Below are 144179 nucleotides of genomic sequence, written 5' to 3'. Positions count from 1 at the left end.
TGTTGCCTGATTAATAGTGTCATAAAGGAGGTGAGGAGAAAGTGCCCAATCTCATCTTGACTGTTTTATTCAGTGATTATGGTGAATGTTATTGAAACTGACCATGCAACTTTAAGAGAATTACGGCCAAAACCCTCAGCATCTCTATTTATAATGTGAATTTGGTGAGACCCACCATTTGGTTACACCAAGATTTATAGTATGACAATTCATTTTTCTTAAAATGAAATCTGAAATTTATAAAAATGATAAAATCAACTAAATCCTAAAAAAACAACCTGCAACTTGTCTCAATGAACTCGACTTTGTGAACGACTAGAAAGAAAACTGTTATTCTGAGACATAAACAATGAATATTGTGAGGAGTTTTACAATAAATTTCAGCACAGTCCAAATGTTTCTACCAAAATACAATAGTTAGAGAGAAATGTAGCTAGATGAGATGTTTTGACTCTGACAATATGGAATGACTGGTGTTAAAAAACTTTTAATAAATAAACTGCATACATTTCCTTCCCCGCCAAAGTAATTTAAAAAATGCACTATCTTTAAGTGATAGCGCATAATAGAAAATTCAAAATGTAATTGTAAAAGTAATTATTTGTGCCGTGCACACATTTATTTTTATTACAGCTCCAATTTAGTTTATATTTTTGTTACCACAATGTAAATTATAAACATGTTTGTAGCTGCCTTTATATCAGGTTATATATTTAAAGCATAAATTGTCACTGTCAGGATTACTACTCATTCTGATGCACAGAAAATGCATTTTGGAACAAATTACACAAAGTCGCACGCTCTGGCTTTTGAGATAGTTGCATGAGTTTAATTGTAAAAGGTTTGCCTATTTCAGAGAGTCTTTGATAGACGTAAATGGAAAGCCGAGGTGCTTCTGCTGAGCTAAGCTAGACTGTAATATTGGAACTATCTTCCAGGTGCTAAATGGTGACATGCTTCTTCCTAAAATTTGTCATCTACTCTTTCTGAAACACACAATCTCGTGCGAGTGCAGGCAGAGCTGCAGTGCCCACCCTACAGCCGCATGGGAGGTCCTCAGGCCCAGCATGGACTCCCCAGGTGGTCCCGTTCCCTGCTTTTATGTCCCTAGCTCATCTAGCTTTAATTACAGATGATGTCATTTCTTGCCCCCAGTGTGCAAAGACAAAACCACCCTGCTGGGCTGAGGAAAAGGGAGAGCAATTCTCATTAGGCTTAATTCAAAGCTTTGGTATGATGCCTCCCCGTGAGAGAGAGGCCCTTGACATGCAGCCCCTTGCAGTGGCTTCTGTGCAAACTCTTTGCAGATGCAGTCACCTCGTTCTTAAAAACAGGTGAGCAGTGTCAAGGAGTCCACACGGACATCACAAGAACAGCCTGACATCAGACACTGCACCAAATAAATGAATGTTGTGGATCTTACTTGTGTATGAGGGCTGAATATCTCTTTACCTGAGTCAGACTAGTACTGAACTCTTGTTAAAGTCTACACTGTTGTGACAGTAGCCTCCCCCTTTCCTAGCCCCTAGCACAAACTAACCTCCTCACAATATTCTCTTCAACAGTGCAAAAGTTTTGCAGGCATTTGAAAGTATTTCATGTGGAAGCAGCTGGCTTTCCAAAAATGTAACCTGTTTCAAGGCAAAAACCCCATCATACCATCATTTATGCATACCAAACCATTTATATAGGAGTGTCGCACGGTCCTTCTCTTGCTCAGATGTCCTGAATAGTGGCAGCTGGTAGGGTGAGATCTCAAGGACAGGGGTCCAAGAGAGTGAATGTCAGGGACCCGCAATATCCCTCCTTTTGGTCGGATAGCCTGGGTAACAACAGCTGCAAAGCTAGAAAAGTGAGCATAAGCCCACTCACTTAAACACCCAAAAGCTGCCTGAGAGGGTGTTTTCCCAAAACTGGTGGAGCAACTGAGGAAGATGACCATCAGCTGGATTAAACAGTAACTGGGAGTTATAAAGAGACTTTGGAAAAAGGAGGAGCCAGCTTGAAAAGAAGTGAAAAATCGCCATGAAGCGTGTTTGGGGCTGGGGAGGGCAGTCGGGGTGCAGGGGCTTGTGTGCCCCCAGGTGCCGTGTCTCTGGGTTGGCACGGGAAGGTGTGAGGCATCTGCAAGTGCATACTAACATTTTGCAAGTGTGTTATGTCGTGATGAATCTCCTCTATTGCTGGTACTGATCCTGAACAGATTGCCAGTTATTTATGTGCTGTTAATAAATCAATAAACTGATCTTGATTTGATTTAAACCACCTGAACTGAGGACATTTTCCCTGTAACAATCATATATTTCAGTGGGGTGTTCTGGGCTTTGGTAACTTCTGCTCCCATGTACAAGCGATTTCTTTTTCTTTCCTGTAGATTTGCCCCTTTCCTCTACCCCAAATTTCTCTATTTGTAAAGATGTCAGAAAACTAGCTTCTAGACTCTAGTGAAGTCGGGAGGAGGTTTTTTTCCATTTTTTCCATACCATCGTTTTCTGAGAGAAGGAATGGCCAGATAGCCTTCTTACTAAGATCAGTTCTATAAGTATATATATATTTTACATTCACGAAATCCTGTAAAAAGGAAGGAAAACTTGACAACATGCTGAGTACTGGCATGTTGAAAATAAACAGAAAAAAAAAAATCCACCTGGAAAGCCCAGGAATGAAGATTTCTACATGATCCTGTAGCCTTCTCTGAGTACATTTAAATTCAATTAGCACATTGACGACATATTCCTGAGCCTTTAGTTCAGCTGTGACTTCTGAGGTGAAAAAACAGAGCAAACCCCCTTTCTAGGGGAATTTATTTTTAAGTCTCAGGGTCTCTACTGCGTTTCAGAGATCAGTGAGAGGGTGCAGGAAGTCACTGCAGTTTTGCTTGCTTGTGATCTCCTGCTGCAGCAAGGACAATGAATGCCTTTTTCCAAGCAGGCTGGTTTGTCTGTTTTCTAAGCCATTTCTTTGAACTGCCTTCCATTAAAAAAAAAAGAGCATTTTGCTGTATCAGATTTACTGGAAGATTCATATTAAGCCACAAAATATTTCTCCACGTTCCCGTGATCAAACTGTGTACAATAAGTGAAACTGGTCCCTGCATACAGCAGCAGTGCAAGGCTTATTGCATCTCTCAAGTCCCAATTATGCTTTCAGAAAAGTGCATTGGCATTATGAAGGCCAATTTGGCCACAGATGCATTGCACTCGGTATGATCCACTTGTCCTACATGGTGAGCTTTATCTCAGGTTTTTAAGCTTGCCTTTTCCTGCAAGCCAAAACCTTCACAAACAAATTTCATCTTGAGATGTTTTTCCGGAATTTTATTATTTCTGAAGAAATAGCTGCGTAATGTGCTACAGGATGCTGAATAATACAGATTATTCCTGTTTTGTAATGAAATCTGTTCATTTCTGGTACCTAAAAAATCCATATCTCTGGACAACCACAGTGTCATATGTTCAAGGGACGGAGGATTTTCATGCCGTTTATGCATGCTCTGTTGTTAAGGGTTGTTGCTTTTGCAGTAAAAAAACCCTCTTACTCTATACTAAGCAGTGATAAAAATAACCGGTGTCTTTAGAGGTGACAGACGACAGTGCTTCAAAGCTCAAGAAAAAAAAATAAAATTAATTGTCTACCATGTTTAGAGAATTGTGCAAGTCATCCTGCTTTGAAGCACTGTGACCGAGAGATTCTGATCCACCCTATCTACTCCTGGCTGATGGGTACTGCTGAAAATTGACCAACTGAGCAGTCTTCAGAGGTAGAGCGGGGAAATGTATTTGCGCTCCTTTCAATTGCTAAAGACAAGGTTGTAGCGATAAAGAGAAAATAATGAAAGCAAACGAAAAGGTAAGAAGAGCTGATGCTACTCCCTTTTTTGACCTTTCTGCATGGCTAGATACAGTGAGATAAATCATTTGCGGTGAATGAGCGCAACCTCCTGCGGCTGCAGCCTGAGGGTACGGAGCACTGGGTGGCAGAGAAGTCCCGGGCACTCCTGACCAAACCAACCTACTGTCGGTCCCCAAACACAGCGTGTGATGCCCTCCACTGGGCCAGCACAGTACTTCTGGGGAACACTTTGCGAACCAGAATCAGAGGGTTTACAAGTCTTAAGAAAAATATGGGTTTGTGAATTTGGGTCTTTATCTGCATACACCTATATTGTATTAATCACGCTGTATCTCCAGTCCTGAACAACATTTTTGTATGTATTTCTTTGTTGGATTTACGTAGTTGCAGAACAGAGCAAGAGCTGATAGGGTCTTTATTTTCAATTAATTTTCTTAATGTAAAAATCATGTTTGTCTGTTCTTAAACGCATACACCAAACCAATGGAAAGAAACACAAAAATTTTATCTGAGTCAGAATTGTTGTTGGTTTGGACTTCCTCTCCGCTAAAACAGGGCCCCAGCTTTTTTTGCATGTACGTTTCTGGTCATATATGATTTAGTAAAAAGCAGGCATATAGGGCATGAGCTAGTTACTAGTACAAGACATGTTGCAAGTATGTTTACATTCCATGCTTCCTGTGCCAAACCTGTGCCATTTCCTCATTTCGTTGCAAAACACAGTAAACTTCCTTTTCTTCTACGGCTGATTTTTATTTCAGATGAGTTTGAGGAAATGTATATTATGTTTTCCGACGACAGTAAAATTGAGTCAAATACTTGATTCCAATATGGATTTTCTACTGTATATTAAGAATTAAGTAGAGAGCTGATTGTAGCAGATTTATTTGTCAGAGAAAGATCTTTAAAGACATACCTCACAGTGTGATTCATTTCTATTAAATTAGTTATTTGTCCTCCACAGTGTAATATTTTCAGGGAGATATCTAACATAGTTTGAATGCAAATTCAACCCTAGGGGAATAAAACACATAGGAGAACCAATGTAGTCATATTCCATTTCCATTAGTTCTTTCATGTGTTAACCTCGGATTTGTTTCAGCCCGTATCAGACAAAAATGCTGTCATTCTTACACTTTATTGTGTCATTCAATATGTTTTTTCCCTGGAACTGAATTATGTTTGTTGCTGGACAACACCATAACTTCAGACAGGGTTTGGAAAAAATCTTTTGTAGTAACTACCTGTATTTATATTTTGTGTCCACAGCATGCCAGAGCCAGTTTGTGTTCATGTATTCTTAAGAAGAAAACAGGTGTTGAGAACATCATCACTGATTTATAGAGTAAACCTAAATGATTTCTAGGCAATTTCCTAAAGTTATGAGAGCTGCTGTTAATGCTATGTGACAAAACAAAAGGGGTGTAAGGAAGGAGACTGAAGAAAGATACTGCTGTTTTAGGCATTATCATGTTTGTTTATTTAAGTCCCAAATCAGGAAAACACTGAAGACTATGCTTTTTATCGGTCCTGCTATGTAAGTACAAACCAAAGTGCTCGAGTGAATCCAAGCCACAAATTGTCCTTCCTGGAGCTATGCTTCCTTCCACTACTCTCATGGATGTGATTGCTCTTAGGAGTGAAAAAGTGACTAGAGCAATGATACACGATTTAGCCATCCTTGTGCAAAGCTATGCTGCCCCAACCAGACAGATTTGGGCCGTGCACATCAGACTCTTCTTCCTCACTGACTTCAGCCATGTTTGACTGGAAAGCTTTCTAAAAAGCCGTTCTTACAACAATATGTACCTACATATGTGTGCATCTTAGGGAAAAGGCACCCTGAGGGGCTAAATTAAAATTTATGACCTTGGGACCACATAGCGCAGGAGGAAACTTTGCTCTTTGAGGAAGTTTGTTCTTTTATTGCTGTAGGCATTGCAGACTACACTATCTGCATTGAACAATAGCAAGAGTGATGAAAAATTACTAGATATAAAAGAGAGTATTTTGTGGAAAATCTGGCTTCTAACCTGCAGAACTCAATGAGGATCTAGGAGTGCACAATGCTGCAAACATGAGTTGAAATCTAATCCTTCTCCTATTACCAGCAAAGGGTTTCTATCTCATGACTTAACAGTGATTTGAAGAAGACATGATTAAAACTTGGAGCTCTCCAGTTCAAATTGACCTTGGCATCCTGATAACTGCAAATCAGATATTCTTTTATCAGCCCCTGCTTTTAATTTTAATTTCTGAAAAGAGCTGTAGTTTAAGCAACCACAAAATACGTGTATCATTTTCAGAACAGTGCTGGCCTTTGAAAAGTTTGCACTTGCTTCAAGAAAAGGGGGAAAATGTGTATAATATGTGGTCTGCCTGTTGGAGCCCCACTTAACAGACCTGAGAAATGTCTTCTATGTAACAGAGAAATGAACAACTGAAAAACTGAAACATCGAAAATCCTTAAGAGATAGCAGTTGCATCCTCTTTGCTCTCTTCAAAGCATTTGTAGACACCATATTACAAAAGCAAGCAAGAGGGACCGGAGAAGGGAAACTGGTGCAAGAGAGACTCCCTTTGCAACTTTTGTTCTGGAAAGCTCTGAAGAAGCAGGTGCTGTTGCTGGGAAATGCTGGCCTGTGAAAGGGCCGTAGCTGAGTACCCATACCGTTGTGACCTACGGCCATTAATGCAAGATACAGCTGGAAGAATTGTTCTCATGTTACTGGTATTGTTCTCGGATTACTCTAACTAGACTCCAGCTGTGATTTTATAATGTGCAATTATATTGTGCTCAGTGAGGTTATTATTTCCAGGAAACAGTGGCATCGATGGAGTGTCTATGCTCTGGGACCATGAACTTCACTTTGGCTGTAAACATGGTAACCCAGGAATCAGACCTCTAACAACGAAAATTGCTGGGTGGACAAGGAAGTCGAATGTGAAAGAGCAATGCATTGCAGGTATGATAAGTGACAGTGTCAGGATGCAAAGGGCCGGCTTATTGCCAGGATGGAGGCATCTGCCTCAGCCTAAGCAAGAGATGTGGCCCTGCACCCAGACTCTGGCTCAACCTGGACTTCCAGGAAATGCAACAGCTCCTTCAAAAAAAGTCATTGCCAGGGATGACCCCTACTCTTGATCCTTTCCACCCTCCTGCTTAAGCACATGCAATAAGATGAGCTCTGCTGTGCTCCTCAATCCTCAAATGCAGTCATACAAAGCTTGAGCCATCCACTGAAAAATGGAAGTGCCTCATTTATGTTGAATGCAACAAATTGTCATGGCACGCAGCTGAGGAGCTTCACTGTCATTCTTTCAGGGCCCTTACGTTCATTACAGACTTATGCTTGCACAGTGTGGCCTCATCAACAGAATAGTTTGCGGTGCGCATGTTCCCAGAAACAAGAATTTTTTTTATCAGGTCAGAACTGAGGGCTGGACCAGTTTTTTGGGAAGATTTGCCAGGTTTTTTTGGTGATGATCAGTGCTTCCATGCAACTTCTGTGCTTCCTGCTATGAATTCTTCCTGAGTCTCGTGGACTAGCCTCCTTGCAGTCTTGGCCTGGAAAGCGTGGTGTAATCCACAGTCTTTCATCCATGTGTACAAATTTAGCAGGTAAATTGCAGCCCACAAATTAGGACTTAATTCAGTATTCCTCTACCTCCTTTAAATACATTCATGTAGAATGTGAGGAGAACACAAATGACCATCAGTTCAGCATGACAAACCATTAGAGGCACTAAGAAGACGGCATATTATTTGACTTCTTCTGCTATTAATTTCAAGTTTTTATTTTGGCTCTTATGCACTTACTAACAAATAATAGCCAGTTCTGTTATATTTCATTATATCATCATATTTTGCTGAATGAAACCCTGTCAGTGAAGGCCTGTATTATGCAGACTATTTCCATGTCAAAAGCTTGTTTTTCTTGACCAATATTTAATGTTGCACTGTAGTAGCAGTAATAACTGCTTGCTGTGGCAGTTTTCCATGAATTTATACAAAGTCATTGACATTAAAATTGAGCAATATTAATCCCCTTTTATTCTACATGTAATTGTTGCAGGCAGGCGTCCTTCCCTTCTGTCTCCTAAATTTTAATATGCGTTATACCATGTGTAATTAAATACACGCAGAAGGCAACTCGCTTTGAGACTTTTGAGCCTTGTTTACTTAATTTTAAAATGTTTTATGGTGGAATAAAAATTTACAGTACTCCAGCCTACAAAAATTTAATCTGTTGTAAAATATCTCTCTAATTGAATTTGCAGCTCCCAATGCCTTTCAGGGTATTACATGCCACTCTCAGAATGGCACTAGTGATAATATGCATCTAGGGTGAACATGACAGACATATCAACCTTTATGCTGCTCCTTGTAGTGGCCACTCACCTAACGTATATTTGGGACATATTTTACCACTGGCATATCTCACTCAACAATGTTTGTTCTGGATATGGCCAGCAAAGTACTGCAGATATTTTTTTCTCCCTCTTCTAACTTCTCCTGAGATACCCTTGGGAGCATGAATTTGTATTCAGGCCTGACATGATGCAAAAATAAGATTAAAATAAAACCTCTCTCCTACTCATCGTGTTAGTCATCTTTGATTTAAAGACAGCTCAAAGCAGGTGGGAGCTCACTTGATGCTTGGCAAATCCTTGAGACTCAGAGCATAAAGAAGGGAGAACCTACTTAACTAAAATAATAATTTGCCTCAAAGTGTTGGGACAAACAGACCCATGAGGAATTGTGACCACACTGAAAGAGATAAAGCTATGGGGTGGGGGTAACTGAGAGTGTTTAATGCTTGCTGATTGTTTTTCTGTTGACCTGAAGTGGACTGATTCCTTTCCTGGTCGTTGCTGTTTGGTGCTGAGCAAAGGAGAATAAGAAAATCAGAGTTTTTTGCATTTGAAACCTCAAATGCAACCATCATGGGACTGACCTGTGCTACTTTGACATTGCCCTGCTTTCAGGACTACGTACAACTGAACCATCCCACATGCACCACTGGGAAGAAATGCCTCTGCAATGGGGAACGCCGATTTTACAGAGAAATCACACAATGTCCTTTAATAGTGCAACAGCAAATTAAACCTCGCTCAGACAACCCAGTAGGGCCGTGCACCACTTCTCTTCAAAATCAGCTGCAGTCTTCTAATTAGTTTAGCAGCTTAGGTCAGCACCTTCTCAATCCAATCAAAGGCACAGCAGAGGAGGGACTCTGCCTCGTCTCGATCCCTCTTCTACCTTTAAGGACTTGAGTGCAGGTTGAGGACCTGGGAAATCAGAAAGGGCTGCAATACTTACTGCGTTAATTCCAGCCAGCAGATGATGGCAGGTCTTTACTTTTTTCCTCTGTACTTCAGAAAATTTGGCACTGAAAGGATCCAACTTGCCCAGCCTGATTCAGCAACTATGGACCTTGTTGCTGCTATTCCTCGTCAGAAGAAAACCCCTGAGCATGTTCTCAATGCTATACTGAAATACAGTGAAACAAATCACAAATCGTGCATCCTCAGGCAATTCTCCAGCAAGAGATTAAGTTCAATACATTCTTTTAATAATTTTATTCTTGATTTCATCTTCGTTATACTTATTGTGGCTTAAGACGCATCAGTCAACTTATCTACATCTTCATTCTACCCATTAAATACCTCTTCAGCCCGTGGGTGAACCCAAGTATTCTCCACACACAGCTATTGCTGCAAGCTGTTGCAGACTGGGAGAGCAAGTGACCAACAGAGGTATTGCTGCACGGCTGCCACAGCCTTAAACAGCTTTGCTGCACTGGCCGCTGGGCACTGTCACAACCAAGATGCTAATTTAGATGGACCCTTGGGCAGATCTGCAGTATGGCCATTCTCAGGACTTTATGCTACTAGCAAAGATGCCATAAGGGCTTTGGCACCTTTCTGTTGTCCTTAGTTTGCTTTCTCAGGGAATAAGAGGTCTGTGGGGATTTTTCTAAGTATTTCTGTAGGCTTTCTAGACTAATGTGTTTCAGGATGCTTTTAGGGACATGGCTTGTAAAGGATGGCTGCTGGTGTTAAAGAACGCTTTGAAACCTTCAGAGCTTTTGTTAGAAGGTTAATGCCACTAAAGAGGAGGGTTTTAGATGAACTTTTTTAATGCTAAAGTACAAAAATAGAGTTCTAATTAGATCATCCAAAAAAGTGGCTTGAGGTAAACAGCAAAAGCACATTCAGACTCCCCTGGCTCCAATGAGAAGCATGGATGTTTGAGACGTCTTGTACTTGTGCAAAATCAGACCATTGATTTTGGTTTTCTATCGGTAAAAGATGCTATTAAAAAAGAGATAAAAAAGTTTTCTCTATAATCATAGGAGGCATAACAAAAATAAATGGTGGCAAGGGAGGTTCAGGAATTCAGAAAGGAAAAAATGCTTTCCGATGGTAAGACTAGGGAAAAAGCAGAGTAGGTTGCCTAGGGATGTTGTAGACTCTCCATCCTTAGAGATATTTAAGAACAAAACAGCATTGGGTCTCTCAAGGATGACTTAAATTTTGTTCACCTTGCCATGCAGAAGGGAAGGTCTGGGGAGATGTCCGCAACCCTTTGGAATGTTATGCATCTGATTTAGGTGATAAACATAGCTCTGTGCTTATGTATGCTAAAACAAATCATAAGCTAAAAACTTTTACACAGATTACTAGATTTTGTGCAATTATCCCAAAATTGGTCTGACTAACTTAGACTACTGAGCTTGCAATGGTGGTAAGATGGTGATTTTCTTCATAAACTATTCTATGGATTTTCATATGGTTTGTTTTGTTTTTTCGTTTGCTTTGATTTGTTTTGTTTATTTAAGGGAAACAGTGAAACAAGCTTCTTTAAACTTACTCCAAAGTAGATCACCGGAATGCTATTTCTATATGTGTATAATACACCTTCAAGTATGATTCCTGCAATGAAAAAAACTCAAATAAAATGAGTACAATAAAGCTCTCCATTAAAAAGTTACAACTTTTTGCATCATTTGATTGTTTGCAAAAAAAAAAAAAAGAAATCCTGTAATGAAGGGATTTTTTTCACATGCTAAATGGCAAATTCCTGGGTCAAACGACTGGCAATTTAATAGGAGAATTAAACCAGTGGCCTGATAGCTCTGTAAATTTTTGCAATTCAGGGAAGCATGAAATTTGGTCATGCACTGTGCTCGGTCACCAACATATTGCTGTGCTGACATTTGAACATGACTGCATTTCTTTCCTCTCTTCATTGCATATTAGAAGTTTGGAAATGAAAACATAGAATTACTCTGAGGCAGGTCTATCAGTAGAGCAGTTTCACCACTTTTACTGACGCTGCCTCTGTCTGCAGTAGCCTGTTGCAGCGCCACCTGTAAATGCCCCTGGGACCAAAACCCCACCCTTCTGAATTATCCAGTCTTTCGAAAAACTTTGGATTGCTCAAAAGATGCCCCAATTGTTATGGTAGGATTGAGACTTTGGGAGCACCCTGTCTTCAGGGTGCTCATTAGACTGTCTCCAGAAACCATGTGGAAGATCCACATTATGGAGTGTTCCCATAGGTTATCAACTCACATCACTTTACATGGCCTATAAGCTTGTTGGGGCAATTGGTCCCATTCCTTAGTTCTGCCCCATGAAAATTTAAGAGGGCCCAGGTGAATGCTAATAGGGCTTTGCCAGGAGGCTTTGCCAAACTCCATGAGGTAAGACACTCCACCTTATGTGCAGAGTGGATACAATCTGGCATTTCTGGCATCCCAACACAGATGCAGCCAAGGATGTCCTTACTGGGGCGGCCTTCAGAGGCAGACTAACAGAGCAGCAGTAGTGTGACAACTGAAAAGCTGTCCTACAGGCAGCTATCTACCTCCCAAAACAAGAATAAATACTTTGAATTGCATATAGTAAAGAGCAAACTAGTTTTTATGTCCCTATGAATGTGATCCATGCTTCAAGCACCTTCCCCAGAACCACTTCCAACTGCATCAGTACAAACGTGGTTTGTACCAGCACAAGAACTAAAAAATACTGACAGAGGTATTGACTTCCCCATTATGGATCTATACAGTCATTGTGCCCTAGTGGTGGCTGCAAGAGTGCACGGCATGACCACAGCACTTGATGGAAGACAACGTGGCAAGTGTCCAAAACACCTTCACCCTGTTCTGGTAAGTCTACTGGTATCTCTATGACTTCACCTCTGAGTTTTACAGCACTTCTCACCCATTGCTGTGAACAGCATAGTCCCTGTAAAATGGCATTCCCATTGCTAGTGGTCCTTGCTTTTTCCTTTCCTACTCTCTCTTGCCTCTAGTGGGTGAAGTCGTTGTGCAATAAGTAGTCTGAAAGCAGAGTGCTTTTCCTATTAAACTGGAAAAACCTCACCAGTTTCCTTGAAAGCTTAGATGTTTTAACTGACTGCATAGAATGTGGTCATCTAAAAAAACTGAAATCCGTGGAATATTTCTGGCATGTGATAATTAGCATACCAGAGTACCAAGAAGTTGTAGAATAGCGTACAGAAGGATTAACTTTTTATAACTATATATTTGAAAGACATTTAAAATTTAAACCAATTTAAATTGCAGAAAGGCTATTAAAGTGGTTTATTTTACATATAATACTGATATCCTCTGTTGTAAAAACATGGAAATGCATAGTGAATGATATCTCTTCCTACTGGTGCTGTGCAATTTTACCGTTACTATAATCTTTATTAATCTACAGCATGTGGCAAAGGCTTTGTCAAGATAAAAATTAGACTTTTTTTTTCTGCTCCTTGTTTAATGTAAGGCAAATTTTATATTAAAATGAAATGGCAGTATTGAAACCTAAAGTAAAAGTTTCTACTTATAGAGCCGTCCCTTCTTTCTGTGAGCGCATTTTCATCTTTGATATACTGGAAAATAAGTGAGCCTCTTTATTAAAAAATCCCAAACCAATATAAAAAATAAAATAACCTTCTCCTGGCTCTCTTCCCATATCAGCTCTTCATGGCTCATAGGATACTATGATCTTGTTTGAGACGGATTTTGGAGAACTTAGATGTAGTGCTATTATTGCAATACAAAAAAAGCTGAATTATTTGCCAGAGTGGGTGGAAATCATCAGGTTTAAAAGCTGATCATAGAATTGTACGTGTCCTTGGGGAACATCCTGAAGTGTCACATTTTGAATTTTAGAAATAAAATTTTAATAAATCATGTTCCTAATGTATGAATAAGTTTTCTCTTAGTAGAGCTTGTTGAAGTATCCTTATGTGTTTTCTATGCCTTCACCACTTACTCTCTTTTGAATCACATTCTTATTGTTGATTTTTTTTTTTAGATTTATTTGGATTTCACGCTAAATGGAATGCTTTTAGAGATAAGTAGTCTAACTTATTCTGTAAGGTGCCAGAAGTGTTTCAAGAGACCTTCCGCTGCAAATAAAATATTCTCCAGCATGATTTGAAGGGTGACTTAAAAACAGAGATGGCATTAGGTGATGCAGTCAATTCAAAGCTTCATCACAGGCTTCAGTGATAACCACATGAGTGTATTTGGGAGTCGCGTAACAGAAAACTTATGTTCCTTGCAGTTCAAGCATTGCTTTGTGTGTAGGATCTGCTATAATGAGCACATCTTATCTGCTACAAAAGATCCTCAGCAGGACTGAAAGTGATATTTCGTATGTTTGATGTTGGCCCTTCCCCCGGATGCAAGTATCACCCTGAAAGAACAGAAATTCAAATCACAACTGAAATGTTTAAAACCTGTCACAGCTTGCCTGTAATTATGCAGTGCAAAGCTTGCTAATACTAGAAATGCACATATTTTAGGTGGGCTTTCAGTTTATGAGTGAGATGTTACTGATACAGGCACTGGAGAAAAGTGGAAGAGTCCCATATATCATTGTCAAGGTTTTAATAGGAAAATAAGGTTGTTCAAACTTTGAAAAACCTAAGTAGGCAGAGTTCTATTACAATTGCAGGAAAAATACTATGGAAAAAAATCCCCAAAGAATACCATCAAACATAACTGAAGTAGCCACAATAACTTCAGCAACCTGGTTTGACAAATAACTGTGAAGATCTGTGTGAGCTTGTACTTGTCAGCTGCTCGGATGTTCTGCATTTTTGTCTTGTTTGCTAATTATGTAGTTCAGAGTCTAAGAGACTGCATTTGAAAGGCATTTCAGAAATGACTAAGGTGGATCTCTTATGACAGTTTCCACCAAAGCATGAATAATTTAACTTTTATGCATATGCCAAGCTACTGCTGTTACTTTTTGTTCTTAATGTAGAAATGAGTCATTTCACATTCCTTAGGCAATGTAGAAAGGATATCTGAAAATGAGAAAGCAGAGACAGCATCCTCAAACCCTGAAGTATCAAAATAGTATGAAAAAAGTTAAATAACATGACCTAAATTAAATTAATATTTGGCATTCTGAATATGAATGTCTTTGTCAGCACTTAGAACGAACTTTGTCCTGTATTTCTATTAAGTGGTTCAATAGCAGCCATGAAGAGTGAGCTTCAAAAAGATGATGGTGGACCCCAAAGTCCTTTTCCAACTATGTCAATGGTCTGATTTTTGTTAAAAAGACCCTTCTTTCTACTAGCGCTCTTTCTCTTGCATCTCCCCAGCTAAGATGGCCCTGGAAAATTCGCAGTTTTTTAAGAGTTTTGTTCCCGTAAGGGTTTTTTTGGTGTAAAATACTTGGAACAAAAATTTATGGAAGAAATAAAATTTGGCCCAACTTGAATCAGCCTTCCGTATGTCAGAAACATACATATCATACATATACTAACTATCAAAGACTATCTTAACAGTAATATCACTATTATTTTAAATATAAATTATGAGAGAATTTCTAACCCCAGAAAAATCAGAAATACCAAAAATTCATATGTATTTACATCTGATTCATATATGAATTACATTCATGTGTATTTACATGTATTTATAAGTATGTGAATACATAATATTTATGCAGAGGTTGCATATGCTTTCAGTGCTAATCCTGCAAATATTTTATGCATATACCTAAATATGCATCTAAGCAAATGCTGAGATCATGTATGCATCATTAAGCACATCTAAGTGCCCAACCTTATCAAACAACCTTTTTGGGTTAAAATACTTACCATGAGACAATATGAACATGATGTGATGACAGTGGCATTGTAAGTTATTTGTGTTTACGTAAGTATTTATGGCATAGCTCAAGGACCCTGTAAAGGGACGTCCATAAATTGGATGCTGCCCATGTCATCCTTGTAAACTTGCCCATAATTTGCTACTAGTGAGGAAAACATAAGGGTCCAAATTGTGTTCATTACCAAAATGAGGTGGAAGTGTCAAAGTGACTTTAATAAAAATGAGAACTAGATCTTTGAAGTGTCACCTATGACACTTTCTGAAAGGGAGAAGACAGTAATTGGTGGGAGGGCACCCTAATAAAATCCCAAATATAAGAGAAAAGAGAAAAACTTCAGTCCAGAGGTAGCACGTAGCCTCGGGTTATATAAATTACTCTTTTTGGGGGGATTCACAAGCAAAATACCATAATTACAGGAAAATAGTAACCTTCAGTCAACCTAGCAGTGCCAGATCTAATTCCCTACTCATTTCCCCTCATAAGAAAGAAAAAATCCCCAAAAGCTAAAAATAACTCTTTGACACTCCATATTTCAGTGCTTCGGCTGCTGATGCCTACATCCTCTAATATCTTCCTTTCGCCCCTGTGGAGCCTATACTTACTATGTGCGTACCTACTGCAAAGCAGTGAAGCAGAGAAAGTCTTCTTATTCTTTGGCTATGAGAGGCCCTTGCACACTATCCCAAGAGCTCAGTATACCTTTTGTGTTGTCCTTTGCATATAACCCACGCAGAAAACTAAAGCCCGTTCTGTGGTTTCATTTTCAGAAAGCAACGCAAAGTAAAGAGGAATATAAGAACAACCAACTGTGCTCCAAGCTGCCAAGAAGCCTGTGTTCACAGCAGTCCAAATTGTCAGTTGTCTGAAATATATTACTACCAATCAGGCAATCTCTTTGTAGGAAAGCTTTAAAAAGAAAGAAAGTAAAAGATTCCAAGAGGCAGCAGGAGGAAGGCAAGAAAAATGCCTATGCAACAAGTATCAAAACAAAAATTGTCAGATTCTCTGTGTGTAGTGCAATGGAAAACAAGACTCAGTAGCATATCCATCTCTGCTTAATATTATATGGGAGAGAATTATGAAGCATTTTTTTATCTATGTTTGTAGAGAGAAAATGTTTTGCAAACTTGAAGCCCAAGGGAGTTTACTAATTAAGAATGAAAAACATGGCCAGCGAAATGCGCAGCAGCCTGTGCTGGCAGGAGTACTCACAGCGGTGACGCAGACCAGCATTTTTTAAAGTATTCCTAGTGAGCTCCAGGAGCAGTGACATTTCACGCACATCTTCTTGAAGACAATGCAGATCTCGGTCTAGCAAGGTGTCACGGCTTTGCTTGGACTCAAAAGCACCATGCAGGTCTGTAGCCCAAATCTCCACCTGGCATAGCTCCATCCGGATATGTCCAAGTCATAATTTTACCCTGTTTTCCTCTCACCCAGTGTTTGGGTTGCTGTTTATTAATTTATGACTGTATGCTTTTATTTGGCTGTTTTTCCCCCACTGTGGAGTCTCTACTGACTATGTGAGCTGGCTGGTACAAACCTGCCGTGCAGCTGGGAGGAGGACTGAGCATGTAATTCCCTAGTCTTTCTACTCTTTCCCATAGCAGAACATCTCAGACGAAACAGGAAAGAAACTGGAAACCTCAAATGCCACCGTGTGTTTCAGATTATGTTACCTATTCAATGTAAAAATCCTGCTTCTGCATGGCGTCAGAATCAGAAAGGAGCTAATGATCATATATGTATTATTAATACAACCATGGCTTTAAGCACTATTTTTAGTGTGAGAGGCCACAGTAATGGGAGTGACTTTCACGTTAAGAGTGTAAAAAGCACAGCTTCTTAGACATATAAACAAATCAGAAAATACCACTGGACATCTTTCATAATTACAAACATTAATATTAGTCTCTGTCATTATGCAACAGACTTTTAGTATTAGACTCAATAGCACAAATAAGGTGAAACTAAAACCAATTTCATACCAAATGCAGCTGCGAGTGCAGCTAGCCTAGGCTAGACTCCTACTCACGTTGCTTTCAAAGGAACAGTCTGGAATGAAAACTCTTGAAAAAAAAAAACCCACCCTGAAATCAATGCTTTTCAACTCACTGGGAGATGCTTTAAATGCATGTTTTAGTTCTGGTCTAAAAGATTTAGGGAGTTGCTTCTGATGGGGAAAAATAGCCTACAGAGAAAACCAGATGCCTTAATACTTCAATTTAGACAATTGCCAAGGTTCAGGCATGACAGTAAGTTTTATTATTTTGATCTTCACTTCAATTAGGACAGAAATGCCATTCAGCTTGCATCTGAATTGCTGAATTTTCGTTTGATTTCCGAGTCATCCCTAAATCTAGTCCAGATTGCCCTCTGGATTTTATAACTCTCACTGGGCAAATAAATTATAAGGCTACTATTGATGGGCTTCCAACACTCTCATATTCAAGACATCTGACTTGAACATGTCCCAAGACAGGAATGGCATAAGACCTGACCTTGAGAGGTTTCAAAGGCAGACACTTCTTTTTTGTGAATGAGAGATTATTGTGGCCAGCATTTCTGAGGTTGCATTCAGAAGCAATCTATGTTTATAGTCCAGATATGAAACCAAATATGCAGTTCCACTGTTTTCAAAACAGTCACTGTTGTCCTATAAACTCATTAGTTGTATTGCATATTTTTATGCATATCGGGTAGTACATATTTTTCATGTCACTAACTTCTCCCTTCTGTAAGGATAAAGCCTTTATGCATTCAAAGATACGGTTTTTAAAAGGATCAGTGACCTTGCTGATGTTTTAAACTTCCAGTAAGTAAGATGTGTGACAAAGATTCCTATCCTTTTTTTCTGTAGTTGTTGGTAGACTTGTATCAAAAACTTTGTAAGAGATCTGCCCCCACCAACAAACTGATTTCTCAAGTATTTAGTATTTTGCTAGGGAGTGCTTGGAACTGGCCTTCTCTTCCTTTCAGAATTTTTATTACATGAGCTTTTGTTGTTCTGTGTCTGGTGTATCATTTCTGACTGCTTTCATTTGTGGTACGTATCAATGAACATAGTAGGAAAATGATTCTTAGCCAACGAATTGTCTTCAATTTTATGAGTCCAGTTGTATAAAGTGTACGATTTCATGTGCAGAATTATAGCTGTACTCTGACTTACATGTTTGAGAACTTTCAAATTCTAGGTAAATTACTTCTGAAGACCATAGCAGTTTTGTATTTTTCTGCTATAGGGTGTTCAGAAGTGAGGGTGAACATGTGAATTCTTTCATTATCTAAGGAAAAAAAAAACACATTCCCACAAGACTGACAAGAGCTGAAATGAAGAGGGATGTATTAAAAAAACCCCATTGTATAAAGCTATTTGTATGTGTGTGAGTGTATATGCATGTGTGTGTATGTCTGTATAAATTCCTACATTTTTACTCATACCACTCCTTGTCCTATTGATAATTTTCATTCTGACACATTACTGCAGTAGTGTCTCAGCATTAAGGAATGCTGTCAAATACCCCTTTCTAGGTGCAAGAAAATCAGTTCCTCTCTTGGTTCCTTACAGCATCCATTAGTAGTATCTCTGCAGTAATATCTTATTAGGTGGCAATATTTCCTACTGCTGGCAATACTAAGAACTCCAGATCCTTCATTCCACCCTAACTCCTAATTATATTCTGCTTGCCAAACAAGTTAACATAGTTTCCTCAATTCCATTAGTTTTCTTTTTACCCGCTGTTCAGTCCTTTGCTGTTTTGAAGACTGTTGTCTCCCTCCTTTCTCAAACGATGGCTGCACCAGTGATTCATGAAGTGCTGTGCTGATTCGACTGCAGGGTTTAGCTTGAATACTATATACATATAAGCCAGTCAGCCCTCAGACTGAGTATATTTGAAGGACAGATTTCATTATACATTGCTTTCCTTGCATCCCATCAGCTTATCACTTTATCTGGTTTTTGAAGAACATAACATTTCTTAGAAAGAATTTAATGATAGGACGAACTATGTCAGACAGACGGCCTCAAATTACAGTTATTAGAAATCCAGCCTAAAAATCTGCACTTTAATAATTAATCATTGAAGAGCCCTTATTTTAAGCTTCTCTTAGAAATGCCATTTCTCTGATGTGCATGTTACTTGGGAGAGGACTGACAAATTTAGTGATTTTTAGCCAATGTTTTCCCCGCTTACCGAGGCACAGGGTTATCTGTCTATCCAATGTCTTGCAGCTGCAGAAATCTTCTTTATACAGCACTATCAAGATGCCCGAAATAGCTGAATTAGGATAATTCAGACAGTTCCCTAAGAACAGCAGATATTACCCACAATATGCACAGGCATGGACACACATATCTCTTCTCTACAAGGCATTTTGTAAAACTATGTAATTTGTATGGCAGAGAAGCAGAAGTTTTTGCCGTCAGCCGGTTAATTGATATACTTTACACCTGCCAAGGGCCTCACTTCACCTCAGGTGTCTTCTTGGCTGAGTTGGAAAACTGCCTGTTTTCTAGAAAGACCAAGGCCAATGGAAAGGCTTCAGCAGCGGAAAGCTACCGGAGACCGCGGACACCGGGCTTGTCTCTCTGCTTCCACGCAGCCGTGTCACACAGGTGGTAGAGCCCAGCCTGTGATTGCACCCTGTGAATGCTGCTGTGGGATTGCTGCCATGGAAGTTGCTGCTCTCCTGCGGTTTCAGTGTCACACATTTGTTCTATCTGCTGATGGTCCTCCAGTTGGTTATAAGTATGTGTATATATACCCACACTAATATATAACAAGCATATACATACTTATATACACATACGAGTAATCCAAACCTAACTCTAGTGTATCAAATTTTTTGAGATGTTCAAATTTCATGGTAAATAAGGATTTATTTGAATTCTGATCATGTTTTAAATCCTTCTGTATCCACTCTAACTTTGAAATGTGACCTGAAAAAACCCACATGGTTTCAGCAGCTATGATAACACCTTTGTGTGAAAGCTGTATACTTCTCCTTTGGCCCGCCACCTTGGACATGTACTTTCCATGGGCATTCTCCTGTGGGAACATTTAGATACCTGCCTTATAGCTTGGCCTCAGTGGGCAGAAGCAGTGGAAATCAATGGAGTTCAGGTTAATTAACACTGAGTCACTAGTAATCACACAGACTTTAGAGAGTGCTTGAAGATGAACTCCTGGTTCTTGAGTACCACATATTGAATTCTTTTTAGCCATTTGTCTTTCTCTTTCTTACTAAATCTGTGCTCTTCCTCTGTTGTTTTTTGTTTTTTTTTTTCCCAAAACATTCTCACAAAGTACTTCTGTTTTTGAAAAGAACAGATGCAATCCATCTTGGGGAAATGATCAAGATACCAAGAAAGCTGAAAATTACTGGCGGTGCCTGGGAGTGTGTGCTTGGCTGCTGCTCCTCTGCAGTTCTCTCGGACAGTGAAGGAATAGCACAGGAACTCTCCTCTGACTACAATAAGTTTAAAGTTAGGGTCTCATCCTATGCTTTGAAGTTCAGGAACCCCAAAGAGGGGCCTGCAACCCAGAATCTAACGCAGGGGAAGCCAGAAATGCAAAATGGCTTGGTCAGCCTTTATTTTTCATAGCTTTTACAAATCTGCAAAACAAATATTAGTATTCTTAGGTACACACTTTCCATGGAGCTCTCTGCTCTTTTATGGATGTTTACTTTTAAGATGCATTTTCCTAGTTTTCCAAAATTAGTTTCTAAAAAAAGAAACAGAAGCCTATTTGTTTATCGAAGGGGCTAGAACAAGCTCCCAGAGTCATTCTTGAATAAATAAATACAGAAGCTAAGTGCAATTAGGAAGAGAAAATGACTGAGTATTTATCTTCTTACCTGAGAGGCTGATCATTGTCAAACCTTTTATGCTTTCTTGCACAGCTCTGCAGGCACATGTTTGTACAGAGGAACAATAGTATGGCTCCCTTACAGCTACTTTAATCTGTAATACCAATAATATATGTCATGATGTTTCCTTGCCCTGGAAAGCCTGCAAGCTGGGTAAATTTAACTGTAAGACTCCACTATTTTTATTTTCTTGAATTAGTAAAATGTGTTCACATCTGATGAATGAGGTTAATCACACAGAAAGTTAAAGTGTGCTGGAGATCTCAAGGAGTCAGTGAGACAAGTGTTCCCAGCACCCCCAGTGTTTACATGCTGGAGTCCTCTAGAGTAACCTGTGGCATCTCCCCTTTCTCCTTAGGATGCTCTATGTACTAGGTGAATACTTGCTTATACATTCAATGCTATTTACACTCTTTCTTTACTGGGATTCACCTGATCAAATGTGTCAGGATATCTATCCATAGAGGAGTCCACTTGTGAACTCTTTATGCTAGCCTCCGTTTGCAAAGAAAGAGTCAGTGGTAGGAAGATGATAGTCAACTGGTCTTAGACATCTACCTCAAGACGAGAGAGATCATACTCCACAAATGCCTATTTCTTTCCACTGACTTTAAAAATCAAGAAAACTAGCTCAAATTAAGATATTTAAACTGCAGGCATTTTTACGTGCCTAGAGCTACATTTGAGAGTCATCAAAGTAAACTTAACAAGCTTGCATCTGTTCAGATGAATTTGACCCTTCCAGCCTACTGGCACCCTGTGGAACGGGAATGCAGGAACAACGAGTAGCACATGGCAGTATGCAGAGGATCTCATGTCTCTCAAACCTTGTTTGTCTGCACCTTACCTCTTCATCAATTTAATGACAATCTGAGAAAGGGAAAGACATGTATGACCATGGATTAAGATATAACGTGCTTTGTACCGAACCAGAGCACAGAAACTTTTGGCTAATCCAATCCATATTGTGTTCACATGTCATCTAGATGCTCCTTGAACTCTGAAAGGCTTGGTGCCATGACCACTTCCCTGAGGAGCACGTTACAGTGTCCGATCGCCCTCTCAGTGAAGAACCTTTTCCTGACGTCCAATCTGAACTTCCCCTGATGCAGCGTAATTCCATTTCCTTATGCTCTATCGTTGGTCACCAGAGAGAGGAGATCAGCATTTACCCCTCTGCTGCTCCCCTTGAGGACTGCAATGAGATCACCCCTCAGCCTTCTCTTCTCCAAGCTGAACAAACCAAGTGACCTCAGCTGCTGCTTGTAAGTCTTGCCTTTGAGACCTTTCACCATCTTCATCGCCCTCCTCTGGACATAGGTCAATAGTTTGATGTCCTTATGCTGAGGCAACCAAAACTGCACACAGCACTAGACATGGGGCTGCATCAGTGCAGTGTAGAGTGGGACAATCACCTCCCTCGACAGGCTGGCTATGCTGTACTTGATGCCCCCCAGGACATGGTTGGCCCTTTTTGGGAGTCAGCTTTTTCATGCTTCCTTTTTCCTTCTATTATATTCTGTCCTTGTTGATGGTAAGAGGTAGGCAGAAAAGAGGAGACAAAAATCAAATCTTTTGAGCTATTCTTAAAAAGATAACCTGCCGCTATTCTTTTTTTAAGGCTTCTAAATTACCATTTACTTCTTTATTTTTATTTTTTTTCAATTTATATCACAGTATCACAGAAAAGCTGAGGTAGGAAGGGATCGCTGAAAATTGTCCAGTCCAAGGTCCCTGCTCAAGCAGGGTCACCTAGAGTAGGTTGCCCAGGGCCATATCTAGACATATTTTTACATACAAAGATGGAAACTCTGCAAACTCTCTGGACAACCTGTTCTGCTGTTTGATCACACTGTAAAAAAAAAATTTCTTATTTTTAAATTAAATTTCTTGTATTTTAGTTTGTACCCATTGCCCTTCACTGCATACCACCAAGTCGACCCTGGCTCCATCTTTACTGGCCCCATCAAGCACAGGTAAGATCCCCCTGAGCCTTCTATTCTCCAGGCTGGACGGCCCCAACTTTCTCAGCCTCTCCTCATATGACGGATGCTCCAGTCCCTTGATTGTGGCCCACCTTTTGCTGTGAGGCAAAGGACTAGCTTTCACCATCAGCAGCTCTCCCCACACGCCTGAAATATAAACTCTTGTCATTCTCAGAAACTTGGGGCCAGACAGCTTTGTACATGTCAGCACCCCCTTGGAGTCATCTAGGTAACAGCCTACACCATACTGGCTGATTTTAAAGGACTAGCTGATTTCAGAAAGGTTACTTGCATAGTAACATCTTTAAATAAAGGGACATACTTTAATGCTGCACTTTAGTCACTTTTCTTTGTCTCAGAAGCCGCTGTGAAGCTGAAAGGAGGGCAAACACTCCTCCATTATACCCCACTTTTCCTCCTTGATTGGAAACTCTAAGGGACCATGATAAAAAATAACCTTTTTTCCTCACAAACTAGAACTAGTCTCTGCACTGGTTCACAGTAGTCTATCTCAGAGCAGGAGATGAAAGAAGCTGAGCAAGAGTTCAGCACTGTGGTTCCTTTCTTTGATACAATCCCAAGCTTCCCTATAAATTAGTGTCATAAGGTGACTGAGCTTCTGCCCCACACCAGGATCTCTCTCTAGGGTTGATGTCAGAGCTAAGTCTGTGATTCTGGTTAGCATGGTGAGCAAAGAAAGCATGATCAAATCAGTGCATTGGCTAGACCCTAGCTGAAGAGCTGGGGCCGCAATCACACTAGGCCACAAAGTTAAGGCTGTACCTGGGCTGGCAGGACTTTGGGGACAGCTCTCATGATCTTTTTGCATACACAAGGCTATCAAGACTGCATCAGTACTCGGTTCTCTGTCAGTTTAGGAAAGATTTCCTGTTTTCAGTTGCATAGATTACAGTTAATGAGGTACTGTGGTGAAAATATCATAACTGACGATAATATCAATTATTGCAGATCAAATGCTTTTTCCTAAAGTAGTTGTGTTAAAGTTAAGAGGTAGTGAGTGTTTGCAATATCAAGCTTGTAATTTGTTGACAAAGAGCAATGCAGTCACTCTTCCCAGTGCAGTGGTTTCTAGTGGCTTTCCTTTCCTCTGAATTCCAGCCCATAGTCCCCAAAAAGCTTAACTTGAAATACTTTCTAACCCTGCATTGATTTATTCAATGAATTGAATGTGTGGTCAATCAAGTAACCCTGAATTGATTAATTAGAATGTATTTAGTTTAATGATTTCTTATTATATGATATGCCAGCTTCTGAAGCTAATGAAGAAAACTGGCCCAATAACTCTTTTTGTCAGAAGAAAAAGTATGGAAAGGACAATTTGGCATCAAAGGGGTTTTTTTTCTATTCAAGCTGTGCAGAAAAAGTCCACATTTTTTTGCAGTACTGCCAAATCTAATAATTTACACATCAAGTTCTTAATCTTAAAACTTCTTAACGTTTTAAAATAGTAATTAAATTGTGGGGTTTGGTTTGGTTTTTTTTTTTTTAATATCTAAGCCTTTAGGATACCCTCGGGTTTAGATTTGGATTTTGGCAATGAAGATTAAAAGCAAAGTCAATTTTCAAATAAAAGCTGAGATCTTCATATTAGCATGTCATTCTAGGTATTAGGAAGATTCCCATATCATTGAGGAAGATGTCTTCCCTTGGGGAGGGGGCTATGGTTTTTGGTGACTCTATTCCTGTTTGATATTATGGTTTGACAAGAAGGCTCAAACATCTAATTCAGGTAGAATGGGATGACACCAAGTAAAAAATAATTGAACACTGAGACAAGGGCAGCCAGTGGGAAAAGTCAGGTCTCCACCCAGCCAGAAGAGAGAAGCCAGAGAAGTAAAAGCCTGGTGAAACCTGAAGAGACAGTAATGGCTGTATTCTGTGTCGCACCCAACTTGCCATTGGCGTAGGATTCTGTCTGGGAGAAAAAAATACCACTTTGCTTCTGGGCTTCAGGCTGTAAGTCAAACAAAAGTACTTTCGGAGTAGTACACTTATTATTCCACAACAACATAATCAGACAAATAGCTGTCTGACATTGCTGATGAACCACTTTCCCGCAGTATACTAGGATAGAAACAGGCAAAATATTCATGATTGACGGTACACACAGCTCTGAACAGAAGAAACCACCCAGATGGAAATGCAGCTCCCATGGTGGAGTCTGGCATCCTGTCAATCTACTGCAGGTATGCTTGGTCAATCGAAACATAAGAGTAAATAGAGTTCACAGGATTTAGTCAGCAGTATCAGACAGGCCAGAGGAAGGCACAAAGATTTTGGCTACAAGCAATTTAAGGAACAGCATCAACAGGAAGTCTATCATTAATAGGGGTAGGAATGGGTTTACATGCTAAACATTTTCCTTGCCATATTCTTTTCTTTGCACCATGCCAATGTAAATACGGGTGCCTTTTACCTGTATAAACAATTATTTCATTTGTAATTTCAGTTTGCTGCAGTGTTGATGGTAACTACAGCTAGGGAATGCATTGCCGTGTTAACTTTTAAAATCTTTTTGTCAGTTGTAATGATACTTTTTAAATAAGGCTGATTGATTGTTTTTTTGTCTTTTGGAATGTACCTCTGCTCTCCTACTCTGAAAGTGATTTGCAACAAAATAAGGGAAGTTGCCTAAAATGCACTCACAAATTCTTATATTCTGTTATTTTTCTTTAAGTGCAAACATTCTTTGTACAATCACATAAGTCATAGTCCTATAACATTTTTTATCCTACCACTGTGTCGTGGTTTAGCCTCAGATGGCAACAAAGAACCACGTGCCGCTCGCACGTGCCTTCCTAATACAGGAAGGATCGTAAGAAAAGGCAAGACTCTTGGGTTGGGACAAAGGCAGTTTAACAGAACAGCAAAGGGAACAGACAAACAACAACACCAACACCAACACCAACACCACCACCACCACCACCACCACCACCACACCACCACACCACCACCACCACCACACCACCACCACCACCACCACGGACAGGGGAATATACAAACGCCGCTCCCCGCCGCTCGCCGACCGTCCGGACCCGGGACGCCCCAGCCCGCTTTTAAGCAGCAAGTTCCTGCCCCCATCCCCGGCAGCTCAGGGTGGGCGTGGCTCACATGGCATGGAATACCAGGAAAAGTTAACCCTATCCCCACCGGAACCAGGACACACTGTTGGAGACTTGTGTGTGCAGAAACTTGTTCACTGTCCTAATTCTATTGGTGGATTTAAGTGGAGATATTACTGCTCTCCCAAAATGCAAATTTTAGATGCAAACGTAAAGTCAGGCCACATCCTGAGGTATGTGACATCTCTTCAACAAAAAATCCTCGGTGTGATAGCTGTGTATTGACACAGAGAATTAAAGACAGTTTGACAATACGTCACTGAAATGATTAGTGATCCTCGAATATTTTCAGCAATATTCTCTGGCGTTTCTATGACTAATAGTTTGCTTGCTTTTCTCGTCGCTGTGCACTTCAGCAGATGTTTTCATTGTGCTGTCCATAGCGACCCAGAGGTCTTTTTCCAGAGTGGCAGCAGCTAGAATACTGAAGTGTAGGGGAGAAGACAGTACAAACTGCTGCTGTAAGCTGATAACATCAACAGAAAGGAATGAGCAGTTTAAGTTTTATTCAGCAAAGAATCAGTTTCCATGCAAAGAATACAATAAATTTATACATCTCAAAGTATGCAATATACCATGTGTATTTTTAAATTGTAAACACTATTAATTATTCCCATTTCATTACTAACAATGGTAACTTTTTTGTAGGAAATTAGAAATCGATTTGAAAAGTAATTACTTCATTAGATTTAGTAATTATGTGCTATAGCCATCTGAATCTTCTTTAAAATGAATGACAAGATGCTTTTCTCATTCATTGTTCTATGTAAATTTAAGAAGCGTGACTCTTCTATTTAATCTTAAAGCAAGCAGGAAGAGCTATAGTAGACATTCCTGAGCCAAATGAGCAGAGGATTTTGGAAGTTGGAAAGGTATGTCAGTACTGTAGCCACAGAAACCAGGACTGAGCTTCATAATTGCTGACTTTAATGAAACATGGTCAGGAGGTCCTTTACCTTAAGGATATCCTCCAGGTAAAAAGGCATAATTCCTTCCTAGGGCTTCCACTTCCCACCAGTACACATGAGAAACGAAAAAGGGATAATTCCTTGCAGATATTCTTCTACTTTGAGTTTTGATGAGGCAAGAGTTTTTCAATTCAGTCTCTGGCTTGTTAACCTGATTGGAAAGGCATAATTTTTAGGACAAAAGAACAGGAAAATGGCAAGGAAAGAACCGATGTCTGCTGAAACCCATTGCAAAACTTCAGCCAACTTTTGTTTGTGCAAATACAAGTGCATTTGCAGATAATTGCACATGCATTTTTTTCAGTGCAGTTTTTAATAGGATTTAGATGTGCAGTCCCACATGATGAGTCAGACTTCTTAAGTGTCGTCTTCTGTGATCTTCATAACCGTCTTGCAATGGTTGTGTGACAAAGAGTACATCTGCCATCAGATAACATGACTGGTAGGCTTCGGCTGAGAAGGCTTGGAGGGACTTGTTTGAGCATGATAACTTTTCCGTCACCTGTGGACCCACATGCCAGGCAAGGCCAGCTGAAGCACTGCAGGTCAGGCCGACTCCTGTAGCATCAGCAGAAATTTCTGAGCTGTTGTTGTCTGCGTCACTGTAGTGATGGGAAAGCATCACAGTTCCAAAAGGGCCATGAGACTGGGAGGGGTTCTGGGTCCTGTGCAGAGGGAAAAAGGCCAGGGAAAGGTGTGAGAGACTGTATGTCATTTTTTAGGAGTGGAGGTGATATGGGAAGGCAGATTCCACATCACTTCTTTAAGTGGTAGAAAACTCCTGGGATGGGGTCGGAAAAGGCACCAGTGTCAGGCTCAAGGAGAGATGTTCTAACAGCACTTTCCTTAGAGTGTACAAAACCCAAACAATCAGAATGCTGGACTGAAAATATGCTCTAAAAAATACGCAGGTGTTTTCACAAAATAAGGTTAGCTAAAGGCCTCACTAAATGTCTCCCTTTCAGTTAACCAGCCACAGTCTTCCCATGTATTCTCTCATTCTGTTGATATTGCTTCTGGCTGTTTTCACTCTGGCTTGCATATTAGCAGCCAGGAGTCAAACATGCTTATTTGCATATTTTTCCTCCTCTTTCATTCTGCATTTCTGTGGGCTCTTAATCCATGCCATGCTGACTGACTTTTTTCCCCACACTTTCTCTTGTCTGTCTTACACCTTGAGTGATGAAAGGGTGAGAGATAAAGGAAAGTTGTCAGAACATCAGTAAATTGGGATCTGTAATAGCAAGGTGGTTAAATATTCAACATAAGCAGTTGCTGCGGCACCTGAAAAGCCTGAGAAACAGCAACAGAAGTCAGCTGTTTCATCATTCCTTGAGACTGCTATCAGAAGTATGCAAAAAATACCAAAACCCACTGATTTAATTAGAGTCCAGGGCAATTCTGGTTGCCACTTAACACATGGAGCCATATGTCCTTCTACTTCCCTGGCATGGTATTGCCTTGACTAGGCTCTCAGCAGAGTGCTGAGCACATTTTCTGTTTCTATTTGTGCACCAAACTTTTCCCTGTTGCTGCAGCAGAAGGGAACAAAGACATGGCTCGACAGCATGGAGAGAGAACAGGCTGAGAAGGGGGCTCAGAGAGGTACGAGAACAGGGTGAGGATGGCTACTCCCCCTCATCCACCAGCAGATACTGAACCAAGCAGAGGTTTGGCACAGTTGAGCTCTTTACCTCCAAAAGCAGGGAGGAGCCCTGGGGAAGACTGATCTTCTGGGGCTGCTTCCTATTGCTACCCTCTCTTGACAAAGCCATGGTCAAGTCTTCACCTTTCCTGCAGCAAGGTTCTCACGTCCCACTCCCAGTAAAGAGGGAGGGTAAGTGACTTCAGATTTGTAAATTCTCAACGGTGTGGACTAAGGTGAGATGAATCTCAAGGTCCATGTAGAAACATTTATTAGCTTATCAAAATGGTTAGTATAGGTCTTAACAAGTCCACGATAATTGGTTAGGTATATAACAAATTATGGCAAGTGGTGAGGTATGCATTGTGTTACTTAACAACAGGGATAGGACAACTTATGGCAAGTGGTACTTAAGGTCGTTACTTAACAACTCTAATTGTTACTTAACAATTCTAAGAGAAAAGAGAAACTGAGAGATAGAGAAAGGAAAAGATGGAGAAAAAAGAGATAAAGAGATCACCAGTCCTGGTTCCAGTGTCTTTTTCAGGGAATCTTCCCAGGCATAATCTTCTTCTTTCTTGGAAAAATCTTCCCAGGCACGGTCTTCTTTCTTGGGAATAACCTTCCCAGGCACAATCTTCTTTCTTGGGAAGAATCTTCCCAGGCACAATCTTCTTCTATTGTTTCTTCTTTGTTCCCTTTTTATGTTTGCTGAATTAGCATGGTCCACTCCCCTTGCTGAGGACAGCCTCGTCTCAGATTTCTCCCTTCTCCCAGGTGACGTGTAGCATGATTTAAGTGGAGAGACGAGTGCCATAGTCATACATGTTTAGCATGATCTCTATAATCTTCATGAGCATATGCAGGGGTGTGCGCTTTCATATGCATTTTGCGGATAATGAAGCAAAGGTCACTCATCGGACACAATGGCCTTGAGAACTGAGAACTAGCAAGCTCACCACACAAGTGGCAGAACTATCCTGTCTTCACAAGACAGTTCTCCCACACTTTCAGGTGCCAGAAGTGTGAGCCTTATCAGTTCTTTGAAGACCAGGCCTGCGTTATTTATTTCCTTGCGAGTGTTTGAGGCATTCCATTGAAGGTTTGGAGGGCCTTCTGCTCCTCATCAGGGAATTTACAGTCCGTCCCTTACAAAGGTACATCCATGTTTCTTGTTGTATCCACCAGGGACATAAAATACTGCCACTTTAACATTTTTTCGTACACTTGAGGAGTATTAATGTCTATTTTCTCCTGTTTCCCTGGCCTTTTTTCCTTTAATCTGTATTTAGCCTTCATTTAGCCTTTCTGTACAGTTCTTGGTTTTCGAGCCTTTCATCTTTCTCACTCATCTGTAGACTCTCTCCAATCAGTCCACACCTTTCTTGAAGTGTAAAGTCAAAAAACTGGATGCAGTCTTCCACTTGGTATCTTCCCAGTGAACAGCAGAGGAGTTATTTTGCATGTCTTATTTATATTCCAACCAAGTATCACTGGCTGAAATAATTTCATCTAACTTTATGCTGTAGCTGCCTACACCTGACCTGAGTGTCCTTGAATTCCTTTAAAATGAATGTCCTGATTTTAGGGTGCGACTCATCTGAGTATTTTACCCATATTCTTTAGGTGAGTTGAACTGGACCTCAGAAGTGCCTATTTGTATTGGTTCATCATAAAGAGATCATAGGCTGATCAGCTAAAATGTGTAGGCACTCACCTACAGTGCGCATGACTGCTTCTGGCTAGATAAATACCATCCTTCATCTACCAGCTATTTTGAACTTCTGGATGCAGGAGAACATAGGATTGAAAACAATTACTTGGATCATTGAGTCCTGTCCCCTGCAGTCATGGACAACCAGCTATATATACCTAATTCAGAAGCAACTTCACACACTGTGAAAGTGTTCTGCAAGTCACAGAACGCTTCCAAATACTCTTTCAATGTGCAGTGAAAGACCGAAGTCTCAACTGTCATGTGCCTCAGGAAAGGGGGAAGGATGATGCACCCTGTGTTCCTGGGACAGCACATTAATGAAACTACCCTGAATGTCCCTAAGAAGCAGACAAGGCCATCCACTACACAGGAGGGCCAATGTTTGCTGCCATACAGACAAGGACTTGAAATTCCCTGCTAACTTTAAAACTGATAATTGTTTTAATCTTGCATGGGTGAACAAGGCACAAATATTTTAGGGTAAGGTAATCCCTGCAACCTGTGACTGCAAACTGTATGTCAGTGGGTTAAAAAAATTCTTCCTGGTCTATTTGTCTCCTCCTCAAACCTTGCACCACACACACACACACTTATAGCACGTGCAACCCTACTGTGTGGTTGTACTTCTTGTTAACTTCTGTCATTATAGCAAAAAAGTGAGCATAAGGACTGAAAACTGCAGATTATTTGGAGTAGTTCAGTCCTGTGTGGAGGGTAAATCTTGTGTTTATTCAGATATAGACACAGGTCTCAATTTTCTGGACATGTTAAAGAGTGCAGTATACTTTTCTTTGCAGTAAAATAAATAAACACCTTTTTGCCTGCAATGAATTGCAAGTTAATACTAAATACAAAATTCTAACAGAGAAGACATGTATTAGCATTTTTGGATGACAATATGACATTTTATATACCCTTAAGGAAAAATATTGTTTGCTCCCTGGAGCTACCCCGACCAATTTAATTTCCCACATCAGTACACATCATGAAGTCAAACCTTCCCACTCTGTCTTTCAATCTACACGTAACAGAGATTTGTTTTTCTTCTTGCATGTGTTTTCAGCATATTGCTTGCTTTAGACCTCCTTTATAATGGATATTCACATAGTTGCGATTACCGGTCTCATTTAATTTGGTTTCTGCATTTTATCAAAACAGAACCAAGCAGCCAGTTCTCCAGTGGCAGGAGAAGGTGAAAGCCAGAATGTAGAGGCTGCACAAAAGTGGTGAGGACGTGCCACTTGGAAAAGTTGTATGGATTCCCATTCTTTATGACCCTAGAGACAACAAAGCCCTGTAGCAGGTAAAATTTCGGGTTGAGTTAAAAATTAAAAATTTCAAACCATCACTAATCCAATGATATCCAAGCCATGCTGTTTGCAGCCAAAGGAACCAAACATAGAGGTGTGAAAATCAAACACCCACTGCAGAAATGTGGCTTTCCCACCTCTAAGTGAAAATCAGACCACTTAGTTTAGGATGACAGGTCCCAAGGTTTGAAACTTGTCATGAAATATTCCCAAGTCAGCCACAGGAATGATGAAAGGCTCAGCTGAACCTTCAGATTTGGCTTTATACATCTGGGGATGTCAGCATGCCTGCCCAAGCCTGCCTCGACACTGTTTTTAAAACTGTATGGAGTGTGGTTTTCATCCACTTTCATGAACTCACTCTTCTTCCTCTAACATATCCATAATTGCAATGGACAAAAATTAGAAATTTACATCAGATTTACCTCTTCTTTCTGTTGATCATAATCATTAGAAATTGTAAACTGGCCCAAAAATTGTCTGTCAGAAATGCTGAATGGATCATCATTATCATCAAGCATTTCTCAAATTGCTACCCAAGTGAAGTTAATTTCATATTGTTGCTACAATGAATACCTGAGGAAAGTTGGAAATTATGTGCTTGGACTCCTTACATCATGAGCCGGGCTTTCAACCTGATTTGGCCCAAGCACATTTTTCACCAGCACTTAATTGTTTGCTCTTTTGAAGAGAAAAATTGGCTTGGCTTTCTATATTAACACATTCTTTTATCCCTAAGCCATGCCTTGTTAAGCAATTTCTGTCATTACAAAGCATTAAAATCTCCATTCTAGAAAACATATAGGAGACATTTAAAACAGTGACATGCTTCCACTTCAAATATAGAAAGAAAAGCAGAAAAAAAATTGATGTATGGTGGTGGGGGAGAGCATCAGAGCAAAAAAATCTTTGAGAGATGAAGCATACGAAACTGGCTAACTGCCTGGCTTCCTGATGTTCTTTGTTAGGTTCTTGCTGAGACTTACTTGAATTTCAAATTGTTTTCTAAGCTGGTGAATAGCAGGTGCTTGCTAACCAGCTCATAATGAGTACAGAGGTCCAACTCCATGGAGTCATTTCTCCCTGCTTTTGGCTGTCTTTTGTACTGGTGAAGACAAAGCAGTGGACCTGGAAACTGAAAATTTTAATTGAAAGCACACATACACAAGGCAATTTTTCAGCCCTCTAAACAGAGAGGGCTATAAAAGAAAGCAGGATGTCATTAATTTTGTATACTGTGGGACATATTGTGATATATTTTGGAATATGTATATTAGAACTGAAAAAATGTTAAAAATCAAACCTTCCCCACTATTTTTACTTACCTATACAAGTTCTTGTTACATGTACTTCATTAGCACAATAAATGGAAATTCTAAAAGCAGAAAGCTGAGACAGCACTCCAGACTCTTTCTTCTGTCCAACCTCTTTCTGAGATCTAATCACAGGACACAAGAAATTAAAGGGTCTTCACTAAATGATACTCTTTTTTCTTGCCCTTCCCACACCGTATCTTAGATTCATGGCTTTAGCACGTGTTTAAGGACTTTGTGAAATTATGACTTTGCCTGTACTTGCAGCTCTGAAAGGTGAGCAACACAGAAAATGTTCAGTCTACTGCAAAATTGCCACATATTTCCCAAAAGTGAGAACATTAACAGTGCAGCAAAATCAAGCGACACTGAGTACTATTGCTGGCAGAGGGGGAGAAAGGTCCAACACAGCACAAAGGCTATGCTTAAGCTGTAAAACCTGTGAGTGTTCTCAGCTCCAGAGCTGAAATCAGTGTCCTGACTCTGTAGAACACCTGCCTCTTCTCCTCCACCATGTTTTCCATGGAAATGAAATCCAGCGCATGTGCTGGAAGCAACCCACAGCTGAGTGGGTCCCCTGCCTGGGAGATCAGAGGAACACCTGATGGGCTTAGCAGAGCCATGATTGTCTTAACCATAGCTAGACAAATATGAGAGAGAAACTGAATAATGCCAACCACTTAAGTAAAACCTTTGTTATTTTATGTTCTGCAAACAGAAATCAGACATAATATTTTGCGATTTTAAATAAACATATCTTATATAAATAAACCTCTCCTTAGAACAAAACCCATTTAAGTAAATTTAGAATGGATGTAACAACAGCAACAAAGCTCATCGAAAGGTACCCTCAGCTACAAAAAGCTGCAGACTGACTCTCATCTGGAGCAAGTCAGTGTCATTCCATTGATTCAGGGAGGCTGTGTTGATTTACTGCAGTCGAGGATCTCATCCAACATTGACCAATTCCACTCTAAATGAATCGTCATAGAGATCACAGTATCTCAAATGTATTTTTGCAGAGGGTGAGCTGATTGCATAGCCTATCGAGCAGAGGATTTATGTGTTCTCATTACTGAGGAGTTATCTGGAATACTTTATCAATGCATTTGTGTTGGATGATCCATAATTATCAGTGGCTAAAAACAACTGAAAAACTACCATGAAAAAGTCAATGAAAATGTCAATGGAAAAGTAGTTCTGTATTTTTGCCAACTCTAAATATGATATCAAAGCCATTCCCTTTAGGCAGGTGAGGAGATAACCTATTTTGGTATCTCTTACAATGAGTTTAAAACCATGGAAAAACTTGATATTGTATTGGAGGCGCCAAGAGGACAGAGTAAGAAGAGGACTTTCCTTCTTCTGCCAGGAGCAGAAATGTCATTAGCACAGGAATGAATCACTTCCCATTGGTTATGTGGCAAAATATGTTTTGCTACCTGTGGAAGGGCTTTCTTTTGGAAATTCTGGCACTTTGCATCCTGTTTGTGCTCCCTTCTCACTGTTACTCAAGTAGGATAAATAGACACGCCCTGCTTGGGGAATAGCATGGTCAAAACATAACTGTTTTGACAGTGATTTTCAGTTTTATGGTCTAGTCTGTCTTCAAATGTCTTCTTTGGAGTGAAAAGCAAAACACCTTCCCAAAACTCAAAAAGTTTCTTCACCATCACTTAGCAAGATCTATTTATTTGGGCTTTTAAGCAAAGAGACCATGAAGAAACTCATGTATTGGATGGAAGAAAAGCGTGATTTTATTTTGCTTGTATCTTGCAGTCCCTCAAAAGATAGGTGTATTATATTATGAAGACTAGTAGAGATTGAAATACACTCATTTTCATTGCTACTTATGCATCACCTACACAGTCCACTCAGTCTACTTGTTGCTTGTTGGCCAGTGATTTTCACGTGCCGTGGGAGAACACGTTATGAAGGGAGAACTGGATGCACAGGGGAAGACTGACCTTACGAATAATTTCTAGAAGATCATTCCCTGCCTACATGCCATTGGGAAAAAAAATATGACAGTACAGTTGTCTGTCGGCCAGAATGACTGTATCTTTTCTTAAGCTTCTGGATACATCAATTTGGTAAGTATGTCAGCTGCCTGTAACTATATCATCTAGCTGTCCATCACCAGCAACTGACTTTTCTCCTTCTTCTAGTTTCGTTATCCCTTAAACCACTCTTCTTCAGTCAACTGTTCTTTCATATTAAAACTCAGTAAGGGAAACATCGCTTACATTCCCTTATCTGTTAAAACATAGTTAATTTAAACTATTTCTTGTAGGGGAAATTATTGAGAAGATGTGTTTTGTATCTTGGTGGTGGTTTGTTTTTTTTTTTCCTTCTGGGCATGAGACAATGCAGATTCAGTAAATAGATCTAACCGTGTGTAATGAGAATGATTCCAGTGCTTTAAGTTCATTAGTTTCACAGTGTGAACTTTAATAAAAATGAATTTGACTAGATTAGATGCAATTACAGCAACTGGAGTTAAAAATTCTGTACACATACATGTTTATAAAAAGGACGATTATTTTGAAAATACGTTTGAATAAATGACAAAGAATAATGTGCATGGCTGGAGTACATGTCAGTGACTGTAATTCTTAGTTTAGAGAAAAGGAACTTTTAATCACTGGGCCCAGTGGTCACTTCACTCTCTAATTAGACCAAATTATTGGTAGTCCACCTTTAAGAGCCATGATCCAAGCAAGGCTTATATACATGTAGGCACAAAGGTAGCACAATTATCTCAGAGGTGAGTATTCAAGCATTTTCAATGTATACACATGGTGCACAATTTGCTGAATCAGTGCTGAAATTGTTGTGTAACTGAGTAAATCTGTCTTTACGTATTTTGGCTAGCGGTGATGTAATGGTCTCAACGGCACGAGGCACCTTGGCTTGGGCTGTGCAGCTGTGCCATGCTGCATATTTAATGGAAAGGCAAAAAGGATCTGCACACCACACCACAGGGAAACCAGATCAAATTACCCTGTTAGGTTTGCGTAACAGAGAACCCATTTACCCACAGGTCTTTTCAGTCATACCTACTCCTTGCCTAAAATGTTCCTTTCACTTTTTTTCCCCTACTTTTCCCCACATGATTTCCCTACTGTAATGGAAGGAAGCCATCAGCTTTGACACACCCTGCAGAGTGTAAGGTCCCACAGCCGTGTGCAGAGTTCCACGTTCTTTGCTAGCTTTGATTTGCACTTAAGTGTGGCACTGTCTCCAAAACACCACGTGCGACACCGTGGGATCAAATCTGGTTACAAATCCTCATTAGCAATAAAACATTGGAGATCTGCTGGCTAGTGTTGCTTAGGGAACTTCTCTAAATCACCTTAGCCCGTTCTCAGCCTCATTGCCATCTCTTTTTTCTCCATTCTCCCTGTTCACACTTAGTTATATTAGTGGGAAATTATAAAAGGTGTTTTACTGTTAAGCTAAGATTTTAAAGTAGATTTTGTTTATCTACTTTCTGCATCTCCTTCTACTCACTGGTGTTTCAAGTACAACAGAAAAATTTCAGAACACTACGCAGACAAATTTCCCACATACTCTATGTGTGAAGGTCATTTTGGATGGCAAGATGGCATCTCTGTCTGTCTCTCTCTGCTGCTTAAAGCCACTACCTTAATAGGATATTAAACTGCTAGCAACTAACTTCAACACAGAAAAAATGCCTGATTGGTGCTTTCTGTGAGAATTTGATAGTGCTGTTGATTGAGGCACTGACGGGAAGCAAAAGTGGAACACTTCTTTTCTGGTTAGTTCTAAAAGGTAGGGAAAAGTAAACAACAACCGTAAACAGTAAAAAGATAATCAACTGGGAGGAATCGATCATTTCAAAATGTAAAACACTGGAGAAAGCTTTTGTTTGAAAAAATGCAACTTCTTTCACTTCAAAATGTCACCAAACATAGTTGATTGAGCAACCTTCACTGGAGCAGAAAGGTATGCGGGGTACCGTATCTCTATCTGGCAGAATACTTGTGCATATTTGATATGAGTATTACACAGAGACAAACTGTGTTCAGTTAACATTTAACTTGCAAATGAAGGTCATGTCTCAGAACGTGAAATTTTGAGAATTACAGAGCTTAGACAATTTAAAAATGTCTAACTGCAAACATATAGCATCATGACATTTCAGTTTGATGATGGTATAAATGTCTAAGAACCAAAATATTTGTTTGTTTTTTAAGAAGATCCCTTCCTGCGATAAAGCCACTTCTTTTACTAGGCAGAACAGACCGGACCAGACCAATAAATTTGAAGTACCACATGCTTTAAGTTGCACATGTTTGAGACAAAAAAGACAAAGCGGTATTAGATTTAGACTTTGTGAATGACCTGGAGTACAAGATAAAAGTAATTTAGATGATAAACAGTGCAGTTACTCAACACTCGATATCACCAGTAATCATTTTAAAAATCACTCTGCTTCCCTGCACTGTTTTCCAAGTAGCAGTATTTGCTTCTTCCCGTAATTCAAATTCCTCTGGGAGATGCCGTCTTTACAGAAGGCAGTGATTAGCAACACCGTTAAAGCAGGCCTGAAGTTCTGGAGGAGGGAGTAGCTAAGAAAAATGAGATTGTGTGAAATGGGGATCATGCACACAGCCAACTAAGGGCTGAAACAAGTGTTTGTTAAACGTGGACAAATATACCACATCTTTATTTTGTGTTCTGAGGCTTGTCAATATGTAAGCTGAAAAAACAGAGTATTAACATGTAAACATCCATCACTCTTTACAGAAAATATTTAGCATCCTCTGAATTTCGAGAGGTTAGCCTCTTAACCCTGTATTTATAGATGGAAATAGGTCAAGTCACCAAAGCGTGCCTGCTTTTAAAACAATGGAATGTTCCCCGATGAAGTTTGCAGACTGAAGGCAAACTGTGATGATTTGCTTCCACTTGCTGTTCCAAAGTGGGTCTCTCAGCTGTGGCAGACCATATAGTCTGGTGCTGCCCCGCACATGGTATAGGCTGCCCACTCCTGATATACTGCAGATAAATTTGCCTGCTGGAAGCTCCCAACTAGCAGGCTTGGGAGCCTTGCTTGTTAGCCTGCTGCTCCTCTGTGCTTACAGAAACTCATTTCAGAGCATTCAGCCAGCTGAGGAGTGGGGTCAGTGCCTTGCGCACAGCATGGGAGAGTGAAGGTAGGAACAGAATCCACCCTTATCTCGGGACAACAACTTTTCAGGTTTCTGCTCTTTAGTAAAATTGCTCCCTGGGCTTTTTCCTTCTTAATCCTTTTGCCTAAAGCCTCTCTCCTCTCAAAACTGTGTTTTTCATTAGCTTCCATAAGCTGCTTGCCTTCTGATTCACTAGTGTTAGAGAACAAGTGGGAAAGGCCCAGGTAGATATAACTCGGAGGGGGAAGAACTTGCTTAGTTGTAGGCAGAGCAGGCAGCTTGTAGAGCCGCCCGTGCAGGGCTAAAAATGGCAAAGCTATCGCATAACTGAGTGTTACTGCAGATCATACCCATAAATCATCTAATTCCTTTGTTTGTCTTCACCAGGTGAAGGAAAAACAATTTCAGAAGCTTTGTTTGCATCATGTTCATACAAGGCTTTACTATGAGGCTATAATCTGCACTAGTAGATAGGTGATGGAGCTCTGAACTGCCAATAGGTGACTGGAAGGGTTTGGCTTGGTGCACAAAAGATTGTACATAATTGTGCTGAGCACGTAGGCTGAGCAACACCACATCCATATGACCATCTAGAGGCTTTGATTCCTAATACACTATTTGAAAGTATACACTTTATTTCTTCTTTTTAACATACAGATCACTGCTATTTTTTGTTTGTTTCCCTCACACCTCCTTCCAGCTCCTGGCTGTTTTGCTAGCTCAGTTATTTTGCAATTTATGTTCTAGTGAGAAAGCATGGATTCATAAATATGGGCCAAAAATGAATTAGATAGAAATAATATGACAGCTATTGATATGCTTTTCACTGAGAGAAACCTTTGAGAGGAGAGATACAGACAGAAAGACAATAAGCAGAAGACACCCCTGCCTCCCCTGGAAGGCCACACAGGAAAGCTGTTTTGTAGATTAAGCCTGTGAGACTTTCCAGCAAGACTAAAGGCAAAAACAGCCCCAGTCAAACATGAGAGAAGCAATAACTTCCCAGTGTCCTCTGGCAACTACAAGCCCATTCAGAGATCACTTTAAAAAAAGCATTACCTGCTCAGTGCACAGAAAATGATGATGGGAATATGTTCTGCTGTGCTTGTTGCTGGTTACTGTAATGGTGACTCCACTTTGAGGTGGATTTTAAAAAGCTTACCAAGCTAACTATATAATTTCCTCTCAGTTTGCTCACCCTCAGATAATTCCTTTTTCCCAAATCTTCGCTCACCTTATTTCGATCTTTCTCAGTTCAGGCATTTGGCAAGCTGGAGCTCTTCCATACATCTAATGTGAACTCACTCAGGTCCTGAAATGGGTTTGGGTCAGCTGTTGGCACCTTGGAAACGTTACCCTGCTGTGGGAGAAAAGTTACAAATATGCTTAATTTTTTCTTTTGATAAGGCATTATTTAGTAGTAGATACTCTTTAATGACCTGTGTTTGCTCTGCTTGTGTACACATGCAACACAAGGTACTAATTTGTCAAGGGCTAAAACACACACAGATGAGTATTATTGGCTTACTTTCTTTTTTTTTTTTTTTAAATTTGCTCCAGTAAAACTGTTGGATTTGCTGGAGCAGGAAGCTATGGAGCATTTTAGTCGTGCATCTGCTTCAGTTGTGGCAGTCACCTACTGTGTAGGACTAGACACAGTAAAATCCCTATGCCTACTATAGTCAGTCTATAATGAACAGAAGATAAACAAAAGTGACTTCATGTTAGCTTTTGGTAAAACCACTCTTGCTGTCCATCCTCTGGGGCAACAACAGTTCCTTTTCTATTTGGTGATGAAATTTAATCTTTGCAATTTAATGTTTACCATCTACTCATGATTTCTTAGTTGCAGAAACAGTGTGCTCTCTTTATGGAACCCTTCTACTTTTTTTCAGGAATAGGGAGTCACACTAATTCCAAGTGTGTCGCCATTCATTGGTGGAATTGAACCAAAGACAAATTTCACGAACAGTGTTTTGGGAAAACTGGAAGTGTCTGTCTTATTGCATACAGAAGTCCCAAGTCTGTACAGAAAGAAGAACAACAATTGAAAGCTATAGATTTTCCATCCTTTTCAGGCTTAAGTGACAGAACCGAGTGCCATTTCCTATGTTTATTTTGTTAGGATTATGTGGAATAATTACTAAATTGGCCAAGAATACAAAAGTACAGCATTGTTCACACATCAAGGAAAGTCATAAAATCAAGAGGCTTCTGAGGCAGAATATGGCCGCAGCTGGCACGCAAAGAATGCAACATCTGTGATTCCCTGTACAAGGTTGTTTGCAAAAATACACAAGGGATGGAACGGAACGCGATTGTTCCGTGACCTTGCCTTGTGACGAATAGCAGATATGGGAACGAGGTGGTACTGCCAGGAAGTAGAGAAGAAAAACAGGAAAGGGACTGATAATTCTCAAATTCCGTTTTTGTATTAGGATTATTATTGAATGAACTTTTTTCCAAGGAGCTTGAAAGCTTTTATAGTTTTTGACCTGTCTTGTGTTCTGTCAAATAAAAACAAATAACACAAAGTAATTTATATAGCACAAAGTGTATATAACCAAGTAGCAGTAGGTGATTGTGTTTCTGAAGTTCAAGAATACTGTGGTTAAAGAAAAGATGGGAGCATGGTGTTGCAGGCTTGTACAAAAATGTCTTTAGAAATAAGTACTGCATCAGGCAGTGCTTATTTTCTAATATAAATCAGATTATTTTGGCAATCAGCAGACAGAACCACTAAGCCTGCTCAAAATAGAGACTATATTCATTTAAATACATGAATGAAAGCACTCAGCTCTTCTACTTCATGTATTCACTATGGAAGTAAATTGATCTGAACGTCTGAAACACCCCATTGTTTGGTCTCTTGTGAAGTCATTTATGACTTTTTAAAATGGGAACTAAGACTTAAGTATTGAGTTCCATTTTTGTAGCATTCAATTTTACACATGTTCTCAGACTTTCATAAAGCAAAAAATACGGAGGATTTAGTCTGTAGGTTCTCGGTCTGTGCACTTATTAAATAGAATGCACTCAACAGTAAGTAATTAGGTATCAGTTGGCAAACAAATTTCTGTCTACATTTTCAACTGTGCTATCAAGATCTATCCTACTGTACTACTCCTGCATGAAAATCTGAACTCAGTTATAACCCTGATTGATAGCAGTAAAGCTTCAATAGATGCATATGCACATACACACAGAGGCTGTCCTATATATCCTGTCTTAGAATATCATAAAGTTGTGCTGCACAATGAGTCTGTCTACTGACATAGGTTAGTTTTCTGAAATAGTAAGCAGCAAGACGTTGTGGTGCTGGGAATTTAGGCAGACATTAGTTTTACAGAATTGTGTTAATAATGGAAACCACTGAGCATACTCTATTTATTCATAGGCTTTTATGCAATCATTATCTTAATTGTATCAAAATAGCAAGTAGCTTTTCTATAAACTTGTGAGGAGGAGATCTTATTTAGCATTCAGGACCTGCCACATCAGTCAAGACAGCAGAACCCTACATGAGATATTTAAAAGCATTTAAGTGGATCAATTTTTAAGTTAATTCCACTCAGCAGTTGCCCTTCCTAAACTACTTTCAAATGACTGCATTGTTTAAGTTCAATATTAATAACTACTGCCTCGCTAAATAGCACTTTTTCAGTGACATGCATGAACTAAACTCCATGTCACTATCATCTGGAATGGCTTCCCACGGATTCACTCGTTGCATGGTCTTAAAATGTTTCCATGAAAAGACACTGCTTGACTTCTGTGTGGAAATCTGACATCTAGACTATAAGACAAATGAGCTGTAAAGAGAACGGGCCAAATAACAATGCTATTTATGTACCCTCCTGTTTATTAGAAGTATGATTATATACACAGTGATGCTAATGCATAATTTCTACTTATCCACTAGTCCATCAACTGGCACACAATATTGGTTTGGGAGTGGTAGTCTTCAAAGGCATAGAAATACAGAGAAGTTGCCTGGTTAGTACAGTACCTTTCTGTCACCCAATTATTAAAAGCATTGAAACCAATCCCTATCAACTTCACTTCATCACCTCTGTAAAACAAGGTATGTTAGAAGATTATGCAATGAAGAGACCAGATTTAGGCACCCTAACTCTAAAATGGCTTGCTCTTGTTCACACTTTTTATTCCAGTAGGTAACTTGTATCATTTGATTAGAATACAGGCTGCTTGAAAGGCTACGGATATGCCTGTGTTTATAGAACTCTAATGGGTATCAGTCATTATTGATGCCATCTGTTTACTTCAGTGCTAACATTTACAATCTGTTCTGCTTAAAGGTAAATGCTGAAGAGGCATTCAAGCAGCTCTGCTGGATGAAAGAAATTTTGCCCTGATACAAGGTTTTTTTTCTTTTTGCTTCCTTTCTCATGCTTTTGCAAACATGCAAGGTTCCCATGCACTTGAAGGTAAAATAACTTCTCGATGAAATGAAACAGAAGGGTCTATTAATTTTTGGCGCAGATACTGTATGTTTGACTTCCTATAATCAAAGGCGTCATGCTTGCTGGAATAAAAATATATATTGCAATATCCCACTATGTGGACAGTTATATTCTCTTCATGAGAAATAAGAAATGAAATTTCATGGGGAATGAAACCTGAATACAAAATGTCATCCATATGTCTACAGTGTGTTAATTATTGGCTGATAGAGTTTATGAGGAAGTACACATGTGAGCAGTTTATTTTAAGGAGGAAAGGGGAGAGTACAAGGAATTAGCTAATTATGATATGTGATAATACTCAAACTAATGTTGTGTGTTACTGACTATTCTATGATACATGAGCAATAATTACCTGAACAGCTTTGACTCATTTACCAGCTCTCTATAATTTATAGCTCAAGCTTTATGAAACTTCCGGTTTGAAAAAAACAGCCTGAAATTGTAAGCAGAGTACGCTTTCCCAATGGTTCCTTTGTTATACTATGTAATAATGAAAAAATGCATATGAGCATGTAGTAATGTCTTTGCCAAAATGAGATGGAGTTCTTCATTTCCTTTGCATTCCTGAATTTTATTTTGTTTTTCACATAACTCTAAATGGCAGAAATTTCATTTGTAAGCTGACAATTGGTTAATGAGTGCACATACTTTATTTCCTTTTTTCTTTATAGCAGTGCCACCGAAATGTCTCAGAAAAAGGACTGGAATGTGCAGAGATCTGGATGACAAATATACCCTGTTTGGATGAATCAGAAGGATGATCTATCTTTTAAATTGCAGCTTAGAATAAAGACGTGCAAGATTGGGTAAGCATTGAAAGCATTTTGGACATGGTAGCACACAGCTTTATACAAGATAATTTTGTTCGTAACGAAGTACGCATGATTTAGGGTGCCAGAGTTCAGCTCCCAGCTTGAGCAATTGCTTGATCAATCTGCTTTGCACATGAAAATGACTCGCTGACATTCTGACCAGTAGGTTTCAGAGAGTCACTAAACATTCATTGCTCACTAAGCGCTCTAAAAAACAGCTTCCATAGGTCATACTTCACACAAGTAATATTTTTATTGCTACTTCCAGTATAATTAGTATAGCATGCTATTTTTTTTTTCACATAGCTTTAGATGGTAGTTCTAAATTTTACTTTGACACACTTTCACTCATTTTTGTTAACATTATTTGCTATGCCGTTCCTATTTTCTGGCTTTGTAGTCCTCTTTCTACAAACAAAACTCTTACTCCATTTACTCAAAGCCAAAATGCAAAGATTCTGTTCTTCAGCACATTTACTAGCCCAATGTGTTACAAAATCAATGCGCCTTATTTATTTTTTTCACTGTTAAAGTTATTTAGGAGAATTCAACTGAAATGCATTTAATTACGCTCTGTCTAGAACATGCTGAATGCACCAGAATATAAGTAACTTTGCAAATATAATGTGAAGTGTCAAGACAATAGTGTTTGTAAAGGTAACGCCATTATTTTTGTTCTCTGTTTTTGATGAGTCAGGTATTTAATGGCATGCTGTTGTTCAAAATCACGTTCTGAAAGAAAATTAATTAATCTACTTAGCATGGACCAGAAAAAGACCACACAAAAATTGACACTGAAATTTGGGTCTCACATCCACAATCCATTTCAGTTTGCTTTCTCAAAAAGTTATAAGGGTAAATAGAAAAGGCAGTTTTTAGAAAATGTTTCCGATCATCAAAATCAGTCACCACTATTAAATATTAAAATGTATAATACTCACTGAAGTAACAATGGAAATAAGTATCTATAGTACTTTAAAAATATTTTCTTGTACTTTCAAAAATGAAGTAATGTTAAAGAACTAGCAGAGCCCAAAGTTGTGACATTAAAGCAAAACAAAAATGAATGGGTTTCCAGGTTCATTTCATAAATTGTACTGACAGTTCGTAATTATGGAAATATGTTCAGACATATATAAAGCAGAAGGTAATATAAATGGAGCAAAGCTGGAAATACTGCAAGTGGATGTGAGCCAACTGTTTCAGCTACAAGAATAAAATTAAGTTAGTAGTTCAAGATAATTACTGTTCTTTGTTTCTCCAAAGTGTTCAGGAGAAATCATAATTTACAGGAGTCCAAGGAAATCTAGAGTCACCAAAAAGAATGCTACAAAGAGGCGAAACTGTAACTCTGTCCCTGAGACAGCCTATGGTTTTAGTAAAGTCATTTATGTTTTCTTGGGCCAGTCACTAGTTTTATTTGATGCAAATGGAAATGACATTTATTTACCCCATGGAAGTTCACTAGTGAAGGGATACGTACTCTCAGGAAAATTCAAAAATGTTGTGATAAAGGATAGTGAAGATATTGAGCAGTGATTCTGAGCTTGGTTATTTCACCTCTTTTGGCTTTATTTTTTCCTACTATTTGGCTCCCAAATTGTTTGGGTTTTTTTGCCACCCTCAAAAGCTTTGCAGACATTACTGTGAGAAACAGTACAGAAGGGAACAGTACAGGAAAACCTAGTGATGACTGCTGCATGCAGGCAGTATTTTAATCTTGTAGTGTAGAACACACAGGAATATCACCATTTGCAATGGGGCTGTAGGAGTGCTCCTTGTTGGGGACCAATACAACCTACTGTGGAGGTACAGTGCTGGAAAAAGGGAAGATTTCCTTCCTCCCTTTCTTCCCCTTCCCCTTCCCCTTCCCCTCTAGGCTGATGAATGAAAATTAGCCAATATTAACACAAATTTCTCATTCGACCATTTAAACTAGTGCAGCTCAAATTCATTGAAATGTGCTAGAGAGCGCTCACATGACCTGTCAGATCTGCTATGGTGGTAACCACAAGCAGAGAAATGGGGTTAAGTGCCTCACTGAAAGAGGGCTGATGGCCGCTTTGTCAGCAAACACATCTGTGGCTGGGGGAGGACGCATCTCCGTGACCTCAGCTAACTGGAATTGGGCAAAAAGCCTGCACTGATTCTTAAAATTGTTCAGCTTCTCAATCTAGGGCACCTTCATTTTGTAGGACAGTCTGTCAGAAGCAGATTTAAGAGTCCAAAGCTGTGGTTCATTTTATATTTCTCTACTGTCTCCTATTAACAGCACCTGGCTGCTGCTTGACATACTGATGAAATTAAATACATGTATCCAGAACAGGATATGCCACTTACCTAATTAAGGTTAGGAAAAGATTGCCTTAAAAAGGGCATCTTCCAGAGGCTGAGAGTTGTCAAACACAGCACCTGCAGTAAATAAAAAGCAATGCCATTTTTTTCTGTTGATATAGGTCTCAGTTTATCTCTTTCTCTTACAGTTTTATTACTGTTCTTTCTTCATGCTAGGTTATTTTATGTCACTGAGACAAAATTTGGCATCTTTCTCCAAACAACTGCTCAAATTGGATGCCATTCTAACCTTCCAAGCATTGTAAAAAATATTAGATGGTTTGTAATATCCTAATCTCCTTGGCACGAAGCCCAAAGATATGCAAGCAGGTCATCTCTTTACATACTCATCCATCTTGGAAAGCTGTTTAAGTTATTTGTGGAACAGCACATTTTTGCAGAATAGATACACACCTTATTTAATTGAGCAGAGCTGTAAGTACATTCAGCCAGGCTGGCTTTCCCTGCAGATGTCTGTACTGTGTACAATATTGCACTCTGTGGGCATGCAAATTTTTTTCACAGCTGCTCAAACATTGCCTTGAAGCATCAAAATTATTCCAGCAATTAAGTTATAAGGAAAAGTCACTTACATTCATTAAAGATCTGTATCCTTTAATATTTTGAATTCTCAGGTTAAATGTGATAGGAATGCAGGGCTGAAAATCCAAATCTTTACATAAATCAACCATTATCCTGGTTTACAAATGGGCAAATGAAATAAAAGTCTTCTAAGAGAAAAAGCAGCAAAACTGGTAGTCTGAGGAAAACTTAGTTTCTTATTTTTCATGTTACTTTATGCATCATTTGTCTAAGCCACTTTTTTAAACATCAGCATCAATAAACAAATTCTTTAGTGCAATAAGAATCTATGACCTGCAACTCAGATGAGTTACATTCACAGGTCCGAATGTAGGTCTAAGTGATGTGACTAAGCCTGATAGTGATCACCAGAGTACAACACTCAGAAGTTTCCTAATGTGAGCACTCTAGGTGTTTCTCAAGCAACGAGTCCTGGAAGCCCACTACCCCCCAATAGCCATTAAACTCCCTTTACCAGCAGACCAAGCACAGGCTGACAAAGAGTTACATAAAAAAACGTGCTGCAAACAATACTAGAAACCAGCTCTCAGCCCAAACTAGAGATAAACTCTGATTTCTCTCTCTTTTCCTTCCTGTGGAAGTAGAAAAATGCTAGCAAAATTCTGTTTAGTCACTGCTTATGAAGAACAGTAAACCTGTAAATACTTACTACCCTATGTTGCTTTACTATTTGTTGAAATTACCTATTATCAGTTTGCTGATATATTCATAGCTTTAAAACTATCCCACTCTCTACTAGTTTTCCCAACTGAGAAGTGAGTTACTGAGCAGACATGGAGACTGTTGCCACCAGTTGTCATCTTTCCTGATGCAAAGCCCTATTGATTTAGCAGTCTCAGAGTTAGATGCTTGTGCTCCCACCACTTGAGATCATTTTGGTTTTTGCACATGAATTAAAAAAAAAAAAAAAAGAAAAAGGGGGGGTGGGGGAAGGGGGAAGGAGCTTTTACTGTTGGCAGTCTTCCAGTCGTAATCTGAAAGAGACAGCTTGTGCCTGTCTTCATTGCCCAGGTAGAAAACAGTGCTGTCTTCACCAGCACGAGCTGAAGCTCGCTGAATAGGAGAACTGGAACTCAACAGAAACACAGGGTTCCAGAAAGATTTCAGGACAACGACATATGATCGTTAAGTTCCCCTTAAGTTCTCCACTGGAAATTAAAACAGGGACTGAACAGAACCATTGCACATTAGATTACTGTACTACAATTGCCATACTAATAAACTTGTTCAACAACTATGCATTAATTTGTATATATTAGAAACACTACATAGTAGTTTAGTCTGTATTAAAATCGCAGTTGCTTATACACTTGCCTCATTTTCCTCTCTAGAAACTGGTGGTCAGCAACTGGTGTCCTATTTATGATATCCATTATTGTAACTGTCATTTCTCTCTAAGGAGTGATACCAGAGATCAGTAATAGTGAATTGCATAACTGCAAGGGTTTATGTTCTACAGTGTAAACCTATTGTCCAGGAGATAATTTGCTACTTTTTAAATTTTAGCAGTTTTACCTTTTTCTCTTTTTTTGTAATGTGAAAATTTTACATTGTTAGTGAATTCCTCCCCCATCCTATACTGCATGCAGTGTAGGCTACAGTGCGGTGCAGACACACGTCTATTGATTTTACTTTGCACAATAACTACCACATCATAACAGTTCAGCTGAAACTAATGGAACTAATTAAGCAACAGGGACCTCCAAGCCAGAGAATCATAGATTTGCAGTTGTAAAAGATCTATCAGTCCATCTGTTTTATCTTCCTGTCAGAGCAAGAGTTTTCCCATGCAATATATCTTCTTTTGCTCACTATGCCTCAAATTGTGCTAAAAGATTGGGGATTTCAAGTCTTGCCCCAGGAGACTGCTCCACAGCATAATAAATCTCATTGTCACGGATCTCTTCCTGCATTCATTATACTTCTTTAAATGCGTGCTATTTTTCTATTTACAACCTCTTATTCTGTCTGAAGAAAGCCCTCCTCTTCACCACTGAGCTTTAAACATTAGCAGACAGCCTTGTCTTGCCACATGTCTCCCACAGAGTCAAGCAGCAGGTTTGTTTTGGTAGGACTCCACGGAAGGCTTTTTCAATCTGAAATTCGACAGATTCATATGCAAAATGTAATTAGCCCAGCTACTACAGACACGTTTTAAGAGAAACTGAATGGAACTCCACAGAGTTTCCATTTGGAGGCTGCGTGGCTACCTCTTTTCCTCGTACTTCCAACCTCTTAGGAAGCATTGCACAGAGCACTGCATTTGGTGCTTTTTAGGACATATCAACAAGTATCTCACTATTACAAGATCTAAAAATTAAAGACCCACAACCCTATGCTTTTTCCTAACATTTTGTCAAAAATTAAGGCTGGGAAGACAGATGAGCTTGTGGAAAGTAAAAACATTTGAATAGGAATCACTAGCAATAGAGACGCCCCCGAAATGAGAAAGCAATAGCTTGGTTCTTCAGAAGAGACCTGCAGTGAGGAAGGAGGAGGAGGAGTCTTCAAGACCTAAAATTTCTTTAAGATGAACAGAGGTGATGGAGTGCTCAGCTGCAGCTCTGCTGAGTTCTGCCCAGCAGATCGTAAATTTTCTTTGGTTTTGAATTTGTAACAGAACCTGAACAGAGGTGATTGCCCCTGATTTCCAACTTAGGCATAAAAGTTGTGTGTATTTCTGATTATACTGCAGAATGAGTGCAGCTATGATGAGTGGTATGAAGTAAGGTAAGTGACAACGCCTAACTAGAAAAGGAGAAAGTATTGCATTTTAGGCTTTAGTAATAGCCAAAGAAAGGACATTGCAGATTTAAGTCAGTCCCTTGACTTGAATTTATTACCTTTATAAACTGCAGCATATTTCTGAGAAGAAAAGACTGATTTTTGAAGAAAAACAGTTTAAAAGACATTTACACTATCCCTGTTTCTATGGCTTATTTCTGGTCTCAAGATTTTTATAATTTGGTTAATGTAACTCTGACATTAATTTCTGAGAAAGTCATCTTGAATGACTGCGTGTGTCAGCAAATGTTGGCTGCTTCCATGTAAGATATGGTCAAAATGTTTTATAGAGTTTCCAACATCTGCTTATGAAAACGGAATCGCTCTGGTTATCGGGGTTGAAAGAGGCCATTCTCTGAGTGGGATTTTATTACGCTGTTGGTGCATTGTATTATAATCCATAACTTCAGCACTAACGAAGTTGAAGTATCTGTCCTTATGATTTATAGGAGACTCCAAACCACATCCTTTGATTCTCAACAACATGCTACCTTCTTCTGTGTGTTTTACTAGTTGATTTACTATGCTCTATCTCTAAGAAATGTGTGTTCTGTCTGAGTATACTGCCCAACCTGCTTCAGCTTTGAAAATGAATTGTTCCATTTGGATTGCTTTAAATCAAAATTTAGGTAATTTTAAAACTCACAGTTCCTTTAAAAAAAAAAAAAAGCGCTCCATTTCTAATATGCTTGAAATCAGTAAGAGCCTGATAAAAATCTGTGCAATATTCATTATTGGAGGAGTAATGTTTTTGATAGATAATGAGATTGTTCTTTTCCCTGGTTCATCCTGAATATTTTTATTGGTTTGGCTGATTTTTTTTGCAAGGATATAATTCTCTACCTACTGCCTGTTTGCTACTGGGGCTAGGGAAACCTAATGGATGAGGGAGAAACAGGAATTTGTGCTTAACACCTTTAGTACTGCTACTTAAACTTGTTACAAATCCTTTAATAACCACCAGCTGCTCTGTTGTTATCATGCCCTTCTGAGCTTAGCTGGCTAAATCTTCCTCCTGCTTTAAAACTTCTTGGTAAAAGTAGCTTCTAAGCTTCTAAGAAAGTAGCTTCCTTCCTAAGGCTGAACGGCAACCAGCCACACGACTGTGGCCTGACATCCTGCTACCACAAGGCATGGCTGCTCCTGCTTTGATTTCACCTCACAAACCCACGTTTGCAACATAAATGAGAAAAGACAAACGTAATTCAGCATAAGAATCTTTTGACCTGATGTTTAGAAATTAAAAGGAAAAATAAAAGCAAAGCAAAAGCTTTGGTGTTTCAGGATATTGTAGGGGATGTGTAGAAGTCACACCAGGAATGATGTGGCAAAGTCTCATTGTTAGATTGTTCTATGTCTCCTGAAATTTAGTGCATCTCACATGTTTGTGAGGATCTCTGTTGGCATTATTTAATAAAAAAATATTTCCAGATCAATGAACCGAGAACATTTCCCAAACACATTGCTGTGAAAGCAAATATGGGTATCCACCCGTTTAGCTAGAATAAAATAAAAAAAAAAATCACTACATTAAAAACAAAAAAATTAATTTGCAGTACGCAGAGAGCATAGGGGGAGGGAGACAAGTCATAATCTATGAATATTTAAGGTTGAGGGTATTGAATTATTCCATTTATTTTGAGCTTCTCATGGTCCTGTGTCCTGCAGGTCTCGGGGACAATGAGGCTAAAATGCCGAAAGGGATGTCACTAGATAAAAGCTGCAGAATTTATGCAAGTGAGTTTTCTTAGCACATCTGTGACCTCTTTTGACTTGACCTTAGTTACAAAAAGAGTTGTACCATTACGCTTTCGGAAGAGCTCAGAAAGGTCCTACACTGTTCTTGCAAACAGAAAAAGTGGTGTGGTCAGTGGTGGCAAAGAAAGATGGTTCTTTTTTTTTGGTAAACTTTGCTTCTCCAACAGTCACTTTCACTTTAAATACTTTTCTCCTTCAAGGAGTTCCTCCAGGATTTTTCCTTCTTTGCTGTCTCACCACAGTGAATCAAGTGAGAAAAGAATGGAGCCTGCAGTTTAGCCAGTATGTTTTTATCAAGAGGCTTTTCCAGAAAGAAAAGAAGATATAAAGTGAAATTGCTTAGTTTAGCATAGATTAGGGCCTTCTGGTACTTCATCTGTATATAGATGAATTATTAACCTTGGGGGAAAGGTAGCAGTGTGTTCATACTAGCTACTTTTCAGCGTGTTTGAGTTTTTTCCTAGTGCACATTGCCCACTGGGGAGCCATTACAATGATAATAATGAAGAGCTCACTAATTCCTATGACTCTTGCTTTATTGTCATAACCTCTCCAGCGTACATACGGCGCTTACCATTCTGGGTAACCATAGCAATCATTGACTACCGAGGCTACGATACTGTTGCACTGCAAAATACGACTACTTTGTTATACAATGCAAATCCCTTATTATTATTATTACTGCTGTGTTAATGATCATCTGAATTTAGAGTAAAAGCTTCAGCAGCTCTCAGGTAGCGTTTGTGTACCTTGATCTCCATGTAGACTAAATTTAAACAGAGTAGTAGGCTTCTGTTTAAATTTGGTGTTTTTTTGGTTTTGTTTTTGTTTTAAATGAACTAATTTCTTTTCATGGGGAAGGCATTTTTACAAATTCTTCAAAAGTGGATGTCTCTGGGCTGAAAATAATGAAGTTTCTGGAAGACAGTACACATGTAAAGGTACACTATTGATATGCAATCTGCAATGTGGGATCTATTCTGAAGAAAGCTTTGTTAAGGTAACATTTAGTTTTAATATAAAAATAATTATTTAATATTTCAACTGATTTTCATTTAAACAAAGTGATTTCTTTTACTTCAGATAAATATATCAGCATGATTTAAAAAATAATAAATCCTTTGCTACCTTACCTATTACTCATTATACTTTCTAAAATTTAATTAAAATAATTCAGGTAGTATCTGTTGACCTTTAAAAACTTTTGAACCAGTAAAGTACTAGAAACAGTGATTTCTAATATGAGTAGGTAGTTTAAACAGTTAAACTATCTTTTTAAAGTCACGACCTCTTTGAAGGCAGAATTGCTTTAAAAGGAGATTTTTTTTTTTTCCATGTCGGTTCATCAGAGTATTCCAGTTCAGAGACTAATTTGAAGTAGAGAATTGTTTGAGGAATTGAAAAATTGGGAAAACTGTTTTCCTCATATGGTATGGCTGAAAAAAGGAGTGAGAAGTAGTAGTCCCATAATCCAGGAAAATTTGGAGCCCAGAAAGCCAGCTCACTAATTAAAACCAGCAATTCCCTTTTTTAGAACAAGCATTCTTTTTTTTTTCTTTCCAGCAATATGATGACTACAAAAAGATCAGACACTTATTAAATTGTAAGCGTGAATTGCGAATTCAAAATTTTATTTTAGGCTTTCCTGATTAAAGTCAAAGTTTCAGATAAATTTTGATACAAATCACAAGTAGAAAGGAATAATCTACTTAATATAATGTAAGTTAGCATTTACTAAGATATAACTACTCTGAATAAATACATACATACTTTATCATGTGCAGCTATAGGACAGTCACCTTTACAGAAAAAACAAACTACTTTTTTTCTATTTGCTTGCTGATCCTCTTTTGTACTGTTTCATCTTGTTTCAAGTCAGTTTAAGGTTAAGATTTGCATCCAAAGTATCTCCATTTTTGACAGCAATGTAAGCGAAACCAAATTGTAACTTGCTAGTCATTCAGAAAAGAAGAAAATACATAATAGGCTTATATACACTAGGACAGTATTTTCAAGGGAGAAAAATAAAGGTAGCACAGATCCTCCAAGGTGACTCTACCTCTGAATAGGTGGCAAGCTGTTATTTCCTCCATGTCACGGCTGGACTGCCTGCTGAGGGACGGCACGCTTGTGATGAAGAGGGGCTTTCTGACAGGAGCCTGATGCACCATTCAGTTGAAAAAGGTGCTGGGAAAAAGATTATCAAAGCATAATGCCTTTATGAAGTGTGGCATTTTAGGCACAGCTCTGAAAACCCTTCCCCCATGTCCTTTTAAGAGGAAAACATATCTCAAGGGAAAAAGAGGGAATGTCATAGTATCTTGCCTGGCAGGTAATGGTGCACAGATGAAGAATCTTTCACAAGGTGTATTCAGGAGGATAAAGAGAGAGATTTTACTGGATTCTAAACACAGAGCTGTCAATCCCTCCATTAGCCAGAATGTCAGGATGCGTTTATACCCACACCGGGGAAAACTTCAGCCAGTGATTGAATCTGAAAATCCTTGAACAATTTAAGCTACTGAGTGTGGCTTGATTATACTCCACCTTGACCCAGGTGTTCTCCAAGCACAGAAAGTTGTCTGTGTGCAGATGGTCATCCATTCCCTGAAACGTCACCCGCCTTGGCAGCACCGGATCATTTACAGGGTCTTTTTCTACCCTGGACCATGGCATGTGTCACTGCAAATGTTTAGTTCATACCACACAGAGCACACAGACTCTCTGGTTCCACATCAGTAGCCTTATTTGCCCCTTCAGCTAGCAAGTGGCAGCAAGTGTCTGTTTTTTGAAACAGAACTGGACTATAATAATTTACAGAGATCTAAACTTAGCAGTAAATCAGGAAGGAAAAAAGGCCGGTTAGTGGATTTCCTTTAAAAGACTGAGAGAAAAATGCATTTTTTCTTATCTTCTTTTGGCATTATGTCTAAAATAAACTTTCATTAAAGCTTACTCTGTCTGCAGTCCAGCTACTGTGGTTTAGAAAAATGCCTCAAGAATAGTGCAGCAATACTATGCAAGGAAGTGGTATCAGATCACAGTAGTAGAATAAAACAAAATTTAGAATGATGAAGCCCTTTCAAAGCCCTCAGGTTATCAGCTGTAAAAAAAAAAAAAAAAGCAACGTGATGCCAGGTGTAATGCTGACATTTTTCAGTCAAAACCAGGGTACTTGACATTAGCATGAGTCAATTCCTGGCACTGCCATGCATCATCAGAGTTATAGCTTAAGTGCCTCATGTACAAACTCTCCCCAGGGAGTCGAGATCTCCAGTCAGTTTTCATCTCCCATGAGCTACCAGGGTCTGTCAAGGCATTATGCATGTTTGGGCAGATTCATAAGGATACGACTTGTAACTCACCTTGCATTGTGAAAAAGATTTTGGAAAATAATAATCAATTCCTCAAAACTACATTCAGGGTTAGAACCATGTTTTTTTCTTTTCTATAAAAATAATGATTTAAGTTTCACGACCCACACTAAAGAAGGTTCTCTCTATATATTTAGAATATGTTTACACTAAAACTCCAATGTAACATGAAAATTCCCAACTTGTAAGAGAATTTAGGGCAATTAATACACAGCAGTAGGAAACTTGGTTAATTTGCCCTTGCAAGTTTTAACCTGACTAGAAGTATCTTCTATGCTGCTATATGTGAAACACAAGCTTTATAGAACAGTGAAGTGTTCGGAGGCTTTCCCTTACCAGAGCAGTCAAAAGCAAAGAGCCCCAAAACCTTCATACATATTAGGTAATAATTCCCGATTTAGTTCTTACCTGGGATACAGTTCTGGGCCATGGAAAGCTTTAATCTTTCCAGTCTTCCATTCTTCCAACTTTGAATCCTAATTTTAATCACTGAAGGTTTGTGATACCATTTAAAAGATCAGTGTTTAATGAGACCAATCCGTCATCCACTTGTCAACTTCAGCTGTAATGCTGTTGAGATCTACCTAGTAATAATGGATTTTTGAGACAATCGATAGCTTGGATACATACATTTCAAGTTGCAAGAGTAAGGTATCTGAGAAAGGCGAAAGGATAGTTAAAATGGTTGGGCACATGAGTGATTTAGCTGACAAGAGGAAGAACATGAAAATGTTATGAAGTAATAATCCAATTACAGTTTTAACACACAAGTTAACATTTCCCAAATATAAGTAAGTATCATTCAGTCTCAATGTAAAATAAAGACTCTTCTTTTTAACAGGTTAAAGGGCAAATGTTGCAGTATGGAATTACAATTCAGTACTTCATCCTGGAGAATAAAGACTTCAATTTACAAGAGAAACAGCTGGCTTTTTCAAAACAGAACTGTCTTAAATGCCTGCAATACACTGACCTTCAGGTGCTTTCCATAAGATTTCCTCTCCTAGTTCAAGGAAATCACCGGCTGATTCAAAGCTTATGCTGACCAAAGAAATGCATAGGAGATCTCAGGAAGCCAGAAGACTAGATCCAGAAGTCTCTAGTCTCTAGGCGGCCTATTCAAAGGAAGCCCTGCCTTGGCAGCCTTTTCTGTACTTCTAAGGAAAAGTGTGCCAAGGATATTCTCCAACACTTCAGCAGCTGATCATCCATACTGATGCTGGTGTTATGCACTTGCTCAGACGACACACTGGTCTGGTTTGAGGAGCAGCACACACTAGGGATGATTCCCGTCGCAGAGATAAGACTCCTTTTACCCTGTGCTGTTTTTCAACAGTATCCCAATGCACTTTCTACCTTCATCTCTGTAAGCTTCAGTCAGTGGTTCAGGGTTTGTGATCCAAGGACTACTGCCATGCAAGGGAGCTGCACAGTCTTACTGAGAAAACTAATATTAAGGTGTATGAAAGTACATATGGTAAGGCTATGCAAGACAAAACACGTAAAACCACAAAGAAGTCACCTAATTTTTGAGACAAGAGCAATGAACAGTTCAAGAATTCAAGAGGAAAAATACTTACATGAAAACATATAGAACTATAAGAAAAAACAGCAGAGACTCAGAAGATGCTAACTCAGCAACACAAGAGGATCAGCCCATTCTAAGAGGCAAAGGAGACTGACCCATCACCATTTGATTGACAACCGCTTGGCTGGTATAAAGCCCCATCAGGCATTTCATCAGGTGGTGATGAGCATGTCAAAGTTTAGCCTAGTAGCTCATTTTTCATAGTTAGCTACTGTGTGCGTTAGTAGATTTTAAAAAGCTTTGCACTCATCATTTGTGCATACACTGCCTACAGAAACTGATGGTATAAATTGCCCAAATTCTTGTGGCACAGTGAGGGAAGCTGGTTCCCTACACACACATGAACGCACAGAGAGAGTGTCTCAGGGGTGCGCAGTGCCTACCCTCAGTTTCATTCTATGAAAACATCGCTCTGAACTGAAAAGAAATGCCCCCCCCTACAAATACTATCTTAGGGACGTAACAGAATGCATGGGGGACAGGGGTGTCAGGTGATCTGCAGTTATTTTGACAGGATCAATCTAGCCGAAAGAAAACAGTCCTTGGACCTGTTTTATTTAGCAGTATAGTGCAGTTATACTGACCATCTGCTGCTTGCCTGGCAGTATATATGAAACTAGCTAATAATTTCACTTCCGTTCTTAAAGTAAGGTTGAATGAGCACCGAGAATGAATTTCCTCAGGTCTACTGAATGTTCAGTTTGGTTGAGTTTGTGACCTCAGGAAAGGGTAAAAGAAAATCTGCTGAGTTGTGCAGATAGTATATTTTCAGATATACAATTTACTGTTTAATAAATAAGGAGAGGTTACAGGATGGTTCTTGGGGTAAACAACTTTATGGGTAATAAAAGAGAAGCTTAAATTCAAGCCCCTCCACAATCCCTCTCTTGGTCAATTATACGTCCTCCTTTACGCCAGCAACACTCCATTTTTACCTTGGTTACTTAAAGTTAAAGGCTATGTAAGGACCTCTTTTTTTTTTCAGGAGCCATTATCTTTGAAAGTGTAAAGAGATCATCTGCAATCAGTTACAAATTTACAATAAATTTCAATACTGATGACTGACTTACACCACTAAACCCTAATGCATTCTAATAAATGCTAAATGAAAAATGAGATCTCTACACCAGCTAGTGGCACAAATTAATTTAACTCTACAATCCCAAATAAATGTATACATATCTTGGGTGGGTCTGTTTGTGCTGTGTACATGCATGCACAAATATGCGTATGCAAGGAGCTTCAGATACTATAGCTCTGAGTCTCACCACAAAAACGGAATTTTACATATGGGATTAATGTCAAATAATTCTTGAGTAGAAGTGCGTGCTGGTAGCAAATATGATGATAGTACTTCAAGATCTGTGGATATGATTACGTTTGCAGTAGAGGTTTAGGAATAAGATCATATAAAGATAAGAGGAATTCTCATAAGTGCAACTAATTAATATTTGATTAATAATAATGTGTGTACGCTGCTGAATTACTGAATGTTAGCATCCTATCAACTCGTACTGTTTGCAAACAAGCTAGCTGCAAACACCTGTCTTCCAAAAGTGTGGTTGTGGGTATGGTCAAACGTAATAGGCATTGTGCAATCTGCCAAAAATAGAACGTAGAGTTTATTACCACAGCACTAAAAGGAATACAAAGAGTTCAATATCAAGCACTCAAAAGTTTGGCATGCCAAAGTGAAGATTACTTCTGTAGTCTTTATTCAGCAGTGCCATTGGGAAGACAGGCTGCAGTAACCTGACTAAGTTTTCTGAAGTATGACACCTTTTTATACTGCTCACTTCTGGGCACATTGGTTTCATAACTCACACAGAGGTTTCCTAGGTTTTTTCATATTTGCTAATCTGTAAAAATCTAGGTAAACCTAAAGTGTATATCAAGTTCAAAGCCCTAAGGAGAAGCTCCCACCACCTACACAATAAAACAAGATTATATTTAAGGCATGTGATCTCTCCAGTTCTAATAGTGCAGGATGCGAACATGCCCAAATATACCCAAGAGTACCAAGGCTACAGAACAGGAGTGGAAAGACTGTTGCCTAACATTAACAGCATCCTGCGGGGTAATTACAGGTAAATTGTGAACTTAAATGCTGGCTGTCTTGGAGTCTGGTCAGTCCATTTTCTGTCAGTCATAAATTTCAGGCCAATGCTCATACATCAGTTTACTCATTTGAATGGTCCTTCACTGTATCATTTAGCAACTGTTAACTGTGTGCATCAATCATTAAGGTAAGCAGCTTTCGCTGGAGTTGTAGTAAAAGATATTTTTCAGTTTTGAGACAAAGTCAGTGGCAAGGCTACCTAATAGCGTAACAATCTTCCTATTTAAAGTTTTATTCCAAAAACCTTGATCAAAGAGATCTAATCTGTAAAGTTACAGAAACAAAAGCTGCTGTCATATTTAAATGAGTCCTTGTTTAACTGATTGTGCTCTTGAAGTCATCTCATTCTCCAAGAAAATTCATTAGCTCTGGACAGTATTATTATTTAACATCTTCTCTTCTGGAACATGCATACATCCAAAAATAACAGTTTTGCCACACATTTCCATTATATGCCCGCTGACTGACAATTTGCTTACAATCTGCTCTTGCCATCTGAGTCTTGTTAAGTTCAAACTTTTTTGGTCAGTGAAAGATGGTTTTACTTTCCCGAGTCCAACACAGAACAAATAATCTGTCAAGCAGCTATTCTTAAAAACTACAAGAGTCACTATGAAAGTTAAACAGAACACTCCACATAATTGGTGGCTTTTCTTTTTGCATCACATTCAGTTCCCTAAATATAATGCAAGCTGGATCAAATTCTTTATTTCAATTAACATACTCCACTTCCTATTAGATGTTATTCTATCAAACAAAAATTGTCCTTGTCAATTTTTCTGTTTTATTAAACAGATCCTAGTATAAAATCTGTCTCCTAGGTTCCATATCTCACATGTAGGCACTGCAGACCACACCGCTGTGTGCAGCCTTGTCAAGTGCCTGACAGGTGAATCACGTATCAAAGAGTAAAATAAAGGCTGTCTACTTTTCAGCTGAAAATGTCAGAGCAGATATGTTGGGCTTTATTCTCCACATTTACAAAACTGATTCTGACAGTTACTAATCATTTATACAGTTCAAAGGAAAGAAGTCCTACACTGCTCACCCAGTGTGAGCAACAGTGTGTGACAAAAGAGTGCTTCTGCACCCCATAGGATGATGTATATTATTACGTACCAGTTACACAAACCACCCACGCTATGGGTAAAAGTCTTGTTTTTCCTCCTGGAAAGCAAGTTTCTAAATATACTTCTCGTCGGTCTCTTTAATGATCCCATTTCCTCCAAGTTTTCAGAAAAGTTGGCCGTGGAAAAAACTAATTCAGTAATAACTTTGTCATAAATTAGATCTCTGAACTGAGCTGGGGTTAAATGGCAAACTGATTTTCAGCTAACTGCTTCTCGTGTAGTTCACACTTCTGAGTGCATGGCTGCAAATCTGCTTGCTCATACTGCTGTTTCCCAGGCCAGAGTGACTATTAAATTTTGTAATTAGTAGAATGTAATTATTTCCCGTAATGGGCTGTAAATTCACATTATGCCATAAATCATTCTTATGTACACTTAAGGATTCATTACTCTTCTTAACAACTGACTAGCATATTTAGTAAGCACAGAAATGTTCAACTGGAGTACCCTCTAAGTTACTGGGAAAGCATTAATTGTTCCCAATTGAAATCTCTTTGGTGGGGGGAAGCGGTTAGCAGCAGGAAAAGTGTGGTTCTGCCACTGTGGTTAGACATAAGACCTGAGAACCTGATTCAGCAACGTATTAAAAAAAAGATTTGAGTACCAGTACCATTGGGATCAGTTATTGTCCTCATTAAGGCTCTTAAATGCTTTCTTAAATCATTTTCTGAAACAAGAGTCAAGGAGAGACAACTGCTGTTATGACTACAGAAGATTTGTCAGCGAGAATAGCAGCTTTCTCCACAGTGACAGAACACCAAAATCCAAGAGGTTTGCACAGACCCATCTCTAAAGCCTGTCCAGGTCCCTCTGCAACCGCTCCACACAGCTCGGTGTCGTCAGCAAACTTGCTGAGGGTGCATCCAATCTCACTGTCCATGTTGCCAACAAAGATATTAAAAAGCACCAGTCCCAGCTAAACCAGTGCCAGTAGCTAGCCCTGAGAAGCGCCACTCATCACTGGTCTCCACTCTCTTCTTAATGAGTTAAAGACCACATTGGTCTTTAAATTAGGTTTTCCTTGGAGATACCCTAGTGAGTTTAAGTGAGTTAAAGGAAGGAGAAGCTCAACATATCTTACAGCACTGCCACCAAGAAAAGACAGTACAGGAAAAGAGAATTGGTCCAACAGAAAAAAAAAATCTTAAGGATCCAGCACAAAGTTTGTATTCTGTGTTGTCAGACAATTTGGATTCTTTCATATACTGACCTAATATTCTTGCAGCATGCATGTACATATACATGTGCCTGCACCATCCTAATATGTGTTCATGAAGGGTAAACTAGACCTGAGATATTTAACCCAGCAGAATAGATTCAAGTATTACGTATAGACACTAAGCAGGAAAACATCACCCTTCACAAAACGGACGATTTCAATAAAAAGTTTCTTGCATTTTGTTGCAAGTCTTTCCTCTCTCCCAGTTTAGGTGCTACCCTACTTATTTCCTCTTCTTAATAATAATCAATGATGAAAGAAAAAGCTTAGACAATGGTGAAACACGATCAGCTCCTGATGTTTTTTCTCAGACAACTCTGCAATCTGCTCTGGGCAGACTGGCTGCCAGACCCAAGGAGAGAGCAGCCAACACTTGAAGAAGGATCAGAATCTCTTTTCCTTGTTGATGGTTGGCAGGTTAGATACTCCTTGCCATTAAACCCATCTTTACTGTGGTACTGATCCAGCAGTACTGGCAGCCTTTCTATAATATTTACAAGACGTGCATAACGTACGCGAACCTAATTAAAAAAGGATAAATTTAAAACAGGAAAAAGAAATTCCCATCTGCACCCAGACTGTTTGCAGTTAGTATTGTCCAGATGTCTAAAATGTTCAGGCTGCAAAAATATCCTAATGCCCTTCAAACCCAACACAGAGTGTTAATGATTGCTTTAATTGGAAAAAAAATAATGGATAATCCAACAGATAGTAGCAATGAACTAAATGCCAATAAAGGGAATCTGAGAATAAGCTTAACAGATTTGCTGGAGAAGCAACTGCAGCACAGACCTTGAAGGCATTAGTTTGTGGCCAACAAAGATCAGTTATCTGCTTGTCTAACTCTGATCCTTTGCATGCGATTAACAAAGGTGAAGGAAAGCATCTCTGGGGACCTGTCGCAGTGAAAGACAGATAGACGATTTAAGACAAGAGCCTTTGCTTCTGCTGTGACTAAACTTCAAATTCTACTTCTGTCTGTGAATTTAACCCATCCCCACTGGGTACTGTCAGATCCCATCAGCCTTGTTGCCTTACCTTGCGGAAAATTCTGTCCAAACATGCACAAGCCTTTCTGCTCCCCCAAGGCTTCGCTGGTGCAACTGAAAAACCTAGTACAGTTATTTCAGCTAAACACATGGTAAACATGTCTGTGTTAGACCTAGACAAGACCTAACACAATTAAACAGTCCCTGTTCGTAATGCTTTTCTAATGTGTGGTACCTGGGACCAAAATCACACACTTTGCTGTGCTTCAGAGAAGGCTGTCATGATGTGCTGAACTCTTTAGTAGAAGTCAGCCATTGAAAGACCATTTGACTATTTAAAATGTTTGTTCTTCAGCAGTGATTGGACAACAGTGCTTGGCTATTGAATACAGAACCAGAGATTTTCATGCCTTTCAAGTACAGGGTTTTGCATTAACATGATTATGAGGGGTGCACATTAACAGATGTACACAGCGTCGTTCTGGCAAGACTGTTGAAGAATGACCTCAGCATGGTTTTAAAGACAAACCGCTGTGAGGAGTTTTCCTACTCTACTTTGGATCCGTTATTGCACTCTACTACCTCTTCCAGCCATGGCTGTAACTGTATTAACAGGCCCCCCTTCAGCCCTGTTAGGGCACAACAAGAATTCACCAAGAAGCCTGAGACCTTCACAATACGGTTTTTAACCAGTAGCAGGAAAATCTGCTAATTGTCTGCATGCAGTGAGGGAGGAATCTGGAACAGAGTAGGAAACTTGTAAATAAATACCTTTTCATTTTTTTATATTTGCTAATTTCAAAAGGGGCAAAATAAGATGAAAACTGCTTTTCAGAAACTGAGTGTGTAGTATTTCCAACTAAATATGAAAAGTGGTTTTATGTATCGCTTCCTCTGTCCACTTTATAACTCTGTAAAATACCATTAAAATATACAGGACTTCTAAGATTCTTATATTCAATAAAAAGGTCGATAAGAAGTTGTTATGATAACAAACTATTTTCCCTTAATTGCATATCTGCTTACCACACAAAGCTCTATCAAGGACTTCTGTTTCTATAAAATGTTTCTTAGCAGAGACTAAAGTTATAAAATATAAATAATTATATCTAATTTTTAGATGAATGAAACAATGTTTCTTATCTGTTCTTCATTTTGTTTGTTTTGCTTTTCTTTTTCAGATTATTGTATAGTTTTAATAATTTGAAAAACTTTTAGTAAATACCACTAATTCTTTATCAGGTGTAGAAGCTGTTGGAACATTGAAAGCTGGGACAGGGAGGGAGCACAAACAACAAACTGCTTGCCGCTGTATCCTGCTTTCAGACCCTGTTATGGTCTGCTACTTGCTACTAAAGAGGATTTTTACCTGAAGGAGAACTGTGGCAAGGTGTTCAGAGTCATCTGGAAAGATTTGTTTCCAGGATTATGGAATTGCTCATGAACATCCTGATAAGAAAGCCCTTTCAATTACAATACCTTTCAGTTACATTGACCTTTTTTCTCCCACAAAATCTTTAAATGATAGAAAAGCTAATTTCTTTCTCTTTAATCTTTTTCCTCTTGCGTTCTGTCCTGGAAAGTTTCTACTTCCCTTCATATTGTTGTCTCACTGTTTTCTACTTTTCATTGCTCATCTTTTTCTTGGCAATCCTTTACTACCTCCACCCCCAGCATATATCTGATGATTACTTTAAGTCCACAAGCCAAACTGTAATACAACTTCCTGAGTCAACACCTGAGCAAAGATCTTTCCTGGGACAAGTTAAGGGTAAGGGTATCTCAATGCACTTTTTAAAAAATTTATTTTAATTTCATTAATGCTAAAACCTACATTGCTCCAAAAGCATTTCTCCAAAACCTTGCCGAATTAAAAGAATTGAAGCTACTATGAACCTAGCTAGCTCTGGGCTGGGATACCTTACAGTCCATCTCTCATGTATGACTATGACTAAACTTAGTATCTTCTTATTATCTCAGTAACAAGCCTCATAATAAGCCTATACAAATAAGTAATCAAAAAATAAATCATGCAATAAATTTGATTAGGATTGCTGAAGATAGAGATTAACTCAATGGAACATAGTCTTGAAAGAATTTGCATTTAAAAGGTAACTTTGCCTCTACAGCCAATCGTAAGGATATAAACAGTATTTTAAATCACAGTCTAGAGATTCAGGTTTCTTTTTAATGGAACTAATCACCTCTCTCCTTTTGACTACATTAACATTCTGATACAGTAAGTAGGACTATGCAAAACAGGTGATTTTCGTATTCATTGTTTTTTAGTAACTGATTTTCCCAATTATTTAAGAAAAAACTCTAGGGTGACCAAATTTTTAACTCTTTTCAAACAGTCTGAGTGCATTTTGACATTAAAGATATTAAAAGAAAAACATTTATTCACAGATTTTAGGGTAAATTTGTTTTCATGATCCTTCTGAGAAATGTTGGGAGTTTTTTCCAGCCAAGAAAAATTGGCAAATGCTGTCCTCAGCAAGCACAGGGCTTATTAAAAGTGTCTTTATAGTTCTTCCCATTTAGGAATTACTTGTAAGTTTTAATCCAGTATGTCCATTACAATGAAGAGTTTTATTGCACACAGACATTAGATCTATTCATTAGTGTCATCAGTTGGTGGAGTGGACAGTCAGTCTTAGTCTGCTATGCATTTCACAATGAAGGAAAGGGAAGCACAGAGGAGAAAACTTTATGTAGCAAAAGAAGACAAATTAGTACAGCTCTATCTCAAATTCACAGTACAAGATCAAATGGATAGGTTCAAAGGCAAGTCATAAATCAAATTTATGAAATGAAAGAAAAGAATTCATACACAAATGGAATCTTCTGACAGCAAAATCAGTGTTGATCACTTCATGATGTTAAAATAAATAAGAATAAATCATAAAAAAACCCCAAAATACCACAAGAAGCAAATACCTAAGAAAGCAGGGAGTGGGAACATATTAACTTGATGCTGAAGCAACCTTGTCTACACTGAATACAGGGGGAATATTTAGTGAAAGTGTGACTTAGCACAGTGGAATATCACAAAACTCATAATGCAGGCCAATAATTTTAAACATTTATACTTGGCTAGATTAGGAATAACGCTCTGACAAGCTTTGGGGTAATCCTTAATTAGCCAAATACAGATTAAGGTAGTAACTCCTCCCTATAACAGATTTTTATATACTTTAATACATTTTAATGAAAACAGATCAGAGCAGAAGGAATGTACTCCTGACTTTCTTTTGGAACGTGAAAAAAAATCTCTTACAAATGTTGAGTATATTACTGTATTAAGACATTAGAAGTTCAAATAATTTTGATAAAGTATATGCTATATTTCATCTTATTCAAAAGCATAATGAATCACACAGGGCTCCAGTCATCCCTCTTTGGGCTTCTGAATAGAGCAAAGAGTTGCTGGGAATGTGGACACTGTCCTCACTGGGGTATTCTGCAAGATCGTCTTGAAATCAGATGTGTGCCCTGGCTGATTTACTCCCGTTAAAGTCTAAGGAGAGACTTGCACTGTTTTCATTCATATAACAGCTAGCATCTTTAAACAAACCGACAGGAAATCACAGACGTTTAACGTAAATTTTAATTCTGCATCTGTTCATTGAACTGTTAAAGAAAGGTAAATTTCCCTACCTTAAAGGGGAACCTGCGAAAGGTTTTGTTATTTAGGTATAAATATGTAGAGGGAAAAATATTTCTGGTCACTAAAGTAAATAAATACATGCATTTTTTTTCTCCCTATTTCTACTCGATTTAAATATTTCCAATTCCAACAAACTGAAACATGTCCAAAGAAAAGGTGAAATATGAGCAGAAGGACCATTTACAGGAAGGATTTTCACACTTCAACAGAGGACTCTCGCCCATTGGAGTCTTATTAGCACATTCTTTTTATGAAGAGTAGGGAATTTGAGTATTTAATTATTGTAGACTAGAATAACATCACAGGTTTCCTCCTGGGACATGTTTTCTTTAGGGTTGTAAGACAACCTTTCAGCTGCTATCAAAAGGTAGCAAGAATGAGCCAATGAAAGATTGCCAGGGAGAAACACAATAACTCAGAGAGAAAGCGTTGCCTGATAGCACCGAGTTTAATGGCTAAAATATCTCCAAAAAACATTGACAGACCGACCTAGGCAGAGTGTCCAAGAGGCCTTTATTCAGATACACATGAACTGACTATTCAAAAAAACTGTTAAAACTGTTCTGCGTGAAGTTCTGGGTGAGATTAGAGAAAAAACGACTGGTCAGATAAACAAATCTTACAGCTGAGCTGTAAGGTCCCAGATAAACAGGATACTACAGCTGGTAATGTGGATGTGTCTAGACAAAAGACTATTATCTCCAGAATTACAAATCTGGCACCACACTTCCTGTAATAAGTAAATAAAAAAAAACCAGAATACAATATTAATGAATGTTCAAATGACTTTCAGTATTAGTTTCTCAGAGCTATGTAAATAAATTACATGGAAAGCATTTCTGATGGGACATTTTAATATTTGCATATCCTTAATCTTCAATATCAATTGGAGAATTCTGTAAAAGCAGAAAGAAAAGTGTAAATACTATGTGCTGTTTTCTAATAACCAACCCCATTTTAATAATTGAGCGTGTGCCTGGAGATCAAAACAGAATTTGTCGGGTACTGGGGTATGCTTCATTTGTTTCACTTTATTAAGTGTAGGCATCCTCAGGAAAGAGAAAGATCTGGACTAAATTTATAACATAAGTAATGTAAAATGCCTTTTTGATATGTTATGCTGTGGAAGGTTTTCAAGAACAGGAAGAAAGACAGACGTAGATGTTAAAGGTTAAAAATGAGCAATCTCAAGCAGTCATTGACTTTCAGATCCAGACCACCATCGTCTTGATATTCCCACCTCTCTGTGTTAGTTTGGGTATGAGTCCTTTATGGTTTTATTCATTGCTTCCCCTCATGGTCTTTGATTTTTATTCTAGTGTGTGATATATGCTGCTGTTAAAAAAGGCTTCCATATAAAACATGTCCTAAGACCGGAACACATTTATAGAAGGATGTGAAGGATCACTTTGAGAGAAGAGAATTTTTTCCAGTATGGCTTTTCCAAAGAAAAGAAGAAAAACGCTTAAGTAATAAAACCAGATAAATTATATAGCCTTTCTGAAGTGATTTTGAACAAGAAGAATTCGAACCTTTTTACTGAGATGGAGAAAAAGTAATGTATCACCGGAGAGCAACTGGTGACATATCATTGATTTCAATAGCATAACAATGATCAATTGAGAACGTGCCTGAAACTCTCCCCAAGTTTTGAAAATGAACCAAGAAAGTGAACCTTGCTAGAACCTGTCCATCCCAGTTAACGCAAGGATCTTTTATTATTGTACTCAGTCAAGACATTCATTCTCATATCTTTGGTCCTTTTAGAATCAAGAGGAGGCGCAACACTTCACAAAAAAAGCTGTTTCTGTTAAAGTTGTTCTCTGTATTGTGGAAGAATCGCATTTCCTCCAGATGTGTCTACTTAAATTTTGTTATCATGTCCTGGAGTTATCCTCATTTAATTTATCTGCTAGTATTGATCAGTTTCTTGTTTAAGAGAAGATAATTGTTCAGCTATATCTCTAGCAATCAATAGTAATCATAATCGATCAAACGAGCTTTTATTCAGTACTTCTGTCCAGTTTGTATTTGGTGCTTCTCTCAGGCTGCGCAGGGTCAGACAAATCAGTTCAATTGAGTGTTCTGATGGGCTCAGCATCCCCAGAGAGGGACAAATTTTCAGGAGTGTAATTCCCATTCAGAGTATAAAATAAATGACTTGACACTCAAAGTGAGCTCATACTTACACTAAAAGATTTGCAAACCTGGTAACGCTTGTGGATACCATAAATTTGCATTCATGGCTACAGAAATATTTTTTTTTCAGGTTTTGCAGCATGTGGGAATAGGATTCTATTTACTTCTACGTGGTCCAAATGAAGACGTCTGCATTTGATTATTTCATCCTTATTTTTGTTGTATGGAGAATATATATATCCCTTCTTCATTGGGGAGAAATCAGCATTGATAAAGCATGATTCTTCTCGTCTTGAAGTAGAAAACAGATCAGAAGAATCACATTCTAAAAGTGCTTGTTTCTGTCCATTAATTATAGAGGAATCCAAGGGGGAAAAGGCCATATTTATATATGTAGATACATATATACACACCTTCAGTGGTTTAATAAAAACATTATTTCTTCCATATATTTGACACACCTCATTTTAAAGTCACTGTGTTGCATATGCTATTTAAAGGCAATATAAGACTCTAAACACTATTGTTATCTCTAAATTTCAGCAACAGCACTTAGAAAACGGGCTTGGGGTTAGTTTGGTTTTTTTTTGAAGAAAACAAAAAACAACCCAGAATAGTAGTCACCCTGTACCTCCAATGACAAGAAATTGTTCATGACATTTTATGATGGTATTTTCTGGAAAATGTTTTCCTTATTTTTTGTTCCTAGAATGTGGAACATTATTAGAACAATTCTAATTATAGCCATACCACTTCACACACAACAGTTACAAAACTGCAAGCCAAAGAGTTAAAATTAAGAATGAACACTATCAAACGTAATAATGGTTAATGAGTTGTAGGAAGTAGCATAGGTGATTCAGTAAATGGCATTTTCTGATTTGAATGTAAATTTCATAAACCTTCCATCTTCATAAGAGCGTGGTTTTGGACGTGCCTTCCTTCATAGGCAATCTAGGTCAACACATATTTTTGGTTGTTAGAGCGATGAGTATACTTGGAAGTCATCCACGGAACATCCTGATGACAAGTTTATTTGTCTCATTCTGCTGGTCTAAAGACTCCTTAAAGCTTCAGCTGAATACATTCCTCTGAATAGAGGAAAACAGTGCTGCTCTGTGCTAGTAAAATGAACAGCACGTGTATTATCACATCTGGTGGTACTACAGGCTTCCCACAATTTCAGGGTGGGACACAGTCTGAGTTTGGTGAAGCCTGTGCATCCTAACACAAAGATATCAAAGTTATCCATCAGGAGGAAATAAATAGGGACCAAGATTTGTGGAAAAAATCAATTTATCTAGTGGTCCTGCAGGACAAGCTGTAGCAGAGACAGCTTCACTGCATCAAGGAGGAGACAGTTGTAGTCTGATCAGCTGCAAAGGAAAGAGCTGTACATAGACCTTCTAAGCCGAGAGACAAGCAGGGAGAGTAGGAGACTAAATTTGATTTTACTGAAAACCTACGCAGTACGGGAAAAAGTTTGAGGGGCTAGTACTGGACTCACAGCCCCTTACTTGCTTGGCCATATTCTAATGCCTGGGGTGGATAAAAAAACCTTTTGGCTAGAGTAATGTTTACGTCAGAGGAATATTGATATTTTTTGCTCAGTTTGTGTCTGCCAGTTGCAGAAATATTGGTTTTACATAAACAATAAAGTACAGCATCATTAGACTTATTTCATGTATTTACGGGTTTATATAGTACAACAAAATGCTAATGACTGAAGCACAGCGATGCTTTTCAGAAGTGTCCTCGGGCTCCATGCTGGCATCCCTCTTAAATACGTCTTCCTCTGTGTTTGCTCTGTGTGTACTCTTGAGAACAAACTGAATGCCTTAAGGTGTTTTAGGCAGGTAAGTGATTATCAGCCTTACAATGCCTGATTTGTTAAATATAAAAATAGAAATGCCTTTTTTTTCTGACAGCTAGCTCAGATGAATGAGACAAATCCTGCCTTTGGAGTTTTTAAATATAATGTGCTGCTTACTGGCAAAGCATGTGCCTCTTCCGCCTTTCCCCACACAAGTTAGCTCTGAAAGGTGATAGGTACCTAGAGACGACACTCAGTATAGCAATATACTCATGGGGGAAAACTGAGATTGATTTTTTTCATCTGTACTAGGGTTTTAGCATTTACACTGTTTTGCTAGTATTGCAACCCTATATTTGCACAGGATGTTTATGGTTATTATATTGGGCATTTCTCATCTATATTTGCAGAACATGCTGATGGCTTTTTTTTTTTTTTTTGAGTCAGCTGTTATTTTTCCCCTCCTAGGGAATGACAAAGATGCTATTTTAAGTAAGAGCTGATACTCACAGTCAAAAGACTCATTTCACTGAGACTCACAATACATTTCTGCTTACAGCACACTGACTTGCTAACTCAAGACTTTTAGAAAGACATAACATTTCTTGCAAAGAATTCACGGCAGGGTTGATGTGAACTCTCCCAGTAAGATAAAATCTTATCCCGTCATCCTCTCTCTCCTTGAGTGAGCTCCCCAAAATTGAAAGCCTGTTAAGCCCAGAATTTTTGGGTAGCATTGCTCCTAATTCTTTTAGGTCTACCTTCTCAGCAAACTCCAAATATTTTCCAAATATTTGTGTTTACTCTTCCAGATGATACCTTTAAAGACACGAGTGTGCTTTATAGCTGCATAAATAAAATGCTGCTACTAAAATCCGGGGCAGCTGTATATACTTTGTATGCTTTCTAGAATAGGAAGCCATATTTTATTTTTTCAGCTGAATATACCAGCAGGTACCACAGGGGTGAAGACATCAATTTCAATCCTCCTTATTGAACCTTTAAAGAAAACTTGTACTCTATCCATCAACCAGGAGGCCAGTCTGCTAGTAAGCACTGAAGGTGCTGATCTCGGCTAGATACTCTTTTCAATCCATTGCTTGCTGTGAATAGGATTCTGCTAAAAGAAAAGCAAAACTCTGAAGCATAGAACAACAACACTGCTGTGCTTTTGTAGGACTTAATTTTCAAAGAGAAAACCAACTGATCATACTACACAGTGGAGTGTAACTCTCTATCTCTCCCACTGAACTTGGCTCTCAGATTCACAAGTACTACAAGAAAGCTTCCCATCGTGTGGATGGAGGCATGCAAGCGTATTGTGGGTACGCATGCACTTGACCACAAATACAAATCTTAGTGCACCAGAACCTATTTGGGTAGCAGAAGAGGGTGTACATCTTTAAGGGAAAACAGTGTCTGAAATCCTAAGCCACAGCTTCTCATTGCCACTAGTAGTGGCATATCCACATAAGAGAGTAAATCTGTAAAATGTTTAACAAGTTGTATGTTTTCCCACAGCTCCTGAGCACGGTCTACAATTCTACCAAAGCAATTACTCTGCTGAACGGCCTTCTATCTCCCAAGTCATGTTTGAATCAATTGTTTTTTGAGGAAAAATAGCAGGATGATGTCTGGCTGAAGATAATAATATCTGGGGAAAAGATATAAAATAGTAACCTGTTTCATCTTCTGTCACTGGAGGAGTGGTCTTGATTGAAAGCTCTTTTTTTCCTTTCCGGTCTAACTTAAAATAATTTGAACAATACAGATTCAGCTATGGCCTTCTATAGTGTGGTGGGTTTATCCTGGCTGAACACCAGGTGCCCACCAAAGCTGCTCTATCACTCCCCCTCTTCAGTTGGATAGGGAAGAGAAAATATAATGAAAGGCTTGTGGGTCGAGATAAGGACAGGGAGAGATCACTCAACAATTACCATCACAGGCAAAACAGACTTGATCTGGGGAAATTAAATTAATTTACTACCAATCAAATCAGAGTAGGATTATAAGAAGTCAAACCGAATCTTATAATATTTTCCCAATCCTTCCTTTCTTCCCAGGCTCAACTTCACTTCCCATTTTCTCTACCTCTTCCCCTTGAGTAATGCAGGAGGATGGGGAATGGGGGTTGCGGTCAGTTCACCACACGTTGTCTCTGCCACTCCTTCCTCCTCACATCCAACGTGGGGTCCCTCCCACAGGAGACAGTTCTCCAATGTGAGCCATTCCCATGGGCTACAGTTATTCATGAACTGCTCCAGCATGGGTCCTTTCCATGGGGTGCAATCCTTCAGGAACAGACTGCTCCAGCATGGGTGTGGCAGTGTGCTCTCCCCTTCCCTCCTGACTCCTGCTGAAGCCATAACCACCTGTGCAAGTTGTGATGAGTTGCACCTGGACTTTGGGAGATGGCTGGCAACACAGTCAAAACACTGTCTGGAGTGGGGACCTAGATATTTTGTTCCCACGTGTGAATATGACTATAGGTCAATTGTCTTACTCCATAAATAGGGGACAGCCCAAGAGCCCTTTGAGCTCTCCTGCACGGCAGAGGGGCTGCATGCCAGGATCTCCTCTTGAGTGGGGATGCTTGCTTAAGGTTCTGCTCCTCAAGGAGAGGAGATTCCTTGCCACAACAGATTCTTGGTAAGTGACTAATAGCATGCTAAACTTTGAAATCTTAGCTAAGTGATATAAGGATTGATTGCGCATATATAATCCTTTAGGCATAAACCGTTGACCAAGTCTGGGACTAGGGTTGGATCCAGCCACACCTAGGCTCCTCTCTGAGAGGGAGTTTAGAAAGCAATGGGGTCCTTTCTGAACCTCGTGACTCAACGGGAGGGTCTCCCTGACAGCTTGTCTGACCCTGGCCTCTGTGCAGTAAATGATCAAGCGTACCCTTCCATCGAATCTCATAAAACACTGTTGCATTCACTACTAACTTTCTTAAATCACTGTTTTATATTAATGAATATTTCACTATTTCTTTCTTATGAGCGAAGTTAATCACTCCGCCTGTGACAGGGGGTCCCCCACAGGGTCACAAGTTCTGCCAGCAAACCTGTTCCAGCATGGAGTCTTCTCTCCACAGGTCCACAGGTCCTGCCAGGAGCCTGCTCCAGTGCAGGCTTCCATGGGGTCACAGCCTTCTTTGGGCATCCACCTGCTCTGGCATGGGATCCTCCACGGGCTGCAGGTGGATATCTGCTCCACCGTTAACGTCCATGGGCTGTAGGGGGACAGCCTGCCTCACTGTAGTCTTCACCAGGGGCTGCAGGGGAATCTCTGCCCTGGTGACTGGAGTGCCTCCTCCCACTCCTTCTTCACTGACCCTGGTGTCTCCAGAATTGCTGCTCTCATGTATTCTCACTCCTCTCCTCTGGCTACTGTCATGCAGGTTTTTTTCCCCCTTCTTAAATACATTTTCAAAGAGATGCCACCACCATCGCTGATGGACTTGGCCTTGGACAGCGGGGGGTCCATCTTGGAACTGGCTGTTATTAGCTCTATCAGGGGAAGCTTCTAGCAGCTTCTCACAGAAGCCACCCTGCAGCCCCCCACCACTACCACAAAATTTGCCACACAAACCAAATACATAGAGGGGCTGCTGTGGAACTGAATCCATCTCACTACCAAGAAGTTTTTCCTGGCATCTCAAATTTTGCCAATTCCTTACACCTTCAGTAGTGTCTTAGTTTAGTTCTTGTTCTTTCCTCCTAAAGCAGCCTACAAGAGCTCCTTCAATTCTGCTCACTAGGTTGCCTTCCTTTTTCTCCCATTAATGGCTGAGTGATGCACACACACACATGACAACTCAGGGAGTGCAAATGTACAATTGTTTTTCTTTTCTGAGGTTGGGTAAAGATGGTAGATCTTGAGATATAGCTGAATTTTGAATTGTCAGGGGTTTAACTCCTATGAAATTTTAAACTTCCCCTTTTTTATACTAGAATAAAATCCAGATCTCTTTGGTGATATTCTGTCAGCAATTTCAGACTGAATCATCTACATCTTCCCTGCAATGCTGTACCCATGGAATAACAGGGATGGTTTGTATTGTACCGTTCAAACTATTCTACCCCCAGTGAACAATTAGTTCTAATGAGAGCCTAGAAAGCTAGAGAACTCAAGATGTGTTGGGAAAATGCCTGGTTTTAACCAAAATAAAGCCGGAATTTAAACATGAAACTTCTATACCCTTTCACCTCTGAAGGTGCTAGAGGTGGACTGAAAAGCTTTCATCTTCTAAGATATTTTGAAGTTGTTCCACATTTTTGTAGAAATGACCTAATATCGACAATTATAGCACCAAAACCACATGGACCTCCTTAAAAATTTTGTGATAGAGTTACACCATGAATGTACATGCTTTAGGGTTGATGTTTTTTTTAATAAGTTGTTTTGTTTTCACCTTCCCTTTGCAGTATGCATAGTAAAAAAAAGGGTAAAAGTCACATGAGAGCATTGGTAGATTCTCTCTTGTTTAACAATGGCATCAAATTCACAGCTCACCATCATCTTCTCCCTTCTTCCTTGCCATACTTGTTTGATAATATTTCTTTTAAGAACATGATAAAGGTTCTGAGATCTCTAATGTGTTGTCAAATTTGGCTTAAAATTGCTTGAAAGGTCAAAAGTTTATTGGAGCAGGAGATGAACAGACAATGTGATCACATAAATCTTATCTTCAAAGGACAGCAGGAAAAAAATAAACCATTTAAAATTAAAAAGCCAGGACTTATCTGTTCTTAAGTAATCCACCTTGTGGGAAAAAAAACCCTGCCTTGATCTATTTATTATGTATTGTTTTTCCTTACTGATGATGGTTCTGCTAATCTTTGATTTTCAAAGTATTTTTAAAATTTAATTATTATAAGAAGAGTAGAAATTTTTGCTTAATTAGTATTTGTTCCACTCTACTTTGAAATTCTGTTTTGAAATATTTTTTCTTGTATTTTAGTAATGGGAAACTGCAGTTTTTCCATTATTTTCTAGATAATCATCAAATCAGCATTTACTACTATTTCGCTATTATTTCTTTTAAATATCTGACTAAGCCTTTGCTTAATGTCCCCAGCAGCAAGAGGTATGTGAGTACATGAAGGATACTCGGAAGCAAGGAAGGAAGGAAGGATATTAGGAAGGAAGAAAGGATAAAAGGAAGGAAAGAAGGAAGGAAGGAAGGATAAAACGAAGGAAGGAATGAAGGATACTTGAAAAGAAGGATGGAAGAATACTAAGAAGGAAGGAAGGAAGGCAGGCAGGCAAGCCTAACTCCTTTCTGTCCCTAGTGAGGAGCATTCCCCAAAAAAGGGACAAGGCATGTGTGATGTGATCTGACCGCAATTAGTCACACGCTCTTGCATTCAGATTTTCTTATACACTACCATATGTCGATTTTTCCTTTTTTCCCCTGCTACTTTTTTTTTTTTTTCCTTTTTTTAATTGGAAATATTTTCAGCTGTGCTTCACTTTCTGACTGACTGGGATGAATCCAGCAATACATATTCACTGCCAGTATTCTAAATCACCCAACTCTTGTTATCTGACACTATTTTTGGATTTCTCGATATAGATTATTTCCCTTTTATTTATTTATTTATTTCTGGCTGACATATACCAGCATTCATCTGAACATGCTGATCAACATAATCTGCTCTCTGCAATTAGACTTCTTTAATTAAAACAGATTAAGATGAGTTATTTACATGACAGCAGCTTTGCTACTAAGAAACCTTTATTGGTATTTACATGATTGCCTTCTGCACATTTACTTTTATAATTATACACGTTAGCTCTTAATGGAATGAAAAGGGCACTAGGATCCAATGTTTTTAATTTTCTATCATTTACATCCCAGAGTTGCCAAATAGGTGTTCAGCTAAAGACAGTTTTTCAGTGCAATAGTGAGCACGGGTTTTGTTCATCTAAATCTTGAAGGTACACTTGTACTCCTGTCTACTTTCAATTGTATTAAATGAAAAAAAGACTAAAGCAACTTAATAGTAACTAAACCTCCCTTGCAAAGACAATACTTCCAAACAATGGCAAACAAAAAGAGAAAAAACACCTGCAGTTCAGCACAGATCCCTTTGAAGTTAGTGAAGTTCTCTGACAAAGCAATAGACTGCCATAGAATAAACATGTTTTTAGAGGAGGCAGTTATACTCGTAGGCCAGCTGGAACCTTCTTTTTTTTCCCCCAGCAACAGCACTCTAAAAGGGGTCTGCACTGCAAAACTAAAATCTCTGAAGGAAGAGTGATTGTTAAGTTTACATGTTGAAGAAATATGGGAAAGTAATTTGGGAAAAAAATATCAGCTTTGCTATACGTCAGCTGAGAGGCGAATGTGATGTTGACATCCAGCCGCTGTATTAGTTGTACCCACTCTGCCATCTGAAATACATCTCCTTAGTTACCCTGAGATGAGTGAATTCAGCATTGCTTCCCTCTGTATTGAAATACATTGGTATGTGTATGAAGAGTCACTTGAGCAGTAGGACTACACTCTTCATTTACGAGAGGCACATAACCACAATGCCTGTAGGCACTCTCACTAAAGCTTAAAAAAAAGACTGACCTCAGGAAACAATTCGTATTCAAAATTAAATAGTTCTAACATAGGACTTGCTTAAAAAAAAACCCATACCCCTCTCACCCCCCTCACCCCTCCCCAAACAGCTCTCCTCCCCACCCCAAAATATCACAAAGAGATGAGATGCTGGCAATGTGATTCCACCACACTTCTTGCGTTTCGGTGTATCATCTGGTGACACAGCCTCAGAAAGCTCACTTGGGAATTTAAGACATTTTCAAAGTAACCAAAGATCCTGTTGGACTTTAGATGGACTTGGTTCTCAGTTTTCCGCAAGAACAAATACGTCTGTCTCTGGACATTTAAGAAAGAGAGAGTGCAAGCGACAGAGAGAGAGAGACATGGAACAGGGAGCAGTCCATGTCTTTTGCTCAACAGCAGATGAAAATACCCTATTCACTCCCTCCTCCACCTATACTTGCCAAAATTGTTCCTAATGTAGAAACAGTTTGTAATTTTTTTTTTACCTCGCTTTTCAAAAGAAAAAAATAAATGGACTTCTGTTTCCAATCACCTCTCATTCTAAGCAGCCATAAAGTTGTTTATATGACCAGCCCTGATGATCAGATTTTCAGATACAGAGCCTGCGAATTATCTATGAAAAGAAATGAACTTCCATCCCTTGACTTAAAAACACTGCAGGTCACTGCAAAAGTTAATCCGCATCTGACCCTCTGTGGAATTTCAATATGCTTAGTGCTTTTTGGGACTGAACTTTTACCATCCTCTAGGGTATGGACAAAGGCTTTAGAGTTCTGCTGGACTTCCCTTAGACAGGTCATATCTGTAGCAGCCAGCCAAAGTTTGTTAGCTGTGTAGCCTTCTGAAGAAAACCAAAGAGAATGATAATCATATGACAAAATGTGGCAAAGGGGCCTGAAAATTTGCACTGTTCAATATGTCTCTTAGAAGACGCACCTTTGAAAGCTGAGGCTGATGATATTCTCACCGGAAATTTAGGGATTATTGAGGAGCAGCCACAGACTTGTTTTTTTTTTTTTAGAAATTACTTTTGAGACATAAAGCATACTGCAAAGATACCAAGTATCACAAAGAAGCCATCCATTCTTGCCAAGTCTCACATTTTCTAACCCTCCCTGCTCAACTTTTCAAGGCCATCAATCAATAACATCATAAACCTCATGATTACATTTCATATATGCATAAAATATGGGTTGTTTACAACATCCTGCTTGTCAAGCAATTAAAAAGCCTGCAGACGTTCATAAAACTTAAGGTAGAAGAAACGTTGCAGATCTGAAACCTTCCATAAACATCCATCTGTCTATCATTTAATAGAGATGAGGAGAACGCCTGCAAACAAATCTTGGTAAGGAAGGATTCGGAAGAATTGATGGCCCAGGTTACCTGGGACTCAGAATTGTCCCTGCAATGGCGCTGTGGGTCACAGCAGATGTCACACGTACATGGACAGAATGCCATTGGCACTGATCTCTACGTCTTAAAGATCTGTCTGTATAGTATCATGAAAACAGAAGAAGGAAATGCTCACAGGAAATAGCAGTATATGGTAGCTATGGTAGTAAAGCAGAAGAAATATTAAATCTATAAGAAGGCCCAGTACAAATGAACGGTTTTACCATGGACCCACTGGGTCTCTGCAAGAGGCAGGTGCTATTTTACAGACTGTGTAAAGATCTCTCGATTTTATGTTAGTCTGGGAACTAACTCACCATGTTGATGAAAAGGCTTGTTTGCTAATTAATCAACAGAATAAATAGATTTGATTGCCAGGGTTTTCTTCAAAAAAATTTTAACACATCCCTCTTCTCCCAAATCTTGAATCAACAACCTCTTAAGGGACTTCAATTGCTGATTATAATCTAAAGTGCATTATTATTATTATTATTAATTATTTTATGCAGTATAAGATTTTGTGACACTTACGGTTTGTATGAACATGGCGCAGCAGAGAATAAATATATATTTCTTTTTTAATAACCTGCTTAAAAAGAAGGTAGCCTGAAGACTGTACGCTAACCATAAAAGAGGTAAAAGCATTATACATTATTAAACTCTGAGAACACGGGGGTTAATGATATCATGAAACATACTGGTTTAGGTGCTGACTGCACAGAAAACCAGAGTAATCTACTATGATGCTGCCCCATCATCTTTTCCATATCATACTTTTAAAAGAGAAAGTAATGCAGGAAAGAACAAAAGAAAGGCCCAACTGAAAGAATAGAGCTTGATTTGGTCAAAGATATAAAACCCAGCCACTATTTACAGGTTGCAGACAAGTGTTCAGGTTTAAATCATAACATCTTGTGATTTGCCGTTTTCTCAGAACAAGACACATTTCATTACGCAATGCTGAGGCACAACATAGATTGTTACTCATACTCCAGAAGACTTTGAGGATGAGCTTACTCTATTCACATTAAGGAAAAAAGCTCTTAAAAGATTGCCAGCTCCTTCAATAGGAGGACTCTTCCATGGCTGAGGAGAAGACATCTCTGAGAGACACTCTTTTTTTTTGCATACTTCAAAATTAAGTATGATGTGATCAAGCCAAGTGAAAGGCTATGTTCACGCTTCTGTACTTGCTCCTTAATAATACACTGGCTTCACAGTTATGGTGTCAGAGAAGCTTGAAAATTCACAAATTTGGATGCTGTGAAATTTCAAAGACCTCCTCCTCCAGCTAAGTGTCATCTCGTCAACTTTGGCTTAAACGTAATCATACACTGCACAGCTACACTGCCAGAAGATTTGTCAGCCACCGAAAGAACTGCGGCTTCTAGGCAGGGACACCTGAGACTTTTGATGAAGTATGAGGATAAACAATTTAATGAATAAATAATTATCACATAATTAAACCATTATTAAAACAGACTTGTATTAGCTATGTGCATACTATGGCTCTCTTCGCACTTTTCTGAGACCTAACAGGCCTGACTTGCTAACTTTTTGCATTTTGCATGCAGATCTTTGCCATCAAAAAGTTAAAAGTGAGCTGCTACCATTTGAAGAGAGTAGTGTCTTTTGAACTATTGTAAATTAACAGACATATAAACTGTAGTCAACAACCAAACCCATTCTTTTTCAAAATTATCATAAAATATTACCACAGTTAACTAAATTCCTTCCTGTTAGCAAAATCTCCTACCTTACAGAAAAATAATTTGATTCAGAGCTCACACATCTATAAATTAGGTATATCAATATTGCAAAGAACTAACTAAAGCTGGAGCAACAGATCAGGTTCCATAAGTCCTAAATTGCAATTTCCGTGTATGCGCATGTACTTAAAAATAGTATATAGAAGCCATGGAACTATGAGAACCTCCCATAGATACCCTGGGTATCAGAAATGGGGAGAGGTAGATTTGATGAGGTGCGGGAGATTTGATGCTCTTCTTTCACCGTGAAATTATGCACAGAAGGTCCTGACAGGTCACAGTATCTCTGCCTTCATAGAAAAGGGATAGGAGACTTCTGGTCCTCACTGTGAACAAGATGTGTGTATGTATGTATTACATTTCTCTCATCCTGTGGCAACGTGGAAACACAAAAGAAAGTGAAGAGGCGTCTAAAACCTCCTACGCTCAGAAGCAGTGTGCACGAGATTGCTCCTAATCCTACCACCCAGGATCTGTAAGGACAGAGGCTGTATTTACCCACACAGAGAAACTGAAAAGGAGAAAGACCTTCCGTGGTCTCCTGCAGTGTTAAATCAGACAAAATTTCCCTGAAGATTCCTCTATCAATGCTTTTTTCCCTGTTCACTGTCATCAGCCTGATTTTCTAATAAAGCCAGTTGGTTGCTACATTTATTCCCGAGACTTCATTACTTGATGAGCAAACCCTGCAGTTTGACAGGTGCTGATAGAGGATGAACTCATACATTTAAAGTGCAGAAAAAAGTTTTCCAAATTGGTCAAAACTGTTTGGCCTACAAAATACAGCTTTGTGAATAAATGTCACTGTAAAAATATTACACTTTTAAGAGCTGAAACCTGTATAGCAAAGCTCATAAATTAACTTGCCTACCAACTACAAGAGTTATAAAAAGGAATTGTCTGAGCGTGCCTCCATAACATACACTCTCCAGTTCCAGCCTATTACACATTAGTACTCAAAAAAAATTGTGCATTTCTCTCTGCTTGCCAAAAGAGGAATACTGTATGCTAAATACTGTCAGACTGCTTGTGGTATTGCATTTGTCTTGTAATCAGATGAACTACTAATTTCAAAGGGGTAAGAATTCTTTGTGGACCCCCAGAAAGACCCAGAATAAGCTATCATTTATTCTCAACCTACAGCTTCTTTTTGTTTGCTTGCTTGGGGTTTTTTTTGTTTCTTCCAGTAGCAGAATCAATACTTTTGCCAACATGGAAAGAATGGTCCTCAACAGAGTACCTGGAGAGAGGGAAATAGTAGGCACCTTGTCATGGATGTTGTATACAGTCTTGGTAGCAGAAAGGTCGAGGCACAATAAAATCTGCTTAGGTTAGTAAAAAGGTTTGGAATACCTTGTGTAAAGCCTGAGACCAAATTGTATTTGTTCTCTTCAGAAGAGGAAGACCCCAAACTGGCACATTTTTCCAATGAAAGGGGATGAAGCATCCATGTGGAATACTATTTTAAGATATGCCCCCAAAATTTTCCATGTAGAATGAGAGCTTGTGCAGTACTGACTTAGAAGCCACCTACAACCTCTTGCTTTTTTGACTGTGCGTCTTTTGTGAACTGAAGATAAAAATCTATACCTTTTTTGCAGCTTCCATAGAGTTTAATGAAAGGTAGTTCTCCGAACACAACTTTCGTAATTTTTCTGAATGTAACTTTTGAACATAAAGGGAGGTAAAGTCAGTCATTCAAGTGGAAAGAATCCGTAAAAAAAAAAATACAGTAGCTGTAGGAAATAATTAAAATGGCTTTTGAGATGTGCCCCCTCTCTTATCTTTGTATTTCAGACAATATCACAAACATCTTGGAAAAACATTACAACTATTTCACAAGAGTGATGGTAATGTATTTGCTAGAGTTGGTTGCAAATCCCTGGCAAAACAAAGATCTGACAGAAAATGCTAGATCACTGAGTCTGAAATGTTTCATTCAAATCAGTGGCAGGAGAGATTCCTGAGGGATTTGCTCCGGAGCACCAAATCCTGAAAACTGCCGAGTCCATGACTCAAGGACAGACGTACCCTTGCATATAACCCTGCAGACACAAAATTCTGCACTCGGTCATTGCAGCTGACAGCCTTAGTTTCATAGCTGCTAGCAGCAATGGTTTTGACAAGCACAACAATTGCATTGAGCAGCTGCAGTATCCAGGGCTCTTTTAGGTCACCAGAAAAATCAAAAAAAAACCCCCACCAAACTTTATTGTTTCATCCTGATGTGGATGCATATCATAGTAATAGAAAAGAAGTGGGGAGTGGTGGTAGTGGTAGTTTTCCAGGCACCCAGAAGAACCTGGTTTCCATCCAGCTCCAAAAAACATCTCTCAGCAGAAGAGTCCTGCGTAACAATGGCTGATCTTCAAATACAGCCTCTGGCAATGTTAATAAATGAGTCCTCAAGACACAAAATTCCAGAACTGCCGTATATGCACGCATTTGTAGCTTGGAATCTACATGTAGATACATTCATTTTATTTAACATGCCTTTGTCCTCTTCAGAAATATTCCAGTGTAATATCAAACTAAATGCTGTGAGCAAAAATCAGCCCTCTACTTCTTTCTTTCCAAACCACTTGTATTCCCTTGGTTAACACCAACTTGTATCTGTCTCCCCTTCTCTTGCCATCTCAAGATCCCAGTTGAAACCACTCCCTTAAGAGAGAAGCAGAAATATGCTGTGTCATACTTGTTTTCTATCAGACAGGGGAAAGAGCATATGGGGTCTAGTAGGCACTGCTGCAAATTTCTGAAATTAAAAGTACAGCATAGTGAACTAAGCAAGTGCAACTGAACCTTTTAATACCCACATCTTTTCTATCACTTATTGGGGATCATGACTACTCTTGCTTCAGGCCATGCTACAGAAAACCATAATTAAAATGAGGAAGAAAAATAGAATAACAGACGTGACTCATTGTTAAAGAAAGGGAAAAAATGAGGAAGGCAGACCACAGAGGAAGAAACAAGCAAGAAAATAATAGTTACTTCAGCTACTCAGAGACACATCTGTCCAAAACAAGTTTGTAAAAATGCAGAGCGACTCTTAAAACGGGTGCTCTGTTTTAATCCCGGTTAATACAAAGAATTCGTAAATGGTCAAAGATGAGCGATCTTAACAAGACTAGAAGATCTCCAGAGGTCCCTTCCAACCCTATGGTTCTATGAATCTATGAAGAGAAGCTATTTTAGTTGCTTAAAAGATGCCATGAAAGGAATTGTCTTGTGAGGGAAATCAATGCATATTAAGAATCTTACATACAATTTTCATTTGCTGTGCTTCTCCATTTACAAGATTATAATTTGGTTTTGTCTTTAGGAATCTATTCCTGAAATTGTCTTGGATTTTAGCAGGAGCTACACATAAAATTTAAGTAGTAGCATCACCAGAATGGTGTAGAGTAAATTTTTTCGTAATGCTTTGACAAACATCCTTTCACCACTAGGCAAGCAGTGTCCTAGTGATGACAGTAGCTGCAGAAGCAGGGCCATGCTGGTGGAATAGGTTTTGGTGCTGTATAAGGGCTTTTAGGATTTTTATCTTCTTATCACTTTGGCTGTCTGAAGGAAGCCGCCAGAGGAGAGATGAGATCAAAGCCCTGAGAGAGGAATGCCCCTAAAACTGAGGGATGGGAGCAGAAAATGCTGGCTCCTTCATTCACGAAGATTTATATCCTTCTCCTGTCAGAGCATCACTGGCAGAGCAAGATGGCTTTATCCTTTCCCATAAGTCTGTGCTTACCTACAGGTTTCATTAGCAGATTGAGGAACAGAGTGGTATAAATGTTAATTTCACTGTAATATCCTATACCATTTATCTGATGTGACATTAGAAATATTTGAATATTCATGATTTCTTTGCTTTATGGTATTTTTGACTTCTAATTGTGTGCAAAGATTCAAGAGTTTGCAGTCTTAAGAACTATTGGTTGAAAGCAGACACCCCCTGGCAGCGCTTTTTCACAGAGCAATTAACTCCCTGTCTCCTACAAAGAAACACATCTTTAACATGTACTTCTAAATTTTGAAAGATAAAGGAGTTGTAGTGCACCTGGTATGTCAAACACCTCCTTTAAGGTTACCCTTCGTCCTGTTTTCCTCCCTGCTTCTCTCCCCACAAAGAAAATCTGAATTCTAAATTCATATATAGAATTACAGGAATGTTTGTATTGCAACTACTTCCTTTTTATAAAACCACTGAAATCCAAACATAATAGGTAAAAGCATATTTGGATTTCAGCAAGCTTTTTGACAAAGTCCCTCATCAGAGGCTCTTACAGAAACCAATCTGCCCTGGGATAATAAGGAAAGCCTGCTTACACATTAATAACTGCTTAAGAAATAGAAAATGAAGGCTATGTGTGATACAATCCCTCAAGTGTAGCTTTGTCATTATTTCATTACTACAGCCTATGCTGGAAAAAGAGTAGGTAAATGAAACCAGCTCCTTATAGGAGAGAGCTGGAGAAGATCTGAGATCCCTTTGATCATAATGGACTACAGGGTTTCCTTTTCAATGTTTGAAAAAGAGCACAAAGAACTGTTTCTTTGAGGTAAAAGTATGTGTGTGGTTTTTTGGTTTTTGAGGGTGTTTTTTTTACATAATTTTGTGTACTGTCTGATTTGTTATTTCTCCATGGAATTTCTGAGATAACAAATAAAACCTCCTCAGGTTGATATTATAAACCCATATTACCAAAATTTTTCTTGTATGGCTTTGAGACAGGATGCTTTTTACCTTGGAACCTATGAAAGTGTTGTCAAAAACTGAAACTCAATTCCTGTATTTATTTGCCCAGGGTAATAAAGCTCACTGCTTTCACTGAGTTTCTAGACCCCATGCTCATCAGTGCAGTCTTAACACAATTTTTATAATTAATCACTGACAGTTGATTTTCTTTGATTATATTCAGTTTTCTTGCCCAATATGCCTAGAAGAAAGTGCCAGCATTATTTTGTTCAATTTGTAACGAGTGTAAGATAGTCTCCATCTAAATACCATGTAATTGATAACGTCTCAATGACCTCTGTTCCTTCATGCCCTGAATTTTATGGCATTTTGGAATGACGACTCTCTAAATCAAATCTTTCCTCATAAGATAATTTCAGCACTATGAGCACAGATCAAGAAACGCAAGAAGCTATGATCTATACAGACGTGCTACTGTGATTCAGTAGCCACAGCAGGTCACATTGAGCCACTGCCTTACACTAACATAACACATCTGTGAAACCTTGATTTGCAAGAGTACTCCAGTCCTCGGATACATGAGCAATTGATGTTTTCCATCTCCTTAGCTTGGGTTGAGCTAACATGTAAATTCAATTAACACCAAGGATAATTCAATGATTTCTTCTCTGACTGGTCACTGGACAGCAGCTGTGATCGGTTGCTATCCTGGGGAATACGAGAGCCAAAATATGTACTCCAGATATTGGTTAAAAAAAATAAACACAGAATTCTCTGATCTATAATTTGTTAAGGTGTAAGGATCTCAGATTTTTTTCCCCAAAATAATTCTTAATATAGATCACTCCTGGCCTGTTATAGACACACCTAGTTTCCTCCTCTCATCTATATTTCTGCCTCTGCCCCATGCATTACAATGAATAAATCTCCATCTTGCTAGGAAATGTGGTGCAGAGTGTCACATTATCATATTTCAAATAAAGCTCTGGGAAGACATATCTAATTTTGTCTCAATCTATTCCAGTTGGTCAGCATGAAGATTTTAATAATTCTTTTTTTGTAAGATCTGAAGGTGAGTTACCTAGTTATTAAAATCATCTTTATATCCTAGAAGCCTTCAGAGCCCTTAAACCTACACAGTCCTGAGGCAGGCTCTATCAAGTTCACAGACTTCTGATGCCCAGCAACAATTCCATCGATCTGCAAGGCTCTGGCACCTCACGGTATCTCTTTACAGTTCATGTAGCCTTAAGGCAGTCCTTTCCATCACAGCATGGCCAGAAGGCAAAAAGGCAAGTAGGAACAGGAGGTATGATGGATGGAGGAAGACTTCACTGCACCAGAGCGAGAAGGCTCGGCACTGGAGATGGGAGCAGGCAGCAAAGAGTGGGTGCACCTGCCCCGATGGAGTTTGCAAATGCTCGAAATATCCCTGTCCTGGCAAGCAGAGATACAGTCTGTGATACACATACAAAACACTCTATCTGATTCTTACCTGGACATAAGTTTGTGTGCTTCTCACTACCTACCTGCACGACAGGAAGAGTTTACTCACTCTTCTCACTATAATCAGGGTAATGACTGTAACATGAAAGGACAAAATTCAATTCAAAATGTCACACAACTATAAGGAAAATGGATATAAACTTAAAATTTGAAGCTATTGCAGTTAGTCTGACACAGAACCCATGAGGCAAAACACACAGAAGAAAAGCTCAAAATCCCATGTATGATTATAAACATCATCACAGTACAGAGAGCAAATGATTTCTCCTGCCTCTCGCCAGTGGCAGTAAGCTCACCCACATAACACCAGAATCTTCAAGAGTTTATGCTTTAAGGATGTTGCAAAAGATGATAGCCAAGTACAAGGAAGCAAAAGATGAAAAAATAAAGCGATAATTGTTAGCTATCAAATTCAGTCTCCTTTCAGCTACTTGAGCATTGATAGGAGTTCTGGACACAGAGACAGAGGGGACCACAAGCAAGCACACAAGCATCAAAGTCAGACAAAAATCAGTTTTTCTTATTATAGCTGAATTAGTGCAAAATACTCCCCAAACTTTTTGTTATTCCCTGTCAAATTAAAACCAAAGCTGCAAAATTGACCTTATGAGAACAGAAAATTAGTTTTTCTGCTTATGGCTTCATCTTCAGGGTTGGATTAATCCTATCTGTTGAAAACAATAGTAGATAAAAATAGAATATTTAGAGATGTGAAAGGAGAAAGACATGGAGTTTATAGAAAGAAACGCTGGCTGGATTTTTTTCAGAAAATAGAACAACCTTGATCACTAAAATCACTGCATTGATGCCAAAGTAACATGAAGATTTACACAAAATCACCAGATTTATTTTACAACATTAAGAGCTTCCAGTTACTACTGTTGAAGGGACTTTTTGACTAACATATGCAAATATGCCATAAGATTTAGATTGCTTTCAATAATGACGGAAAGGAGGAAAGGAAAATCCATTATCATGTTAGAGAAGTAATCTGCTTTCATTGTTGCATAGGTAGTTTATTTGCATTCAGCCTTAGTGCGAGACTTGGACCAGCCATCATTAAGTTTCATAAGTAAGTAACTTTGTGTCTATCTTTATTGATATTTGTGACAGAAGGTGTACCTATGCAGTGTAAAATTCTCTGTCACGAGAGATTTTTTTTTTCCTCATCACTAGTAGGAGTAATACCAGCTTGGAAAAGAAGTACAGCCAATTCCAACAGATTTCCAGACAGCAGCAATAAACAGATAAATGTAGTGAACACAAAAATATTCTACCAGCCATTCAAACATGAGAATATAAATGCCCTCACACAGGTGAAAAGCATGTATCTACAGGTAAGCAAATTTCGTTGTGCTCTGTACCTGACCAATAAGCAAACTTGGGAGAACAAATACAGCTATTAGTTTTTCTGCAAGAGTAGATTTAAAAGGGTGCAGAGGGAACAGGTGGTTCAGGAGGGAAAGACAGGATTCTACAATGGGGAAAAGGCAGGTCAGACCTAAACATTGGTATCTTTTCACGATACGAAATAAAGCAGCAGCTCATGTCACTTCAGAAGATGCAAACATAATAATATAACATCACAGACACTTTGATGGGTTAGCATAAAAAAAAAAAAATCCATCAACTGATAAGGTTTGTCTGACATTGAGTCTGGGGAGCTGTGTCTGATGGCTCTGGACTAACCAGTGGATGGAAATTTTATGAACTTGGACAGCAGAGGTTTCAACTCTGTGGGTGAAACTGTGCGACAGAAACTGTTTCATTCGATTCAATTCATTGGAGTATCGATTTCCAGGGTTGATGATTTATTAACGTAACATTCAGTAGAGTTGGATCTCCCAGTAATGATGATGCTGTTACTGACACTGAAGATAAATCACTGTAAATCTTTAAGAGAACAGGAGCGCTTAGCTAACAAATTGGATGTCCTGGATTTGCAGAAGCTTGGGAAATCCCGCTAAGTGATACAGTGACCTTTTCTTTTTCTGTGCAATGTTGCCCCTTTTGACAACATTGGACAGAGGATAAGTTTATTTAAACATATCATGAGGTTTATAGCCTCATTTTTTACCTAAATAGTCAATTGAACATGTTAAGTGTGTACTACACATCTAATTTAACTTCTTCATTTCAAAAGCAATCCTACATGAAGATCAGGCAGTGATCTAGAAGAATTAACAACTAATCATTGGGGCAAATGCTGACCTGATTTGCGTGGAATACTCACAATTTTAACCACAAACAAGCAGGTCAGCAGGGTTGGACAAGTGAATCTAAACTAGCCACATTTTAAAAATACTATATTATGATCCGTGTGATTCTCAGTGACATTGTTTGGCTAAAAAGAAGCATATCTTCTACCGAATACTTCAGTATGCTAGATGGACTCAGAATATTCTGGCATTTCCTCTGTGGAGGTAAAAAAAAAAAAAAAATCATTTGGAGTACACAAAACAAGAAGGAAATGTTAGCAAAATATATTCTCATTGTATAGTTTACCTCCAGTCCCAACAAGAACAACAGAAAGAACCTTGCAAGAGTCAAACCAGTTCTACGTTTACTATGATTGTAAGTGAAGTGGCCAATAAACAATCATCTTTTCCCATACAAATGGGGTCCTTCAGATTTAATGCAGTTTCCACTGAACAAAACACCCACACTTAGCACAGTGCTGTATGTACTGGCATAAAGCATTAAAAGGACTAAATTTAAGGACTTGACTAGACACGGAAATGAATTTGTCTTTTTGTCCAGTCACTCGCTGTACTGAACCTTCAAATAAGTTCAAATGAAAACAGAGTGCTGCTTCAGCAGCTGTATAAGACACCTCATCTCAGTGTGGTGTTGAGACTTGGATTCTGCCACAGCTCTTATATAACCTTATTCTCCCTGTTGGACTTTGTTTACTTCTATAGCCCAGTTTAGAAAAGCTCTGGGGACAAAAAAGACAAGTATTGGTTCCTCTGCTCCCCAGTCATCTCTTTTATGTCTACCTGGCAGGTGCCTCACAGGGCATCTACCACTGAAGCGTAGGCAACTTCACAGACATGGAGGATTTTCCTTCACTAGCACTTTCTCACTGTTTTATCTGCTGACAATAATTTTCAACACATAGCATTTTAATTAAGGTTGTACTTGATGGTAGGCAGGTCTTTGTATGGGGAAGTGAGTGCAACCAAGATCATCAAGACTCTAGGTAACATGGAAGTAATAATACTGCTTATCAGCCTGCTGCCATATTATTACTCCATAATCACTTTTAGACTACCTGAGACATGATCTCAAACAAAATGTAGACCATCCTTCGAGGTAAGCAAAGATATACTAAATGCTCAGTAGCACTATACATTACAAAAATGCATTTCTACAAGTTAAATTACAAGAAGATAATAATTTCATGGGGGGATCATGGCCTCTTTTTTGCTAGGGTCAACCAGTTTATTTTGCTCCCTTACAAACTTTATTTTCAAACATATGTCTTTTTAGTGTGAAAAATAACCGTGGTAAGCACAATATACTACAAGCAATTCTGCCTATTTAAATTGTAGCCCAGGCACTAGTAAATAAAAATCCCCCAAAAATTCTGTCTGCAATTAGACAAAACTATAAACGAGCTGCAAAACTGAGAACTAATTTGTCACATTTAGTTACAGCCTTGACAAGAGGCATAAAGAAGAACCTTCCCTGGAGGACCCAAAATTCCCTGCTACGTTGCTCTGTAGTTAAACTCAAGAGGTGATCAATTACTTAAAGCTCATTAAAAGATTCACCACGCTCTTTCTACCCTAGGGTCAGACCAGCTATTGCAATACAGAGGAGGAGATCAGCAGCCTAAGCGCTCTTCCACACTCTCTCTTCAATGAGTCTGGGACTGATGCAAGATTTTAAGCAAACCTCTTAAAGAGTATGGGTAAAATATGACTTCTTGAAAGTTATAGGCAACCTAGAATGAAACAGACATCAAAAATAGTGAGTGGCAACAAATCTCCACATTTCTTTCTGTGTTTATTCAGGATGGGTCCTCTCTCTGACTGGCACTCATACAATCCAGTCCCCCTTCCTTCCTCAGTAAATAGGAAGCAAAATGAACAAGACATACGTCTCCAGAAAACCCATGGAGTCAGAAGTTATTTTCTGTTTGGGAATTTTAAGATTTTGCTCATTAAGTAGAACTAGGTCTCTAAACATGCCTTTTTTTTTTTTTTTTTTTTTTTAACTTTTGTATAATGCAGAGGTCTTGGGGCTAAAAATCTGTGCTTGGCTGAATATAACATATTAGGCTCTCAATAAACTCATAAGAAAAATACCAAATTAGCTTTAAAAAAAGAGAGAGGAGCAACTAGCAGAGATACCAGATGTGTAAATTAAGCTTGTTTAAATATAAAAAAACTAGCTGTGAATTATATTTATTTTAAATCCTGGCAGCTCTGCCATGAGATTTGTAACGGAGTAACACAGATGTTCACTGTTCAGGGTTGGGTGCAGCAGTAGCCGCCTCCTCCTCCTCCTACTGCCAAGGGAAACAGGGAGCAAGATGAGGAGAGGTGGATTTTGCAAGTGCTGCCTCAGCAGCAGGGGTTGAGGGGAAGGGAGGGGAGCAAATTCAAATGACTGGTAAGTCCAAGGCTGCTCTACGGCTGTGGTCCAGTTCTGGGAATCTTATTTCTTTGCCTCTGCAAATGAGCGCACGGAACACGCATTACACTGAAACCCATGTACTGGTGATGCCTAAAGATTGCTAACTGACGTTGGTGGGACCAGCAGAGTTCCTGAGCAGAGAAGCAGATAGAGAGTAGTTATTCTCACCATTTTTCATTATCTACGAAGGAACTTTTCTGACACTTATTTCTGGTTATACTCATATTAGGTATCTTCAGCTGCTTGTAATTACCTTTGTAAGCCAAAATATCAGCATGTGAGCATTCACACAGATGAAAAAAAAAATGCCCTAATTGAAAAACTGACTTGATTTACTTTAACTGTTCAAGTTGAGTAGCACTTACTCAGATGTGTAGTCACAGTAAATTCAGGGGAGTGCAATTTACTTCTGTTTGATTCCAGATATGGCAACCCTGTCATATATAATTAATTGCCTTCACATCCATCTACTCTGATGGACTTGATTCTCCGAGCTCCTTTGTCACCGGTACATTAATGTCAGGGAGCCACTCTCTGCTGACAGTGACAAAGTTATAAATTTAAGGTAAGTCTATTCATCAGAGATGAGTCCAAAGGCAGGTAGGATTTGTCCCAGTCAATCTGCTTCAAGCCCCATGCATATGGGAGGCTGTAGGAAGATTCTCTGGAAAGGATTTGGATCGGGCTCCATGTAAGTGACTGCTCTCAAAGGCAGTAAAGCAGGGCTCAAAAAACAGAATTGGATTAGTATTTGTCTCACATACCTAGAAAGCTAAGTTAGAGAAGATACAGCTGCTTTCCCTAGTCTCGCTTCATGAGCAGAGTGCCTAACTTAGGTGGTCTCAGCCATTCTCTGAATACCTCTTTCCACCTGTGAAACAGGGAACCTAGGGAGATGCATTAAACTACCCAGCTTATTTAAGTCCTTCAACCTGCTCACTGTAAATAGCCTGTCCACTTATCCCTACAGATCTACCACCTCCATGTACAAGGCACCTCTTGGTAGCAAAGTGTAGTCTCCACTGACATTTCAAGTGGGGCCATTCCCTTGAAGTTAGGAAAGTTCTCTTGTATCTGACTATATGTAAGCCTTTATGATCCCAAATCTGATGCCTCTCTTACATAAGATGAATTTGTCTTGGCAGGTGATTGATTGAAATTCCTGTTAGACTAAGGGGTGACCTATAATTATGAAGGAGTCCTCCTAAGAACTGGGAGAGTTCAATTCTTCCCTTAACACAGGCATCATTGCAATCAGCAGGAATTACAGTGGAAGAACAAGATCCGGGCAGAAAAGCATAAACAGATTAAAAGCAGAAGTGATTATTTTAGTAATTAAACATTTCTTAGCTGAAATTACATGAAATGCAAAAGCAGCATGAAAGGTCAGGAGAGATTTTTGAAAGAGTGCTCCAGAGGAAGGGAAGGGGAAAAAAAAAGCAATTAAACACAAAGATAGAAGTTTATGATGCATAGAAGATTATTCCAAACAAGTGGCTGCCAGCAACAAACTGCATTGTTTTGAATGTTTAATTAATAAAATAATCTTTTTAATTAACCATTGCCACTGGGGAAGATGGATTGGAAAAAACATGCAGAAAACAAAGCAGACACATTTCTTATTTGCTTGTATTTACATAAACGTAGAGATCTGAAAAGCAAAACTAATTGTTTATCTCCAATATTAAGGAATCAGAATGAATATGTGGTTATTACTAATATTGTATGTGCAGGTCAAAGTAAGGGGACCTTCTGAGGCAGGCGAGGAGGTTTCCTGATTGAATCTCTGCTTGAACTTTGAGAGCACACTATATAAGGGCAGCCAGGAGCTTTGACTCCACTACTTCGATTGCAAAGCCACTCCTGAATGCTACTTGTTTCTTGTTTCAAAGTATGACCTTTAGCCACTTTGGAGGTACTATCAAGAGACCCGAGTTCTTTAGCTCAAATTTTAAAGCTCACCCACATGACACCACAACTAAACAAGACATATGCATTAATTGCCTGCTGAGCGAAGTCTGTAAAATGTACTGATTATTTGGTATGATTCAAATTTTTTTTCTCTCCTCGTAATTGCCAGTTCACCTTGACACAATGTCTTCCCCTGCCCTTCTTATCCCTCAAAATGATTCAACATATGCCCAGCTCTTGCAGTAGAATCTTGACCCTTGCAATCAAATTGACAATATGATTGGGGTCTGGAGCATCTCAACTATGATGACAGGCAGAGAGAGTTGGGGTTGTTCAGTCTGGAGAAGAGAAGGCTCCGGGTAGACCTTATAGCAGCCTTCCAGAACCTAAAGGGGCCTACAGGAGAGATGGGGAGGGACTCTTTATCAGGGAATGTAGCAATAGGATGAGGGGTAACGGTTTTAAACTGAAAGAGGGTAGATTTAGATTAGATATTAGGAAGAAACTCTTTACTGTGAGTGTGATGAGGCACTGGAACAGGTTGCCCAGAGAAACTGTGGATGCCCCATCTCTGGAAGCGTTCAAGGCCAGGCTGGATGGGGCTTTGAGCAACCTGGTCTAGTGGGAGGTGTTCCTGCCCATGGCGGGGGGGTTGGAACTAGATGATCTTTAAGGTCCCTTCCAACCTAAACCATTCTATGATTCTATGACTACCTCCCTGGCTTTGCCTAAGTCAAAGCATAGCAAGGAGGAGCCAGGGTAGCAATAAGAAAGTGCTGTTGCTCTTTAGTCAACTGCTAGTAGATAGACCTGATATGACCAACAGCAGCCTCCATCGGCAGTTAAAATCCTATATTTTCCCATTAGCTTGATCTCAAATGTGGACAGGCCATGTTCAGTGAAGATATAACTCAATAAGAATCAGCCATTCCATACAAAAGGCTCTCCTAGTTACATGTGAGCAGTAGTTTTTCCAAAATTTATTCAACTTATCCACAGTCAGATTTTTACAAGGATGTACCTGATCCAAAGACATCTTTATTCTGAGAACTCATGCCCCTTCTGCAAATCAAAAATCCACAGAACTTTAAAAAAGCCAGCAAAATTTGCCAACAGAATTGTTTGCGTGGGCTAGAGGATGCACTTTTTCTTTACTTTGTTGTGAGTAATACTGAAAGATAGAGAAGGTACCTGAGGCAAATAGCACCCTTAAAAGGAAAAAAAGAAAAAAAACCAACTTATCCCAGCACTTAAAACTGCCAAAAGTCCTAAGCAACCTCAAACAGGCCATAATGACCTCATATGAAAGATACCCTTTTTTGTACATATCTCTAAGATTAAGATTGTTACCTCCCATGAATCAGAAAAGATAAATAAATCCTTGAGAAGAGTAGAGACTGAAGCTGTTTGTTATTCTCTTTTAAGAGGAAAAAGGTGAGCAGGTGGCCTCTGAAGGCAAAAGGAACTGAATAAAGGGCCAGTTTGTAGACATTCAACCTCTTTCTTTGTGTTTTCTGCTTTGTGTGTGTTGTGCTATGCCAACACACTCCCCCTTCTGCCTTCAGCATTAGCCCACAAGGAAAGCTGAGCTGTTGCTCAGAACTCTGACACGATCCGTGATTAAAGCAAGGCCTTGATCAAATGCAGTTTTTCTCAGCTTTGCTATTCTATGCAAGAGAGTGACTTTGTCACACCACATGAATCAAAAGCCCAACTGGATGCTGTTGTAAATAAAAACACTTTAAACAACAACAACAATAATAAGGAAGAATAAAACTTTGATCAAGCTACAGTTAATTGATTAAAATGTCCATTTCGTTGTCCTTTCATGTCTAAGCTTCAGTAAACAACATGAGAGAGCAGAACCCAGCATGCAGTAGTAGGAAGGAGGCCACAAAGGAAAGCCTGGCAAGTAAACAAAGATTAAAAAGAGAGGAAAAAAATAGATTATACAGAATAAATACAGAAACCTACTGTGCTCATGCCCAGAAGCTTAACCCAATTCTCCAGCTATGCCACTAAAAGGCATAGGAATTTATAACCACCCACAAAACACAAACTCTTATTTGCATTTATTTTTCTTGCAGTAGCCATATGAATTCTCTTCTACCAAAACAACAATGTGATTTGTGCAAAACTAACCTAGTACAATGCTTCCGATATAAAAAGGATTAAGCATTGAGGAAGGATATTGACTTTCATTCTTATGAAATCTGAAAAGAAACCTTGTCTTTTGTTAACAAATAAACCAGGTTTTCCACTCTGTTAAAAGCAGAATTGCTATAGTTGCAATTTCTCTCTCGTCTGAGAGGTATCAGGATGGTCACCAAGATTCAATCATTATCAAAGACATTCAGGCATATTAACAGCAGCAAGGGCCACTGAAATGCTTTGAGATGCTTACAAGTAGTCAGAAACCTAACAGGCTCATTTACAGGTCAAAAGAGACCCCCAATCTCCCCTCAGGTGATTCAGCACCTTGATACTTCTGCTCTGAATCTTCTCTCAAGAGAGTCAAAGCTCTCTCCACGGTTCAAACAAAATGCCTAGGGACACCTGCCTCACTTACCAGAGTCCATCCTTTCTAATTATCCCTCTCAGCCTTGAAGGTCTCCTGGGCACTAAATCCACTTGTGCTTCAGCCTAATTTAATAATTTGAGGCGCAAGAGAAATCTGAGACTGAGAGATGCTCTTGGAGAAATTCCAGGTCATGATTTTACATGCAGGATAGTGTTCTTATTTAATTTTTTGTTGTTAATAAAATGTCCTGCTTGGTTGCACCTCAGTGTCATTTGAGGTCTGCGGCAGATTCAATATGCGAGTACAGGAGGGAGAGAGAAATCCAGGTGTAACACACTCGGTTTCAAATGCTCTCAGCGAGTTTCTGAGAGTGCAGTGGACTGAAGTAAATCAGCAACAGCTGAAGATAAAATGGCTTATTTTTCCATGGACTGCAGGTACTGAAATTATCATGGTAGATAATAGATAGGTAATAGACCTAACATGATTTGAGGGCAGTAGCTACCACAGAGCAACAGAATTACACAATTCAGACATGTAAATTATAGAGATGGGCGTATAGCCGAAAAAGGCTAAAACCTCCCCTATCATCCTGAGAAGGCCTGGCACTCACCTCTCCCCTCACATAAAAAAAAATCATTGCACTCACTTATTTACTAAGTTTGCTTGTTATTAAAACTTAACTAATTCACTTCCATACCTGGTTATTAGACTATCTTTTCCACCTGCATAACGTAAAGATTTTTTTCCAGCTATGAACCACTAGCATCCTTTTAGCGCAATATGACTAACATTCCATTTCCACTAAACTAATGTAGTGGAAGAATGAAAAAAGTTTAATTATTTATTTAGAAAATTGGCCTAGGATTAAGTTTTATTAAGGTACCACTTTTCTTTCTAACTTTTCTGTGGAATCCTGCATGTGAGAATAAGTACTGTCTCTTAAAAGAAAAAAAAAGAGAGCAAAGAGAAGAATGCAAACAATTACACATACACACAGTTCAACATTCTTAAATGATACTTGCTTCTCACCTCCAATCAATAACTCTATATTCAGGTAAGAAAAAAAAAAAAGATCAATATAATTCTGGTCACTCAATTTAAACTGTACTGCGAGCCAGAGTGGAAATGGTAATACGATATACCAGGCTCTTCTTCAAATTCAAAATTTAGACTCACGAGCTTCAAAATTTCAACACCTCCATTGCAAAACATGGCTTGGCTTTACACCACCTGGCTACCCCAGACGAGATTTTTGTCTGCCTTAAGAAACAACATTTTCCTCTGCTGTAGGACAAATACCTTGCTGTTCCTTCTTCCAGCTACTATTTTCCTCAGAAAGCCTAAAAGGCTGTAAAAATGTCACCCGTCTTTCCCTGCTCCTGCTCCCACTCTCCCTTCTCTTTTCTTTCTCTATTATCTGTTCTGCACCTCCTATTCACCCATCTGCAATTTGCAGCTCAGCAGCCAGGTGACCAGGAGCAGAGCTACCCCTCGTATCTCTGCTCCCTTTGGAGAGCTCTGCTGGGCCCCACGAAAGTGGGAAATTGATTTTCAGAGCCTATATAGAGTCCGCGGCTTCCTGCAGCATAAATCTGACTTGTCCAATTTCCTAGCACCTTCTTTACTAGGATTTCTTCTTGGCTCAGCCTTCTGGTTTTGCCTGCACTATAACTTACACATCTGTAACACTTATGGCCTAAACTCCTTGCTCTATTATGTTTCTTCCTTTTTGACATACATTCCCATCAGACACCAGACTTCTAAATTGATCAAACTTAAGCCTACTCATAGAGGAAAAAAAAAAAAAAAGAAATATATTTTAAACTTCTTATTGCTGCATCGATACAAATGGAATAAGAAAGGTCTAGTTGTCACAGTAACTGACACATTTGCAAGCCACAATGATTGCCTCCCCGACTCCCCAAAATGGAGAAAAATCTACAAAAAGTATGAATGACAGACAAAGAGTTACAATCATTGATTAAGAGATAAATGCTTTTGTGGGTAACGGCATCAGCAAGACTTTGCATTGTCACAAATGGGTGGCGCTCTGTGTCCTCAGTCCCCAATTGTGTGAGAAGGCAGCAGAAGCAAACAAACTTCTGAGAAATTGTAAGGGCATGTAACTAGCAATGCAATTTATGTGCTGGTTAATTTTTGCCCAGGTGAATATTTGTGTCATAACTTACATCCTAAGTAGAAATGTAGAGGGGCAACAGCCAACCGACCTGCATTAGAAGGTGTTCAAGTATTTTCCAAACCCAAGTGTCACTACTTCTACTAAAGCACACTGAAACTCCTCTCCCTGGGGACATTGTTCAAATCAACGCTTCCCTTAGCCAACCAGCACCAGTCCTGGTTGGGACTCCACTTAAGAGCATTGCTTTATGGCCACCAACCACATGGAAAAGGAGAGGGATGCAGATGCCTTGGGAATTGCATATGGGGAAGATATTAGAAAGACTTTTCTCTTTCTCATCCTCCAATAATCCGCAGTTCAGCAATTCCTAAAGCCTGTAGATGTAAGGCTGAGTTTAATTGCCCTCATAACTCCCTTTCTCTTCTGTGAAGGTGTCTTATCATTTGAACCTGCGTACACTTTGGGTCTCCACACCCTGGGACAAATAGCTTCTCTTGTAGCATCACACGCTGTGTGCTTTGAGCCGTTCAGCTCACTGATTCATGGCATGTCTCTACTCACGGCACTATGAGAAACAATGAATAATTGTCTCTTATCTCCATTTTTGGTGCTTATCATGACTTGATAGGCTTCTATCATAGATGCAGACACCACTGTCTCTTTTCCACGTTGAAAAATCCTCCCTAGTCTGCTACCTACCTGTGTGGAAGTCATTTCACACTTTTTAGCCATCCTGCCACTCTCCTCTGTACATCACATAGTCCTCCTACACCCTGAGGCGAGGAACGCACCCGGCACACACTCTTCCAGAATTATTTTTCAGCAACTGTTGCATATTAGCTTTGGAGCATTAAGCTAAAATGTTCAGAAATCCGTCCACGATAACACAACAATCTCTTTCCCAAGCTAGTGAGGATTAGTTTGGAGCACCGAGCATAATTGCCTTCTGTAGTGGAGCACTTTTTTTATAAAAACCCACGCCCCTTACAGGTGGAGAGCATGCCCCAATGACAGAACAAAACTAGGAATTACGAAAGAGGCCCCAAAACAGGGACAACCCACAAAGTTTATTCTTCCAAGTTCTTAATTCCTTTTAATTATTCTCTTACTGTCTTCTTTGTAGTGCCTGGTTCCAGCTGGGAACAGAAGCGGATATCCAAAACACTGCTGGGCATAACCAGCGTAACTAATTTTTGTTTCAGAACCAATTTATACTGGCAGACCTTAAATGTTTGTCTGATATTTACTTTTTCTTGAAGGCACACATTAGTTTACCTAATTAGGGCTTTCCCACACCCCTCCGACTGCTTACCTTACAGATGTTTCTACAATTCCAGTTACCTGACAAAAAATATACTACTGAAAACAAAAAAGTCAAGACAATTTCCTGCTAAGACCCAAGTAACACTATGTAGAAAGGGAGGAACGACCTAGATATCTAAGCACTAGAACAAAAATAAAAATTAATCAAAGATGGTAGGGCATATCATATCAGCTGATGAAGGGAAAAAGATAAAAGAAAGAAGTAAATTTCACACAGTGGCTATCATCTGAAATGACATTGCATCACTGCAAGGCAATTAATATTTTAGTAGTGATAGGTTATTGAAAAGAGTTCACAACTCCATTAAGCAAGTATCTTCAATGCTGGACATCATATTTCTAGATGGATAATATAAAATAAAGAGACAATATCTTGACTTCTAACGTACTATTATTATTCCTATTTCCATTTTTACTTTTCCTTAAAGAACATCAGTGAGATACATTAAAAGCACAAGATACCCAAATAAAATGTTTTAAAACTTGAATTTTGTAGATCTCAAGTCATCCAAATCAATACACACCAAAGGACAATGCAGCTGGGCATGGGGGAAATGAATTACGCTTATCGTGTAAAACCTTGGTTAAGTTTTATTAGACAGGAGAGAAAAATTGCTCCAAAGCTCCTAGCTATTTTATCTTGCTGAGTTAAAAACTTGTGAATATAGTGGTTTAGAATGGAAGTAGTGTCATTTTTACTAAAGCGGCACAAATGTCACAGCTGTAACAATAGCTCACTTGTGTCGTTGTCCAGGCTTAAGCATATATGCACACAGAGAGAGACAAAGAACTGCTGTCAGTTATATCTTTATTACTTCTACAGTGACTGATGCTTTGCAGCCCAAACATACAGCCCCAGCACCGAGCTTGATGGTTTTTTTTCTCATTTAACTGCCCAAATGTACATCCCTAGCCACTAGTTGGATTTTCTGTTATTGCCTCATGCTTGCAGCGCTTGATATATGAGCTCTAGGCAACTGCGCTCTGCTCTCCGAGAAACGTCAAATGAACCGCACTCTGGAAACACTACAGAGTTACCTGGTATCCCATCTGACTCCGATTAAGCTTAAAATATTAAAAGCTAATCTTGCTGTGTGTGTAAGTACTGACCATGAAAAACAGTCCCACAGAAATCTACCCAGAGTAGACGCACTGCCATCACTCGTAGCACTAAATTACTAAATCATGAGGTAGCATTGGGGTAAAGATTACACAAGCAGATATTTAACAGGTACAATATCTAGGAATATTAGCTTCAGACATAACAAGAAAATTTGCCTGCACATACCGTGCGAGCAATTTTCTTTTCTTCTTTGCAACAGTGTAAATAACTACACCTTGGAAAGGCAAACAAACAGCTATTTACAATATATTTAATAACAGACCACTAAAAATATTTCTCTTAAAATAGTCAAAATTGCAGCAGCAAGCCTCAAGCTAATAGCTTTTATGGATCCATTAGCTTGAGTAGGTGCTGAATTTTTGAACTGGAATAACAAATTTGCATATACTGCCTCAAATCTGAACCTTCCAAGGTGTATTTGCTAATTTTGAAAGATGAAGCTACTAATTTAATGTCCGGGTATGCCTGAACAGTGCGTTATACGAACTGCAATGCTTTTTAATCTCTCCTCTAATTTATTACTGTGCAGGGTCTTTTTCAATATTCTCATTTAGGTGTCAAAGATACTTAATACAAGCGTTTCTAAGATATTAATTATTAGATTATTGATGCATTTGTATTTCAGCAAGTAGTAAAATCACGCGTTTCAATTTAATTTTAAACTTAAATCCGATTCACGTAAAACATTTTCACATGGTTTTCAAAGCTACTAGTGTTAGTCAGACATAGTCTTCTGGTTGGTAATAGCAAGTTTTACAAAACTACATTTCCACAAAAATTGAAAGTAATTTCACCTAACTGAACTCACCGCTGTAGTTTTTTTTTTCTTAATGCAAAAAAAATGCACAGTGCGTCCTATTACTGAGTTTACCTCTTAAAAAGGACAGCTTGCTGCGGAGAATTTCTTGCAATTCAAATGTATTTTAGCCTATGACCAATGCTGCTGAGATGTATGCGTACAATCTTAGTGTAGGTGGTTTCTCTTTAGGAATGAAGGCGTAAGATGGGAGGGAGTCACACCACTGACTATAACATGTAAATGGAATGGCAGACTAAACTATGTCCCTTATAGGCAGAAAAAACAATGCTTTTCTGTAGGGCAGTTCAGGTCATCAAATGAGGCTCTACATCTGAAATTCTTCCTAAAAGAAGCTTATATCTCTGCACTGATTATAGGGAAAATCTGTGAATGCTAGTCAGACCATGTGTTTGCATTGTATGTTTAAAGTAACGTGCAATTAAAATTCACCCAACAGAAATATATATATATATGTATATGACATATCAATGAACAATTGTTCTGGAGACCGTCAGAGCTAAGCCATGTATGAAGGGTTGCATTCCTTGTCATATTCCAGTTGGGTGCCTGAAATTTCATCTGCAGCCCTTCCTTGCTACATAGAATCTTATCATAGAATCATAGCTTACCAGGTTGGAAGGGGCCTCAAAGATCATCTGGGCCAAGCTTTTTTGGCAAAAGCACAGTCTAGACAAGATGGCCCAGCACCTTGTCCAGATGAATCTTAAAAGTGTCCAGTGTTGGGGAATCCACCACTTCCCTGGGGAGATTGTTCCAATGGCTGATCGTTCTCATTGTGAAAAATTTTCCTCCTGTGTCCAATCAGAATCTCCCCAGGAGTAACTTGTACCCTTTACCCCTCATCTTTTCCATGTGTAAAAAAGGAGTCTCCATCTTCTTTGTGGCCACCCTTTAAATACTGGAATGTGGTGGTAAGGTCTCCCCTGAGCCTTCTTTTCTCAAGGCTGAACAAACCCAATTCTCTCAGCCTTTCCTCATATGGTAGGCTTCCCAGTCCTCTGATCATCTTGATGGCCCTTTTCTGGACCCTCTCCAGCCTGTCCACGTCTTTTTTGTACAGTGAGGACCAAACCACAATATTCCAGGTGTGGCCTGGCGAGTGCTGAGCAGGATGGAATACTGACTTCTTTATCTCTTCTGGTGATGCTCTCATTGATTCAACCCAGCATCCTGTTGGCTTTCTTTGCCACAGCAGCACACTGTTCATTCATATTGAGCTTGTTGTCCACCAGGACCCTCGAGGTCCCTTTCCACAGAGCTGCTCCCCAGTCATGTAGATCCCAGCCTGTGCTGCACTCCTGGATTATGTTTTCCCAGGTGCAAGACCTCACACTCGTCCTTGTTGAATTTCATAAGGTTCTTGTTAGCCCACTCTTCCAGCCTACCCATGTCTTTCTGCAGGGTGACTCTCCTGTATGAAGTGTTCACTTCCCCACTCAGTTTGGTATTATCAGCAAACTTCATCAGGGTACACTTGATCCCATCATCCAGATCACTTATGAAGATATTAAACAGTGTTTGGCCCAGTATCAATCCCTGGGGAACCCAACTTGTGACAGGTTGCGACTTTGAAAAGGAGCTATTTACCACCACACTCTGGTGCAGCCCGTCAGCCTTTTCCCCACTCCTGCACAGACCACTTGTCTAGACTGTAACACATCAGTTTCTCTAGGAGGAGGCTGCGGCAAACCACATTGAAAACCTTGGAGAAATCCAGGTAGACAATGTCCACTACTTGCCACTCATCAACCAAGCAAGTTGCTTTGTTGTAGAAGGTGACCAGCCTTGTCAAGCACAATTTGCCCTTGGTGAATCTGTGCTGGCTATTCCCAGTCATGTGTTTCATTTGACTTGTGACAACCCCGAGGAGGATTTATTCCATAACTTTCCTACAGACTGAAGTAAGACTAATTGGCCTATAATTTCCTGCATCCTCCTTTAAGCCCTTCTTGTAGATGGGGGTGACATTAGCCTTCTTTCAGTCTTCTGGGATGTCCTCAGATCTCCACAACTTCTCCAAGACTATGGAGAGCAGCCTTGCAATGACGTCAGCCACCTCTCTTAACACCCTTGGGTGGGTAGTGTCAGGACCCATTAATTTGTAGGAGCCAAGCTCCTGTAATAGTTTGCATACCGACTCTCCTTCACTGGCGGTGGGTTTATGTTTGCATCAATCTAGACTTTTGTTCCCAAGGCCTGGGGCACAACAGTGCTGGTAAAGACAGAGGTGAAGAAAGTGCAGAGAACCTCTGCCTTTTCATTGTCAGTAACTAATTCACCTCTCCTCTTTAACAATGGGCCAATATTTTCCTTCTGTTTCTGCTTGTTGTTTCTATATTTGGAGAACTCTTTCTTGTAGTCTTTAACATCTCTGGCCAGTTTCAGTTAGAGCTGAGCTTTTGCTTTTCTAGCTACATCTCTGCATGTCCTGGCAATGCCCTTATAGTTCTCAGTGGGTATTCGTCCACTTTTCCATCGCTGGTACACTCTCTTAGTTTTGTGCAGACTCAGAAGCTTGCAGTTAAGCCAAGGGGGTCTCTTCTCCTAATTCCCTTAACTTTAAAGGGGATGAACTGTTTTTGTGCTTCCAGGAGAGCGTTCTTGAAGAACTCCCAGCACTCCTTAGCTCCTTTATCCTCCATGGAAGCTTCCCACGGCATCCCTTCCAGCTGATCTCTGAGCATGCTGAAGTTTGCTTTTCTAGAATCTTTGTCTTTGTACTAGCCTTCAGTGTGCTCAGCAGGATCCCAAACTCCACAATACTGTGATCACTGCAGCTGAGGCTATCACTAACTGAGATATTGCAAAGCAGGTTTTCTTAGTTTGTGAGTAGCAAGTCCAGCAGCGCCTCATTCCCGGTTGGCACATCTAACATTTGTATGAGGAAGCAGTCGTTTACATAGTCCAGGAATTGGATGGATGACATGTGAGCTGCTGTATCGTTCTTGCAACAAATGCCTGGGAAGTTGAAGTCACCCAAAAGAACGAGGTTCTGTTGACCCAAAGCTTGCTTAAGTGACCCAAATAATGCTTTGTTGGCCTTTTCCTCTTGGTTTGGAGGTCAGTAGCAGATGCCTACTGTAGCATCCCCCTTGGATCATGACCCAGAGGCATTCAACAGGGCTTCTACAATCATCGTAGTTGACTTCTACACATTCAAGGTTCTTCTTAACATAGAGCATGACTCCTCCTCTTCTTCCATGCTTGTCCTTATGAAACAGCCTATAGCCATCCATCACAATCCTCCAGTTTTGTGAATTGTCCCACCATGTGTCAATTATTCCAGTGATATCATAATTTTCTTTTTACATGTGTGGGTGCAGCCCCGAGTAGTCCATCAACACCACTTTCTTCCATATTTGTTAACAATAGCAGCAGCATAATCACTTTTTGGTCTGAAAACTCTCCTTTTACCGAAAAAAAGCGTAAAGGAGGGTAGGATCTCCCCTAAGTACAGTCCAGCACTGACAAGAATTCTGTTTCTTTAGATGAAAGCAAAGTCAAACAAGGAAGTTTTTCAGGGATGTTGAATAGGACCTCCTCTTAACTACTTGCTTGGTGGGGGGGCTTTCTTGAATGCAATCTACCATATTTTCGTCAATACAAAAGGATATGCACTACAGAAGGGAAGATTTTTAAACTACTGAGCTAAGTGTATAAATAACTAGGGAAAAAAAAAAACAAGACAAAAAACTGAGATAAACACAAGTAAATTGCTAGATAATCTTTTCTGTAGATTGCACTTTAGCTAAATTACCTGTACTGATCTTAATTATCCAAATGAATCCATTAAACAAATGAGATGTCTGAGAACCACGCAGGAATATGCTTTCTGGTTTTGCTCCCCAACCTGTTTGATTAATATGCTACAAAGCTAATTAATCTTAAGGGGAAAAATAAGGAGCTGTGCTTCATATTGCACAGGTTACCAGTTGTTAACTAGTAATATACTCAAAAGAACTTCTAATCTTAAGGGTGCATTCATATGTTCTCTTTCTAATATTACATTTTAGGATTGCTTAATTATTGCTGACCTTCCCCTTAAAACGAACTATTTACGGCATAAATTTGAAGATTCAAAAAATACACCAGAGTGGTTGTGTAGACAGACTTGCAAAGTTCTACTTCAACTAAAATTTTTAATGTTGTCGTTAAGTACTGAACTGCAAACTACAGTACTCAGGTTGCAGGACTGGAATTTTCCAAACAGCAAAATTTCCCCATGATTTTTTAACCCCTAAAGCAAAGACATGCCTAACTTCGGACATGTTATAAACCCTGAAGATGACGCTTATTATTTGTTCCCAAGCCTGCCTGACATACCTGAATCCTATGATGATATATAAATAGATGACGATACATACTCCATAAAACAGGAAAAAATTTCCCTTGTTCTCCTGCACATTAATTGAGCAGACAGCCTGCATGTGAAACAATAGGAAAGACTACAATTGAAAAAACTTGAGAAAAGAGTAGAAAATCACTTAATAAGACTTAAGAAGTATCCTAGGTATCTCTGCAAGAAAGAAGTTTAAGAAGCAAAATGCACTTTATCAAAGTTAAGGTTAATGTGTAACTTCATCACAAACCACGAGTACTTAAAGATTGGCAGAGGTTTTTAACAGGAAAGAAGCTCTTTAGGTGAACTAAAAGGCAGATTTGATCAGAGAGCTGGAAATTGGATGTGCTAGATCACCAAAATCTTTACATCAAGATTTTCTAAGATGATATAGTTGAAAAATATGTAGTCTGTGATAGACTGTCAGAATAAGTAGTACAAGTTGGCTGTATTATTGTCTACTAAAATGAAAATTTCACTTTGTGACATTGACAGCAAAACAACCTTTTAAATCGCATATGATGAGTAAAAAGTAAGTACACACAAACAGTCTAATAACGTCTGTCTGCTAAAATAAATAAGGAAGTAAATGAAGGAAAGTATATATACTTCAAATTACAAAAGATACTCTGGTAGAAACATGGTGTTTGTCGTCTAAGAGCATTATTCTTCTTTAGCCAAAAGACAACTGACACTACATAGACAATGCAAAAAACACCGAAGCAATGGTTTTGTGGGTCAAGGTCTACAAGAGATGAGAATAAAGCAGCTGAATGGTTATGTCACTGGAGAATATAGGCTTGCCTCTTCATTTCAGGACATGGATGTCCTGCCCTACCTCAGAATGTTTTGAGAGAAAGTGAAAAGAGAGAGAGCTTCATAAGGTACATTCACACCAATGCTGCCCTTCCAAGGAAACACCTTCCTGTACTCTTTACATGATTATGCCTGGACTGCTTCCACAGATGGAACAAGTCATGTTACATGGTTTTAAATCTTTTCAAGCTGTATGTCTTAGAAGACTAGGTTTTTGCAATTCTATCATGTAAAAGAGACTTCCCATTATGCAGGTTAGCGTAAGATTTCCCATTGCTGGAGTGCTACAATTTTTGTAAAACATCTCTTCCTGGCAATTGGTGAACAAAGGATACCACCAGTGTGATGAATCAGTGACTTGCTATACGATTTCAGTTGCCAGCTAACCATGAACTTTAAGTTTACTATGAAATCAACCAGCATGGCAACAACTAAACAACAAATTATTTAAAAAATGTATTTACTTATTACAGTCGTCATCAACATTACTACATACGTTACATGTAATAATATTTATATAAAAAATGTATCATTATTCTAATATTTATGAAAAATTTTACTTGATAGCTCTTCAATATAAGGAAATGTAAGGATTAATTATCCCTGTGAAAATAAACATTCTGCTAACTTTATTTTTAAAAGTCTAGGAAGTTCCTCATAGACATTTAACTCTATGAAAGTGAGACGGGCTGAGCTTAAGGGCTAAAGATTTAGAAACTCTGTGTTCCCAAAAGGAGGATTTTTCTAAAAAGAAGAGTCATGATTTTTCTTCAAAGATGCATTGAGTTGAATTGTATTTGAAATACTTAAAGAAATAAAGCAGAATAAGAAAAGGTATCATCAAAGTGTTTCAACTACTGATGAGATTTATAAGCATATCTTTGGCTAGGAGCCCAATACAGACTGCCACATACAAAAGCTTCCATGTCATTTGGCATATTTTTCTCAGAGGGATGTTTTAACTGTCAGTGGAACACAGACAATAGAGATAAAAACAGCAGATGGGATCAGAACATTGGTTTACTGATCCAACTAAAAGCACTTATATGAGAGGAAAGTCAGAAACAACCCCAGTAAAAAATGATATTCTGTAATCGCAAAATAAGTCCTTACAATACACAACATGCCCTTGTCTTTTAGTCTCTACAGAGGATTTCTTACTCCATTTTCTATTTCTCTCGATACTCTACATTAGCTTGCTGCAGGAAATAAAAAAAAAATGTAATGCCTTTAAATTTTTTTTTTTAAAAAGGTTATAATGTCTTTTTCCTCTTTTTAAGCTTTGTACAGCTGCAGGAACATATTATCAAGCTTATAGATAGAGATTTTTTCTTTTGCAAAACACACCTTCGCACTTACAGAAACTATTCCCAAAGTTTATCACTTAGATTTATGCAGATGCATGTGTGCAGGTACATACCAGCTCATTTTCAAGCAAAAACTTTGGGTTTTTTTCCTGTCTTTCGTAATAATTTATAGTTTCCTGTTGGTAAGCACAGGAAACAATGAAGAAATGCAAGTAGAAAATATTAAACCAGGAAATCTACATGTTTCATAAGCCTTTGATAATTTTCTTTTTAGAACAATATCTACATTTCTACATTTTGCATGCTTTATCTTTTCAATTATGATTATACCATGCTCCAGTGGGCAGATTAAAAAGGAAAGAAGAAACAGTAAAAGAGTAAATGGAATAAAAAGAGTAGAATTCTAGAAAAATGAATGAAAAAAAATAAAAAGTTAAGTGAACCAGCACTGTAAGAGGTTGAAAAGCAGCCATCTCTGATATTGCTGGAAGTCTCAAATTTGTCAAAGTTACTTTGCCAAAGATGAAAATAGAAGCAAAGCTGTCTCTCGTAAAGAACACCACTATCTGCTAGCGTGCCTAAAAGCAGACAGAGCCTCAGCCAACACAAATCCTTTGAGGAACAATACTAAATGTGGCATGAATGAGGGCATGTTGGGAAGCAACTTAGAAGGCTGAGGAAGAAACGTTCACATGAAGACTTGTTTAGGATAAGACCGGGCAGCGGAGGAGACTGTAGGTAGGAAAGGAAGGTCATAGCACAGAAGTCAGAAAGATGTGGACAAATGAATATGTGGCTAAGGAGAGATGGGAGGAGGTTAAAAAAGGGAAGGGAATTGACAGTGTAAGAGGTGGGTTTCTAAATGTCTCCATAGTTCTCAGGTACACCTAGGGATCACGAGAGAAAAAGAATGGGGTAGTAAAAGGAGAGCATGTGCAGAAGATGGGAAGGAGACTAATCAAGCCTGAAGCTCTGAGACAAGAAACATACGCCAAAGTTTCACTGAAGAAATTAACATTTAATGAACATTGCCATGTCAATAAAAGCCCTGAGTCAGGCTTTGCCACCAAGAATCTCTGTTGAGTTAACTTGTATTGTTCTGAAAGAAGACGTATGAACACTAGAAAAATCTTTCTGCTTTCACCATATGTTACCTCTCCACTTCAGGCTGTTACTAACAGCCACGGTGACAGAGATGCTGAGATGTAGACAAGGTCTGTGCAAGCAGGGAGATGTCTAGGGGGAACTGAGAGCAACTGAGATGAATGTGGAAGACTCGACTCCGGCAGACATTTAGAAGTGGAAAAAGAGATGGTAAAGTCCAGTTAGGAGAAAGGAAGTGAAGCCTCACATTGAGCAGTTAAAATTGCGTTCTTCTGTCCAGCGAAGGTCCAGTTTTCCATCAGTTGAGTGTATGATCATGCTAAGATAGGGGCTTTAAGAAAAATCATGGGATAGGTCAAAACAAAGCTTTTGTTTTTAAGGGCTTAGAACTCTATAAATAAGCTACATACTTGTTTTGGAGATGGCCACTGGCTCTAGACCTTTTAAGACAAGCAATAAATAATAAAAGAACAGATGAACAAAGGTCATCTTTCATTCTGTCCCATCTGATAGAAAGGGAGGAATGATCAAGGAGTGAAAAAAGCTAAATTCATAGAGAAGCAGACTGTGAACATGAGAAAAAGAAAATGAAATTAGAAGGAGAAGCTGAACTGGAGTTCGCATTTGACAAATCTTTGGCTTTGTCAGACTCAGTAGTTTCCATTCCACAGAGGCCAACAGGAGAAAAATGGCACCTAACTGAGGTGAAATGCTCAGTTTTGAAAATGTCTTTTAAAAATAATACAGACTTCAGCTAACCTCATGCTGCAGCACGAAGATTTTTGTGCTTTTTCATGGAAGGCTTCACTTTGATAGCCCAGGCTGCCGCTGGACAGAACTGTGTGCAAGAATTCTCACTGCCCGGGGAAAAGAATGGGGAAGAAATCTGATTGACAATACTGACCTTGTTTTGAAACTTTCTGAGAAAATAAGGCAGTATCTGCCAGTAAAGGTGGTGATATATACACAGAAATATTATTTTGTCTGTTAAAAAGTAAGAAAAAGTATCTGACCAAAAAACCCCACAACCCAGAGATAATTTTGTGCTGGCTAGGCAATACAACAGCACTGCCCCCTTTAGTACTGAGTTAGGCTGTTGGTCAAGAGACATATCTGTAACACACTGTCACAACAAGTACATGTGTGTCAATGACACGTGTTAATCTGTCAGACTGAATACAGCATAACCTCTTTATACGTTTAATACATAAGTATTTTACAGAAAAGCAATGCAAGAGTTGCTCTGCCTTAAAAAAATAAATTACAAAGTTTTGCACTCAGCATAAAGACAGACCTATGCAGCTCATGCACTGATTAAATTAACCTGATTTGGGTTTATGAGTTCACCCGCAAAGAGGAATATCTTGAAGAAGGTGGCAACTACTATGGCTCTGTTTTAAAAAATGCCTTACCAGAACAGATTCATTTTAATGAAGCACTGAAGAGGTAAGCCAAGAGTAATATTGGCCCTTATCAGGGTACAATGTTATGCATTAATATTGCTCTGTAGTGTGTTGGAAGGCCAACCTACAATAGATGATGAGCACAGCTATGTGCATTTACAGCTCTCTAAAGCACAAACATGGAGTGGCTTGAACAGACATCTGCTATCCCACAGCTATTAATTCACTAGATGTCAGTAATTCAACTACTCTCTCTCTGATCTTGGCATATGAGAAACACTTTGAAAAGGAAGGTGTAAATCACCATGTTACAGCACACCCAACTAGTGCAATACTTCATCTTCTTCTCTGTTACTTCAGACACTGTAAAGCAAGCTACTCAACCTGAAGAGACAGTGTCAGCACCAGGAAAACATGCCTCAGAAGAAGGTGGAGATTGAGATTGAGAAAGGCGCTGGGATGGAGTACAAAAGCTGTCTTCCAATTTTAATTCATGCTGGATTGCATAAAAAAAAATAATCATGTAACAGATTGCTTCCATAAAAGCAATTTTCCCAGTGCTCTCACCTAGTGTTAGTAGTTTATCAATTCATAAAAAAAACATTTTTGATGGACAATTTCAGCTAATTACCAAATTATTTCTTGACATATTAGTACACTTAAACCTAGATAAACTGAAGGTGATGATAACTTAAATTTGTGCAATGTTCTGGCAGGGAGATGAGACACATGAGTGCATTGAGATGTGTGGAAACCTCCACCCAACCAGCTCCACAATTAAATACAACAGGTATCATAGAAGGTAGCCAGAAACAAGAAAACTATTGCAACCTAAAACCTCCAGTACTACAGGGCTATGAGATATCCTTGGAGGACCAAATTCTGTTCAGTGTAAATCTGCAAGATGGAAACAATTTGGCAGACTGCAAGGCAGCTGAAATAGGCAGGACAAATACTGCTCTGTATTTCTCAAATGATCAAGATGATTGGAGATCAAAAGTTGTTTCACTGACTTCAGGGCAGTGTCTGTGAATTGACACTGGGGTTTGTTTCAGGGGCCCAGAGGCAAGGTGAATAATTTATTTGAGATCCCAGCATCTCTCTTTTTATTTGTACCCTTCTCTCTCATTTTCTCCTGGTAATAATATTCTTGCTTCTGGCTAACTGTACTGCATATCACCAAACTCTCATCACTATGATAGTTAAAAAATGTAGCTCTTCTCTTTTCCCAAACTGACCATAAGGCTGATACATTTTTTTTCCTACCTGTCATTAAAAGCATCTGTAGAAAACCAAACCAAAAAACCCCTCTAACTTTGCAATTACATGTAAGCTGTACTAAATCAGACAGCTAGAAATGAGAGAAAATTTTGTAAAGGAAAATCACCCCAAACACATGGCTATTATTTACCCTTGGAAAACCAAATGCTGTTCAATATAAATATGAAAAAACTTCAGAAAAATGGAACTTCATTTCCTACTTTTCGAGAATCAGTGGAATACATTTTTAGAGTGTTTAAGGGGAAATATGTGCTTTGCTTCACTAGAGCTACAAATGCTGGATCGGTTTTAAAACTGAGCTAGAAACAAAACCTGATTAAGATATACCCAAAAGGGTTTATGAGAAAATAATGTAAGAAAAAATTACATCAGAGACAAAAAGGGGACACGTGCAAGAGCTGGAGCTTTTGTTTCAGAAGAAAAATGAAGATATAGCTTTTAACTTTCCAGAGGGTTAAAAACGAGCAAGATAGTGATTGTGTATGGGAGAAAAAAAAACCCAAAACCTATGAAGATGGAAAGGTGAATCATAGCTGCAGATACTAGGGAGAATTCACTTCAATTCATATACTCCAGATACAAGTGAAAGTTTGTCTCCTCACTTAGAGATGTGATTTTTTTTAGTCTTTTTGTAGATGAAATGTGCAACTTCTAGCTGTATTGTGGGATAATTGTACGACATGCTATAAAACAAGCGTTGCAGAACACAGCAGTTCACGCAAACCTGAGACACATGCACCCCATGGGATCTGTGGAGAGTACTGGTGGTGGGAAAAGTGGCAGATAGCACTAGTCATGCTTGCTGACAGAACTGAATGAAACAAATTCAGGTGGATTTTGATTACCTTAAAAAAAAAAAAAAACAACAAAAAGTTATCAAATGACTTCTCCATTCCTTATGTTTGTCTGAACAGTCTTTTCTTCCCTCTGTCATTCTTAAGCGCCTAATTTCCTCAAAAATACCCCTTTTCAATTCTTCTCTCCCTCCTTAGGCCCACTGGGAAGTGATTTGCTATTATGTTTACACAGAGCTCTTTTGATCCCACAATGAAAAAAACTGGAAAGTTTCCCTATGACAGACCTTCTTCATATTATTAAAGTGCCTCTTAACTAAATCTGGAATTCTGCTCCAGCTTGTTACAGATTCTCACATAAGTCAAACAATTCACCTGCAGACAGCCCTCTTCTGAAATGAATGGGAATAAAGGAGAAGCTAGTCTGCCTGCCTTGTATGTTCATTGAACATTGATCTTTAACCTGCAACAAGCTAAACCCATCAGACCTCCTGTAATTTGTTTGCAGCAATCGCTGGGAGAATGAAGGGTCAATGCATTACAATGTCAAGTTTTGGCTGTTCCAAGCCCTGCAATAAGATGGATGATATTGAACCTACACCTCAGAAAGGGAACCAAGCAGTTTCCCGGTAGCTTCCTTGTAAAGAATTATCACTTCAGACAATTGTACGTTTCCTGCAAGGAAATCAATATATATTTTACCAAACACCATTTCACTGTAGAGACATCAAAGCTGGATGACGCTTTTAACAGAGCTGTACTTCAGTCTTCTGTTAATTAGGTACTAAATACTGCTATAAAGGAAAGTCACTGTTAGGCCCACTAAGAGTAAAATATAATTGAACAGCACACAACATAAGAAAAGTTATGTATGTATACAGTGACTACAGTTCTCTGTGATGTATCACCCATATTTTCCCTGATCTCATACTCCTTCTCTATGTTATGGTACCCTGCTATATCTGATAAAGTCAAATTTTCACCTTCAGTTGAGAAGATGGATTATTACATGCTTTGTGTCATTTACAAAGATTAAACAGACACATCAGGTTCAAATGTAATTCCAATACAAATAAAATCAAACCTAAAAGACTCTGACCTCAACTCTATAGGGTAGACACACTAAAAGTGAAAAATACTTTTTTATTTTTGAGAATACATCTAAAAGAAGTTCCAGTCAAATAAGAAAAGAGATTATTAATGCTTCCTTTATGTCTGTTTTGATGACCTAAACCATAAATATTTCAATCAATGACTGTCTTGCTCTCACTTAGCAGTATCAAGTTAACAGATGGTTAAACTGTAATAGAAACACTTAGCAATAAACCAAACTTTATCTAACTTGTTTCTTATTTTTATCGAAGTTTGACCGTGTTTTTATCCCTTTTATTTAGTGAAAGGATCCTGTATGCATGCTGAAGAAATCCCCATTTCTATCCCCGTGACTGAGTAGGTGAAATCCCTACCAGATACAAAACTATGATGGCTTTGTGAAGTTTTTGCTGCAGAGCAAGGTAATGAGTTTATGAGCACAAAGGTTTAACAACTAGTGATATGAAGTGCACTATAATTTCACCGAATTCCTCCATCCTGGATGGTTCTTTTCCTGCCTCTTTGCAGTTCCCATAGAGTCTTTTGATTAATTTCTGTCATGGAAATTACAGCTGTTACAGTAGTGCATACAGAATACTGAATGTTGCACTTCCATAGTTCTTTGGTGTTATTTTCTTCGCAAGGATCCTATCAAATGAAAAAAGCATGAGCCATGAATTCTGGAGCTCCTAATGTTTCACTTATTCCTTTAATCTTCAGTATAGCAGAAGCTAAGCTCTTAAATGCTTCTTTATTCTTGGTATTTTCCTTTTTATTTTTAATTCTCTTTAAAGATACTTACAGGGTCTCATATTTTATATATCTGCAATTTTGTTTCAAGGAAGCATCTGATTTTAAAAGGCATGTATACACAGAGCTTCTCATTGTGTAGTTGATCATGGATCAACCTCATTTTATGCAGTTCCTGAAATGACAAGAATCCAGTGAGACCTCTCAAGCACTGAAAATCTCCATGTTCTGTGCTCTTAACAGGTCAGCTCTGCGCAAACTGCGAATCAGAAATTTCCAGGGCTCATTTACCCAAACTCTCCTAGCTTCCTTTGTAAGGTGCTATTTTTCACCTGTGAAGAGGATGCAGGTTGTTATCTGTATCATCCTTGTGTGAGACCCTTTTGGGTGATGGATTTCCATTCTGAGTTGTGTTTTGGAATGATTCTGCAAGTTTCACTTTTGGCAGAGGTATGCTAGAGATTGCGGAGAGGTGCTCAAAGCTCCAGTTTCTGCTAGGGAGGCAAAAACTTCCAGTTCTGCGTACACAGAAAAGCAAATCCTTGCTCTTACTGAGGTTGGGAGCATGCTTGCCAGTTCAAGGGATCTGAGATGTTTAAAACATAATGCTGATGGAAAGCCCCTCTTCAGCATAATTACGTGCAAAGAGAATCAGGGAAGGGACACTGTACCGTAAATTTTTGGTCCTCCTTTCTCCTACCTCCCCACACCCAGTTGCTGCCCAGTTCCTCCCCATCAATATTTTTCTGCAAAAGGCTTATCCAGGATGGCTGTGGAGGAGTCTGTCTCGTGAAAGCTGTTCATTTAGGATCCCTCCACAGCTGAAAGAGAATAAGAAGTATCTTCACTGTCATCTCCTATTGCTATAGAAAAAGACCAGATGACTAGCTTAGGTCAGATGCAGAACATTTCCAGGATGCTTATGTCAGTGAAATGAATCTGAAAAATAATGCGATATTTCCATCTTTCTCAGATTCCCGCTCCCATATCCGCACTACATTAAGCAAGTTCAGAAGTCAGAAATCATCCTTTGCAAACTGTTGCATAGAGAAGCAACTGCCTCCCTATGAGACTTCAAGACTTTCAGCAAAGTGTGAACGTACATGTGAGGCACACGAGGCTGCACTGCTGTAAAGGAGGCACTTATGGTTGTGAGCTTGCCTGCACTAGATCATGCAGACACCTATTAAACCAGGGGTGTAAAAGAAGGATGTAAACCGTACCTACAGGCAAGAGTCAATCAACTCCAAAGAAATGCAGGAGTACGAATTACAGTTGACCAGAAATTGTGAGGTAAGCCTCTTTCAACCACATCCATTAACAATGCGTAAAAGGCCTGCTGAAGAAATCAATCCGTAATTGCAGCATTTATCAAGTTCATATAGATTTGTGTTGTTCCTATCTGATTTGGATGGTATTACCAAGGAGATGCCCACAAGTGGGATATCAAAACAGCACCTGGGAGGCTATTTCCTCATTTTGCTTTATCTTTTTGGTATTCTATTGAGGAATAAGATCTGAAGTTAACTTCAAAGGACAGACAGATTCTTTGAAAAGAAATTGTTATTGATCATAGGTCCACAGCTGTGCACGTTGGAATGCTGTGTAAGCCTTTCCGTACACGAATCCTCCAAGTGGTTTTTCCCCATACATTTAATTTTTGCGCCCATGCTTTATCACTTTTTCCAATTACACAAAAAAGCTAATCTAAAAGATAAGCAGGAAATAACATTTGGAATATCCACTGGAGTTTGTTTACGTTGTGCTTTTATCTTGAGGGGGCTATTTTTGCTGATGCGGAAGGAAAAAGACAGCAAAACAGCTAAGAAATTAAATAAAAACCTGAACCTCAGGTTCTAAGGGGCAGCTTCAGATCAAATTTGTTCAAATAGCAATATACCTTTTAAAAAAATAAAACAAAAACCCTTAAAGAAGTTTTTTAATGCCAACAGTGCTTGCAAAGTCAAATTTTACAGCAGTCCTCCAGCATGGGGGATACTGTCAGTAAGAATTCTCTTACTGCAGAACTCCACGAAATAAAATGCAATCTGTGACCCAAATGTTGCTTTACTGCTCAACACTGACATTTTTCACACAGGACAAAAGATTAAATGAAAAAGGAAATTAATTTTCTGAAGGTTCCTCCTTCACCTCACCAACTTCCAGATCCTTCTACCTTCTTTCTATTCTAAATGTTTTGAGAGACAGAAAATAGACCCCCAGAAGAAAGGAGAAAAAAAATACTGGGATAGCGCAAGGAAGCAAAATTAAGGCATGTAGTTGCAAAAGACCTAAAGAATAATGTGACTAAAAGACGAAACTTTTTGCTTTTTTAAGACATATAAATACATATAAATGTGACTATATATATATGTTAATACATGTATTTATATATATACCACCATAAATCAGATGGGGGGACTTTTGCCAAAAATCAAGCTGATGAGTTTCAATTACGGGGCTCTGAGCTGTGCTACACACGTAGCAATACCCCAGTAACAACAGGACATCCATAGTTTTATGAGAGAATATATGATTTTTGTCATTATATTCTAATACACCAACAAGGAACTTTGAAAGATCCTTTCGTAGACTGTGGGAATTTAGAGATCATTTAACCATGGGCTGGTTTTGAGATTGAACTAGCTGGGCGCCCAATCAAGGGAGCGGGTAGAAAATTGAAAACAAACCAAAAGAGGTAGTACTGCACACAACACAGGGCTCAGCTCTGGAACGCGAGATGATCCAGGTACTGAGAACTGTCATTGATTCAATGAGCAGCGAGACAAATATATTGTAAAAAAAGATCAAGGGTTCTCAGATGCACATTGCCAAAGACCGGGTGAGTGCACAAGGGAAACATCACTGACTGATCACCACATTCTTATATTCTTCCCTTGACATCTACTTTTCACCTGTCAAAAACAGGATGCTGGATCAGAACAGTTTTTCTGAGTCAGTATGGCCCCTTTTAATACCCAGGAATAGTAGCTGAAAGCTGAATTAAAAATAGTTAATTAATTGGTTTGGGGGGTTGGTTTGTTGTTTTTGTTTTTTTTTAAAATTTATTTAGTTAGGGTTTTTCTAAAATACTGCAAAGCTGGGGTTATGTGTTTCTCTTCCGTATTCAATCTCAAAGCAGAAATACAGCAGAGAGCTCATGAAGATAGAAATAATTTTTTTTAAACTATATTTTAAGTGGATGTGTATATTTTAACTGCCAATGTCTGAAGTTACACGCATACAATCAGATATTCTAGCTACTTATATTTAAGAAAGTTTAAACAACCTTTCTCCAGAACTACTCCTATTTTCTCCTTTTACCAGTGTTACAAAATAAAACATCGAGTTGCTACAGGATGTCATATCTCTGTATCTCTTCAACCTCTACAGTAATTTGGAAATAGATAAGTAGTTACGTTTTCTTAGATTTCATTTTTTGAGCTGCTGACTATAAATCAAAGTCCAAAGAAGAATTCAAATTACATTCCACAAAAATCATTCAAACCAATGCTCCTTTCACCACTGCCCCTACCAACAGCATTAAAATATTTGGAAAAGGGAAAATGTTTAGACAGCCCTTTATCCCTTCCTCCGAACTTACTGACTCCTTCTGCCATCTTAAATATGTGCCCTCTAGCAAGAGAGGTGCTTTTATAAAACAGAAAACAAAGACCAGACACACCAGTTTAAAGTTTCCGAGGAAGATACTGTAGAAACCTTTGAATCAAGCAACAGACTCCCGGTATCCCTCTAATTTACTGGTATGAAATGGAAGATGATAGAAGAAACTAGCAAAAGCCCCCAAAGAAACATACATAAATATATGGTGTAGGACAAACTGTCCCTTGTACATCTCCACAACTGACGCTTACTTTATCATTCTAAAAAAGGAACACTTATAAGGGGAAGATATACCCATGCACAAATTCAGCAGCAGAATTGTGTAATATTTATGTAATTTTAATTTTTTTTAAAAAACCACCACATTTACCTTTTCAGGACAAAGCTTGCACAGAACTTCAGTGATGCTGGAGTTGTATGGCATGCACATACAGTGATGCGGGAATTTCACCTAATGGTCTGTCTCCCAGGGCTTGTTAAGAGTATCTTCCTTGTTCTTGTTATGCTCACTTGAATAATCATTTTGTAATTTTTTCCCTGTTTGGAGTTAAGAAGCTCTACTTAGCCAAGTAGCTTTTTATACGGGCAGCTCTGCCATGTAATCAAAACATCTCACAAAAAGGCTGCTCTTGTAGAAACATCAAATTAGCTCCATTTGAAATACTTCTCTTCTACACTCTCAACCAACTAGAAGCAACTGGTTAAAGGAGAACCAACAAATCTCATGCTGGGTGCACCACTGATAGTAATCATTTAATTAGTCAAAAGGCAATTCAACTGATAAACAGGCTTGAACTAAAGATTATGAATAAATTCACCATTTAACTGATTTGGCAAATATTATGTGTTAAAGTACAACTGTGGGACAGATTTAAGAATTATTTTTTTTTAAGATAACATTAAATATTTTGAACAGACAGTGACAGACTGGGGGTATGTGTGTACACACTTGTCCACCTGTACATACTTTATATATTAAAAAGGATACAGGATGCACATGGAAAGTTTGGTTCTGTTCTGAATACACCCAAATACATAAAACAGAATAGAAATTTACAATTGTCTTACTATATCAGGCCACGTCCCCTGGCCATTTTTGATATTTTTACAAGAACTAACTAACTAAATAAAAAGGTGCCAGCTTTTTAATGACACGCAGCAAGTTATTCACAACAAGTTTCAGTGAGAGGCGGACTCCAAAAATCAATACGCCACCATGAATACAGAAGATATAAGTTAAATTTTCTGTGAGTTGTATTGCTGCTTGTGGCTCTCCCTGGGAAACTGGATTCACTGTACAGTGAGGTGCCTTCAAAGTCCCCCACGTAAGCAATTTCTTCAATCTAAGCAATAAAACCTCTAGCACCTGTGGAAACAAAGAGGAATAGAGTAGCTGAGGATTGCTTAAATTCTGTGGGAAACCCTAGTGCCAATTTACACAGGACTGGTAAGGAGCAGACCAGAGTGCGGGTAGGCACACAGAAGTTGCAGGCGCGCGGAAGCGTGGCACTGGTGTTGGCATGCTGGGATATACGCTGTGCGGGAGTCGTTTGCCAGTCTGGCCTTATGGGGAGGCACATTTCTCCCTGACACTCGTCCCCCTAACCCCCCCCATAAAAATTGTTCTGGGGCAGTAGCATCACAGTATCTCCCAAAAACCTGAGTAATCTGTCAGGCTAGATAATATATCATTTTCTGTGAGGTGGCTTCTTTCTGCTTTCCTGCTGTGACACAGCAAATTCAGTGTCTTTTTTCTGCTTTGTTTTAATGTGCTGCGATAGAGTTTGATGCAAATGACTAGCATAACTAGACCCAGCATCTCTACCTCTATTCCTTTTTGTCAATCATGCCTTAAAAGAATAAATACATTCCCAGCTACCTTCACGGCCTTCCCTTCCCCAAAGAAACGCGCAACTACTCAAAGCATCATCTTTTGTATTCACAGTGGCTGTTTTGGATAGGAGATGTTTCCTCTCCTATTTCTTTAAATTCTCCAGTTGTTTGGTTTTTTTTCCTTAATATCTTAAATTCAGTGCTCGTGGGAATAAAGCTATCTCAGTGGGTAAGGTTAAAATGCTGGTTTTGTTTTAACATAGGGGCTCTCCAGCCTTCCCGCCTTTTCAGAGTCATATTCTAAGGGATTCAGAGTCCTATTCAGAGGGGAATACCCTCTCCATTTCCTCTTTGTTTTCTTATCTGTTGATGCAAAAGTGAGGTAAAATACTGATATCTTATGACTAGAAGAAAGTCAAAGTAAAAGCTACAAGAACCAAGATTAAACAGAAAGGCAGTTAATGCTAGTGGCACAGAATAAAACAAAAATAGTGAACACTTTCAGCCTTTTAACACTTTAATTACTTTTTAATATTCTAGGTGACATGGCTATCTTCTCTGGTTATTAATACTGTTCCTAAATGTAAATCCAAAGTCAAGATAAGCATAATGTTTACCCAGCTATTATCTGTTCGTTTTCATCTCCTCTTCACTCTTCCTCTCTGTACTGAAGTAGACAAGACCTGGCGTTGCTGCTGTGAGAAGAGGGTTCCGTGGAAATGTAGCTTTTCCATGCTGAATTATTTGGTCACTATAACTTTGGCAACAGCCCACTTTTTGCATGTTTCTATTCTATAATGTTCAGTGAACGGATATGAAGTTTATAAAATCACTTGGACTTCAGAAAAAATCAGACATGAAAGCATATCAACACTATATAGTTTGCATGTTATTCTGTAATAAAAATTATATATATATATATATTATTCTGCTCAGTCTGGCTTGTCTAGAGTGCTGTATTTCTGTGAGTGATTTGACTGTTGAGGCACAAGATGAATTTAGAAGAGCCGGCTGGGTACTTCAAGCACCAGAAGGGTATAAAAGACACATTATGTTTGGTTTCTGAGATTAGATTAAGAGATGCACTTATTTTGAGATCTGAGCAACGAGCTACCTGCACAGACGAAACCATCTCCACAAACTTCTGCTTATCAATTCTCTGGCTATTTCCGAGGGGCACAGAACATCAGGGCTGGCAGGCCACCTCCATGGGCCAGGAAGGGGCTGGGGCACATGTCCTAGCAGGCTGGCTCTAGTGGGCTCCCATCCGGGGCCATGGGCCAGCACAGCTCCCTGAGGCTGAAGGCTGAGCTGAGCTCATCCCGGGCCGGATGAGCCAGGGAACGACCTCTTCCATCTCATGGCACAAGGCTCCCTGCCTGCTGCAGGGAGAGAGTTCGTCTGTATTTAATCTTTAAATGCTTTCCAGGTGTCTTTCTTGTTTTGCTTATATATATATATATATCTATAGGCTTGTATATGCATATATATACACACACAAACTATACTATACACACACACATTTCTTCTAATCTCAAATTCAGAAAGGTGGCAATTACTGCTTCTCAAACGGAATGCTATCAGCCTACTTAGCTCTTAACAGGCCACAGCTGAGCCAACAGGCGTTTGTCCGACTGACTGATCGTTTGTCCCAGCTGCAGAGCCACTGCGTTTCCTCCTCTGCATCAGGACATGAGAAGAAATGTGGAGACAGCCACTGCAATTTGGGGGAGAAAAAGGTGACTCACACAAGCCAAAACAAAACAAAAAACCCAGCAAACTACCTTGCAAACACACAAGAAATAAAGTACCTCAAGAAAACACAGAGTGAAGTTTGTAACAGAATAACCTTTTGAAAATGCAGTGAAGGCAATTGCTAGGTTTTTTTATATATCATTAAGCCTTTATAGATAGAAGGTAAAAAAAAAAATAATGCTAGCAAGGTTATTGAGGGTAGTGCAGACAGTGCAAACTTTATGTGAGATAGAGCTGAACTTTTTCTATTTAATTCGTCCTATCTATCTCACAACAAAGTCAGCACTTTTTAGCTTGTGTTTTTACAATTCAAACAAGCCCTTGGTTTACTGCTCCTAGAACTAAGCACTCAGTACTTCATATAGAGAGAGTCGCTATTGCATCCTCCATTGTGCGAGTCCTTCATTTTGAAAAAAATTTAATTATTAATTGACAGGTATAAGTCACAGGATGAAATGTGTCCAGAATAACCACGTCCCATCTCATTTCTAGAGGCGAGCATGTGAAAGCCCTGATCACTTCTAGTCTCATTTACACAGGGCACTTCCCTGTAAAATAACACAGTCCTTGAAAACACACCTGCTCTTGCTCTACAGGAAAACAACCCCAATCAAGATGACATTTGCTACAAATACTATCCATGAGAATACTGAATTAATCAACTCTTACACTGCAGTTTAATGTGAATTTCTCCGATTTTGTGCCAGCTTCCAGACCTGTTAGGCTAGCGCATCTCATCGCACCTTCAGCAGACACAAAATGACATTTTCTTTCCAAATGTCATCAAGTGTCCAGAGCTCCATGAAGAAAGGGTATCAAGTTTTCATCTGGGAAGACGGAGCCTATGTCCAGGCAGCAAAGCACAATATAAAAATCAATCAGGTTCCAGAGGACGTTAAAGTTAAAAAATAAACTGGTTTAACTGAACATCAGTGATCAGAAGCTGACAGTTTCAACAGTGCTTTATTTATGGAAGGCTCAGAAGTCACTTTAACAAAAACTTGCATTTATTAAGTATACGTTGCAAAATAGTTTCAGTGACAAACTAAGCCTTGATAACTATTATACCCACTTCTCAGTGCCCTGGACCAGTGATAATCTGGCAAAGACCATGGATTACAAAAAAATCCTTCATACAGCAGAAGTGCCAACATGTATGTCATCCCTCAGATTTCACTCAACAATACAGTAAAATTCAGGACAGGCGTTTAAAAGGGAAAAAAAAAAAGGCAAACTGCTGCTGGCTTCGAACAGAGCTTGTCACTCTAGAGAGATGCTCTGTTTGTCAGCATATCTCATCCTTGATGTGTGTATCAGGCCTGCAGGAAACAGGCTTTCTCTGGTTGAAACACTGAAGGGTGAGGAAGCTTTAGGAGAGGAACAAAATCCTGACATCATGTCCATTTTGTTTGCATTTTAAAGCAAACCTCCCAGGGCAATGCTAATGTAATTATTTACAATGCTACACACTAAGTTAGCAAATAGATATATATTCCTTTCATTAATGTTCCTGTGAAGAAGAAAAAAATCAAGTGAAATACAAATTCTACATTTTGTCAGAAATATTGGCTGCCTTCTGCTAAGGTGAAATCTTGCTTTTCTCAGATCCAAGTTCTGTAGTGCCATTAGGGTTTTGTCCTGTCACATGCATTCAAGAAAAACAGAAGTAAGAAACACTTTGTGAGAAATTCTGCCTTCAAAGTTCTTATTTTTGTCTCTGTTCTGACTCTTGTTATGAAAAAATTATGTCTTCTCCAGAGGAGAGACCTATATTTAAGACTAAACTCCAAAGCATTTCCATTTTGTCAAAAATAGTCCCCTATAATTTAACAGCAGCTACAAGAACTACCTTTGCAAAGCAGCTGTGCAGATGCCAGGAGGCCTACTGAATCCCTAGGATCTTCCCAGAAAAGTTTTTCCAGGCAAACCACTCCCTGCAAGGGGAATCCTCTGCCAGCCACAAGTGACTCTCCCTGTTCCCCGTACCCAGCAGGCAGCTGCGCATCTTTTCTCCAGAGGGTGGGATAAAGCCACTTGCTGCTCAGGAGGTAGAAAACCTGCTTTTTAGCAATGAGACTCCCTATGTGCAGCTGACACGAGCAAGTACAGCTGGCCATTATGCTGAGGAACGTCAACACCATCTTCCCCCAGGAACTGGTCCGGGGCAAAACAAGACTTGGCCATTGCAAAGGGTAAAAGACTGTGGCACAGAAGGAAAGAGAGGGCTGGAGAAGAAAGCTCAGGGACTGGAGGAAAAATGAGCTTTGTAGCAGATAAAGGCAAGAGGGAAGGGGAAGAAATGAAAAAGAGAACAATGTCATTTAGGGTCTTTAATAAAAGAACTACTGTTTAAAAAACAAAAAAAAATGGTTTAGGTCATCATTCAAACTTGAAAATGTCAGTCACTTAAATGTTATCGTACTTATTACCGTGAAAGATACAACAAACTACTTCAAGAGGTTTAGAATTCTCACTCCTTTTATGACTCGTGGCTTAGATTCAGACAAGGCAATTTATTATATCATCATCCTCCTTAAGATTTTAATAAACTTGAAAGAAATAAAAAGCCACTTAGGTGATGATGATCATAAAACTTGAAAATGGTACCACAGTTCCATATGAAAAATTTTGTATTTTGTAGATAAATTCAATACTTTAAGATTTGGATCCTAAAAAATTAAATCTCTGTGAAAAACAAATGAAATGCCTGTCCCCAGACCAGTACAATCTTCCTGTGGATAAGGGTATACTGTAAGGTGGATGCCTGCCAACTAAGAGATGGTTGAAGTCACTAGACCTTAGTTAAAATGGTAAATGTGTTTTTACAAACTTTGTTTCAAACTTCAATTTCCATTTAAAAAAAAAAATTATCAGAATTATTTCAGTAAAATTCCAAGATGGTAGAGGGACATCAGAAAGCATCAAGCAACCTGTCTTTGTTTTATGCACTGCAACTAACCTCATCCTCAGGTTTAAACAGAGTACTACCTCCAGGACAAAACATGCCTGGTTTGTATAGGTTACCCTGGGTCCAAGTCTGCTCTCATCTGTAGCTGTAGCTACATCTATCTACAACTCTGTGGTACAACGAGGTGAAACTACAGGAAAAAAATCTGAACTTTAAGTACTTTACTTCACAATATCTAGTTTTTTGTCTTCCTAGAAAAGCAAGCTTTTACTGTCTCTAAAACAGTCGTTTAACCCTCCCCCACAAATAATCCATTTCTGCTTTCTGAGTGTATACGCTTCCTCACACTGAGTTCATATCACTTTATGGAGTGAAATGGCATATCTACATCTCAGGCCAGCTTCAGGTTCTTCATGAATATTGAAAACAAAGGGATCCTGGGAAGGAAAGAGAAATATTGGGAAGGACATTTCAGGAAAGCCTTTTAAGTATTACTGAAAATGTCTTATAATAATGAGAAACAAACTAGGTCATATCCTCCCCATTTCTTATTCTTAATTTCAAATGTAATATTTATTTGAAATAGCTTAATAAGGAAAACAAAGAGAAAGAACCAAGGAAAATCTTTAATTTCAGTGGAAATATAGGTTCCTTAGCACTTAAGAAGGTTTTTGTCTTAAGGCAGAGGAATGAGAGAAAGGATATCTGAAGAAGAGAAAAGGCATTCAGAAGACAGGGATTTTACTTGCATTCTTACACATCAGGAATTTTGTTAATTTCACAGAGTGCTGGTAGAGACACTGAGACCTTGCTCTAATAAAATAAAAAACACACCACAAAAAACACACCAACCCCACCCCCCCCAAAAAAGAGAAAGAAACAACCACCACCACCGCATGACAAAAGTAGAGACATATTGTCCTGTACCTATTACAGGAGTTTTAGCAGTAGAGTGGCTTATTTGCTGAAATATTCTACCTCATTTGAAATACCTGCAGGGATATGAAGCCATTTAGTCCCGCTTTCATTGTATCATTTTCCTCCCGTCCTTCCCACAGACTACTTGCTTTGTGTCAGCCTCCACAGTTTTACCAAACCCTTGGGGGAATCTGGGCTCCACAGAGTCATTGCGAGCCAGAGGATGGATGCCTTCATGATTTTAGGATTATCATTATTTTATCATCTATATTAGAGCAATGGGTAGAGGCATCAGCTGAAATCAGAATCTCTTTGCTAGGTGGTATTATATTAAATACAGTAGGAGATGTAATTTTCCCAGACTTTAATTAAACAAGACAGAAATAGTAAGGTGGAGAAAGAGGTCACATAAGACTTCTCAATGGCAGGTCAGAGGAAGAAGCCAGGAGTAAAATTCAGGTCTCCTGTATTGTAGCTCAGTGTCATATCCACTAAAATAAAACAAGAAAGAAATCTTTATTTCGTAATGCTGCAGCTTTAACTTCTGGTGATGAACAACATGAACAGACCCTACCGTCTTTTGCAGCAAGCTGGCCAAATACCCCCTTGTAACTCATCATGCAGCCTTCCACTGAAACTTTTCCTAATTATTCAGGTTTTCAAAAATCACTTGATCTTTTGTAAAATTCATTCCACATCCTGGCCCTCAGAATTCTTCCCATCCCTTCCTATTTTTTTCCTGGTTATCTGTAGTTCTAGCAAGAAATGGTACCCGTAAGTACAGATTTGGCTAGAGAATGCAGACGTGGTATTACTGTAACTGCAGTGGCTCACAGACAGAGGCGAAATTCTCTTCACGTAAAAAATTTGTCCAGTCTCTGTGAGAACATACACTCCACATTCCTCTGGTAACATCTCCAGAGATGCTATGGCTTACAAGAGGTAGGTTATAAAACCTCTATTATGAAGAATCTAAGTAAATCTTAAATGGTACTTAAGCTTTCTGTGACAATATGAATTTTGTGCATCACATGGCTGACAAGTAATCTTATCTTTTTGATGATATGAAATGGATTCCACTCCTTAGAGAACACGAACTTCAAGCACAGAGTGATTTTCCTTTCTTTGCTGGCAATCAGTATTCATTTTACCAGTCTTACTCAAAATACCAGGAGTATAGCAGTCCTGTAAATAGCCAGATACATTTGCCTTTTTATTTATTTTTTATATTAAGGAACTGTTTAACCTTCATTGAATGTCTTTGATCTTTGTTAGATCAAGAAATGATAAGGAGAAAAAAAAAAAAGAAAAACCCAGCCAAACAAAACACAGACCTTTTGATTTAAGGGAAAATAATTGCAGCAAAAATTGATCTGATAGAATAAAGCAAAATTTATACATAAATTAAACCATCAGAGTTGCTCGTTTAGTGTTGTCATTTGAGACTGTGCATAAAAGAAAAGCATGATTAGGAAGGATGTACAAGTTCCCAAACTTACATGGACTTTACACAAAAATACATTTAAAAATAGAATTTTTTATTTAAAAAAATGCGTAGAGAATAACCATCACTGCATTAGCACCCAAAAACATTTCAGACCTGTTTTGCGACATCCTGTGAAGATAGTTGCAAGAAAAATATATTCACAAATGGCACAGTCCACACCCACAATATAATAATTTTCTTAAAGTCTTGGTTCTTTCTATTTTCCTTGCAATATTTTTTATATCTTCACTATTTAGATTCTACACTCCCATTACTGTAAACTTACATCTGCAGACCCGTAAGCTGTGAAGCTTTTATCTTTTCTTTAAGGAAAACTCATTTTCCTCATTTCTGAGAGAAAGCTCGAGTTTCACAGTTCGAGCGCAAGAGTAGCTTCCCACTGCTGCTGTAGAACCAATTCCAACAATTTTCTCCCATTTAAAATACCTGCCATTCCAAAAAGGAGAAAAGCCAATGACAAATTTCTTAAGCAACCCCACAGTGTTAGAAACGAGCATTACTGAACAAAACAAGAATTAGAGAAGAGTGCTTTCCCTAAACATCACTGACTGCTCACAGAGGGGGCTGCTGGAGCTCTGCAGCAGCAGCAGCGGCCACCCCACCTGGCTGGTCAAGGACTCCACTGGGGACCATCAGAAGAGGCAACAGCATCTTGCTCTTTTACATGCTGGGCTGCCTCCGGCACCAGCCCTTCTCCCACGCAGTCACAGAAATGAGTGGTGCCTCAAAGACCGAGACGCGTGATTAAATACCTATGCATTAGGTTACGTGCTGTACTGGTTTTGGCTGGGATAGGGTTAATTCCCTTCATAGTATGGGGCTATGTTTTGGCTTTGTGATTAAATCAGCGTTGATAACACATGGATGTTTCTGTTATCGCTTACAGAGCACTGAGGCCTTTTCTGTTTCTCACCCTGTCCCACCAGTGAGCAGGCGGGGGGGTGCACAAGGAGTTGGAAGGTGACACAGCCGGAACAGCCAGCCTCAGCTGACTACAGGGATATCCCAGACCATATTCTGTCATGCTCAGCAATAAAAGCTGGAGGAAGAAGGAGGAAGGGAAGATGCTCAGAATTACGGCGTTTGTCATCCCAATTCGCTGTTATGCATGATGGAGCCCCGCTTTCCTGGAGATGGCTGAACACCTGCCTGCCGATGGGAAATAGTGAATGAATTCCTTATTTTGCTTTGCTTTCATGCAGAGTTTTTGCTTTACCTATTAAACTGTCCTGATCTCAACTCATGAGTTTTCTCTCTTTTACCCTTCCGATTCTCTCCCCTATCCCCGGCTGGGAGCGAGTGGCTGCATGGGGCTGAGCTGCCTGCTGGGGCTTAAACCATGACACATGCCTCAACGCAGTACCCAAATACGCACACAAACCAGATGATCCCAGAAAGCCACAGTTACCCAGCCAATGGGACTCAGCCGGGAGGCTGCCAGGCCACATTAGCACCTCCAGTTCAGGTCATGTCAGGTCAGTTTACAAACAGTCTAGAAGCCAGTGCCAAAAAAGGCTTTTCTTACGTCAAAAGGAGGTGCTAAGATCACAATGAGCAATATTCATGAAGCCAAGATCAAAATAGCACCGGTGAAACACCAAAGGGTACGAATGACAAATTGATTCGTTGTGAACTATCCTGATGGAAGATATTTGCCCGTAGGGAAAGGTCACACCTTCAGAAACCTCTCCTCTGCTTCAGTCAACCAGCCAGAGTTACCACACAAATAATCATGAGTAACCCCTCAGTGCCGCTCCTGAGGGAACAACATCCCCCATCACTTCTGAGGGAAAACAAAAAAACCTCGGGATACAAAATTCATAAGTGCACCTTGTAACCCATAAATAGAGAGACCTTGGAAAGCAGCATACTGTCCTATTCAATAAGCATATTAATAACTAGTGCTCTTGTAGGAAACGGGAAGCACAAATTCATAGTAAGTATTGTTTGGGATGAATAATTCACCCAGATCTAATTATGAGAATAGTGCTCTGAAACACTATTCATGAACAGCAGCCCGTAAGCCTCCGATAACAGCCAAAAAAGAAAATTATATCTGGTACATCTAGGGTTAAATCCTGCATTAATAAAAACAATATTATATAGGTACTTTCCCAACCATCTATTTAGGAGTTCTACAATGCATTTTATACATATGGAACTGGAAGAGTGCCTAGCAATAAAAGGTACTGGGATGTAGAAAATACAGATACTTTGTGGGGATGTCCCCTGTTTTCCCTAAGGCCTGGGTCCCTGTCTGTGATAGAATTGACTGTTTCCATTACGTAGGAAAGAAAATATTTCATAAAGGAAAGAAAGTATCATGCAGAAAGAGGGGATTCAAAAAGCAAAAATAAGCACCAAGAAATGGCAAACCCACAGTAAGTATAGAGTAACTAAACAATTAAAATTTAAAAAATCAGCATTGCTAAGATAGGTCATTATAAATCACAGGACTTCAAACCATTTTTCCTGTTTTCAAAGTATGTTGTCCTTTTTATATTTCAAAACAGTGAAAGAGCTGTCAAGGAAATGCTGTACCACTGTTGCTTTTAGCCCCCTTTTAGTACTGTGACTTCTGTGGATAGATTAGTGGAGAGTGGTGATTTTGGATGCTGCTAAAAATCATTGCACCACCATAAGTTATAGTTTAAGTTCTGAAATGGACCACATGCCACAGAACCAATATAGAAAAATACTCTATATTTCATTCTACTTCTTCCTAATATTAACAGTATTTTTCCACTCAACATTGCTCTTTTTTTGTTTATTTGGTTTAATAACTTCTTGTAATAATTTTTGGTAACACTGAAACAGAACAAACTCCTTTATATTGCTTATGGCCAAGAGTCCTTTATTGATCTAATGTCAATCATGGCTCTGAACTGCAGATAGCAGCAGTGTGAAGTGTTACCGATGAAATCTTAGAGTGCGTGAAGCCTCACAATAAAATTTCTGATTGTAGTTATGATAATTAACTTCACAGTTTTATTAAGCTATTTAAATCCTACGTATATTTTGGGGGGGGGAGGGGGTGGGGGGAGGAGGAACAAAGAACCCCAAACCTGCAACCCTCTCTACACTGTGAAGTCAGAGTAATAATAGCTATTAGATAGCGTTTAATAAAACAGATAAGCTAAAGTTATGGGCATGTAGAGCATTTTAGGAAAGATAAGGCCATTAAAAAGGAGAATTTTTTTCAATTTTACTGAAAAGAAATCCCAGTAGGAGAGGTACCTATGGCAATATGTCATATGAAGAGACATATTAGTGTGGGCCATGCAAAGAACATCTATATATAACATCAGATCCCGTCTCCCCCTCTGTTCCACACCAAAAACTCTATTGTCACTGCCAGTTTTAAAAGTTTGAAAGACAGTTTGATGATGTATCTGAATCAAAGGAAAACTACAACAGCAAAGTCCTCACGCTAATGAGACCTGCTGAAATTTTCCACTAACAGCATTACAGGTGCGCTGTGACTGCTTTTTTTAGGGGAGGAGGGAGTGTGGAGAGGGAGTTGTAGTTTTAGAAGTGCAGACCTCAGATATCTTATTTTCTCATTAAACTATGACTAATTGCAGTGCATAACAGATGCAGCAATACAACTTTGGATAACAGCTTCACAAATACCACATACGCTTTTCTATACTTTTAATTAGCACTTCCTTCGGAAGTACGTGTGATGAGATTATTTGAAAGTGTGGAAGTCCCACAAGACCCTGCACTGCATCATTCCACGCAATTCCCCATTAACACGAGTTCTCCATCTCCAAGATGCATTAACGACCTCAGGAATCCTCCGTTAATGTGTAAAATGCATTGCCAGTTGCACAAGGATATGATAGGCAGAACAGCTCTTTAGGCAGTTTGCCTAGGGTTTCTTAAAGTCTTTGCAACTATTATTGCTCGTGGAGCTGCACTGAACATATCATAGCACATTCTGGGCTCGCAGATGATAGATTTGCTATGTGTGTACTAGCCAGCCTGCATCTAGACCGGTTTAGATAGATCTAATTTCTCAACCATGCCAGCATACTTCTACAATTTGTAATACGTCTTTGTGATTATATTATAGACCTTTCTCAGTAAAACAAGGCCATGAAATGCCTCCGTCAAAACTACCACCTTGGCCAGCTTGACTGATGCTAAAAGAGGGCCACTTCATGTGGTTTAAGTACTACAGCAGGATCCTTCCTGGATAAAGAAAAAATAATAATAAAAAAGAAATCTTCCTAATACAGCCACTATATAGGAAAGCATCTGCCCTGCATTCAGGATCATCTGGATGACCTGATCCAAGGAAGCCTTTGTTTAATTATACTGAGTCTTCAGACCTTGTCCAAATTTCCTGAAACCAAACCCACAGTGGGACTTGGAACTGAGGAATTCCTGCTGAGAGCAATGCCATAAACCTCACCTGTGAGTCTGTGTGGGGAAGGAGAGTGTTTTCAGGTGTATGAAACACATGTGGAATGTGTCCTTGTTAGCTCCTACAATTTACCAGTACTTACTATTAAGTCCCTTAAATTTAATTATTACATTAAGAATTAAATAATTAATGAACATTTAGTTGGACAGAATGTGTAGTATTTTACCTTTTCTATAACAGAAGGATTAGTAAGCACAATTAACCTCTCATATTCATTGTCACAAAATAGTGACACACAGAGTTTAAGGATGTTCTATAAATAAGAACCTGCAGGTTATCATCCCTAAAAATAATCAAGTCCAGAAGGTCTGCATCTCCTACTTTCATCCTACACTTGGGAGACATACTTGAAAAATTGATCAAGTAGGCCGTCTTTAATCAAAAAAAAGCCCTTCTTTGCAAACATTGCGTAGCAGCATGTTTATTTCAATATAGGATGAAATATTAACATTTTATACATTGCAATGGCCATAAAAGGTGTATGTGGTACAAAATATTGCACAAATATATTGCTTTGCTATAATTGCAAAACTTTTTTATGTCAAAATGGTTCAACTGTCTTCAATCCTGAATTTTAATTTACAGGATATTTTGGGAGATGAAGTAGATAAAGAAGAATTCTAGATCAGAACTTCCTTTCAAAATGCCACAATCTCCCTGTATTGAAGATTCCGTTTCCTGACTAGCTGTACCTCTAAGCTTGAGGGGTTTGTAGTTATTATGGAAACAGACAAAGTTAAAAAAATAAACAAACAATCCCCAAACCCCTAAACCAAAAACAAACAGAAACCTCCAACACAAACAAATAAAAAGACATTTTACGGACAGATAACTGTATAACTGTCCTCACTGATGTTTCCCATGCTTTCCCTGAGGCTTGCTGGGACGTGCTATAAGGAGAGACGGGAACCTGCTCCTGTTGGCATGCACCATTACAGTAGTACCCATTTTCCTGCAGTTGCATCCTCTTCACTCAACCGTTATCCAGTAAAGGGTACAGTACTCTCTGCTTACATGACTTCTATCAGGATTTTTCTGAATTTCCTCTATTCTCTTATGAACAATTAATACAGAATTGAATTCCAACAATATCTTTTTTAGGAAAACACTCACCTAGAACAAAAATAAGAAGCTCCAAGCATGTTCCCCTATAACAAGAGAATAAGGAAAAATAATTAAAAAAATGGTTCTATTGTTTTGTGTGGTTGTTGAAGAAAGAAAAACCCAACTTCTTTCCCCAATACCTTCTTATTATCAATGTTAGAAGATAACTAGATATATTTAGGAAAAGATACAGTCAATTAAGTGGAATTTGTCATCTTCAAGCCCTATTCATCACAATTATGCATTAGATGCAAAAATTCAGTACATAACTGCTGACTCCACTGAAGTGTTTTAAGCTTTGCAGAAGTACAGTAGTAGAAATGCAGGCTTAGGAAGTTTACTTGGCATAAATGAGGTGAACTCTAGCATATTCATATACAGGAGATATCCTGTTACTCAGAAGGATTAAATCAACCCTCTTTTTTGGCTAACAGCAAAAATTAAAGGTTTGCTACTTCAGTTTGACAAAAGTTATTTGCATAGTCAATAAAAGCTGTATTCTAACACATGAAACAAATGTGTATGAGATGTAAGAGGTGCTTACATACCGATTTTCAAAAGTAAGTAAATTGCAGAAACAGGCTTAAGAGAAGTAATTACCTTCTCTGGCGATGGGTTGCACACCATGTTGTGATAAGGACCGGAAGCAACTGATTTGTCTCTCTGATAAGGAATTCCAATAGTACTTCTTCATGTTTGCTAAATAAATTTCTAATAATTTCAGGATGGCTAGTCAGAGACATAGCTATTGGGACCAATGTATGATCAACACAGGGAACTGCTGAGATAGTGGGAGACTGGCAAGATGAGGGACAGAACGATTTGTCAGACATTTGCAGGTACAATTGAAGGAATGGATATTCCATTTCAGATGTGATGACTTTCCTGCGCATAATGAATCCCAGCACAACAGGACTGAGATCTAACGATTAAGCACTGTTAGGCAAAACAGGACTGAAAAAAGGAAAATTCTCCTGGGCTATAATAATGTTATTATTCTTTTGTTATTCTTCATCTGGCTTAGAAGAAATCTCTAACCCCTAAGCCTTGCAGAGCTAGTTCAAGAAGGGTAAATCATATTTGTAAATTAATTTGTGCAAAGCCTTACTTTATAGTTTTACTAGTGATGTGCCAAATCTCATTTGTGCAGTGTCAAATAGGCTGTAAACTGGATTAGCAATAGCCTACTCTTACATTTATTTTTTTTTACAGAGGAAGACTTTTGGGATTTCCACCTCTTTCTGAAACTTCCTGTATCTTAGAGGTACCATTTGAAGACTTACACTCCTGTCTTCAGACTGATACTTGCAACATTCACGTGGCCTCCCACTCTGTTTCAACAATATATTGGAAATTAAACTCAATATATAAGCAATACAAAGCATTTTCCCTAATTATTTTCCCCTAGCTACCTTGGACATTGCCACTTATCTTGCTCCCAGTTCAGTGGCAGCATTAACATTTACACTTTTATCTGAGGATGGATTCACATATGTTCTTTCCAAAATTATTTCTGAGCCTGACAAAGTCTGATGAGCAATCAAATGTCATTTGGGATAGGGAGTCAGTGCGCCAAAAGACAATTCTGTTGTATGTACGAAAATTTTTTTCAGACCAAAAGAATCTAGCTTTCTTTTCTGTAGTAGCCCAAGAAAAGAGGGCAATAATCTCGACACCTAGATAAATCATTTAACTACTCTGCACTATGTAGCAGTCAATCCACAGTAACTAGTAACAGTCATCCAAGACTTCTCTGCTTACTGAACACAGTCCTTAAACCAACTGTTGATTTCACTTATATACATGTTATTATACAAAACTACCACTCACAGATGCTAGCACATAAAATTACAGACAAACAGAAACAGATGAACATATAGATAAATGCATAACACTCATTTAGAAGATATGAGGAAGAAGGAGCAAAAATAAAACACAACACAAGCTGTGTTCGTTATTCTGGAACTTACCTGAAAATAGTTGTATAAATAATTCTTGTGGGGAACATCTTTTCTGAGATCTGCTCTGGAAACTGCAGTATGGCTGTGCCATCAGGAAGCTTGTCTGATCTTTTCCAAAAGCAGAGATGCGATAGGCACTGCCACCCCCTGCCATTCACTTGACAGGTTTGGGATACACGCTGATGGGGAAAATGCAAATATTGAGAAGTTTAATCATTTGTTTTCCATGAGAAGGAAAGAGATATGTAAAATAACTGCTTGCTATTTTTTTCTGTCACTTCTGTTAAGTAGCGGTACAAGTGGAAACCTAAATTTTACAGCTTTGTTCTGAGGACCTGTTTTCTCTCTGACAAACACTTCTTTGGATTCATTTCTGAGGTGGTGAAGTAACGTGACCTTATGAACAGCAAACATAAGCCAAAGGCAATTTATTAAACCAGCTTAATAAAGATAATACAAGCAAGGTTAGTTCAGTTTAATATAATATTTGTTGTTTATGGTCTATATGCCAGCTGATAACAAAGCATTGAAGGAGATCAAAATAGAATTTCACCTAATGAAACCATATGGGGCTTGACCCTACAGGATCCTGAATCTGATGGAATCTTTTGTGTTGGGTGAGGGAGGGTGTAAAATGGCCACATTAGGGAAGCCATAAAGAATCACTAGAGTTATAAGGCAATACAATGTCAGCAAAAGGTTCGTTTCTGGACAAAGAACTCTCAACTTTTCCCCTTAAAGCTAAATCCTACTCTCATGTCCGCGAGCATAGATCTAGAGAAAGAGCAGGACGGATGGGTTTACTTCAGGCCTAGGTATGCAGGAACAGAATTTGACCATGCATATTGGTAAATGAGATCTAAAGTATAATTGCCACTTGTGCTAATTGCCTTAATACATCAAAGCTACATGAATGAATTCTTTCAAATGCATAGTAGAGAATAGTGCCATTTAGATATTTGTTGTAGTAAATGCCTTGCTTTGCAGACCTTCACATGTTGGCATGAAGCGCATACAAACTAAGAGATAGCGTTTGTTCAGAAAAAGTTTTTCTTAAATTAGGCAAGGAACGTAAGGTGCAAGAAAGTAAGAATTATCCAACTTTTACAAAGGGGTATCTGAGGCATTGGCTCTCTGAGTTTCATGCAATTTCCTTCACACCTAACTTTAAAAAAAATTACTCTAAGTGCTGATAAATAGCTGAATAGCTTCTGCTTTTGTTTATAAAAAAATTGAAATAAGATATCTCAAAGTGGAGTCACTCTACAAATCCATGAGTACCCGAATCTACACCACCACATTGCGCAGCAGTAGACAGAGCACCGGTTACTTGTTGTAACCCTCAGGCTCATACTGGATGAATGCTGAAATGCTGTGTGACCTCGGAATGGTCTATAAATGCCCAAATTAGGAATTTCCATAAATCAATAACCTGTGTTTTAAAATGTATTTTTGTCCTTGCTTGTGCCTGTGTCAGAGGAGAACTGAGGCTGTCACCAAGTTATTAGTAAAACCATCAACGTGGCAAACAAGGATCTTGGTGTCACATTACAGAGCTCTAGGTGATCATGGTGATAAACAAAACAGCTTCAGAATAATACAGCATACACACCAGGAGAAAATACAAATAAAACATCAGGTATTTCAACTTACAAGCCCTACAGCATTTGTTAGGGCCGTGTTCAAAACACTCCCTTCTCAGCCCCACCATTTTCTCTTTACAAGCTGTTAAAATAACACTATCTACAATTACAGGGTCATTTGTTATGCATGATATAATAGACTGCAAATATAAAAAGGCATTATCATTACTTTTGTCCTTTGTTCTTCCAGGCCAGAATATTGCATAGTTCTTTACTTTGACATTTATTGCTTTTAGATTGGTAATAGAATGGTTTGTGTTGCTCATTATCTTGAATGATGATAATATTAGAGTTTGGGGAGCCTGCGTTCCCTGTTAAGTAAAGTAAAGGCTTCATATAATTTACCAAAGGTTATTACTGGACAATTACCCACAATACAGTTCAAGTCTAATAAACGTTAGCCACATTCACTCTTAAATACCACATCTGTAGTATGGTTTCTAGGAAACTGCAGAGAACGACCTATGTCATCTATGTGCATGGGAGGAGGAGGAGTGGGTATATGTGCATATGTATATACATATTTTTATATGTATTTTTAGTGTTTACTGATGGGTGTTCTTAGGGAAAGGAATTCATCCAAAGGAGCACCTAGGAATACAGCTGGGACTCTGAGCAAAGAGGAGGGATAAGGTAGAACCTCAGTTTTCCCCTTTACTACCAGAAATAACGGAGTCATTCCAGATTTAGAGTAATAAAACTCATATTGGATTTTGCCCTAAGACTTTACATAAGAACTTACATAACAGCCTAATATATTAAATGAATCAACTAGCAGGGCATGAAATTCAGAGCTTGATTTAATCCTTCCATCCCCTTTTATCTCTGTTGGTGTCCCATCCTGACCAGCAGTAGGACCCCATTCTGGATGGGCTTCACTGCCTGTAGCCTGCAAGTGCTACAGGGCTCCATCCCCAGCGAGGGTGGCTCAGGGTTTTACAGCCAGGAAACTTGCTGGGTTGGGAATCCTTGGCAATCCAATCCATTTCGGAGACTTGCAGATGTTTATATGTATATAACACTTTGTGTGCACACACACATGTATACAAACATTTTTTTTTTTTTCTTGTTCCTTTTTTGTTTGGTACTCCAGTTTGCCTGCAGCCATTTATGTTCAATTTATGTTCATCAGTTCATTTCTCCAGCAGCAGCACTTTCAATGAAATGCTTCTATTTGGTGCCAAGTAATAGTAGCTAGGGTTATTTGCCCTATGAATCTTGGTAGATTAGTTTTTGTAATTTACATACATATCCAATTTCTACCAATATTCATTGACAGTTTTCTCTTTGGACTTTGTTTCATTTCTATTTTTGAGCTGTAACATTGTTTCAGACTTACAGCTCTCTGTAAACTTTATGATATATTCTGCATTATTATAGTTATCTAGTAATGCAGAAGTGAGAGAAAAACCTTTAACTCTAAATATTAAAATAGTCTGCAGAAAATGAAGTTAATGTTTCATGAAATAAATGCCATAATATGAAAAACGTATTTTAATGGAAATTTGTTCAAAGCCTCAGATGTTTCTTTTCTGACTAACATCAGTTACTATTCTTCATATCAGTCATAAAACCCAGACTGATTAGGTCATCTGGTTAATCCATACGGCAATAAATAATTTTAAAACTACACAGATTTTCAGTTATGATGAGCTGACACAAGATGAGTTTGAGCCTGTGAATATAATCATAGCCAGCTGACACACCTGCGATTGGTTTGCTCTCAAGAGGGAGCATATTGATGGCAGGTATTTCTGATGCTGTTAGAACAAGATTAGCTGTAAACCAAGATAATGCTCTTCCATGCTGTGCTAGAAACGCTCAGCAGATGTTCGGATGAAGCAAAGAGAACCACACAATTGCTGTTATTAGATCACTTGATATTATACTGGGTGGACCGGTGTATGTAGGAGATGAACACCTGTGGGGCTGGGCAGGCTTGCTCAGCATGGGCCCAGTCCAGTCGTCGCTCAGGGTAAGGGAAACCTTTCTAGGAGCTGCTGTGGGATTTCAATGGGACTCAATGTACACAGGCAGAAGCTGCGCAGACCCATTCAGAAGCACTTCACCCCCTGCGTACGGTAAACCTGGCCCTGCATCTCCCCTCTCACGCATCGCAAGTGGATGTGTAACACGTAAATGTGTCTGGTGCGGGGCACAGCTTAGTGAGCACAGCTGCGGTAGCACTGACACCTGGTAGGTGTCGACCTGAAAACCGCAGTTTTGTTAAAAATTGGAAAGCAGAAGGTGCTACTTCAGCAAGGGGTGCTGGGTGCCCTGAGAAGGCACTGAGCCTTGCCCTCAGAGTCTCCCTCTCAGACCTGCACAATACTGGACACATTTGTGAATATTTTCAAAATAGCTTGGGCAACTTAGATACACAAATTCCATTAAAATTAAACCAATGTGCTCGTTACTCCCACCTGCTTTCAAGACTTATTTTTAAAGGTACAATGGCAACATACCTAATGAACAGGCCTAGCCTTTCAACTTTCCTTATCCTCTGGGCTAGAAATTGGAGGCGAATTCCACTGCAAAGCAGAGATACAAGGTAGCAGACAGCTTTCCCATATGACAGAAGAAATTAATTCCTCCAGGTCTGTATATCTTGAAAACAAAAAAAAAGTATGAACATTTTCCTGTACAACCATCTTTCAATAAACAAAAGAAAAAGACAGTAAGAAAATGTGTGTCCAAAACTAAGCAATAAAAAAGCAGCTACATTTTGATGAACGCTGTCGCATTCAGAGGAACAACAGAAATGTTTAACTGTGCAGTTTTGATAATATAGCATGTCCCACAGAGACTTATTTTTCCAAATTGAGGCATGATCCTCATAAAGTTGGAAAGACTGCACAGAATCTCATAGCTGGGCAGCACATAGGGTAAAATTCAGCCAGGAGAGAGAGGAGTCACCACAGAGCTCAGCAGCCAAGCTCAAGTCATAGAAGACTAGAAATCAAGCAAGGGCAAGTACTATTGATGCAGTCTTTCCCCAAACAGATACTGGTGATGAATGCGTTTCAAATGGCAATAATCTCAACCTTTGTTCAGTATTAGACAAGCTTTGCATTGCATTATTGGCAAACACCTTGCTGCTATTTGCCCCTACACTGCCATTTGGTGCCTGCCCATCTGGGCTTACAAGCACTTGCTGCTTTGTTTTTCCTTTCTACTGCCTGTAATTATTTCCCCAATGACCTAGCAAACTTAGCAAACTTCTTGAATTAAAGTGACCTTGATGCCTAAGTACATTTTCTCTTTGTCATGTTCAGTCCATTTTAAATGCAAGTTCTACTGACAGGCTTGTGTATTCATTTTAGTTCATTCACGTTTTTATTAGTAGTTTATTTTTGTGTAGCAGCTCCTGAAACAAAGGACGATCCTTTTTGATTTGTTTGTGCAATTTACACCTACACATCAGCTCTGTAAGGGGATTCTCCCTCAGTCAAATCTTTAAAAGGATTTACCTCTCTCCAGGGCCCAGCCAGCACCTTGCACCTTGGCTGCAGGGAGTTTTCTTGCTCCTGGTACCAAAATAGAGTTTTGATTTTACTCCTTTCTCCTCTGAAACACAATTTCTAGTGCCATTCTTGTCCTTAGCCCATTCATATTGTGGCTTCGAATAGCAGAGATATCAGTTCAAATCTTCTCCTTTTCCTAGGAGAACCTGAACCTACACTTCTGTCAGGCCACAGAATGTAACTAACCTGTCATGGCTGTCTTAAGGTGCAGACTGTAGTGCTGTTTTTTCAAACTATTCCACTTTGCATGGAACAACTGAAAATGTCAGTTTTCTCTGGTTGAATTAACTTAATTACATCTTATTAAAAATGCAGCACATTACATTCAATCATGGAGAGTTCAGGCTTTTTTGATGCACAGTATCAGCCACGATGCACGAAACAACACTGTTGGCACCGCAGCAGGAGCACACACCTCTGCCACTACAAACCAAGGGCAACATAAAAACCCCTGCAGGAGCAGAGGGGCAAAGGGGCTCCTGCTCTGCTGACTTACAGGACTTCAGATTTAGTCCCAAAGAGCTTCTGAGGACTGAAATCCGACAGCAAGGGCTTGCAGAGTTTATAAGGGCTGCAGTAGCATGCTTTGAGTCCACGCAATTCACTCTCCCTGAAGACACTCTGCGGTGGGTCCCAGGCCAGCGCTGCTATTGCACGATTTTTCGTCAGTGAGAAAAGTCAGGGTATCCCTTGTTTTACATGTTCTAATCTACGCAGGTACCTAAATTCCCACCTAATAAATGCATTTAATAACAAAAGCCTCAGCCAAAATAAGTCTGCAGCTGCTGTATACAAGCAATAGTACTGACGCACTGTGGACCTCTGTGGACTGGTAATGATTTTGTCTTGTGGAGTAGGAGCCTAAGGCCCGAGCTAGATAGATATGCTTGGAACTGAAGCAGTGCTTTCTTGCCATTTGCTGCTCGTTTAAACATTATGTTAAAACACTGAAGGGTTATTAATCACTATCAAAATAAAATATCTAGTTACACTTACAAGGAATTGAGTAAGCAAGGGTATAAGCAGCAAATTACAGTGCTCACATATGGAAGAGCGATATGCTAACATATCCTGACGTAATGGGTCTTGAACAGCAATCTTAGAACGGGAAAGAAGTTTATCTTCCTGAGAGAAACATTTTGAAGTCTGGTTGGAAAGAAAAATATTTTCATTCTAGAAAGAAAAAAAGTCTTACCTGGAAGACTTTTGGGACCCTCAGAAAACAAAAACATATTTACCCCCTAAGGAATTTTACTGCAATATGCCTGAATGAAAAATTTTAAAGTCTATTATCTTTCAGGGTTTTAAGGGGTTGGGTTGTTGTTTTTTTTAAACAAATAAAATATAATTAGCAAATGTTTCCTAGTCTTGTTACAGAAACAATAACACATAAAGCAAATAAACTTTTAACCTTTTAGTGGTTTCTATTCATCTTTACCTGCTCAGACAAAAATATCAAACAGACAAGCTAAACAATCGTTATCAGTAAAGCAAATGATCCATCAAGCAGGCATAGGCATTCAGGTCCCTCTCCTGTTCAGGCAGTGACTTTCAGGGCTGCTGTGACACCAGTGGGGCGACGCACATCACCTCACATGGGAGAAGTCACATCTGGAAGAGCGTTCTTTGAACGACTGCCTCTGCCTGAAGGCATCGGCTTGGGCTGCCACAATTGCCACTGGGAAGAAATAGGCATTTGTGTGCCCGTTGCATCACCCTAAATTACAGACTAATTGTTTGCCCAAAGAAGTTCAGACGAGCCATTCCTTAATGCCCGTTTCTTGTCACTAATAAAGCAGAAAGAGGTGAGAAAACCAGGTGTAGAGCTACGTCTACTGTAGATGCCTGAAGTTATGTGAAATTGATTCTGCCAGATATTTATTTTTATGAATGGTATTGACTCAAAAGATCAATGACACTAAGAAAGACAAAAAGCTGTTATTTCTATTTGCTGTAAATTCTGGATTAGGTTTTGATTGTTAATATTCAAGAAAGTATAATCTGTGTGGAAATTAATAGAAAATGAATTATTGCCTTATAACCAAGTGAAGTAGGAACACAGATCCTGTTGTCTAGAAATTTGATTTGTGCTGCATACTGAATGCAGTCCTGGGAGCTGCAGTACATCATGGTGACGGACAGAAGTGGGTGTTTTATAGATTTTTTTTTATGCTTAAATAGGTAGTACCTCCACTTGAGCATAAGGTGCGTGAAAGCACCGCTGGGTTTGATCCTGCAAGGCCTCTTTGTGCTAAATTACTTCAATTTTAATTGATGATTAGGGGATGGACTCACAAATGTATTCTCACAGGTTGATATTACAATAAAACAATACCAGGCTGGATGGGGCTTTGAGCAGCCTGGTCTAGTGGGAGGTGTCCCTGCCCGGGGCAGTGGGGTTGGAACTAGATGAACTTTAAGGTCCCTTCCAACCCAAACCATTTCATGATTCTATGAAAGGATCTTCCTGGAAGAAAGTCTCAAAAAGGCACCTAAAACTTCCTAAGTCAAAGTAAGCTGTCTCCTATTAAACCTGTATGCTATCAAACTCCTCTGAACAGCATCTCAAATTTGAGACCATACCTGAGCCATTATGTTTTCTGGGTGTGGGGAGAAGATAGGGGGCTGTGAAGCCCCCTGCCCCTCTCCTTCTCCCACTGCAGGCGAGGAGGTGGCCAGGGAGCTGTTGTCAAGGGATAGGAGAGGCTTTGTGGAAGACCCACCAGATCAAGGGGTTACAGCAGCAGAACTGTTTCAGATCTGACATGCCAGCCTGACACAGCTATGTTTGTCCCCTCCCTGGGCAAGGTTTGGGGGAGCACAAGTGCATGGGGTAAGACTTGGGTTCTTCAGAAGTGAAGCAGGGATACAGTCACTTCTCCAGCACATGGGGCTGTGCAGGACAGAGGTAAGGGAAGCTGGGGATTCACAGCATGAAGCCTGGAGACTTAATTTCCTTGAAAGGCAAGCAAAGGAAGAGAGGAAGGAAAGCCTTCCACAGGAACCACCTGGTGAGAGAGCATTAGGTCAAATGCTTCATTATTATTTTACTTACATTTCTCAAACACCTTGCAGTTCTGCAGGTGTCAATTTTCACTCCAAACAACAGACTAAATCTCAGCCATTCCTTATCAGTCCATACAGGAGAGCTGAGCCACCCTATGGAAGCCACCGGCCTAACCAGTGATTTGACTCCACAAAGCAGAGGAAGACCTCATGGATTTGGGGTTTTTAACTCCGTACAGTGTAACCCTGAAAAGCTCAGACTTGTGCCTTTTTGAATCTTCAATTTGCCTGCCAAGAAACAAACTTATTTTAGGTCGACACTATCTTCATTTATAGAGCCACAGCTACGGAAAGGACTCCTGGGAAATGGTCATTAAAACCAAAAGATTCTACCTGAACAGCTGGTACTGTAAGACAAATGGGAGAAATGGTGAAGGAATAGGTTTTTTTATAGACTGCGTACCTTTCTGTTCTAAAGCTGACCCACAACTTCTTTTAAGTAGCTGACATTAATAAAGAAAAGAAACTGGCAGAAGCTACATAGTTCTCATCAACTGCTTCAACCCAGTGTAAAAACATTCTGAAACCTGGCTTTTAATTCAGTATAAAACAAACAAGCAAAAGATCTAAATGTGAATCTTGTTTTTTCAGAACTTTTCTATTAGTTTCTTTCAAAATCCCATTCTTTTACAATCCTCACCTGCTGTTCTAGACAGGGGAACCTAGAAACATAGGTGCTGCGTCAGAAAGAGAGTGGTGCACAAGTCCATTTACAACTCTTAGTTGTGAGAAAAGAGAAATATACCCGAAGGGACATTTGCTTAATAGCAAGAAATTAGAAAGTAGAGAACAGATGAATTAGTCTTAGTGTGTGACCCTGGCTGCCACAGCTACAAGTGCCAGCAAGAGCCTCTCTCACCAAACAGAAAGCTGGCTCTTCTCCACCCCAAACCAGGACAACAAGTTTCTATGTATAATATACATGAATTTCACACAATAGACACAATAGGGGGAAAAAAATAACCACAACAGGGAGAATGCATGTTCTATCCTGAAAAACAAACAGCAATACTTGAAAAGAAATTAAAACTTCATTTGTTGCTTTCTGGCATACAGACATTGTAGCAACTTCTTGGATGCTCTCCTTCCCAAAATGTGCTGTATGCCAGACTACAGTTTATGAAAACAAGTCTGTTCTTCATGTACAATGGAGATTTCTGAAAACCTTTTTCTTTACAGTGCCACACTGGCTCTCTCTTCCTCCTTTCTTTCAGTTGATCACTTGCAAATATGGATATTTTATAGTAATTTCATATGTTACCAACTTTTTAATGCAAAGGCAGGTACTATTGTACTTGAGCTGTAGAAAAAAATCAGGGTTATTTGCTTCTTTTGGCCAAGCAAAATTTTATTTCTCGAGTCATTACATCTAAATTTAGCAGACTACATTTTTAGGTCATTTGTCAACCCAGAAATGATAATTCGGTATCTAGGCCCTCTTTTCCCATGCCATCCCTATGATCCCTCACTGAATCCATTGTTTGTCATTCTTTGGACTAAAGTCACAAATAACCTAAAAATGCATCTACTGAAAAATAGATAAAAAATACACTGCAGCTAAAGGTGTGGCTAAACCTTCCCTCTGGGAAGCAGCTGGGAAAGTTTATACTGTTCACCTGTAGACCTCCTCTCTTCAGGACCAAATTCACTTTTCTTATTTATCAGCTAAGGACCATGATTGGTGGCGCAAAACATGCAGGATGTGAATTAAACTTCCCAATTTGCAATGACCTTTACATAAAGAGAAAGCCAGAGTAGTTCTCCCAGGAGCTGTAGTGTACTTGCACTTCCCATTTCAAGGGCACTTTGTCTCCTTTGAAGAGAAAGTCCATTAAGTCCGAGAGTAATGCACATATTCATATTGCTTTGAGATTTGCTGTGCTTGGTGGCATACCGCATAGTGCTTATAGTTAAGATTTGGATTCACTTGAACAAGGAAAATCTAATATGCAGTCCCAAATTATAGTATGTTCACATTTCCTTTTCTTTTGTGCACACATGAGATTTGAATTACGTATATAACTGTTTCCAGACAGGTTTTAATTATTCACTGTTTTTAATTATTCATATTTGGCATAACCGCTGCATAACACCCACTGATTTTTTGAGAAAGTAATTTTGCAAATACTATGGGACTGTAAAGCTGGAAGAGCCCTCCTACGTTGCCGAATCCTACCTTCCACTGTTATTAGCAAAAACGCATCTATGTTACGGTCCTCACTTTCACCTACTTCCTTTATAAAATTTTCTTTCAAGGATTAAAATGTTTTTTGTCTTGTAGAAAGGCAAAGGCTGAAAGATAGCCATGCCCATCAGCATCTCAGATGTAGTTAGTTAGCCAGAGCCTTATTGCCTCAGTAATCTGGTGTTTTAGGAGACTTTCTGATGTTGACAGAGTTGAGCCATCTGCTTGCTACCCACTGAGGCTTCTCCAGAGACAGCCGTAAAGGACTGTTCTCCAGCTACATGCCTGTGCTGACTTCTGTTTCACTGTTCTGAAATTGCCTGGTTGCTTCCATATTTTTGCTCAGGCCATGTAAAATAGGGTTCAAAGCATTATTTAGGCAAAAAGAAAATTAGTACCTCTTTCTATGCTGAAATGCAAGTTACTGCAAGCTGTATGGCTACTCTTCTACCACTCCAGGGATCACTAAAACAGCGTGCCAGCAGAAAGGGATCAACAAGCATTGACTGTATGGAAGGAAAATAGGAGGCAGATATCTCTGTGAAGGGTTAACTCTAGCACTGCTTTCTGACAGCGACAGAGTCCACCTTTTGTTCTGAGGAGAAAGATATTTCCTTACAGTACTACCATACAGGCTATATCAACATCATTCTCCAGGCAACGGACTGAAGATCAGATTTTTATAAGGTATTTAGGCTGTGCTTAGTTTTTTGTTGTTGTTGTTTGTTTAACCTCAACACTTTCTCTCTTCAGATCAAAATGGTTTTCATGCCTTCTATTTAGCAGCCCAGCCTCAGCAGGACAGATAGCAAGTTGCAAGCCCATTTACATCTTCTCCACTCCTCATCGTTACAGTCTTATTGTAGCCCAGTGGCTGGGAAACTGTCCTAAAGTCACAAATACAGCGGTCCTCTGTCAAGTTTCCACTAAAATTCCAGGTTAGCATAACAGCCACTACCTTTTCCACTGAACTCCAGCCAGTGCTTGCATATCCTCATGGCACAGCCTGCGTTCCCATCCCTGCTGCCACAAAGCCAAATCTCCCCAGCAGTATAAAACCCAACTGCATACTAAATGTACAAAGTCATTAAAGCAAAATAAATGAAACAAGAAGGCTTTAATATCCTTTGCCCTGGACAGTCTGGAACAAGGTGTCCCATTTTTTTCATCTGAGTGATGGAGCTGACATGCTTATTTAAAAGGCCAGGCATATTTTTTTTACCCTGAGTGAAGCAGGAATCAGTTGTTCCTCATATATTAATATAGTTAACACTAAGCAACACCAAAGTGTAGGGGTTGGTGTGTGTATGTGTTTGGTTGCTGTAATGACTTTACATTTTGGATCTATTTTTGTGTTAGATTTTGTTAAAAGGGTGATAACTTGATTCCAGTTTTTTACAATTTACACAGCCATTGAGATGGGGAGAGCAAACAAGACTTTACTCATTGAAATTAAATCT

The 144179-nt window shown here is 39.0% G+C and overlaps 1 long non-coding RNA gene across 1 annotated transcript; it reads right to left on the bottom strand.

Annotated features, from left to right (window-relative positions):
- Positions 1–26494: 26494 nt before the first annotated feature.
- On the bottom strand, positions 26495–132649 carry LOC141737852 (uncharacterized). The gene is made up of 6 exons (XR_012585251.1): positions 132311–132649; positions 130350–130384; positions 45760–45831; positions 39355–39480; positions 32974–33086; positions 26495–27641 (listed from the first exon to the last, which is right to left on the bottom strand). It is a non-coding gene; the product is annotated as an uncharacterized LOC141737852 (long non-coding RNA).
- Positions 132650–144179: the final 11530 nt, after the last annotated feature.

Source organism: Larus michahellis, chromosome 1 (genome assembly GCF_964199755.1).
Source record: "Larus michahellis chromosome 1, bLarMic1.1, whole genome shotgun sequence".
NCBI lineage: Eukaryota > Metazoa > Chordata > Aves > Charadriiformes > Laridae > Larus > Larus michahellis.
This window is presented reverse-complemented; position numbering and strand designations above follow the sequence as displayed.